Raw genomic sequence first — 142,405 nt, forward strand, 5'->3', positions numbered from 1 at the left:
TAAAGGGTCTGCAGAACGGGACATCTGCTGCGACAACTCACGAGCCAAGAGCAGCTCGGGCATCGGAGCAGGGTGCGGAACCGCCGACAGCGAGAGGGCGAGAGCAGAGTCACCTCCAGCGCCCTGCGACTGCCCGCACGCCCCGCCGAAGCGACCTGCCGCTAAAACTCCTTTTTCCTGACGCTGACCTGCAGCAGCGCTGCGGCGGGACGGGGCTTTTCCCGCCCCGGGCTCTGCTGTCACCGCGGCCCCCGGCCCCGCCAAGGAGGCGCTGGCCTGAGCAGCAGAACTCCCGCCGGCTGTGCCGCCGCCGCCAGCCCAGCCCTTCCAGAGCCACAGACCGTGGCGAGCCGAAGGAGCCCCGCTGCCCCCCACGGGCCCTGCCAGCGGCGATGGGCACCGGGCTCGGGGGCGGGGGGAAGCCCGAAGGGGCGCGCTCGAGCCGGCCTCCGAGCCTGCCTCTGGGACGCGTCACGGGCTCCAGGCACCGACGCAGCCCCGCACGGCTCGCACCCCGCCACCGGGCCGCCACGGCCCAGCGCCCGGCGGGAGCCCCCGGAGCGGGTCCCACTCTGGGCAGCCCCTGCCCCCCGCCGCCCCGGCCGCTGGCGGGAGCGCGCCCCTCGGCTGTCCTGCCCTCCCCCCGCCCCCGCCAGCCCCACGCACCTGCGGCGGCCGGGAGGCGGCTCCCGCACGCACACCTGTCGCGGCGGAGGAAGCGACTGCACCTCCGCGCCGGCGGCGGCGCCGGGCAGCCGCGCCGGCCCCGCCCCCGGCCCCGCCCAGCCGACTCGGGGCACGCCCCCTCATCGCGGGAGTGGCGCGGGTGGAGGCAGTGGTGGTGCCGCCGGCGGCAGCGGTGGTCTCCCTCGGCGCATGCGTACTGCTGAACACACCCCCCCCCCCCCCGCCCGGCTTTATAGGAACTAAGCTGCGCGCGGGCGCCGCGTGGGTTTCCCGCCTTTGGCCCGGCGGTGCTGCGGGAGGCGGGTGCGGGCGGCTGCTCGATGGCTTTCTCCGTTGTGGGGGCACGGGGGCGTTCTGCGTTTCCCGACCCCCCTTCTGGGCTGCTCCCCATGCAGGTGTGTCCTGGCAGTTGGTATGTACAGCCTTAAGCACCGCAAGGGTGGGTTGGGGCTCCGGGGGCCCGCAGCCTCCTCCCGAGTGTGGTGAGGCGAGGGCGGAAGGAAGGACCTCGCAGCCACAGCCTGTCACCTCTTCCAGAAGCACCCCTGCGCGCTGTGATCCGCTGGTGTCTGAAAGGTGCTACCTTGTAGGAAAGACCTGTGTGCTGAGAGGAAGGAGTGCTTGTGCTAGGCGTTGGGGTCCGCTGCAAACTGGGTTTGTTTGGAAACTACAAAAAGGGTTTTCAGCAGCCAAACTAGATCACCTGCATTCCTGAGATACTGGGAAGTTCGTGTGTCTTCATTAGCATGACATGAGTGCTAGCTTCTAGCCAGCACAGCGGCTCCTCAAGATGTTTATCTGAACACTGTACTTTCAGGAATAGCTTTAGGTGTTGTTTTCTTTTCTCGCCATATTATTCTTAATAATGTGTAAAGTACCAAATTCCTGAGTTAAAAAAAAAAAATTGCATGTAGTCAGTGCTATAGCTCAGTCTCTTCTGCTGTTAATTAGGCCAAGAGTTTAACATGGCCTTTGCCGATACCCACAGCTCACATCTACTTCAAGCTGTCCCAAATTCACAGCCTTTTTGTTCTGCGCTTGCCGAGCGGCTCCTGAGCCTCCACTAGATGCCCTGACCATTAAGACAGGAAGTCACTAGTTAAAATTAATATGCTGGTATTACTTCTAGGGTAATCTCCACATTGACATGTGCAATTTACTTATTTCAATAAAAAGCCTGAATTATGGCCCAGAAAATACATACACTCTGTAAATTACAGACTTCATAACTTAAACAAATGGCATAGCTATGTGTACTGGTCAGCTGGAGGTATGCCCAGGTGGAGCAGATGTGACACTGTCATTAGAGCATGTCAGATAAACTTATATGTGCTGTTATTAAATGCATGACTTGTAGAGGAAATTGCATGTTTATCTAGATTATGTGAGCAGGACATTTCAGGCTTGATTCAGTTGCCTAAGCAGAGGTATCTGCTGCTGTTTCAGTCACCCTCGACTGTCTGAGACGTCAGCGCAGGGCTGGCTGGTTCAGCACAGGACCCACTACAGGCTTGCACCCTTCTGGCCTGGCTTCCCCCCTTTTTCTGGTGATGGCAACACCATGGGGCATCTCAAATGACACCAGATGCCAATGGTTATGCACCTTTAGCAAGCCATTTCCGCTTTACTGATGTGCAGCCTCGTCCATAGAAATGCTGTAGTGGTTTGTTTTGAATAAAGAGTTATACAGGAAATATTATTTCAGTAGACTTAAAGATTTTAAAACTGAGAAATCATAATTCTTCCCTATGAATATGTACTTACAAAAGTGATGATTTTGAGAGTTACATAGATACGATAGAGTAATTATTTGGAAATGTTTGGAGTACAAAATATACTGCAGTAGTGCCTATAAGCTTAATTATCCAAGTATTAAGAATAAAATGATGCATCTCACTACTTACATTACAGCAGCTCACAGATTGCCAATCAAAATCAGTGATGAATAATAACATAGAAAAAAAGTCAAACTGTGCATCAAAGATATGCCACAGGTGCAGCTTCCTCTCGCCAGCAGTGTCTGGCCGTGCTGGTTTCAGGAGAGCTCCATGTGGCAAAAGGATCTGCAAGGATGGGCTGAGAGGCAGATGAGAGTAGCAGTTGAAAGATACCACATTGCCTTAATTAATTGTGTGTAAGGTTTTGAGGATTTAATTTAGGATGTTGAAAACATCCTCCTGGGTCAGACCAATGACACCTCTGGCCCAGTAGCCTGTCTCCAGTGGTGGCAACAGGAGATGCTGTTTGGGCAAGCAGGTGAGCCAGGGTACTTGCTGCTGTCCATTTCTCTCTCCAGCATTCTGAATGTAGTAGAGATGTTAAAGGGTGCATCCTTGCCCTTTAGCAGCCATTTATGGACCTGTTGCTTGTGAATTCATGTAATCCCTTTGAAACTTGTTGATGCTGTCTCCAGAGTCTTCTGTGACACCAGGTTCTAGACTTGTGTAAAAAAATACTTTCTTCTGTTTTAAACCAATCTTTATTTGAAATTGATTGTAGTTTCAAAGTGTGCCTCCTTGTTCTTCTGTGGCAGGATTCAGTGAATATCAAGTCTGCATTCACTTCTACCGCCTTCATGACTTTGTAAACCTCAGTAATATCCTTCTCAGTTGCCTTCTCTCTTCGTGGTTGCTCTTTATCAAGGCAGTCATCCCTCCCCTCCTCTGGACCCTCTGTAACTCCATCACATTCTTCTTGAGCAGTTGATGCCAGAACTGCACTCCAGAGGTGAGTGCACCGAGGATTTCTGTAAAAGCAAACCGAGGGCTGTGGCCTCACCTCAGTATCCTTCCTGAAAGCAGCCAACGTTCAGCTGGCTTTTTTGGCTGCTGTTGCACCCTGAGCCAGTGCCTTCAGCGAGCTGCCAATGAAAATGCCACGATGTCTTTCCTGAGTTGCAGCTGACAGCTCTGAGCTCAGCATTGATTTAAAATGTGTTTTGTGGTGTTTTGGTGGTTTGGTAGGAGGTTGTTGTGAATTGTATATGTAAAGGGTGGACAAGTCAATAGGATATGAACAACCTGTTCTGGGGTGAATTGTATATGTAAAGGGTGGACAAGTCAATAAGATATGAACAACCTGTTCTGGGAAAATAATCTCAGGTGTAATTATTAACACGTTTACAGTGTTTGTTTCTTTCAAGGGACAGCATCTTAACTAGTGTTACACTTAGAGCAGTAGAATGCAACTCCACTAGTAGATTTAAACCAGAGAGGAGAATTCAAAGAAATATTTTCTGTCTTCTCAGTCCTCCCTTGTTGGTATTTCATCTAAGTGCCTCGCTTTTGGCGTAGCAGTGCTTCCTGAGGGAGTCTGCATTCTCTGACTGATTCTCTGATTGTTGGTGCTGCTGAACTTTCTATAGAAGAGGCCCAGTACTAGCATATAGGGAAAGGCTGCTGCTGAAGAAACACCCAGTGGTATGGACAATGCTCAGACACCCACATGGCTTTTTTTTTTTTTTGATCTCCACCCAACCAGTGAACTTCATGTGACCCCTCCCAACAGCACCACTGGTTTGTTTAATCAGTGATTAAACTGGAATTTTACTTCCATTTTCAAACATACTGTCAGTCCTTACATTCCCCTTTTGTTTTTCAATAAAGCCAATGCAATAAAAAAATACAACAATCATGAAAGTACTTACTAAGGAGGCATCACACATCTGTATTAGATGTGGTGACTTTAGGGCTGAAGAGCAGAACCTTTAAGCCCTACGAAAAGACACCATTCCAGAAAGCGAGAAGATACGACCTAGTATCTCTTAAACCTAAGTTACTGTACAAGTGCCCCTGTCAGGTCCTGGAGCCCTTTCTAAGCTCTCATTCAGGCAGGCTGTTCAGGACTCCAGGATTGCTGCTTCCAACAGCACATGGGTAACCTCAGCCATGAAAAACAAACCTTAACTGTGAGCAAAGTACAGTAAAAAATGTGTGGTGGTGTCCTACAAGATCAGCGCAGGATTTTTCCATGTTGCGTTCTTTTTAAAAAATATTTCTTGTTTTCTAACCATCAGTGAGTGCAGAGTTGAGTACCCCATAATGATTCCAGACCTCTTTCCTGAGCGAGAATAGTGAACTTGGACCCCATCATTGTGTAATTATAGTTAGGCTTTCTTCGCCTCTGCATCTTTGTATTTGTTAGTGTTTTGTTTTGCCTGCAGTGTGAACGCCCACGTACTTGGTGTCATGCAATCCTTCTCTAGCTCTTTCCAGTCAGTTTGGATATCCTGAATAATTTTGTATCATCGGTCAACTTTGACACTTCATTGTTGACCTCTTTTTCCAGCTCATTGATGACTATATTATACTGTTCAGGTCTCAGCACAGATGCATGCTACACATTGGAGGCTTATAAACCAAAAGCAGCTGTTACTTCATGATGAAAGAATCCCAATCTCCCTCCAGTACAGCAACACCATTTCCTAGAGGTACCAACAGGACAGCCTAATCTCTTCCCCAGTGTGTTGCAAGCCCCTTTTGTCTGCAGGTAACTTTAACCACGTGGTTGCTTAATGTGAGCTCTTTCATTGTTGGACACTCACAGTTGCTTTTTTTTCTTGAATTACAGAATTCATTCTCACTCAGCCCTCTCGGGAACTGAGAAAGATATTGGATCTACCTGATGAACACAGTTATGGTTTTCTTCCCTTTTGTACACATTTCAGGTTATTGCAAAGGCAATAAATAGAAGGGATGAATAGATTCCCTGCAGGATGTATGTTCGCTGTGGGACAAAGCCAAAACTGCTGAATAGCTCTTGTAGAGCCCTTTCCTGGCAGCTCATGGCTGTTCTTGGCATTAGAGGTTGGAGCTCTAGTATTTGGGGTATATAAACCTGGGTTCTCATCCGAGAGGCTCCACTAAGCAGTCCTCTAACAAATGAGTATTTCATAGCCACTAATCTAGTGATTTGTTTTTGGATCTTCCTAATTAGCACCCATTAGGTGACTGTTGCATTCATAGATGTTCAGGAAGCACCATCCCCACTTTACAATGGCCAAAGTGAGGAACAGGAATCTGAAATGGCTATTGAGTAACCAGTACCAGAGCTGGGATTAAAGTCTAGGGTCCTAGCCCTACATTTTAGGCATTATATGCTTCCTCACCAAAACAGTCATGTAAAGATTTACATGCCCTTGGGAAGAAGAATGAGAGATGGAGAAAGAGTGGAGAGTGAAAAGGCAGAGTGGCAGGCAGCTCTGCAGTGGAGAACATTGATAACAATATTTCCCAAACAACTAATAAACTTTTCCTTATTTGTGGTGTCAATCTATCTTCCTGAGTTGGTGTGCCCAGTGAAGTGCAGGGCTGGAGAGATGAACTGATTCATGCCATTGGTTTTATCCATCTCTTTCCTGGAGCTTATCAGAGGTTGTGAGGCCCTTTGGACTTAACTGCCTTTTTGAAAGGCGCAATTGCTGACCTGACCGCTGAGGTACTATCACCAGCACAGCTCCTGGCAAAGCAAAATGTCTCCTGCCCAAAGCTGATGAGTCTCAGTTGCTTTTTGCTAAAAGGGATCTTTGGTGGGGTTAAACATTAACATCCTTCACAGCTCCCATGTGTTCAAGGGTCAAGAGGGAATCCATGCTGAGTCAGCCTGGCAGCTGTATTTCCTGCTCCAGCTCTCTCCTCCTTCTGCATGATTCACTTGCTTCTCCTCTCTGCCAGGAAATCTTAGTCCTCGATGAAACAATAAGAAGAAGGCAGAGGGATACGTCAGCTATCTTGCACCAGGTCATTGGAGATGAGCTCCTGAAAACTTGATACCCTGGTGTGTTTCCTGGCCGGCCTACAAGTAATTGTGGTGCAACAAGAAGGGAAACTCATGGGTACTGAAAGACCCCCCTGAGCTGCAGAAGAATTTCCTTCAGATGTTAGCAATGCCACACTCATGCCACACAGCAGGGCCATGCTCCTTCCAGGCAGCGCTGGGCAATGGGCTGTGAGTACATATGGCAGCTCGTTGTTGTCTTGCTGTTGCTTGCGTGGATTGCTTTTATCCAGGCACTTTAAAGAAAAAGGTAAATCCTTTTAACTGTGGCAGTTTCAAGAAAGTGACCCTGCAGCGGGGAAGGAGGGTAGGCAGAAGAGAAGGGCTGGTTTATTTAGTATTATTGCCACAGTATATACACTCCGGCACTGCCAAGTCTTTGGGTGTAGCCAGAGTCTGACACGGGAAATTGATTGTTCAGTGCTGCCTGGCTGCCTCTTGGAGCTGGAGCTCTATGCTGTTTGCCTCGCGCTGAAGTGTGTTGGAATAAGACCCAGTGATTGCTGCTCAGCAGCTCAGAGGCTGCCCGAGGCACCTATCCCATGCTGGTGGGACTTAGTTTTGCCTGGAAAGCAAATAATTTACTTCAGCATCGATGGAAGTTTGTGAAAATGCAACTGTACAATCTCTGCTGAGCTCAGACCTAGAAACAGAGCCAAAAGTCTCACCAGCTTTGCATAAAACTTTGCTGTGGTTACAGGCGTCATGGGATCATGTGACGGCGCAGCTGATCTTTCCAACATCCAGCGTTCTTGCTTCAGGCCTCTTCTGCTGCACAATAACACGTTTAGAGTTCAAAACATCGTCTCCTTGTTAGGGTTGTCATTTATGGATATCAGAATTACCGGTCAAGAGTTGCTGAGGAAACTCCTCTGCCTCTGCTTATGTTCCTGATTCTCCCAGGCTTCTCCCAGCATGCCAGCCCATCCACAAAGCCTTCAGCATCCTCAGCTAAGGGATTTCTAAACAGATACAGCTTCTCCCTCCAGCAGAAGGGCACTCTCTTTCCTACTCAGGACAGGATGCCACGTCTATCTATTCCACAAGCGCTTGGGTTCTCAGCCCAGTGAATTAAGGGGGAAATCGGGTCTAAGCCGGACTCTGAGCCCCTTTGAGACATGTTGACAGAGAAATATATGCCTTGAAACAACTTGAAAAGAACTTTAGGGAGGCAAAAGGGCAGGAAAGTGTCAGTTGTGAGCTGCCGCCCTCTCCCAAGATCTCTCCTCCTGCGAAGAGCATGGCTCTGGCTCTTCTGTGACCTCTTTTTTCCTGCAGGATAATGCAGGGTAACGGCAGGCAGAAAGTCAGCTGCTCTGCCACAGGGTTAGTCCTCCGGATAGATGAAAGGAAAGTGGTTTGGTGTCCAAATGAATGTCATGGCTTTAAAGAAGAATTAAAACCAGATGTTTCCAGCAGGCCTGCTGAGACCAGTCTTTTCTGACATATTTACCAAGCCACCAAGGAGGCCCAGCCAGTGTCTGCAGAGCTCCATGTTGGGAACACCCTGTAATCCCAAAGGCTCCACCACAGTTGCTGGAGGCACCCTGGCCATCTGGAAGGACGGCACACAAGAGCTGAGGCAGAGATACTGCTGCCAGCTCAATATTTAGTCAGTGTTTAAAAATAGTTATTCCTTGCTGATAATGATAATGGTAGCAAGGGTGTAGTAACCAGATGAAATTTAGCACCTTTGGACAAAGCACCGGGGCCAAAAGGTGGTCTAGCTGTGCTGGCATAAGCTCTAATTTCAGCTGGGGACTTGCAGGCACAAGACAGTGTTTCGTGGTTAACGGAGTCCAGAACATCATCCCTGTTCCAGGAACTGGCCTCACACCCCCTCGGACAGGCTGATGTTCAGTCTAACAGACGGGTAAAGCTTTTGCTGTGCAGGGACTTCAACAGAACCAGGGAGAATGCATTTTATTCTTGCATCGCACACATGGTGCTTGTATTCAGCTGTGACTGAAACTAATGACCATTCCAGTGTGGGTAGAACGGAGGTAAAATACTAGGAAAAGGGAAACTGAATCCTTGCCTCAGCGCAATCAGGGAGAGAGCAGCATTTCCCACTTCACTAGGGAGTAACCAAAACTTCAAGACTGCTGGGTGTGCGGTTCCAGCTCACACCCAGAAGTAATTAATCTTCTTGCCAGCATAGCTGCTCCAGGCTTCTGACTACAATAGGTATTGCTCTTTTGCATTCATCAGTCTGCCTGGTGGTTATAACATTCAACTTCTGGCCTCTTAAGGACAAATTCCTGATGCTGTGCCATCAGCTCTACCTCGAGGTGGAGTTTCCTCTTGCAAAATCAGCGGGTGCTGAAAATGTCCTGTTGGCTCTGATGACTGGGAAAAGCTTTGCTCGCTGTTTTAGATCTGTGTTATGGTCCTCATCTTCCTCCTGCCCTATCCCAACTGCTGCGATTCTTACTCCTCTAGAATAGCAGGTAAGATGCCCTTAAGATCCAGTGAGCCACTGGATCACTGTCGTCTTTGGGGAATAAATGAGAAATTCAGAAGGTACACCCGAAGCAAGCAAAAGTAAATAGAGCAGAGGAAAGCTAGGTGGCAGGAAATCCCAGTTTTTACTGGCACCCGCTCATATCAGATAATTTGACCTATAACAAAAAATAAATCCCTCTGTAGTCCAATTCCACAAAGCTGGGCAAATGGCTGCCATAAAATAAATAAATTTCTGCCATGCCCTTCATTTGTTCTCACAATATGACGTCTCATTTCAGTGTGTGCATCAATTCATTCTGTGCTGTAACATCATGGACAGAAGGCACAATTGTTTCTGCTGTGATTCCAAAACCAACTGTCGAGAGAAGGCCTTTGGGAGAAGAGCAGTGAGCCAGGCGGCAGGCTCCCGGGCAGCGCTGGATGGAGTTCAAGGAAAATTGTTTGCCTCACCACCCTCCTGTAAGTTAACAGTAGATGGTGACTAACAGGAAAGAAGCTTCACCATGGTGTAAACACAAAATGTTTGTATTTGCCTTCCAGATAGGTATTAACATTATCTGATTATAGCATGTTCTGTTTCTTGAATTGTGTAGCTTCTGCACCGCTCCCTTAGAAGACAGAGAATTATTGTTACAAAGCATGAATTATTTACTAGCTCTATAGACTGGGCCTGTTTTTCCACCCCATCTGCACTTAAAGCCAATGAGGTTGTAAGTGTGTAAGGACCCTGCCAAAACGGAAAGTGTCTTGACTGATGTCCATGGCGCCCGCCACTTTACCAGCTGAGCATTTCAGTTAAATGGGGAGACCTTACGGGAGTAGGGCAGAACCAACTTCAGGAAAATGATCTAATTTGAGCATTAGCAAGAATTTACATCCCATCAAGGCCTGGTTTCAGAATCCTGAGCTCCTGTAGGATATCCATGTATGCAGCAGGTTTGAAAATGAGGCTCTGAAGTATTTTGTGCTGAGATGTCTCTATTGCTTTGATATCTCAGTTTAAAGCGATAGGCACACTAAAAATTAATGAGCAGATTTGGAGATAAAGAGGTCTGTAAAGCAGGGATGATACTTAACTGCTTCACAGGGGGCATAAGGATTAATGAGTTAATGTTTGCAAAGTGCTTTGAAGATGAAAAGTGCCAAGTCTGATTATATCTGGAGGGTGATGTATATGAGAATGACGAAGAGGTTCACAATTCCATGCTATAACTCGCTAAATGTCATAATAATAAATGATGATATTCAGATGGTTTGCTCTCGTGCTGCCCCTGGCGGTTCATAGTTGGGTGGCCCCTGGCAGAAGACGGGTTTCCAGAACGGATTCTGCAGTCTGTAAATGGTCACTTTTCATTTATTCTACTCGAAGTTACTTACTTGGTTTCTACTGCTTTAGTTTGCTTTTCTTTCATTCGCGTGTGTCTCAGAGATGCTGGTCAGTAAAATGCCCACAGAACCTGCCAGCTGGACCCTCAATTTGCCGTACAGCTTGTGCTACCATTTCTAATCTCTTCAATGGACCCTGATTATATGGCTTCTAACTTAAACACCCCCGATTTGCTAGACCGTAATTGCAGGTAATAGTGTTAAGCAGGGTCTGGGTTCCCTTGCAAGGCGAGCGGCAGAATGATCCATGGCAACATCCTGCTAACAGGGGCCCTGAGGGCTGAAAACTGTATCCTTCACCCAAACCAAACATGCTACAGAATGTATTAATTCTTTAATAGAATACTTCCTGATCACCTGAAATCCCCCAGACAACCCTTGTTCCCCTAAATGTGCTGTAATAAGTTTTGTGGATCTTGCCCCATTGCTCCAAAGCAAAATGGTTTCTAAATGTTTTTTTCCTTGCAGCAATCTGCCCCGTGGCATCGTTCTCCACTGCTACCCTGCCGTGGGTCTGCGTAATGCCAGCAAGCCAAGGCACACACAAGCAGGATTCTTGTGTTTGGGGCTTTCAGTAGGTAAGACTTGGCCCTTTCTCCATTAGTCTGATACTCTGATCTCAAATATGATGTCTCTGCACTGTGAATATTAAATGTGCAATGCACGGAAAAAACGATTCAGGCTCCAGTGGGCTCAACTGAGTCCTTCCCATGGAGATGAACTGATGCCATGGCCTAGCCTTACAAAGACACTGCAGTGGATTTCTGCCCTTTCTATATCGGTGCTGTCTGGAGGAAATCCTGCGTCCCATGACATTTTTCACTGGAGCCAAGGTTTCTCTCCTCTTCCCAGAACCTTCCGACCCGTTCCCAGCAACGGAAGCCCTGGCAGCCGCCCGAGCCCCTTCCCCGTTCCCAGGGTGAGGTGGATGTATGGTCTATAGGTGAGCTGGGGGTGCAAGGCACGCTGTGACTGCCGGAGGGGCACAGTCCCGCCATGGATGTGCCGGCGGGGCAGCTCATCCTCGGAAACCATCTCTGCCCTCGCCTCACCTGCGCCGCTTCAACCAGGACGTGCCCCGGGCCGTGGCCGTGGGTACGGCCAGGGCAAGGAAAGGAAGGTGGGAGTACAGGGTGGCTGTGGGGAACGCCTGGCATTGGCCTGTTCAGCAGCGAACCCCTGCGGGCTGCCGCGGGGCAGAACCGAAAAGAGTGAAAAACGGGGTAAGAAACCCGCCGTGCGGTGGGTGCGAAGCCTGTGTGGGCGCGGGGGGTCGGCAGGCTCTGCTGCCGAGAGACGCGGCCCGCCGCTGCGCGGGGCACCCGCCGTCGTTTTGTGGAAGAAAAACGTATTTTCGGCTCTTTCATTTAAAAAACAAATCCAAACCCCTTGAAATTTATACAATACGTCACCGATCCGTTTCCCTACCGCCCTTCGGCTGTGCGGGGCAGCCCACGCCCGCCCGCGGGGGGCGCCGGCTTCTCCCGCGCAGTGGTGCAGCCGCCGCGCCCCCTGGCGGAGGGGATCCAGCCCACCCGCGTGCAGGGAATGGGCCGGCCCGGCACCGCCCATGCCCCGGAAGCGCTCGGCGTGCTCCGGAAGAGGCGGTGAGCGGCGGAGGGAGGGAGGGGGCCGGGCCCAGGCGGCAGGAGCCGGAGGCGGAGCCCGGGTGTCCTTATCGCTGGCGCTGGTGCGGCCGCCGCCGGGCAGCGGGAAGCGCGGCGCGGATCGCGGACCCGCCGGCCTGGGCGCGGGCGGCAGGATGCTGCTGTTTGTGGAGGTGAGGCGCGGCGGGACGGCGCGGGGCCGGGCCATGTGGCGAGAGGCCGCGCACGCTGCTCCGCGCCTGGGGGAGGGGACGGGGCTGACACAGCAAATCCGGGGGCGGCGGGCCCGGCGGGGGGGCCGGGGGGGGGGGCTCGGCGCTCTGGAAGGTTCCGGCGGTGGGGGCGGCGGGGGGCGGTGTGTGTGTGAAAGGCAGCACGGTCACCTTCCGGGGGAGCCGCCGCACCGCGGCCTGCCGTGAAGGTTACGCGCGGCGCGGGCCCCGGCGCGGCCGCGGGGTCGCTGCGCCAGCCCTGCTCGGCGGCGGGCGGGACTCGCGGGGCCTCCTGCGCCCAGGGTGGGGAGGCGGCGGGGAGTAGGGCGGGCCGGGCCCGGCGCCCTTCGGTAGCACACGGCCGCCCCGCGGGGCTGCACGCCGGCGCTTTCGACTGGGCCCGGGCGTGCTGGGAGCGGCGGCGCGGCCCGTCCGCGGCGTCTGCGATAAATACGTTAATGAAATACGTGGGGTTGGTGGGGGTGGGGGGAATGACTCATGGCCGCGGGGTAGAAGGCTCGGCCAGCGGAGCGGCCTTGCCGTCTCACGCGCCGGGCCGGGGGCGGTGCGGGGGCAAGGAGCCCGGCTGCGAGCGCGGTCGGCCCGTCCCCAGGCGTGGAGGTCACCGGGGAGGGCGCGGGGGGGACGGACGGGTTGGTGTGTCCCTCCCTGCGCCACGCGGACGCATCGCGCGGCAGGAGGGGCGGTGGGCAGCGTGCTGGCCCGGGCTTGGGTCCGCAGCCGCTGCCCCCTGTGCCGGTGCTTCACTTATTTACAGCGTTTCACGGGGTATGGTGAAGCAGTTTCAGCATTTGCTGGACAAACCCAGGCGACTGCACTGCTTCTTTAAACTTTGCAATAAGTTTTGTCCAAAAAGTGCACAAAGCAAACAGCTGCTGGTTTAATAAAGAAATAATGGAGGGAAGCCAGTCGATTGCTAATGGTATATCTGGTTCATATGTGGTGGTCGTGGTCTTTTACATGAATACCAAGATACATTCCACAGTTAAGAACCCCTAAATAAAAGAGTTTGGGAAATACCTTTTCTTTCTTAAACTAGTTGCCTCAGTTCTGAACTGAATGTTACTTGTACTGAGAGGGGGGGAAAAAAAGATGTCATGGACACAGAATGACAGGTCTTAAGAATTTGGTTTTACAGTATTTAACTTGAAGAGGTGCTGTTCAAGCTAATCGGAGCTGCAGTCCGATGACTGCAGCCAGGAGCTGCGAGCAGCTAACCTCATCCGAGGCCGAGCACGGCGGAGAGGAGCTGAGCCTGCGAGACGGAGGTGGCCCCTCTGAGCAGTGGGTATGCGAGGCAGGTTCTGGAACCTGTAGCGGTGACATGGAGTGATTGTGTTGTGGATGGGGCTCAGGCTGGTCAAAGGGAGCTGAAGTAAATCAGGAGCCTGCGAAGCCAGGCAGCACGCATCTGGGTGTTTAGTGAATCCTTTTAAAGCACAAAGTTGATTTACTTTAGTAGCTTTGTTTGATCTCCTCCTTTCTCTTCCACCTGAAGTGCACAGATTTCAATTTTCCCAATAAATTACTAATTCTGAAATAGGAACACATACCCCACTGACCAAAACCCAAAACAGGCACAGCAAGCGAGTGTTGCGAGTTAGTTTCTGTGATCTTCATTCCGGAAGCATCAATGATGTTTAATTTTGAGTTCCTGAGGACAATCCAGACTTTCTGAAGGTGGCTTTTCACTGCCAGGACAGGGAACTTGAGCTCTTGACCAGGTGTTCTGAAATGCTGTGGTTGGATGCTTGAAAGCAGACAGCAGCTTTTATCTCAGGATCTTTGGGGTTGCCTGCAAAATAAGGTACAGAGCTGGATTGTGTTAGAAGTCCTGAAGCTCTCGGGGGGACTGGCTGACTTTCTTTATCTATCGGTGTTATATTTTACACTTAACGGTGGGCACATGGTGATTGTGAATTGAGTCCTTCACAGTGTGCATAGTGGAATTGTGTTTTGCTTTAATATCTTTTTAGCTCAAAAAACTTGTTGCAGTGAGGGAATGGTATAAGGCTCATGTTATTTTTCATGCATTAATGTTTGGTGTAAGTCTTGTTTTTCACTTGCAGCCAGGACCAGCATGCTTTGTTAGTGATCAACAATTAAGGTGCATTGGGAATATTAAATGCATTGTGAAAAGTGCAATTGATAATGGCTTGCTGTGCCTGTTTTGGGTTTTGGTCGGTGGGGTATGTGTTCCTATTTCAGAATTAGTAATTTATTGGGAAAATTGAAATCTGTGCACTTCAGGTGGGTGAAACGCTGCCCTAATTGTTGCCAGTGATGTTTCCTACCTAGAAAACCAGGACTGTATGAAGCACTGAGTATTGCTGGCCCTCTTTTTTAGCAGGTGAGGCTTCCTGCTTCCCTCTAGGTGGCAAACCCCCCAGATTGTCCCTGTTCACACAGCAGTGATGGACACCATTGACACAGGTGAGGGTGGTGCCATCTTGATATGGCACAGTTGTGCGTTTGCTTTACTGAGGGGTAAAGGAGGCACCCCTAGTTCTGGGGTGCCTGTACTGGCTAATGAACAAAACATGGTACATTCAGTGGAAGTAACTCATGTGACCATGAAAGCTAATGTGTGTTTTAAGAGTCACCTGGGATGTTCAGAGTACTGAACTGTTCTTATGTGATATCCTGCAGTCAGTTCCAGAGAAGTTCTGTGTGTGGCTTTTGGTTTGACACTGGCTTTCTCTCTTTTTTGGTTTGCTTCACAGCCTGGATAAGCTTTGAAAAGGTGGCAGGTAACTACACTGGCGTGTGTCCGAGTCCACTGCAGATGCGTATTTCCCTACCTGTCGTGTCCCCCAGACAGCACAAGGCTTCTCTTTGCTAACTTGCCATAGGTTTGCTGACCTTGGTTTTTTTTTCCTTCTGCTTACACTTCCACTTCTGGAAAACATTTACATTCTGGCCTCACAAGTTTTATTAAATTCCTTTTTAGATTTTTCACTTAGATTCCCCTCTAGAGAGTCAGTCTGCTCTGGGAAATCTGTCACAAGCTCAGTGTTAAGATTTTGGTTGCAAGATAATTTGAATTTCTATTAAAATAGAATGCTTTAAAAGAAACTCTGAGTACTTTCATTCGTTGGCTTAACTGAATCTGTTAAATGTAATTTAGACTGTTAAAATAAGGAAAATATTTTTTACCATCCTTTCAAAATGAGATTGATAGTCAATCTTGAGGAATTGCTGGAGGACAATCTTTGATCCACACTTCCCAAAAGTAATGTGAACTAGAGGGAAACTCTGCTGAGGAAGACAGCTTTGTCAGCTCATGGATACTAGCGAGTGTTCCTAACCTTTGTAACTCTGTAAAGCTTTAACCTCATCATGAAAGTTCCCGATAGCAGCTGGGAGGATTGTTCTGCAGCCAATGGAATGGGTTTGGTATTTGTTAGCCTCAGTTAAATAAGCAAGAATTGATATTTTGGCTTTCTCTTCAGAAGAGCCGCTTGCCAGAATGGAGTGGCACTGCTCCTGGAGCACAGCAGACTGTATTTTCAAAAAGCTTATGTAAATTAGGGACTTTTTGTCCTCCTGGAGTCCATGGTGTCTTGCTATTAAGATGCATGACATCAGGGCTGGGTCTTGCAGAATTGCATGACATGTCATTAAGTGTTTCTAGAACAAAGAGGAAGTAGCCCACGCTCTGTTTCAGGTGTATTTTTCAGCTGTTGTATTAATAGGTCCATTCACCATCTTATCGGCCTGAATCTATTTAGGTTCTTGGCACTTTTCATTTGGACCTGTGATTTCTGAACTTACATGTTACCACATGTGTCTTTTGGTATTGGCTAAAGTGAGTAACATCATCTGCCACACTTAGAGTTGCTTTTTACTACTGATCACCTCTAGAAGTGTAGTAATCTCCCTAAAATGTTTCAGTTTCACTTTATCATACTTATGCCTTAAAATTATTTTCAGATTGAGCTAAATGCTGATGCCAAAGACGTAAGGTAGTGAGGCAGTGTTTATTTTTATAAAATAATGAATAATCTCCTGGACATGCCTTTTTTTTTTTTTTTTTTTGCTGTGATGAAAATTAAATTCAAGGAAATGGGATCTGCTGGTTTGCAGTTCTCGGGCAGGTGCCCATGCTGACAGGTATGCTGCGTCACAGGAGTGACCAGCAGTTGAGCAGCGTTCAGTTTTGAACTGGCTGAACTGTACTGACAGCGGGAGTATGTGGGTGCAACAGGTTACTGGGGTTTTCTTCTAAGGTTGTTTTGTTGGAGAATAGCTACTCTGAAAACTAATAAGGGGAATGTACGCGTGTCCTTTCACGCTGAAATTATTTTTTGTTCTTCTTTCTGTTCCAGCTATATTCTGCTAAGATTAACAAAAGGGGGGAAAACGCCATTGCTCTGTGGATTAAATCAGTTGTGCGTGGGGGATTTGGAACCTCAGAGGGCCTTGCAAAAATTGTGAACTTTTTTTTGCCTTGTCTTGTGATTGTCTTGGATCTCTCCAGTGTTTAGAGGCTTCTTGTTATTGAATTTGGGCTGTCCTTGTAGCAAATAGCTTTGGAACTAGGTGTGACCTTGGCAGAAGAATTATCTCTAAAGCTATTGCAACTGCTTCCTTATCCTTTTGCATTATGTTTGAGGCCTGGTAGTAAGCCACTCCTTAATTTCAGAATCCAGGAGGCTGACCTCTGAAATATCAAACTTCCTTATTTGTGAGATACGAGCTAGGGTTAATGGATTTTGCCTTTTAAATTCAAGCAAATGGTGTGAGTGAAGTGGACTGTCCTTCAGTGTCTGAAGGAACCTGTTTGGACGAAGCTGTATTAGTTGCTTGTAAGGTGCTAGAAGTTCTTGGGCGGAGAACTTTTGCAAAAGCATAGTTTAAGGAAATTACTAGCATACACTGAAGTAGGTAAACTCATGGGGAAATCAGGTAGTACTCAGGTAAGTTCATGAGGAATCCTGGCATAGCGTAGGTGATGCTTGGTTAGTATAGATGTCACTAATTCAGCAAGTCATTAGTTTCTTCTCCTTGAAATATGTTTTTTTTACCTTCCTTTCTAGGAAGGGGTCTGGAGGAGGGAAAATTTCCCTTTCTGGTGAAAGGGGACTGGAACATTATGGCAGTCAAGTCTTTAAAAGCTTGTGAGTTACCAGAGTCCTTGACGGCTAGCCGCTTCCTCTGCTGATGTTGTCGGATGTCAATAAAGAGAGGTTGAAGGCAACACTTCTAATGGAGGTAGAAACGAAATACTTGCAAAATACCAAGGATTTTCCTGTTTTGATTAATGAAAAATCACATAGGTGCTTAATAGCTGGTTAGACACTTGAGATGCGGAATTCTATAGAAAATCACTAAATTCATCTATATTGTCTGGCTTGACTTCTAAAGCATCTTTGCATTATTTTTCCTAATAAAAGTGTTGTGGTCTCTTCAGCAGGTAACATCGAAAGGTGCTGGCTTAAACCCTAATGCAAAAGTGTGGCAAGAAGCACCCCAAGGCAGTGGTGAGGCTGTGCCGCCAACAAATGGCGCAGAGCACTCATGGCAAGAAACAGCGGCTGCACAAGGGACTCATACCGAGGGTGAGATGTCGCGGGCCCATGTTTCAACACTAGCCGTGATACGTCCCATGCTAGGTAGCGCTGAGGGTTCCCTCTAAGAGTTAATCGGTGAGAAGCAACCTCTTGCTCTTGTCCTTGAGGTTGTTAGAGCCAATGTAGCAAGAAGTATGAAAAGCAGTAGGCAGTTTATAGAGATCGGAAGTCTGACCGGTGAGCTTTCGTTTACGGGTTCAAGAAGGTGTCCAGAGCTGCGCTAGGACAGAATACTTCAGCAGGTAACAGGATCCAAGGGGCCCGGTGATGACTGAGTAACGCGCTAAGAGGGAAGCAAGATGCTAAATGTGTAGAAATGGGTACATGGCTGCACTTTAGTATACACTTGACCCTGTGAACAGGAAGATAAGGTCTGAGGGCCACCTACAATCCTGGTAGATCACCAAGGTGCTGCTGAGAACTGTTAGACAGTAGTGTTTGTACTGGAGTAGAAACTGCCAAGCATCTATGGTTGGCTCCTTCCAGTTTATTCTGTGTTCCATTTCAGTCCAAATTTTCCATCTGTACCATGTGGTCAGTCCTGTTGTGCAGAACTAAATATTCAAATGGTTTACCTCTTCTGCTTTGGCTTAGACTTATATGAAACCAATTGTATAGCTGAGGTTACTCAAAATATGGCAGAGGCATATTAATTAGGAAGCAGAAGATTCCTGGGAAAAAGGTTAAGGAAAAGTTAGGGATAAAGAAGGGAGGATTGAGTTTGTGTGGCGCTGTCAGAAGTTTCTGGTAAGTCAGCAGAAGTGAAGAGAGAACACTGAGTTTGTGCATTGTCCGACAAACTCATTTGTCTCTTCATAACAATATGAAGCAGTCATGGCAGTGTTAATGCTGCTGGAGAATTAAAGGCAATTTTTTCAAATATGTTGTTGCTTTTAAGCAATTTCTAATGTAAGTAGTTGACTAGGATCTCTTCTCAAAGTAGGTTTTTAGTGGACTCAACATAGTGTGGAAAAGGTCTAGCAGCAGAGCAATTGATTTTTTTTTTTTTTTTTTTTTTTTTTTTGGAACAGTCACCTTTGCCTGACTCCTGGGTTAAACTGAAATTGTGCTTGTTTCTATCTCAAGCAGCTGTGGTGGAGACTCAGCTGAGGTGTCCTGCACAAGAGATTGGCCCATTTCAATGTCATTCAGCTGTGATTGTTATAACAGTCACAGATGCTTCTGAGCCCTTCATGTAAATAAGAATCATGTAATATGTGGAAGTGATGTAAGCTATTTTAAGTGCTTTGGTTTTAGGAAACTTGTTTAAATATTTTAAATTTCAGGTGGAAAGCCTGCTTTTTAGATCATCTGCCGCTTTTGGGGATCTTGCAGTTTCATGATCATATTATTTACTTATCCCTGAGACCTTAGTGCAAATAATAAGATCTTTCTAAAATTGGAGAGGTAGAAAGTGCTATCCAATACAAAGTAGACTTTGAAAGTCTAAGAAACACAGACTGGGTGTAGACACTTTCAGTTACAGCATTCTTGAGTATTTCTTTTAATGATGGTAGCCAAGATTTTTCAAATGGAAAACATTCTGAAGCTCATAGTAGGCCTTCTGTTGATGATGTGTTCTTTTGCCAGGTAACATAGAGATTTCAGAGGACAGCTGCAAGCAATATGAAGTGATGTATTCCCCATCTTGTGAAGCCACAAGAAATGGCACAGGAGTTGATGAAGCATCTGCAAATGGAATTGTCCTAGCAACTGAAGATCTTGGATACCAAATCTATGAAGTGTCTGGTGAGTATTCAAGTTAGAATACCACTGTCAGTATCTGTAATCCTCTGGAGTCTGCTGCAGTTATAGTGTGACTGAGTAGGAACTTTGAAATGTTCCATGCATATTCAAGAAGATTCAAGCCAGCCGTAGCACTTGGCCAAGTAAGTGAAAACCATGGGATCAAAGTAATTTTGAGAATGTGTACTATGATGTTCTTTAAGCATGTCTCAGATGACCTTTTCCTCTTGGTCTTACCCAGAAGAAAACGTGTTCTTGCATTGTATTCTTACCATGAAACAGATCTGATGGTGAATGTGGTAACTTTTAGGTGAAGGCAGCTCCACTGTGTCCACAGAAGACATTAGAGAATGTTTGAAGAAACAACTTGAATTCTGTTTCTCACGGTACAGTACACTCAACTTCGTAGAAACACTTTATTAAAATCGTTGACAAATGTTTCGCTTTTTTGGCTTGATATGTGTTATCATCTTCATAAATGTTAACTGAGAGAGAGAGAGAGAGAGTTGGTTGCGATATGAAACAAGATTTGCTAAAATGCTGTAGAAACCCTGTGGTAGAGCTGTTTCGGTGGTGTCTGTGCATCCTTGTGAGAATTGAGTATGACTTCTGTGCATCACAGTCGTAAGATGCTCTTTGGCAAGATCCTTTTTGCAGACCTACATGTATGAACACTGTAACTTTCATTAAGTCTTTTAATTTTCTTACTCTGCTTTGTGTTGGTCTGCTAGGATTTTTTTCAGGAGAGAAAATCTGAGTATATTTTGACTAGAGTTAGCTGTGAATGGTAGTGGTGAATATTTAAGCCTGCAGCTATCCTGTTGTTTTGAGACTTCTGTAAGTAAAGTTCAGGATTTTTATAAAATAGTGAACTTATGTCTTTTTAGTGAGAATCTTTCAAAGGATCTCTACTTGATGTCTCAAATGGATAGTGATCAGTTTGTTCCAATATGGACTATTGCCAACATGGAAGGTATTAAGAAGCTGACAACTGATATGGACCTTATTCTTGAAGTTTTGAGATGTAAGTCTGGGTGTGTGGTGTCTGTATTAGTAGAACAAAGAATTCTTCCTTGCTCTAGAGAAATGTATTAGTCTCTTAGCTGGTTATGGCATACTGTTCTGGTAAATGGTGACGGGAACCTTGTTCTGCAGTGATGTTTGAATAAGTGGCTGTTCCAGACTCCTGAATTTTAGTTATGCTTTATAATAAACTGCCTGAATCTGCCCCAGTAAGAGGCCACTCTTAAGATGCTGTTAGCAGTCTCTATTCTGGGATTAAACCTAGTCTTCTGAGTCAGTGCTGAAGTTTACTAGAAATGATAAAACTAGAAGAAGCTTATTAGAAAAAGTTCGCTAGAATTCTTCTGACATCCTGTCCTGTGCTGATTCTGCACATGGCTTCTTTTGCGAACAGTTTTAAGTGAACTTTTAAGTCTTCATTCTGACTTGATTTCCCTACTCTTATTTGAACTTTTGCTCTTAGGGCTCTGTCTAGGAATGTTTTTGTATCCTCTTACTTGAATTTGAGTGGGGAATGAATTGAATTTGGGACTGAGCTCTTTAGATACCTGAGCTGTAGGTAGAGGCAACACCAGACAAACAGCTAAAATGTACTGAGGATATAATAGACTACAGCTGATAAAACAATCCTTTACTCTGAATTCAAGAAATCTGGTTTCTTAAGCAGTCTTTCGCAGTTCTTTGTTGCAAGTGGATAATGGAGTCGAGTGCTGCTGAGATGTTTTGCAGTGCACAATGTCCAATATTAAGCCAACTTTTATATTTTAATTTTAGCTTCTCCTATGGTACAAGTGGATGAGAGAGGAGAAAAAGTTAGACCAAACCACAAACGATGTATTATCATTCTCCGTGAGATCCCTGAAACAACACCTATAGAGGTAAATAAACAAAGAAGAAAGATATAAAAGCCCGTTGATGTTTTTGGAAGGTATCTTCAACAGTGCTTCAAACAGCGACAGGAAGTCTTGCTTAAAAGGTCAACTGGTACTTAATTTGATTAAACATGGATATTTTTCTTGTAAACCACATGAGTAATTTTTTTCTGCCTGGATGTGTTGTCAAAAAAGCCAAAGTGAAAACTTGTTGTCATTGTTGTCCCTTCCCATTATGTACTAATATATTAAAATGCTCTTAAGTAAACTTTTTTCCCCCACCAAAAATTGAGCTAGCTAGGTTATTCTGGAAGGAAGTTTGAATGGATTTCTTTTCAGATCCAAAAATAAAATCAGTCCAGGGCATAGCTTGGAATTCAGGCTGAATTTTTATCACAGTGGTAACTTTACTTGAAGTCAGACGGTTGTTTTGGCAGCAAGAAATGTTACTAAACATTTCTCATTCATTGTGACCCAGTGTGAGCTGAGCTCATTATGTTCAGAGAAGGGAGGATAATAAAATTCCTGCTGATATTTGGCTAACAGAATGATTTAGTTCTTTGTTTTTAAAAGTTGTAACACAGGGTGTTTGTCTACTAGAATTTTTAATTAGTTCTTGTAACGCAAACGCTGAACAGCTGCTTTGCCCTCTCCTTAAAATCTGATTATTGCAAAGCTGTCAGGTTGCCTTGATTTAGAAATATTTCTTAGAATCATTCTTCTCTAGCTGACTCTTCTGATCTAAAGCCATGTTTTTGCTGCCTCTTTTGTATAGAAATACCACCAGTTCTACACCGATTTTGATTTTCTTACCAGATGGGCCTGCTACTCTTTATTTGAGGAGCTCTGTAGGCTGGGCTAGTATCCTTGGGTTCAGAAACCCAAGGAGGGATTATTAGAGGATAATTTTGTGTCTGTCAGACCTGTCAAGAGAATAAAGGAATATCCCTGGTCGAGGGAAAATTGCAGCTGAGGAGCTGGAGTGGAAACTTTTGTTGGTTTTGTATTCAATTTACGGTTTAGAGCAAGGCCCCTTAACTGACTGACTTCTCTCTCCTAGGAGGTTAAGGCTCTGTTTAAAAATGAAAACTGCCCCAAAGTGATAAGCTGTGAGTTTGCTCACAATAACAACTGGTACGTTACATTCCAGTCAGATACAGATGCGCAACAGGTAAGGCTGCCTTCAACTGCTAATGACATCTCAATTTTGTTATTAATACTTCCTCTGCTCAAGAGAATTGTGTATGTGCTTCCTGTAGCTAAACGAAATGTTTATTTACTGACCCGCCTTTTGTTATTTTAAGAGGTGATTGGCGAATTCTAGTTAATAGAGAAAAAAGTTGAGAGATTGTAGGGTTATAATTCCCTTGTCTGCCTCTTGCCTCAGTACTCTCTGGCCATAGCTGACATCTAGTATCCTGAACTTGAAGTGTTAATGAATTTAGTTGGGCTAACAGGGAGAAGCGCATTGCTACACATTCATGTTAAATCATGTAATATCCATTGAGAAGTACCCTTTTATGAAGATATTCTAATGTTAATCTTTTATATGTGCAGGCATTTAAATACTTAAGGGAAGAAGTGAAAACCTTTCAGGGCAAGCCAGTAATGGTAAGGCTGCTTTATATGATGTTTCGATGTGAATTGAATTATATGTTCTTTCTGTTTGAATGATAGTGTGCATTGAGGGGAACGGACACGACTAAGGAATTAGCAGTGGTTCGTAACACTTGCTCTGTAGGCTATTAACTTAAATGAGGTCATGGATAGCTTTGAAAAATTACAGTTCAGTGGCTGCTGGTTGTTCACAGTGCTGCTTCCCATGAGGTGTGAAATACATTCCTGTTTTGTCTTCCCTTCTTCACTTTCCTCAGAATCTGGGTCTGCAGAACTCAGGAGAGGGACTCTTGCCATCGTAAGTCTCTAGCTAGAGTCAGCTGCTGTACAAATAAGGCTGAAGCAACCTGTTCATAGTGTGAGAGGAACTGTCAAAATTGGAGTCTGGGCAGTTACTGCTACAGAAAGCAGTGTTTATCTTAAACTTGACAGCTTCTCTAGCTAAAGCAGCGTGTGTTCCCTTCCCTTTGGCACACTGTAAGAATGTAATCTGTATTGATTTTTATCAGAGTTTTTATTTGTAAGCAGGAATCAACCTATTTCCTCTTCACATCCCTTCTGTTATAATTTCAGTAGGCAAGAAAGATTTCATGTTCTGCTTCTCCATGTGATGTGGTTTGATATCTTGCAGGCAAGGATAAAAGCCATCAACACATTTTTTGCTAAGAATGGTTACCGGGTAGTGGATTCCAGTGTCTATACGCAGCCAGTTCAAACACAAGCACAGTTTGCCTCACCACTGTTTATGCAGCCTGTATATAGTCCTCAGCAGTACTCTATTTACAGCATTGTGCCTCAGACATGGTCTCCAAATCCTGCACCTTACTTTGAAACACCACTGGTAAGTAACAGCTGATGAAAATGAGGGGAGCCAACCCAAAACATCAGTAATGGTTATTACTGTTAACAGATAATGATTGGTTAACAAATCAGTAGGGTTAGTGGGCTTTTCAGCTGTAGAATGCACAGGTTTTCTAGTCAGATCCCTCTGTTTTATGATACTTCATGTTATGTCACGGACCTGATAAAGCAAGACTGTCAGAGAGGCTGCATGTCTCACCATCGGCTGCCATTTATTTCAAGAAACTTTGGTGTGAAATTCCATTATCCAGTAGCTAGGAATAGGAGGACCCTGATGCTAAAGTAGATGTGCAGACTGTTAACCTGGTGGGGTTTTCGCTTTAGTAGTTAGTTTACAACATACTAGATTCAGTAGCCTGGTGTAAAAGTACAGACTAGATGAATAACTGCTGAAGCTGATCTCATAAAACTGCAAACGTTTTTCTTTTTAGTTCAGCCATTAAGACTGTTCTGTCTGTTGCAGGCCCCCTTTCCTAACGGTGGATTTGTGAATGGCTTTAATACACCAGGATCATATAAAACAAATGCTGCTTCTTTGAGTATAGGTCGCCCATTCCATAGAAATCGGTAAGATAGTTGTTTGCTCTCTGAGAACTTACAGTGGTGAGATCCTCAAGTGTTCCCTGCACTTGCAAAGTGCAGTGCCTTTTGATGGGACTAGGTTACTTCTTTTGTTCATCAAATATGTATGACATTTTTCAACTTGATTTATAAAATAAAATCAAGATGGCAGCTTAAGATCCTAAATTAATGGACATATGTGCTGGAGAGAGCAAAGGTAACTCCTTTAACAGCCTCAGAGGAATTTCTGCAGACAAATAAATAACTTCCTCTCAAGGTAATACTTCTAATTATGTTTGTTATACACAGATTATAAACTCCTGCAGCACAAACGTAAGCTTTTTCTGTTGTGTGATTAGTCGTGCAGAGAGCCATTCAGTATATGCAGCTGAGAGTTGCATGCTCTGACTGCTGTATGCTAAAACTGCTTGATGCTGAGTCTATTACTATAATTTATTTGCTTTATCCCCATCTTTCCTGATAACTGTAAGGACTCAGACATAAACACTGGGGAGGAGGAAACAGCTTTGTATTTGCTGGAACAGTACTCTGTAAATACAATGGAGTAGTAATCTGTTTGTGTGGGTGGAAATTGTTTTATTTGCAAGCTCTTTCACTGTATTCAGCATGCGGGCTGGTAGCATGGGAATTGCTTTTTATATTGTTTGAGAAATCGGTTGACAACTGCCAGCACCGTAAGTGGTTTTGTGATGCAGTTAAGGTTTGTGGCTGTTGGCAGAAGGTGAACTTCAGAATTTGGTCTGCGATGACTCAGCAGAGTCTTAATACAGGCTGTGAAACTGGTAGTATGACTCTACTTGGAAGATGGGGCAGCTGATTCAGTTACAGCTGCTCAGCTCCCAACTAAGATATTTTTATAAAGTCTTTTTTTTTCCCCCCTTTAAATTGTGCCCAAACCTGAGACCTGTAGAACTGTCACATATACAGATCCTCTCAGAAGAATGGATGCTGAAACTGTACAAGAATTGTGTGTACCCACATATTAATGTCTTGAAATGCCCGCATGTTCACTGCTGCCTTGTAGATCACATTTGCATAATCCTTAAACTTTTAAAACTCTTTTGGTTATGTTAAGACTTTAATTTGTAAAATGTCAGTCATTGTGAAGTTACAGCTTTAGGGTCAAGTGTGTACAGGTTCTGCTGGTCTGTCTTCGTTGTCTTATCTTTCCTGCCAATCTTGCTCAGCCTTTGTGCTAGTACAAAGCTGTGTTTTTGTGATCATAAATCTTCGTATTCTGGCAGCAGACATTAGTTATGCTTCAGCAGGATTCTTTTGCAAACAGAAGACTAAGGGGACAGTGAGGCACAGCCTTGAAGGTTTGGCCCAGTGATGATCAAGTATCGCGCTAAGAGAGAACAGGTCCAACAGTCGATCGTCTGGGCAGCCTGCACTTCATGCTTTTTCTTCTTTTTGCTCTCTCACATCATCTCTCTTTCTCTCTGCTTCCCGCCCCCCCCCCGTTATCTTTCCTTGCCTTTTCTGCTTTGCTCTTCTGCCCAGACAAGACTGTGGCCTTCTCAATGACGGGTAAGATTATGAGATCTGAGGGCTGAATAATCTTCCATATTTAAGAACAAATTGAACAAAATGGAAGAATTTAGTTAGCTCACCTTCTCCTCTTTATGGTCTTCGCTGATGGAAAACTTAACCTTATTGGGGCCTTAAAACTGGTTCTTAATGCTTCTTGAACCTGTGAAGTATGAATTAATCTTATCTTTGTTCAGTGTATCTTCTCGTGAACTGCAGAAGAGCTCATCTGGAGATGTTCATCCAGCTGCTGCTTTTGGGTTTCTGTCCTGGCTCATTAAACTTGATTTGTTTTGTCACACAGGCAGTTAATAGTTAAGTATTGGATTTTTCTCTGTAGCTAAACATTTGTTTAAGCCTGTCATATTTATTTTGACCTGATTTGTTGCAACACCCTTGTGGGAAAGGAAAATTGGGGAAGGAAAAGAAAATTTGTAACAGAGAACCCTCAGTGCTAGTATTGGTTAAATTGATATTTTTCTATCCAGCCATCTAAAAGGTAACTTAAAATGTCTTTGGTAGAGCAAATTAATTTGACCACTCAAAATTGGGCTATTAAAAGTTGATTTTTGTTCTGTTTTCTGGTTACATATGAAACGCTGCAAAACTTCCAGCTGTTACTTGCAAGGCTATGGAGAAGTGTGTCAGACAGTGGTGGAGTTGATTTTTAAAATATCACAGGACAACGGCTGAGCAGAGGGAGGGATCTGCTGTTGCTGCAGCCACATCACTTACTGCTGTTCTGATTTAGTGCTAACAAATGATAATTTGTCATTCATTGAATTCTCCTATTTTTGCTTTCTTTTCCTCCCAACTTAAATTCTCTGGCCAAGTTGGGGAGAACAAGTTTATTGGTGGAAGCTGGAAGGAAACTACCTCTTTGTTAGGCAGTCTAGGGTCTGTGGCATGTACAACATGCCTTTCCATATTTGCTTAGCTTAGAGAGACCAAAAGCTGCATGATTTATGGTCTGTTGAAAGAAAGGACCCTTTTTCAGGCTGCAGGCTGCTCCTTGAGATCATGTTGTCAAGTTATCTTCTCCCGGACAGGATTCATACTTTGGCTGGCAGTGGGAGAATTTCTTCTGATTGCATGGAATGTTATGATGAGATTGTTTAAAACCAGTAAACATGCAAAATCCTCCTTTTGTCCTTAAGTGATGAGATGTGCAGGGTTGGCCAGAGGAGAAAGGTGTAGTTTAAGGTCCTTGCCTCGCTTGCCAAAGCTGCTTGGTGCTACGTGGGAAAAGACAGCGAGGTGCAGAACTGGAAAGTAGTCTGAGGCACCTGAATGCTACTCCAGAAAACTGTTCCATGTTATGGTAGGTCAGAGTTTTTCTGGGTAATTCCACATAAAAGACCTTAAGCCTTAACTTGCAGAAACACTGAGCATGCAAAACTGCATCTGTGTTCAAAGGAAATAGAGCTTTAATGCTGAATAATGAATAACTGGGTAAAATGTCTGGGGTATTGTAAACTGCAGAGCCAGTGTTGTGGGTGTTTGAGAACACAAACAGTGAGACTAAGACCCTGGCTTTTCAAGCTCTTGGGGAGGTAGGCCCTCGGCTATCCTAGCCTTATCTCCTGTTCTCTTCAGCCTATTTAGTTGTCATCTACTCCTGGCTTCTTGTTTCAGTTCAGTTTTTTGCTTGTGGCCAGATGAGTTTGTTCCTCAGGCTTGGCTTAGTTCTCCGGATCACTTGCCAATACCCTGTACCCAGACAAATGAAGAGTCCCTCTTTGTGTGGTTCTGGCCCTTCTACCACCCTAGTTTTGTTGGTTTGTTGTTGTTTTTTTCTCCCCCTTTGGTATCTGTTTGGGCAATGATCTCAATGTTTTCTTCAAATGGCAACACTTGACAGGAGGGGAGGTAGATGGAGGTAAGGAAGAACTTTGTTCATGACAAATGGAAACAACTTCTCTGGAGTTCCAATACTTACTGACCTCCTCCTTTCTTGGCAGCTATGAAGTAATTGTAGTTGGTGGTAGTTTTGCATATTGTTCTTTAAACTCTGGATTACACAGATGCTGTTCTGTCTCCTGCAGTGTGAAGCCTCACTTCCGATCATCTAGCAGCTCAGAACATGCTGTAGAGGGTCCAGCTGCCGTCAGCAGCATGCCAGCGGGGGATGGACCACTGAACAGAACAAGCTCAAGGAATTTTGTTATGGAGCGACATAACAGTACGTTAACTGGGCACCAAGACCAAGGTTATTCCCAGAAGGATTCTCCTACCGCACAGATGGAGCAGAATGGAGATTATGGCATTGGCAGGGGCAGGTAAAGAACTGTGTGCACTGCTTTTTGCTGTAACATGCTGCTGCTGTTAGTGTTGGAGGTTCAGATGACTTGTGCGAGACAAGGGATGATCAGCCACTGGCACAACACTTATTTTTGTAAAGACTGACCAGGAAAAAACTGGCATTTAAATAAACAATGTGTGATAAATACTTAACTGGGAGCAGGAGTGGTTCCTGCTTGACCATACACTTATTAGTTATTCTGACAAATACCTTGCAGTAACATAGTGAGGCATCTTTATTTCAAAATAACTGCCTGATTTGTCCCTGGAACTAAAACAGTTGCTGAAGTAAAGTTGGTATTTGTATTTCTGTAAGTAATAAGAAGGTCCTCAGTTGGGGAATTTGATGCTCCTAAACATTGAGAGATCAACTGGATTTATCTTTTTGCCCGTTATTTCAGGGCTTAGACACTTAAAAATAAGTGACCAAGACAGATATGTGAGAAATCAGATAAAATTATGGACTACTAAACTTATTTGTAGTAATAGTCTATAATATTATAGTCTAATTGTCACTGCACTTGTTCACATACAATGCTTTAGGGTACCTCCTCCATGGGGAGAGAAAAGAGAAATTGTTTCCCGTATTGGCTATGTTCCAAGAGTATAAGAGCTTTGACCCGCTCCTGAAGATGGAGAACATCCCAGAACTGTATCTTGAGAAACATCAGTAGGCTGCTGTAAATCCCCTGCTACAGGCTCTCCTTTGTGCAGATGAGTGTGTACTTCAGCTAGATGAATGCACTTACTGACTTTTTTTTGCCTTTAAAGGAGGAACGTTTTCAGAGGTCGGAGGAGACGAGAAGATGACCGGGTTTCAGTAAGTTCCGCTTCCCTTGTTGCGAGGAGCTGCACAAAGTGCAATGCGTTGTCTTTGCATTCAGTGAAGGAATGGTGTAGTCCTTAAATTCTCAGATTACACTGTGGGTATTTCACGTTTCTAGGAAACTCCCTGACACTTGCTCAGTGCTGTTAATGCTAGGTGTTATGGCTCTGTTAACGGTATTTTTCCTTCTCTAGAGACCTCAGCCTTCGGCAGAAACAAAGACTCAGACACCAAAGTTTGACTTGCTAGCATCAAATTTCCCACCTCTGCCTGGCAGCACAGCAAAAACACTGGGAGAGCCTGTGCTGGAGAGCAGGATGTCCGATATTGTTAAAGGAGTCTGCAAAGAAAAGGTACTCGCTCTTGTCTCTGGCATGCATACGGCAGTATGCGTATGCTGTGTCTCCCTTCTCCCCTGCCTAAAGAGTCAGTTTATATTAGAGCTGCGCATTAGAATGCCTTAAGCCCAAAGATCACACTACATTTGTTCACAGTGCATTTTCTGTCTTTCCATTCTTGGGTTTCCTTGGCTTTTTGGGATATTTAGCTGAAGCTTCTGTAACTACACTAGTGTAAGCTCGGTACTGTTTTGGAACAAAGCAGGCAAATGAGGAGTGTTGGCTGTTGCAGTAGGAACAGTTTGTGTGTAGTGTAGGCAAGGGCTGTTTCCAGATGAATCTGTTATTTAAGCTGGTGGGACTAGGCATTGATAATGTGGGTGAGACAGCCTTACTTCTCTTTTTATCTACTGTTTGTTTTGCCCAAATAAAGAGTGATTGCTTTAGAGGCAGTGCTCCAAAAGAAGTAGAATTCCTGTAATCAGGACTTGAGCAGCCTTTGGAAATACCCCACTGTTCAGATGTCTTGAACTGGCATGTTGAGGAGCAATTTAAGCATATCTGTGATCTTTCCGCATTGTGCAATTTATGCTTTCTGTACAGGAAAGCAAAGATTTGCTGCCCAGCTGTCCAGCTCCTGCTCAGGAAGAACAGACGCCCAGCACTGTCCAAGAGCCTGTGACGAGTGTGAGTTTGCCCAGTGAGACTGAAGCTGTGGTCTTAAGGTATGCAGATTACTTGAATCAAGTATATTAGAATTTGCATGTTCTAGCAAAGACTTCAGCTGGTGTCTGGCAAGGTGGCAGTGATGTTTGTTGTTTCTTCTCTGTCTGTGGTAGGCAGCTTCTCTAGAGGCCACTAGATAGAAGTAACAAATCGTGGTGGTAATGGCTGTACCATCCTGTTCTGCAAAAAACACAGTTGTGACTTCAAAGAAAGAAAAAACTTTCTCAAGCATTAATCTCTGTGTTAGTAGATTTTCATGTTAAATTGTTCTTGATTTAACAGCACAGTCCAGTCAGACAGCAAACCAGAAGAAGTGTCTGCTCAGAAAGATGTTACAAGCCACGCTTCCCCACCAGTGTCTGCCTCTCCTGTCAGTGCTGGAAAGCCACCAAGGACAAATACCACTTCACCTTCTACTAGTGCAAGTGCAGCTCCTGCTTTGCTGATGCAGGTAAGGCTGGGGGGGAGGGGGCATGGGGAGCTTTCTCTGGGATGTGCCGATGGAGCACCTGGGACCTTCTGTTGTGCGTTTTGCCGCAGCTGGTGGTGTAATTGCTCACTGTATGTGTGTTTGCTGTTGTGCCATGACATTGTGCCTGGAATAGTCTTGGAAGAGCATAGCGTGGTTTATTCTGGTATGTAAACCTTGCTCTTCTCCCTTGGTCCCAAGGAGCCACGCAAGCTAAGTTATGCTGAAGTTTGCCAGAAGCCCCCAAAGGAGCCTCCTCCAGTTGCTGTTCAGCCTCTGAGGGAACATCGCACCAACATAGTTCCCCCTGCCAAAAATGAAGAAAATGGCACACCTGAGAAGGCTTCAGAGAAGGCTCATGACAAGGTTGAAGGGCGAATGAAGGATTATTCTGGGTTCCGAGGCAACGGGCCTCCCAGGGGAGCTGCTGGGAAAATCAGGGAACAGAGGCGCCAATTTGGACGCAGATCATCGCCTCAGGGAGCACCTCGACGTATCGGCAAGGAGCAGTATGTGCCACCCCGGTCACCAAAGTAACACTTGTCCAGGCAATTATTCTCTGTTTGATTTGAGCTGTGGACTAATAAGCAGCAAAGGAGACTGTGAGAAGGAAGTATTCGTGAAGGGGAATACTGAACTGGAGCGTGGCTTGTGTGAAGTTGTGGAGAGTCCCAAAATTCATCTCTAAAAGTGATTTCACAAATGCTGGAGGATTCCAATCAATATAAATATAGAGATTATAATTTTTGTATTTTTGTTTTTAATTTGCAGAGGGTTTTCTGCTTGAAATCAGTTTTGGGGTTGTGAAACTAGCGTTTTGACAAAGTGAAAGAATATGAATTGACAAATTAACCTGTCCCTCAGTGTAGGAGGAAAAGGATAAGAGAATATTATTTTTGAAAAATGAGCATTTCTGTAAAATTAGAACTTTTTTTAACCTATTTAACATTTGGCTTGTCAGATGATGTCTGCCATTGATGGCCTTGCATTGCAGAGCACGTCTGCAGCCGAGGTGCTTGGTCAGTGTGAGTGAAATGAGTGCAGCCAGATACTGTTGTCATGACTTAGTCACTGATGATAAAAACTGAATGTACTACTGTAGTAAACTTTGTGTTTCCAGCTTGAAGTATAGTCTCTTGACCTTACTAATAACTCATTCAGCAAGCTTTTTAAACTATGATTTTTACAGGATACTGGATTGTAGATCAGAGCACATGGACAGCAAAAATTGCCTTCTAGGCACAATTGGAAGGAGGCAGAAGGGAGCACGTCAGAATTTTTAATTTGCCCTTTTTCCTCGCCTCCTTTTGAGGGCAACTTCTTAGGTTTGGGGTTTTTTTTTTTCTCTTGCTTGTTACTTTCTCTAACCTCTTTATTACAGACTTTTGTGCATTTATCTTGATATGTTTTCCTGAGGCAGGCCTGGTATAGGATTGATGGGTGGCTACGCAGTACTTGACGTTAGCCTCACGAGTGAAGAGCCTGGAATTCCAGTTGCGGATACGGAATTCTGCCTTGCAGGTGGGAGCTCTGGGCCCAGAGTTCTGCGTGCCCCACCAGGGTTAAACTGATGTCTCTTTGAATGGCTAGCAAATCAGAGACGTGGTTGGTTTTTCTATATACTGACCTGCCTTTGTGTTCTGGAGCAGGGTATTGGATGCTGTATACTAGAAATCAGGGTTTATATCTACTGGGAACTCATTGTTTACAGCTGATGTAGTAGCAACTGACTTTTTTTAACTGTTTAAAGTGGAACTAAAGGTAAAGAGTTAAACAAAACCCGTTGTGTTCAGAGAAGCTACTTGAAAGGTAGCATCTTGCCTAGCTGTGTGCTGACTAAATTTGCAACACTATTGTGTAGTAAGTGGTTAAGTTTAAAGGTGATTACCGTAATGACCGAAATAGGAACATTCAGTGCATTAATCTGCCAAAAACAGCATGCCAGGGTTCAAAGTTCTGTATAAAGTGTTAGGGAAAAGTAGCTTCCAGCAGTAAGAATCACACTTTCTTTTTTTAGTGAATAGCAAGTGTACAAGTTTAAAGTCGTAAGTTGTGAACACTGGAAAACTCAATTGTGATATATACCGTAAACATCTTAGTAATATATGCTAGTGTTGCCATTAGAATGAATGTAAGTGGCAGTTAAAATAACTGTGAAAATTTTCATCTTCTGATTTCTTAGCCAGATAACCCTTGGCGACTACTTACTCGGTATGCATTCTCTATCAACTGCTTGGAGAACACTCATATCTATTTTTATAAATATATATATATAAAGCCAGAGTTGTCATTTCTCTAACTTATTATTCAGCTTGGCAATTGCTTTGATTTGATTCATAACACGGTATAATGTATTTATGCAGTTAACTGTTCATTTCTACGCATGTTATATATACATACATATATATTAAAAAAACCAAAATCATTATTCACTTTTAAACTACCTGTACTGGGTTTGGGAGGTTTTTTTTAATTTAGTAAAAAAAATCGTTGATCACTTCTACAGTTTAGGGATGCTTACAGAACCCTTCTCCATTTATTTCGATAATGCTGTATTTGTTGGAATGATAAAGAAGTTTAAAGTTTAAAGGTGTTAAAGTTCTGAAATGCAATGAATTCAAAGTTGACTTTTAATCATTTTAAAGGCTATAAACAATTACTGCAGTCGAGCTGGAATAAAAAACAAAGCTGTATGATAGTCACAGATATTTAGGATAGATGTGTGCTGTCTTTGCAAAGTTGACTAAGTGTTGGGATGCTGATAGCTGCCGTAAGCTGTTTGCTGTTCAGAGGAAGGGTTAGTTGGCAAGAGGCTTGTGCAGATGTGGACCTCTGGCCTCCGTAGTGAAGGCGGCATGCTAATTCTGATCCATGCAGGCACCCGCTTTCAGTGCAGTGCGTAGAATAACCTCGTAACTGAATTTTTAACAATTGTGAAATCTAACTTTTTCATTTATTAGATGTGGGGAAAAAACCCAAACAACTGCAGTTCAGCCTTTCTTGTAAGGTGATTGGAAAAACATGACCGTGGAAAGGATGCTTTTTATGTCCTGGGTGCACATTTTCCAGCAGCAGATTATGGCTCTTGTACAGTGTATGCAAATAAGTCTGTAAACATGTTGGCTTTTTCCAGCGCATTCAAACTTTAACCAGATTAGGGCCTCAATTATTTATTTAATACCTGCGTGCAAGGATTTAACATTAGCATTTCCCTTCTCCCCCCTGCCCCACTATTTATAACTGTGGTTTTGTTTTTTTTTTTTCCTTTCTATTCTTGGGGGGGGGCGGGGAATAACCAAGTAAATATAAAGGCTGTGAAAAACATAGTTTTGTGTGTGAGTTCTCCTGCAGTACTTGTATTGCATGGCAAACATACCTTAGGCGGGCTAGCTGCTACATTCTCATCCCCGTAATGGACTCAGGCAAGCTATCGTGTCTCTACCCACAAAGTTTGCCTGTTCTGACGGACTGGGGGAAACAGGGACAAAGCGATCGTTTGGGAGGCAGACTGATTGCTGGTACAGCTCATTGATTTCATTTGAGCTGTATCGTTTTATCAGCAGAGGTGAAACTGTCCCTTGTTCAACAGCGATGTTCAGTGTGCACTTGAAGTGACAAATACCAGTTCTCCATAGTTCCTTCTTGGTAGCTTACCACATGACGTAAAGGCAAGTTTTCCTACTCCGCTGATATTGAATACCAGAAGGTGCAAATCACGTGTAACTTTCAGTTTTATGAATTGTGACTTGTTTTCAGAATTGTTGACTTTTGTTAGCTACAGAAGTATACTTCCCCAGTTAAGTTCTTTTCCACGTTATTGTGCATGGAAAAGATTGGGCCGCTCTCTTGTACTTCTGCTGGGGAGTGAAAAGAGAAGTAATAATTTGCATGTGATAGTAAAATTAAAAGTGCAAAAGTGTTTTTTTCTTTTGATTTCTAAAATTAAGTTAGTTTTATAGTATCTTACATTCCTGCTATCTTTGTGTTTTGTTTTGTTTTTTTAAAGTTAGCCTGGCACAGTATGATGGTGCAGTTTTAGCAGTAGGGTTAAAAAAAAAAAAAAAAAGAAAAAAAGTAACCCATTCTATTAACCAGAAGAGGAAGATGATACTGTGGCAGATCAGTAGCAAATAAGTGACTTAATCAATGCTTTACTGTAGTTAAATAGCTATGGCCTTACTACTTTGTTGATATCAGCTTAATTGTCTTGAAAATGTCTGCTATTTTTACTGTTACCCAGGTGAATGTTCACCTGGGGTAAAATATCTGGTATGTACAGATGATATTTTAAATTTGTAAAATGCGCCATTGTATTACAGACGATGCAACAGAAATGCACTTGGGGGGAAATTGCTTCTGATAAGTTTTTTTGTAAATCCTTGATTACTACAGATATGCAATAGAATTTTTGTTTCTAATTTTGATATTTCCTTCTGAAACATAAGATTGTTGCCATTAATCTGAATGATTTATCATGCTCTTTTTTGTGTGTATATATTACATATAGTCTGAGCTTCCTTTAGGATGGTACATAATTTTGGTTTGTTGTAGTATTTTAGTTGACTCTTCTGTGCCTCTAGCGTAGGCACTTCAAGAGGTTAATTGAGTCTGTTTTTGATGTACAGTTGGGAGGACTTGAAATGGAGTTAAAGCAACTTATTTCTGAAAAATCCATCTGCAAACTAACCTGTGACAACTTTAAAATTTTATATTTAAGAACCAGAGGTTTATTTTTATGGAGCTTCAGTTATGGATACAGTTTCCAAAAATACAACTTCAAATGTAAACAGACTGTGCATAAATGGTTTTTGTTCTAATTTTTATAGAATACAAAATATTCAGATAATATATTGAGCTCAAGTTACTACAGACATCTTGTTCCTCCCGGATGAATCCAGCTTCCCCTTGGCATTTATGATCTCTCTTCAAAGTGGTAGGGCTTCAGTGGAAGGAGAAAAAAGCAACTTATCTGGCTTCTATACTTTGTCTGTTCTGGTATATTCCTGTTGTCAAACTGTCCAAAACAAAATTTGTGTAAAGTAGGTTCATGCTTTAAATGTTAAAATGATAATACATGTATTTGTATTTGTTTTTGACATTGCCAAGGTGCTATGGGAAATTGAAATAACAGTTAGAAAAATAAAGCTGATTTAAAAGGAAAAAAAAAAAACAAACACCAAAAAACCCCCCATCCTGCTCTTGCTTGCCTGTGTTGCTGTTGGCATGTTGAACTGGTTCTCTTCTTCCCCTCTAGATAACCTCCCATTGTCCTTGTCCAGGGTGCAAGCACTTTAGCACCTATTCATTGCTCTAAAACTGACCCTGACGGCTGGGCGTTCAGTAGAGCTGTGGGCAGCCCCGAGGGCAGCGGGAGCCTCCATGACAGTGCTCCGGGAGAGAGTCTGCGTTCCGCCGGCTGCCCTCCGGGGGCTGTCAGAGGCACCTCCCTCTGCCTGCTCTGAGAAGCCGAGTTTGAGGTAAACTTTCTTCTTAAACTGGCCAGGCGGAAAGCGCTTTTCTGTCTCTGGGGGGCTTCCCTGGGTTTTTGTGTGAGGTGTTTTCAGCTGTATCTTCACGGGCCCCTGAAGCAGAGGGGCGGCCTCCATTGGAGGCACCTGAGGGGATGCGGCTCGCGCCGAGGGGAGCGCGGGGGCTGGCGGTCCCACTGTGAGGGGGCCCTGGCCCGCCCCGCACCCCTGCGGGCAGTGGAGAAGCGGCTCCGGCCCGTTCGGGAGCGGGCCGGGACCGGCGGGGGGGGCGCGAAGCGAGCGGCGGGGCTGCGGCGCGGAGCCGGGCCGCGGGGGGGCGCGCGGCGGCGGCGCTGAGGCGAGGCGCGGCGGGCGCACCGCCCCGTCACGTGACGGCGGCGCTCGGGCTCAGCATGGCGGAGGTGGCGGCCGCTCCCGCTGCGCCCGCGATCCGGAGCCCCCGGCGCTGAGCCGGAGCCGCGCCGAGCCGGCGGCCGGACCTGCTTTCCCTCCCCTCTCCTTCCCTCCACCCGCCATGGCCGAGCCGGCGGCCGCGGGGGTCTCCTCGCTGCCCCGCGAGGTCCGTGAGCAGCTGGCCGAGCTGGAGCTGGAGCTCTCCGAAGGTGAGGAGCGCCGGGCCGCGCCGGGATCCCGCCTGCCCTGCCCTGCCCTCGGGGCACCGGCCTGGCCGCCGTTGCCTCCCGCGGCCTGGGTGGAGGGGGGCCTCCGTGCGAGGGGGCCGAGGTGGGGGGGAGCAGGAATGAGGCTTGACGTGGGTTTTGGGAGAGGAGGCCCCGAGCGAGGGCTGGGACGCGTGAGGGGGCTGTGAGGGAGGCTCCGTGTGAGCGGGCCCGGGAGCGTGTGTCTGTGTGTGAGGGGCTCTCACAGAGAGGCTCCGTGTGAGGCGGCCGGCAGTGGCCGGGGAGCGGTGTATGAGGCTCGGGGGTGCGTGTGTGAGGGGGCCCGTGTGTGGCGGGGGCCGGGGTCGGCGCTGTGGGGGAAGGAAGGGCCCTGCTAGCGGGCCGGGGTTGTGTCTGGGGGGGAACGAGTGCTGGGCGCTTTGTGTGTGCGGGGGCGATCCCCCGCCTGAGCCCGGGACACACACACACACACACTCCCTTTGCTCGTCGGAGGTGATCCCCCTCGGGAGCCTTTTCCTTCTGGTGGCCTCTTTTCTGTAGTTTCTGAGCTAAGGACGTGTAGTGGGAGGGAGAGACTCTGGGGACCGCCAGTGGTCCTGGGGAGGGGGAGACAAGGGAACTTCGGGTACATAATGAAGACGTACCCGGTGTTCTTTCCACTTTCTGAATAAGTTCTTTTGCGTAGCCAGACTCGGGACAGAGCATGCGCCTTTTTTTTTTGGTTGTTTTTTTTGTTTTGTTTTGTTGTTTCCTTTTTTGCATGGATATGTCTTTGTTTCCTAGTGCTTAAAATGCGGTTGTCAATATAGCTTTGTTGTAAAGTTCCCTTGTGAAGCCGGAGAGCTAGGGATGAATCTGAGGTAGAGGGTGAAGGTTGCAGAGCAGGTAGCTCTGTTTTGCATATCTTTAAATTTCCTCCCTCTGTCGTGGTTTGGAACTTGATGCCATAATCAGTGGCTTCCTGGGAGAGTTTACTGCATGGTTGCAATAATCTATCTCTTACCATTAAAATTTATGAAAAATCAAGTTACAGTAACATCTTGCTTTACTCTGTCACTTTGTCCCAGAACGTGCAGTGTATAAAGGAGACCTACTGAATTCATTCACTGAGCTGGGTGCTGTTAGCCCCCGCTGCCCGCACTGGTATTTGGTGCTCGATATTTTGCCAGATGAAAAGGCCATGGTAGTGCTTTCTTAACGTGAGTCATTTGTAGTTAAACTTTTAACGTTAACTGGGGTTTTTTTGTTCGCTTGTTTTGTTTTTCAGATATACTTTCTGCAAACATTTAACTAAAGTGGTAATGCTATCTGGTGTTTGGTTTTGGGTACTCCATGATAACAAAGACTTGAAGAACATGCTCTCATGTTGCTCAAAATGTAATATGAAATAATTTTCTTTTAAGAATTTGCTGAATGTTTTAAGCATTTGCTTGTATTTTCTGGAACTCGTTTCTTGTGATACTGAAAGCCCATTACAGTTTGACGCTGTAATATATAGTACTGCAACCTTTAAAAAAATTTAAATCCCTTTGCTAGAATGGCTGGTTGTGACATCATGCTAATCTTTAACAAGCTTCTCTAATAACTTCAGTGTTATAGAGTGAAGTTTTCTATGTTATGTAAGTAATTCTCTGAACATTAAATCCACTGCCCCTCTGTGGATTTAATACTCAGACTTCTTAATATGCATATTATAGATTTGTTTGTGCAAATCATTTTTTCTATCAAAAAAACATGAGTACAAAGAGTTTTGCATGACTGTTTCCCCAAGCTCTTGGAAGTCTATTTCATGGTAGCTTGTTGCTGAGATAACTGAGGCCTGACCTGTAAAGGAGCCGAGTGAGTCAGTGAGGCAATGTCATTGTATAGTTCTTGAAAAATACGCCCTAGTTTGATGCTTAAGCTTAACAATTTTAAGGCGTATGTGTGCATTGTTCAACTGAATATATCCATGGACTCTTCATAGCAAACAGTATTGAATAGAAGCATTTTATTAAAAATGGCAGCAATGCTTCATGTTTAACTGATTAGTTCTTGCTCAGGTAAGAGCACTTGATCCTTTTGTTCCCACCCCCTTGTTGCAGCTTTATTTGTCTCTAGGCTTGACTGTTTACTATGTAAAAGTTTCTGTCGGTAAGAACACCTCGCTTTTGGAACAGGAGAGGAACTACACTTGCAGTGAGTTCACACAAGTAGCCCGGGTTCCCGGGCATCAGGAACTGGGAGATTGCACTGTCCTTGGTGTATGATCTTACGGTGGGGAGTACCTGAGCACTGTTTGGAAGATGGCTTCGGATGCAGGAGACTGCAGGCTAGGAGCATAAGCAACTTGTGTGCTGAACCTCGCAGTGAGTTTTATGCAGGACTTTGTTACCATTAACCACCACAGTGTAGAGAATTTATAACAATATGGGGGAAATGTAGTATTAAAATCTTATCTGGTGTTATGCTTGTGAAAGATGCTGTGTCAGCAAGTAGGATGCAAAGTGGAGCAGGATTAGTTTAATGTATGCTTAAAATAGAAATCATAGTTTGCAGTGATGAGCCGTGAGACTTTCTTCAGGAACAATCTGTGCGGACAGAGCAACAGGACTAATTACACCTCTGCCATCTCTGGATTGTTCCTTACTGAGCCTTGTGGTCAGTATGGAAGTAACAGTAGTCCCGTTCCTCAGTACACTTAAAACGTCTAAGCAACATAGTGGAATGTGTCTTCTACCAATGTGAAGTACATTATACCCAAATCTTAAACAGCACACTTCACGGAGACATCTCATTCTCTTACAGAAGGGATCAGTGCCATTGCCTCTAAGTGAAAACAGTAAAGAACGGTAACTGTATATAAGCAGTGGATTGGGTCACGGAACGGTGCAAAACCTGGAACCTGCTCATTGCTCATGTTTTCCTTCTTTTCTCAGTTTTGTTTTGTTTTGTTTTGTTTTCTTTCTAATGCTTTTCTTCATCTGTCAGTAACACCCACATTATGCATCACTGATGATGGGAATGGCTGCCTTTGTGTTAGTATCTGCTTTTTCATGAGTAAAAGTGCCGAGGATATTAACTTTAAAGAAGACTTTTACCCCCATTTTCACATTTCTGTAAGTACGGGAGCTCTGTTTTATGCCTCTGGAGTTCCACTGCAGCTGTGTGTGAAGGTGACTTTGTATCCACTATATAATGCTGTTTCTTAAAATGTTTGCAGTGTTACTGGTGAATTCACAAAATAAGGCAAATGTCTGAATTTGTCCCATATTCAGCTGAAAACGGTAGTGTTAAAGCACTTCAGCATTCAGCTTGGGAATGTCTAGGTGCTCTTATGCTTTGGATGAAATTTTCAAGCAGCTCCTCTCACGTTAACCTCATCACAGCTATGTTAATAGAACTGAGAAACTCTGGAATAGCCAGATTCAAAGGTTCTAATTAAGCACGTTCAGTGGATTTGTTCTATACAATGCACCTTGTGAGACTATTCTACTGCTTGTGCGGTAAAGTTTGTTCGCTTGGTACAACATAGATGGTGATGCGATGAGAGCTTTTGCTTCGCCAGTAGGACAAGCTGTCTCCCAGGCTGCACTGTATGGGCCAGCTTGTCTCCGAGAGGGTTAAGCGCTCTCTTAAGAGCTTATTTGGCTGCCGTTTTTTGTTTGACTATGGTTTCTGTAAAGGGTTGTTAGTGGAGTGAACTTCAGCGTGTGATATCTATGGAAGTATGAGGTAAGGGGAGGGAGGGAACTCCACCTAGTAATAAGGAGGAATTCCCCTCTTAGCAGTTCAGGCCTTGGGCATAATTTCAGTCGCTTCTGGGTTATGTGAGAGGGTTATCATATCATTGCTCTTGCCTCATGTACAGAAGGAGCTAGTTTCTGTTTACTTTTCTAGTTAAACATACATTTGGCTGTCTGGTTTGTGATTTTGTGTGGGTGTTTCTGTGAATGGCTTCATGCACCTGTGTTTGTTCCTTTTGAAGCTGATTGTCTCTTACTGAAGAATTGAGGCTCTGTCTGTAGAGGAAGGCTTTGTATTAGGATTTTCAGAAGCTGAAGAACTAGCAAGGATGGTGGCATGTGTGGAAAAAGTAGTATCAGCAAAACAGTAGAAACCCAGGACTGAAGGCCAGCCAAATAGGATAGAACCTTACTGGAAGAAAACATGTTGACTCAAGCAAGTGGGTAGAGTCTTTATTTTGTTTGGCTTGAAAACTTCCTATGGAATCATGGTATTTTTCTGTTCTTTCAAAAATTGTGTGTTTAAGTTTTCATTCTTTAATTGTCAGGCGCCTGTCAAAGTAGGTGAGGATCTTTTTTTATAGATTAAGTAGCTGAAGAACGGACTTTAAATATATTAGAGAAGAGTCAAAGGAAGTTATTGTCCAAGTAAGGACTGGATGTGTGGATTTTGCTGAGTGAGCAGAAAGGTTTCACTTTAGTTTCTTCCCTACCATTCAGAGGGAACTGTCGCTACAGCACAGAAAATGTTGAAGAGCTTATGAACATAAGCAAGTCAGATCTGATCATCGTGTAGCTAGCAGGATTTACAGGTGGTTTTTATGCATTTATGCAGCATCTCACCCACAAGTCTTGCATTAGGCAAAACTAGTAATGGGGAAGCTTTTATGTTGCTTCCTTAATTTACCTGCAGGACTGACAGCTGATGGGTAACAAATCTGCTGAGAAATATGTGTATGGCTTTGACACAGTCTTTCTGTATGCAGCCAAAAAAGGTACATTTCTGAGGCAGTGCTTTGAAATGCACGAAAAACCTTTTGGAGCCATAGGGAGCCGTTCACGCAAATTCCGAGATGATCATTCCTGTCTTGTTTGGCTTTACCAAGAGTCTGATAAGAGCCTTCTCTTCAGATAGTACTGTATTTTCTTAAGCCTTACAACCCAGGAAGAAGTGATACGGGCATGGTAGCTCATGGCTTCCTTGCAATGCCTGTGTCTCACAGGAAAAGGAAAAAAAGCTCAAGTCCTCATCAAGACGAGCAAAGTAACAAATCTGTCACCGGTGCATCAAACAGAAGGTCCGTAAGATGATCACAAAGTTATACTATGCAGATGGTCAAAGCAGAGTGATTTAAATGATTAATAGCTTGGAGAGAGTGAGTTAAATGCAAATACTGGAAGAAATATTTTGGCTACTGTGAGTGGGAGTAGATTTTACTGTTGGTACATGATTGAAGCATGTAAATATGGTGAAGGAAAGGAAGGTTTTTGGAGCACCCAGGCTGGTATAATAAAGAATAACCAGGAGAGTTAAAGAATGTGCATATTTTTGTGTTGTCCCTTTTATATTTAGGAAATGAGAAGCGAGTTTTGGGCTATTTTTAAAAGCTGCAGCTCTGACCCTTTGCCTTGGGGAGAGGAGGAAATTAGAGGCTTTAAAGAGAGTCTTCTACCTCCTCCCTGATTGCTTCTCTGAAGCTTTGCTAGAGTTAGAACCAGTTTTCCTCAGTTGGGTGGAGGGGACATCTGGTCACAATGATTCCTGCTTTGTCTTTTATGATTCTTACTACTTCTAGTATGGGTGATATTTGCAGTTTCAGCTGGATGCTTAGGCTGGAAATGTTAATCAGACCTGTTAGCCTGACACATCTGCGCTAAAGCCGCATTTGGTGTTCTTTTTGTGGTGTCCTAGATAACTGATCTTCAGTTTTCTATTTTAAATTCTGTAGCATGAAATATTAACTAGTAAATGTGATGGATGGTAGCGTAACAGCACAGAGCTGGATTGCTGGTCTTTCAAACGTGCATCTAACTAGACAGTACTTGGAGCTCCATAGGAAAGTATGCATGCAGAGGACCCCTCGTGTTTCTAGTTCATTGGTAATGTTGTGGAAAGGGTGATGGATTCCTTCCTGATTCCCTCTATCTGATTAGTTTTTGTCATGAAGCTTTCTATTCATTGGATTTATCATGTTTATTCAGTGGCCAGTTTCAGAAGCCAAAGAGTGAACTAATGGTGAGAAGTCCCAGAGGTGCAAGCAGAAGCTGAATAGTATCCTGTTTTCATTTCTTTCAAATACAATGTTCAGATAATTTCTTAAAATTATTTTCTTTACACTGTATGTCTCGAAGTTATAAAAAGCATTTCCTGAATCTCTCAGTGAGTTGCTCAGCAGCTTTTTGGACCTGGATTAATAGAGAGGGATTGAAGCATTCCTCTGCTGAAGTTGATTCAATCCAAAATTTTTCTTAGAGCTTACGAAATCAGGGAAGAGTCATCAGGCCAGGATGTCTCATTCTATTAATTAGAATGGAAGACTCTTAAATTTGCACCATGTGTGAGGAAACAGTGATTTATAGCTAACGGATGCTCTGCAGGCAGCAGCATTCCATCTGCTACACGAGTTTCCCCATTACGTTTTGATGAAAAGTATTGGGAAAAACCTCACACCTGTATTTCTCATCCTGAATAATGTTTGCCAGTGCTGGGTTGTTACTCTCGCCTGGATATTTTTTGAGTAAAATGCCTATTTCTATCAGCTTGCATTTTTTTCAAACTTCAAAGCTGGGAGTTTCTGAAACACTGCTTAGAGTATACACAAGCAGCAGAGGTTATGTTTATACCAAAGATAATCAGTGTAAGAGCAACTTAACTTTCCTTGCTGCTCTTGTGAGCAAACACCTTGATTTATTTAGTGTAACTTAAGCTGATTAAAAGAAAAAGGGGGAAAAAAAGCGCTTGTTTAAAGTTTTAGCACTTCTCTGCCAACATAAACTTTTTCTAATTCTTGTTGACTTGAGAATTGCTGATGCAAACTAGGTCTTTCTGGACTTTGAATTCCATGGGGATGGGAGCCCACAGAGCCTACAGGGCATGCATTAATATATTTTGGGAACCCAGGATGTGAGTTACTGCCTCAGTGATCAGCAACTGAGCCTCTCAGAATTGTTCCCTAGCAGTCAAGCAACCTGCTTTCACCAGTTCCGTGTCCCTAGGGAGCAAAAACAACCAGGAGAATTGTATCCCTGCCTGATAAAATTAGGTCTTCTGTAATCTCTCAGAACAGCCGGATGGCTAGCTGCCTTGAAAAACATATGTTTTAATGCAGGAATAATGCATTCCATTTAGGATGGCTATAGCTGTGGGAGCTGGTTGACTTGGTGGATAAAGCACTCCCATTTTGCCTCTGGGATCAGGACTAATGTTAAACATGAGGTCTAAAGTGTAGCGGTGGAAAAGCATTGTTTGGGATGTTTTTCCTGTCTTTCGCTCTTAACAGGGATATTGTTCCTATACCTTAGTCCTAAAGGAGTTTGAGAACTAAACCACCCTATTATTGAAAATAAGTATAAATTGCGAAGAGGAGGAGTTAGTGCATGAACTAGGTTGTAGCTCACTTTGTACTAACAAAACTTCCTTAGGAATAGTAAAACTGGTGTTCCTCTAATGCAAGTTTATAATAAATTTATGTGAGAGCAGGATAGGTAACTTGCTGGAGGAAGTTCTGCTTCATCCCTGCCTCTCCTGATAGAGGTGTCCTGCACAGAGGGAAGACACCACTTCATTGCAGCCACACGCATCTGCGTAGTGCAAAGCCCACTGTTGTGTTGTGACACTTCCAGCTACTCCTTCCGAGCTGCTGAATTTCATTACAGGAAGCTAAGCATAAGTATTTTCCCACTAATAATTTTCCATGTGAGCCACTGCTGTAGTTGCAGCAAGGATGGATTGTGAGTGACTGGGTTGGGTGTCGGGCTCTGCTACTGGGAGTGGGAAGGGGTGACCAGCAAGACAAGCTGCTTGTGTGGGACAAGCCATGGGAGATGTCAGAAGTGCCAGCTTTGGAACGTGCAAACACGATAAGTTGTGACAGGGCATTTGGTTGGCCATAAAGGGGAAGGATGTGATCTAAAGTGGGAGTGACACAGCAGTTAAAGCACCAGCTTGAGAGCTGAAAGATTTGGGTTTGGGTCCTGTCCCTATGTGTGGCTTCATTACGTAGCCGCACAGCCACCATTCCAGAAAGGTTAGTCAGGTGAGGATGTGTTAAAGGAGGTCTTGTGTTGCCCGCTGTCCCACCTGTACGTTTAATGCATCAACTTTTCATTTAGAGTGCTGATGGATCTTTGACGTGAAGAGCCTTTTCTGGAAATACTGCAATTTGCTCACTGAGAACAGCAGCAAATGCATGTATATCAATATGGATGTCCTGATAAGACTGTTTTCTTTGCCTAGTGGTTGCGTCTTCATCGTCACCTTTCACTGTAATTACCCGCTGTGGAAGCTTTGTGTGCTGCTCTGGAAACAACGATTACATAGATAAGCTGACCAGCCAAAAGCAGCCCTGAGGATGGGAAAGAGGCTTTGAAGTTTTCTGCTTACTTTATAGAAAGAGGGATGAGCAAAGTTAACAAGCAGTCGTAAAAGGTCACTCTTTGCCTTTCTGTCAAGAAGGCAAGATGTGTAGCTAGCGTGGTTCTGTGCTCTGGAGCAGCAGCTGACGTTCCTGCTCGCAATGTGCATTGTCACTGCGGTAAGGAGGAGAGTTACTCCGAGGAGCTGGGAAGTGACACGGCAAATTCCAGCCTGTGATTATTCACCGTGCAGCGGAGAGCCGAGTCAGGTGATCTGTGTGGGAGATAAAAGGTCCTTGATCCTCAGCGGTTCTGGTAGAAGAATAAACAGATCTGCAACTTATTAAATGATGCTGTCTCTTTTTTTCCCCTTAATTGAATATGAGTGGAAAATGCCTATTAAAGGTGTTCCATTTCTGGCATTAAAAAAAAAAAGGATTGTTACGTGTCCCATGGGGTGATTCTAGCAAGGTACTGATGGCATTTGCTTGGCTAAATGCAGGGCTTCTTGCAGTGCTGCTTGTGTATATGAGAAGAGAAGGGTGCTGCTGAAAAGTTTGCTTCAGATAACTCCATACTGTGTCTGTAAGCTGGAGTAAAGCATGTATATTCCTATGGTGTGCACTCAAGAACTACAGCCCTTGTTTCGTAAGAAAGCCTTTGGCAGGAGTATTGGCTCGAGATACTCTCACTTCTTAGCACTTCACTCTTTTCCACCGTGGAGAGCAGAGGCGCCTCAGCTCTGTGTCTTGTAAAGCTGCGAACTTTGGTGAACTGGACAGGGCAATTGATTAAACTTCTAGGAATGTAAGCTTTGTTTCTTTAAAAAATACTGAACCATTTACTTCATTTCATGAGCAGTGAAAGCATTTGTAGGTAACCAAATTTACAAATTATATTTATATTTTTATGAAGTTTTTTTTTAAGCTTTTGTGGCAGCCCTGGAAAAAGCCCTGAAAAACACAAGACTGAAGCCTGTCTTGTTTTAGCAAAAAGTAGATCTCATAGTAGTAAAAAGCTCATGTAAATGTTTTTTGAGATTGAGACCTGGGTTTATTTTTAGGGCAGAAACTTTTAAGTGATCCCTTGTGGATTAAAAAAAGAACAATTCTTATTGTAATTGGAATGAAAACGTCCATACTTACGCAATTTTGGATTGGAAGTTGCTACAGTGAACCGGGGGAAGTATTGTTATTTTCAGTTCACAGACAGGAAGCCGAGATGCTTCGTGAGGTGAGGTGAGTTGCTCAGTCACACAAACCAGAGCCAGACGGAGATCTGAGATCTTTTGACACTCAGCCCTCTGCTCCATGGGTGAGGGTGCATTATCAGTAACAGAGGAGAAGACTTTGAAATATGCAGTCTGATAACTAGTAAATGGATGTCTGTACAGTGTGCCGAGAGTTTGCATGTTCTTCTACATGTTCAGGTAATCTGAAGTTTATCTATGAAGACGATAGTTTTGGTTGAACACATATTGGTACAAACCAACTGTATTTGTGGAGTTTCTCCTCTCTGCTTTAAATTCTCGAGTCCTCCTTGAAAATACCCTGAATTTAAAAAGTGCTATGGTGCAGAAAAAAGTCAATAATTGAGTCCCAAACAGGGAGAATCATGGATGAAGACAAAGCAAATGAGTCAGATATAAATAATCCTATTATGTCTTGGCTGCAGCCACACCTAGAAACCTTGAACAAACATTGCTCTTCTGTTTAGTTATTCCTGTGTTTGATACACTTTACTTGTTAAGTCCTGTTTTAAAATTGCAGCATGTAAAAATTGTCTAGGGCTAGTCACCATCAGTGTTAGAGACTTATGAACATTGTTTTAGGAATTTTGACCAGACACACGGATGCCTGTGATAGAGCATGGTTAATTTGCTCTCATATTTCCCCAAAATCAGAAAAATACAAAACCTTGGAGTTGGTATTGCCTTGGAAGACTTTCAAGGCAATTCTTTTTTGCAGTAGACCTTTAAAAAATGTCTGGCTAGAACAGCAAACAGGAAGATGTAATTATCCTTTGGCTTTTGTGTATCTCAAACCGTTGTTCATTGTAAAAAGCTTTGGTAAAACACTTCTAGTAGTATCTGGTTAAGCGTGGAAGCTGTAAAGAAAAGCATTTGGATCTAGCAAAATCATACTTGATGTATAGTGATTACTGTCATGTATCTTACTAGGTAATTACCTAATAGCATGTGTCTGTCTCTTCCCCTTTCATGGTGGATAAGCTGCTTTTTAATAAATCTGAACAAAGCTATTTTTCAGGTGGTACTTAAAGAAAAAGGAAAAGCTGGACCCTTCTCTCCCTCCTCTGGTTCTTTTCCCTCCCTGCTCTGATTCCAATCCTCCTGTTGTAGCTCCTGCAAACGGGGGCCTGAAGTCTTGTCTGTTAAGTGTGGCTGTCACTAATTCCAAGGGTTTTTTAACCGAGGTTAGGGTTTGTTTTTTGGTTCTTGTCCAAACACGTCCCATTTGCTTTGCATTGTTCTTTTGTACTGACTGCTATCCTCTGGGCTTTCTATGTGGCCTATGAAATGTGATCCTCTGGCTCAGAAAAGTTGTAGATTTGTCTTACGCACACTTACATGCACTGATCCTCTCAGTTTATCAGTGTTGCGGTGTGACAGCTCACGATATTCAACCCATTCATTTCCCTGGGATGTAAAGGTAATTTCTTGTGTTGAACCTGATAGGGAAAGCCAAACAGAAATAAAGGCTCATGTACTGGCATCTCCTCAGAGGCTCATTTATGGAGGCTCACCCTCATCTATGCTGAGGCTGTAGTAAAGGTGACATTCTTTTTTTCACATTCTAGGGATTTAAATGGATTCAGCAAAGCGATGGGGGGGGGCACAAAGTAAGGTAGATGATGGTGACAAAGTTCTCTCTGCCATTCAGGATGTAACTTGGCCTCTCCTCTTAGGATAATAATTAATTATTATGTTCTCTTATTTAAAATTACAGAATACCTTCCTGTGAACAATAAAATGGTGTGAAAGACACAGACATGTTGTACAGCACTGCAGGCACACTCCTCTTCCAGCAAAGACAGAACTATTTGGGCAGAAGGATAAAAGGAAGAAGTTGGCATGGAGAACTGGGGAAGGAGTAAATAGTCTTCTATTAGAATTGAGTTTGGCTTCAGGTTATGAAAGGTCTGGCAGCAGTACAGCTTAGAGCATGCTTGCTACTTTCTATTGCTCTCCCCGTGCAAAGTGTCAACCTCTCGGTTGTGCTGGTACAGCTGCTCATGGGTCTGTCTTGGGATCTGGATTGAGGAGCTGACAGGCTTAAAAAAAAATTAACACTATTGCTGTTGAATACTTGACATCATGAGAGGATAGCCTGCAGAATAGTCCAAGAAAGGAAGAATGAAAGGAACTAGTGAAGTGGAGAGATCTGGGAGATGCAAGAGTGGGTTTTTTTCTGTAATTCTGCTATCAAGAATAGCTGTTTAAGAATAGCTTAAACTTTCTGTGGGTGAAATGTGACAAAAAGTCTCAAGAGTTACTGTCACATTGGAGTAAGCTAGCAGTTGTTGGATTGTTTCCATGTTTTAAAGGGATTGTTTGAAGCCATTTCATAGATTTCTAGTTGAAAGGTAGATTTCTGCTCCTTCAGCACATTCTGCCCCAAGCAATTGCAGACAGCATCTCTCTTCTTAACTCACTGAACCAGTTAATGTTTGAGCTTTGAACATATTGTCTGCTATTTAAGTGTTACATACTGTTAGATACGTAAATGAAAAAGACTCTGCTGGTTGTTCCAGGGAGTTACCTCATGGAGGGGAAAAGCTGACTTGGGTTTCCTGTGATATCCTTTACCTCTGATTGTGCAGGGTACAAATTCAAAGCCGCCCTGTGTTATCTGTGGATGGAGGCACATATGAAAAGGAAGAAGGCAGCAAGGCTAGGGCAGCTTGCCAAATGCTTAAAGCCTTTGTTAGAGACTAAAGGAAACCTGTGCCCATTTAGGCACTAGTACAGCCCCAGGGGCTTTCTTGGCCTCATATGTAAAGAAGATGAAGACAGCCTCATGGAAATGATTGCACACTTTTGCATGTCAGTCTACATTAGCACTATAGGCCCTGGTGGCTGTGTTTGAATGCTAAGATCTTGTGCTTAATTCTCAGGATTTTCGTCCTGTGAGTCTGTCAGTATAGCACTTAACCCATCTGTTGAAGCGAAACCATGAGGAAAGTTATCTTCTGCGCAAGAAGGCTTGCAAAACCGGTCTCCTATTGAACTGCTCAGAGCCCGTATGTGACTTCATTCTGATCACGAGGAAGGAGATGTCTCCAGTGGTCAGGCTCTGCTGCATTACTGCTGGGAAAGGTGTCTGCCTCTGCAACGACTGGTTTCTCCGTATGATAAATTCCTTATTCTCAGCTTGCTGTGCGCTGAAATAAAAAGGAGAGACAAACTCAAGTATCAAAATAAACATCAATTTTAAATCAGTGCAATCAAGCAAATTAGAAATAGGCACGCTTTCACTCTCAAACCTTTGCTGCTCTGCCATTTCCCTTTCCTCTGCATGAAAAGAAGATTTTGGAGTGATTTAGAGCTGTTAGCCAATCTCATCAGGACTTCTAGGTACAGTACTGTCTGCTGTAGTTGAGTGGTTGGCTTCTGCAGACTGTGTTTCTGGGTTAGGGTTTCTTTTTTCCTTTTAGAGCTTTTAACATGAAATATGCAATCACATCTGTGCACAGCACAGTTGATTCAGGTATCGTGCTTCAAAGAACTCTGATGAAGGTGTCAGGTTGTGAGCACCTCCTGCCTTTGTGGCTTCTGTGTGTTTGTGTATTGCCATGGAGATGGTAGCTACCAGAGTGTGACTTTGGGGTTTCAGGAGAAATTTTGTTGTGTCTTCCTCCAGCAGAATTAGCTAGGGCTAGAGGGAACATGTGTGCAGAGTTTCTTGAATAGAGTCTGATGTACTACAGCTGACAAGGTGTTTTTTTTATGGGTGGTCCAGATTAACTGTCACTGAAAAGGCAGGTTAGCATTGTATTTGATAGGAAGATCTAAGCTGGGATACCCCAAGGAATTTATTTTGGTTTTCAATTTTTTTGTACAGTAGTGTCTTATGCTTCTAGAATGCTCAGTGCTTAAGAAGAAATGATCCTGTTGCACAAGAGATATTGGAGACAAGTGGTTGCTTTATTTCCCAGACATTTCTCTTAAGAGACTACTATGTAGCATGGCACAAATTTTACTTATATGAAAGGTATAGAGTCAACAGACAAGTCTTACTGAACAAATTGGAGGACAGCAATCCAAACCAATGCCTTGTTGTCTACAGTCCTCCTTTCTCAGAGTTTTTGCTTAATGGCAAGCTTTCTATTTGGACTTTAATTCTGTAGTTTCTCTTTCCTGGCAGAATACCTTGTCTTGAACTACTGCTGTCAACATGCCGTTAGCCCTTCCTGCTCCCCACCATCCCCCCAAATTGTGTAGTACTGTCTGTGGTGCTTCAGGTTGCTATAAAAAGGCCGTTATGTTTGTAGTTGAAAGCAAAGCCTGCTGTGAATATAATATTTTATCAAAAAGATAGAAGCATCTCCCTGTTAATATTATTACATTGACACATTGGTTTTATAAACATTTTGGTGCTCTTTGAAATGGTTGATATTTAGTGAATATGGCCCCATTAGGCATAGTAACAGATGGTTAATATACAGGTACTTTTTACATTGTCATCTATAGCAGAAATGTTAAAATGAACGGGAATGTCAGGTTTTGATCTTTTCAGTGGTAAGGCTGGGGAAGTTAGCCTGTGGTATGGTGGAGGATCTTGTATTAACGTAAGATTGTGTGACCAAGGAGGAAGTAAATTCATACCTAGAAAGATGCAGAATATGCTGGAGAGGGGTAATGAATCGTGCTGGAGCAAGACAGTAGAGAGCACGGATACTGGAACGGATTGCCAGTAGCGCAAGACTACAATTAGGATGATCTTTGGATGGGTAGACCACAGTATTCTATAGGATTTCCAGGTTTTAGAAGAGGTAGGACTCTTGCAGTCACTGAGTTAGAGGCCTGAAAAGTCCTTGCCTTCTTTACTGGCCAAAATAGAGGTGGAATTAGGCCATGGACATCAGGTAACTTGGCCGAGGTTGTACTGTGGAACTGAAGCAGCAGCTTTGCGAAACATCTGCAGTTGCCCTGTGCACCTGCATCCATTTGTGGCTTCCATCATGTTTTTTTCAACAGGCATGACATGGAATTGGAGACCTCTGTGTCCCCACAAATGTCTCTAAGATAAGTCTGAATTAACATCTTCTGCAATTCTTAGCTTGCTATTTCAGGTGATGCTTTTTTTAAGTTTTGTCTTGGTTTTTTTGGTTTATTGGTTTGGTTTTTTCCCTGGACATGTGAGAGTTTTAATTCTTAAATTTTGCTCTGTCCATGCCTAGAGAGAAATTAGCCAGCACTTCAGGGTTTTTTCCTGTGAGAAACAGAGCGTTCAAAGTTTTGGGCTTCTGTTTTAGATGAGTAAGTTGGAGGGTTTACATGTGGTTTTGCATAGTAATAAAAACAGGCTAATACTTTCAGAATTAGCTGTAGTGGAAAATAAAGCAATAAAGATTAGTTTGTTATTTTAAAGTAATTCTGCTTACAGCTTTGAGGGTGATTGGCTATTGCTAAGAGAAACTGCACGGTCATCTTTGCTTTAAATTTATTGCAGAATGAAAAATGAAAATATGATCTCACTCTTATTAAAATCAAGTAATTGATGTAATGATTCAATTAAAAGATTTTTTGGGAGTTTTTGGCAAGTCATTCCAGGTTGCTATTAAGACCTGACCAACCAAGCATCCTTCAGTTGGAGGGAATGGGGGATAGTTCTCTGTTAAGTAACTGGAAGATAAGGGAGCATCTCAACAAAACACCTAACCAGCAAAACCTACCAAACCACCCAACCCTAAACTACTGTAAGGCATTACTGGCAGTGTACTCCTTCATGGAGATTTCTGTCATGAGGTTAGTTAGAGTCAAAGCACAATTCTGAAGTTAAATGTATTCCTCTTAATGTGCTTGTCTCTCTAGGTACCTAGCTTGAAGATGAGCATTCTGAATATGCACGTGCATCAAAAGTGGGGCTTTGGAGGGAGTGCTTCTAACTTCATCTTCAGCACAAGTTTTTCTCGTCATGCTAAATGTAACTGTAAGGCCAATGCAGTATTGATAACCTTTTGTCTCTGCTTTTCATTAGCTGGCATTAGAACAATTAACTGTTGTTACTAGTTTACTGTGAATACATTTCGCTGGGTGTTGCTTTTTTAGACAGCTTGCAGTTCCCAACCTGTACAGCTATAGCTTGGTTGGGTTTTTTTTCCTGTTTTATTCATAATTCCATCTAGGCATCACTGTTTGCAAGAAATCTTTCATCTCTAGCCCTGAGCTGTCCAGAACTGGAGTGGCAAAGGAGACATGGTGTTGTGCTGGCTTCATAATTTTCAGAATATTAATATTTAATTTAGGCTTTTTAAAGCTTTTAGCAGATTTGTCAGGCTTTCTTCCCTGTGGTAGTGTATGTGAGGACAACTTGAGAGCCCATTCTGATTAACTTACAATATGGAAAGTGGTTTTATTTATTTTGATTTATGATTGAAACACTTCTAAGAAGCTCATCCTGTTCTGTAAGTAACTTTGCCTTAAATCTAACCATAAAACAGATCCAGCAGTTTTTCCTTTTCTCCAGCTAGAGTCAAACCAAGCAAATATTGTATCACATCCAAGTGACGCTTTTTCTTGCCCATAAAGACCAGCCTGTATTGTCACTCTCCAGTGAAAAACGTGGGTGACCAGCAGTCAGCTGTGCTGCATGAGGAGTAGCAGGTTTCGGAGAAACCTTCAGTGACTTCTACTCTGCCACTGCTTGTTCTGTCGCTCTGCTTCGTACGTGGCGAGGCACTGATGCTGGACTTCTGATTTTGCCGTGACAGAAGTCATTCTGTTCTCGGCTCAAGCCCGCTGTTGCTTTCATGCAAGCAAGCAGTGCCAGCACAGGTGTCCGGGTGACAAGAAGCATTCCACTTTCACTTGGCTAGGGCTGAAATGTGCTTATTTACGCTGCTGTTACTTGTTTAGAAGTTTATTAAAATTACGTGTCATCATTTTGGACCCATTTTTAGAATAAATTTTATCTTGGAGAGAGTGCAGCTTGTCCGTGCAAATACGAGATGAAATTTTCACCTGTTATTTGAAATAAAGTTTCTTCTTTTCCAAATGCAAGATATTTTATTCAGGTGAAGAGTGCAGGACGTGAGGGTAGATCTGGTGCAGGTAAGTTGCCTTTCAGTGCAGGAGATAATTCAGCCTGAGAAACATTTGGAACCAGTTTAGAGATTGAGTGGGTTTTGGGGTTTTTTTAACTCTGACGGTGCAGCTGCCCTCAGTACACGAGCTCATAGTTGTTTTGCGTTGCGCTCACTAAGTTCTTGATTAGGCCTGCGCAGGAGTTTATGCTTTTCAGCTGACAGCCCCGTGAGCCGTGACGCAGTCCCACTTTGAGCCTCCTGAAATCTGGTGTTTGTGATTCAAGATGGAAACAACAAAGGGGGAATGCAGCTGGCATTCTGGCCTCTGGCAGAGGCCATTTTTGTTTACCAGTTAATGTTTCTTTCCAGTTGGCTAGTGTTTGCTGGGTCAGTCGATCTGTTGTTTAAAAGAATTTGTTTACAGCGAACTCTGCCTTTTGATACTTCAGTGCTGAATTTACGAACGGGAGCTTTTCATTTACCTGCTGAAAGTGGTGTCATTTCTAGTGAAAGTGTTTGTTTTTCTTCCCTTTTATTATAAATAAACCACAATGAGTTTATTTCCACTGTATCAAATGTCCCTGGCCTTCATGGGAACAGATTGCAGCGTCAAAATCGAATAGAACGATTTGGAGAATGATTGCATTTAGGTGTTTGCTTATCCAGCAAAGCAGTATTTGCTTGTTGTTCCGATATGCCAGGTGCCAGATGTAAAACACGCTTCCTTTTCGTTGATATTCAGCTCTTGGGTGTCGTTAGAGGGCCGACTCATTAATATTACAAGTGTCATACGTATTGTGTTAGGGCCAGTCCCTATTTTGCAGTCCTCTAAAGTGGAGACAGTGTTGTTGGAAGCTGTCCAATTTGTTCTTCACGAGGCTTCTGTCAGTGAGATTATTAGGCTTTAATCTGTCTCATGGTGATAGCTTTGCTTTTCCAGAAGGGAGTTACTTTTGTGTGCAGATCAGACCACACCAGAACTGGTCGTTGGCCTGTTGAGAGGATGCCTGCTATGATGAGAAGAGCTTACCTTTCAGAGAGGAGTGGAGTGCTGTCCGATTTTCTGAGCGATTTGGAATGCTAAAGCCGCTTTGCAGAAACGCTGGCCTAGGTAGACCAGGGCTAGGGAGGAATTTCAGATGAGATGTTTTCTCAGCCTCTCTATCTGCACTGCTGTGGAGATTGTAGTTATTGTGCAAACAAAGCAGCGATTGTCCAAAGCTTTGTGTCAGCCTTTGTTTTGGGTGGGTTTTTTTTTTTGTTTTATTGAGAGCCTCAGTTCCTCACTCACAGAGAATTTCAAGCAAGGTGTTTCAGAGTCGTTTATTGTGATTACTCCACTGCTATCATCTGCTTTATTTTTCACTAATGAAAAATTAATAATACAGAAATTTTTCTCATATAATGTTTGATTATGTGAATGTTTGATGAGAAAATGTGATCTCAGAAACAGCTTTTTAACAAGGTTGCAGTGACAAATTTTGTCGTAAGCATACAGTATTGTGGAAGCATATTGTATTGTAAATAATTCCTGTATTAATTTGCTGGTGAAGACTTAAGTTTTAAAACTAAATCACATCTGTAGCTGCAGTATCTTTTTTTGTAAGCTCTTTTGTTAATTTTGTTTCCATTCTTTTTCTTCTTGTCAAGTTGCTGACTGTGTGCTCTTAAATAATCCTACCGATTTCTCCATACTTCCTTCCCTCTACAAGACAGGCATTTGAGAATTCAGTTTATTTAAATTGGAAGAGGAGGTATTGCACCCTTAGAGAGGCCACAGTAGGAAAATTCACTGTAAGTAGTAATTTTGGGTTTGGCGATAGCTTGTTGAATAAGATCTTTCTTACTTTTAAGCTTGTTTGTTTAGCTTCAAGGTCCACTGGTGTCAATCTAGAAAGGATATTTGTCCTCACGGGTTTATGAAAATATATTATGACAGTGGTTGACGTACTGATACAAGGCAAGAAAAATACATGTGCTAAGGTCTTGCCGTTTTGGAACAACAGAAATACCTGTCTGATATTGTGATCTCCTGCATAACAAGGCCAGCAAATTGAGATTGACCATTCCTTCTCTTTACGATAATAGCATGGGGTTTCTGCTTAAAGGCAGACAGAGTGAGGGCCACTTGCTACCAAAAGTTGAATGCTGTTTTCTTTAAAGAGCTATTATTGTGCAGAATTGGAAAGGAGGAATCGGTGTGCTGGAAGAGGCGAGTATTTTCCATTGAAGTAGCTAAGTTCAGTAACTTTGTGGTGGATTTGCCAACATGCAGCTGGATTGTTGAGCTGTGCTATGAGGGTTCCCATGTTTGCTGCTATAGTATCTTTTGCCCATCATTTTGATCTTCCACGCAGCTTAAAGGCTTTCGCGTAAGAAGGATCTTGCCCCATCCTGCTATCCAGCCTCTGAACAAAGTGCTTCTGAAGCAGACGTTGACTCTTCTTTAGCATGCCGAAAGAGCCCTGAACAGAAGTCGTTCCTTGCATGATCTTTCTTGTAAAGAACATTGCAGCTGACAGAATAATGGGTTTTCTTAGGCTTGCTGGTGACATGCCAACATGGTTTCCTTAGCAGTGAAATTCCTCAAGAAGCCATGGTTGCTGATGTAAACATAACTGAAAGCTTAACACAGCCCTTACTGAGTGCAGGGCCTGAAATCTGCTTCTTACGCCATGCTGTACAGTGCATTTTTCTTCTGCTCTTTCTATTTAAATCTGGTTTCCCAAGCTTGTAACCAACTTGAATGGGTCGTACTCTTCAGAAGAGATGGCTTGATCTCTGCACACAGCAGCCTGTACAGACTCCTGGGCTTGTACACAGCAAGGATCGCGCCGTGGGGCAGCCTCCCATTAACCTGAATATAGCTCTGGTTTTGTAGAACTGTGTTTGGGGTGGAGGCGGGGTTATTTTAAACTACCGTGTGCAGAGCAGGTTTAAGGTGCTTTGGTTCCCACTAGTCAGGCTTAAAAGAAATTAGTAGAAAAACCAAGAATAGTGTCATAGCTGCTCGCTGAGTCTGCCTGCTGTCTTTTTGTCAGGTACACTTCTGGAATTTGGTGGGAGTTTCCGCCAGTCAAATTACTAGTGTTGCACATGAATTTGAGGCTGGGTAAAAAATTAATAATTGTATTGCTTTAACTTTAAGTAGTGGAATCCTACTATCGTGACTAATACTGTTTAATACTATCTATCCTAGAGTAAGCACTTGTTAGTGGTGTAAAATCACTATGGTTTGCGTTTCAGATTTCAGTGCTTTGGGAAAACCAATGTTTTTTGCTCTCTTGAGCAGCCATCATTTTCTCTGCTCCTTTTTTCTGTAAAATGGGAGTGACATCCTCATGAATACACACTTGGCACTACATTTTTGGGAAAACCAGGGCAGGAGGCATGTGGGAAAATGTAATGAGAGATGTCTTACCTCTTCAGTTTTGAAAAATTCATTCTTGCGATTGATTTTTTTTTTTTAAGTTGATTTTTTTTGTTTAGGGAGTGATCTTTTAAGTGCTAATGCTTTCATCAAGATATCTTTCTTTGTTTCATCATGCATAATCATCAAGCTCATTGCACTATGATTTGGAATAGCGTTTGCCCATCTGGAAATACATAATTGTTGTGCTACTGTGCAGTATGACATACATGCCAACTAGGCTAGTGCTCTGTTAACACTGCGTTTAAAGGAAGGTCAGAGTTCTGCTTCCATACCTGAACACTTTGTGTGAGAAGCACTGTGTTTGATCAATAGACAGGGGAATGATTGCTCCTAAGTTCTTTCTTCTCCCATTCTTGCATCTTACTCAAGAATCTAGAATTTAATTACAAAAAGTAACTTCAGGTACAGTTGGACTGAAATGGGCTCCATATCCAAAGTGCTTTTTGGGATGGTTTGGCAAGGTGTTCCTATTGTGTCAGATTTGGAGGACCGCTGGCAGTCGGCTTATGTTAGAAAAATTGAAGCCGGTTTCAAGAGAATTATTAAATATTGGCATCCGAGAGCCATGAAAGGGTAGGCAGTAGGAATTGCGCACAGGATTAAAACCCAGAGTAACTTCTGGTTTAATCTTATCCCAGGCAGATCCACTGTAGTAATATTCTGCTGGTTTTGTGTGGTCATGTTAGCTGCAGAACAAAAGGCTGTTAAGAATATGATCGGCTTTCTGCACGAGAGAGCTGGGAGGAAAACAGCCCCGGAGAGGGTCTGTCCTCCCCTGGAGCTGAGGTGCAGGATAAATGCCAGGGACTGTTTGGTTTCATTGGAAACTGTGGTGTCGCCGATGGCTGTGGATGGGGTAAAAGCTTCGTACATCTGACTAATCAATCGCCACGTTTGTCAGAGCCCCAGACCGTCACCGAATGCTGTTTACTGCAGGTTGTGGTAAACCTAAGGGAAGATATAATTTGGCTTTCTAATTGTGGGTGGCTGTCTACGTGAGTCTCAAGTATTTTGTAGCAAGATACAGAGTTCTCTTTGGGTGCCTGCAAATTTTTGGTTTTATTCTTATTCCTGGGCTAAAACCAGGCTAGATTTGGAAAATCGCCTGTCCACACTGGTCTGTCTTCTGGAGAAAGTGCGTCCTGCTTAGACTAGGCAAAGAGCGTACGTGTGCCTGAGCTTTTGGAGTGGGGCTGGGCGGACAACTGCTAGGAGAAGGTTATCAACACTCACTGTTCTAAAAATTCCATTTCTACCTTAAGGAAGACAATGATTTACCTACCTATGGAATAAGTGCTGAATCACAGGGTTGTTGCTCTTGCGTAAAGTTTAGTCATTTCCTGGGAAACTTTTGTTTTTAGACTAGGGGTAGAGGGCTAGGTCTGTGCGTTTGTGCTGAGGATTAAATAAATGTGAATTTCTGCGAGTATCTGTGACCAGGAGGTTAGTCAGAAAAGAGTATTATTCAGGGCAGACTTGCTTCATCTGGGTTTTTTAAAAGCGTTGTGAGCTGTCTTGCTTTACTCAGCTCAGACTGTGAGTATAGCTACTTCTGGCATACGTGTATGGGACACTTTCTGTTTCTTCTCATTTAAATGCATCGTTCTGATACAGGACTAGTATTATAAACACTGTTAAGCGCTGCTAGTTCTAAACTCATGTTCTTCTCCTTGACTATTTATTAAAAATAGATGAAAAAGTTCCTCTTGAATAGATTTTGTAAAATTCTGTTTGTGACAAAGCCTTGGTTTTGTGCCCTTTATAGCATTTAGAAAGAAACGGTTTTTTCCCATGACAACTTGTAGCTATTTAAAAGATTTTAATTTTTTTTCCCCCAGGATGGGGTTACATGCAAGATTTCTTATTTGTATATGGGATTAAGCTATTTATGTGCATGTGCTGGTTTTATGGGTAACATGTAAAATTTATATGGCTGCACTTTGCAACATAATACCTTGTATAAAGTTGACTTCAGTGGTTGTATTTTGCAGATGTTTGTTAGAGGCAGTGAGCAGAGCTTGTATTTAGTAGGGTTATCAGGGTTAACAGAATTTAGTGATATGTTTAAAGGTTTTAAGGGGTTATACTCAAGAGTTTTTTGGAACCTTTTAAAAAAGACTTTACCTTTTGTAAAGGTAGATGTTACCCTTGTGTCGATAGCGTGGTTTGAGTTGCTGATGCACAAGTGCATCATGCATGCTTTTGTCACAAGTAAGGATCTGAAAGGCAAAGTATCTCTGGCCTTTTAGTTCTTACATACGAAGGAACTAGAGGTACGGCTTGAAGTTCGGCTTCATGGTCATTTCAGCAGCTTACCTGGGGAAGTCCTTTAAAGAAGCTAACTGTTGAGAATGCCAGGGTCACGCTGATGCTGTGTAAACCGCGCACGCAGTCACGTGTGAGAATGTTCTCATGTCTGCTGCAAAGAGAAGAATAAACAAAAGTGTAAGTACATCTACAAGAGGCTCTTTTAGTGGTAAGCTTCCAGGCATTTTTCAGTGTCCCAGTATTGAGAGAACTCACTTTGCTGACCCTAAGTACTGCCATTTTCAGCAGAAATGGTAATGATAAGTTACCATATGTGTCCTTTTTTTTCTTTTTGTGGGGAAGGGAGGGTCTTCAGCTGGAGTTGACTGGTGGCACCTCCTTTTCATTGGTCACCCCCTGCCCATGCACACAAAGAAAGCTGAGCTTTGTCCTTAGCTCACCCAGTTTGGTGATGCATCGCATATGGCCTCTAAGATTACTACTCGTAATACATGGGCCCAGACGGGTGAATTGAGGACAGTGGATCATCTGGAACTCTGAAATGCTGTTGTAAGGTAAAGAGATTCCTCAGTATAGTTTCAGTAGTTGGATTTATTGTTTAAAGGTAAAACAACCAAAAAATTAAAACGGTTGATGGCACGCAGTAAGTGACTTGTGGTAAAGTGCACCATGTGACCTTAAGTGCCACAGAGCCAGACCTCAGCAGTGTGGCAGTGACCATGTACGCAGGGTAGACCATGCCACAAAAACCTAATCTTGAATTGCATTCTTTTGCAATAATAAATGTTGAGATTAAAATAGTTTTAATTTAGTAAAGCAAGTCATAAGCCTTTAGAAAAGATTTTTGAAACTGTGGAACAGAGTCCCCACAGTGCTGGAGCCAAGTAGACTTGTACTGTGTATATAAATTAATCTGGAGCTGATCTGTCTGTGAAACTTCTAGTACTGAAACTGTAGCAGTATAATGCTTGCGCTTAACAAACAGAGCTTTGTAAGACTTGCTGTTTTTTTCAGTAGCCTATTCATGTTCTTAATGGGAACAGAATGGTGCTGTTAAAGGGAAACTGCGAACCACAAACCTGTTCTGTTTGTTTTTCTTACGGTTTGGGGTGGGGGGGGTACATATGAAGTGATTAATACTTTATTTCTTTCAAGAAGAAGACTTTTTTTGGAAGACTGTATAGTTTGCAGACCTTGGTATTGTCTTCAAGGAGGAAACTTGATATACAGCTTCACCAGAAAGGAGGAGGAGGGAGTCTTTGAAGCTGCATCATCATTTGGCCTCAAACAGAAAGAGGCAATTGTCTAAACTTGTTTCAAACATAGTTTTTGTGCTGAAGTTATAGCCAAAGAGTGTTAGGAGTGCAAGACCATTTAACAGGTATAGTCTGTTTGAACAGACAGCCTTAGAAAAAAGGTTTAAATGTTGTCTTTTGGGTTGTTGAAGCCTGGGATCGAGGATGTTCTAGTTTTAAGCCTTGGTAAAACCATCGAGGGGTGGGGGTGTCTAGGAGTTGCCAGTCCTCCAGGAAATTGAAGAAAGACAATACCTAGCTGCAAAATAAATGAGTGGTGACAACATTTCTTACTGAAGTGCTGAACTGGTTGGTTTGATACCTGTTTTCTGCCTAGGCCATAACTGAGACTAAGTGCTAAAGCGCATACCTTCAATTCCTCAAACATGCCACCTCACGCTTCCAAACGCACTTGAAAGACCTTATCTGGAAGTGGCATGCAACAAAAGAACATTTTGGACTTTCAGCTACACTTCTGGGTTTCAGTACCTCCAGTTTGGTGTCTGATTCTGGTCAAGGACAGGAAATCCAAAATCAAGCTCTGCAAATGCAGGCTTTCTGTTGTATTCTTTCAGAGCAACTTCAAGATGATAAAATGGCAGGGAGACATTGCCTGTCATATGTGCCTAGAGATCAGGCGGGGAGTAGGCAAGAAAGGCACAGTCATTGAAGTTCTTTATAGGGGTGAGACCTGAAAAGCGGATGCAATGGTGATAATAGAAGTTATGTCCTTATTTTTGTTATAATCTTGTTACAGTGTTTGCTGTTAAATACAGAGAGTAGCTATCTGTGTTTTGGGCCTAATTTCCAGGATTCTCTGTTAGCGTAAACTGCTAGAAACAGGGACTTTTTTTTTTTTTGTTAGCATACAAACTTTTTTTAAAAAAAATGCATACAAACTGCTTTCAAGTTTGAATCTTTTGCTTGATACAGTCAAGTGTTTGGAGGCTTTGTTGCGGAGATGCTGTGCACTACGTGATCGTTTTCCTTAATTTCTCCACTGTAGTAATTATGGTTTTGTTAGACAGTAAATGATTCAGTGTTCTCATTCTATGGGGGGAAGGGGAGCAAGGATGTTGAAAGAGGAGTATTGTCTGAGCGTAGCAGGATTAGCTGGTGTTACCACCTTGCACTGATTGAGCACCACTGTTTAGAATAGATCATCAACTCTAATTGCTAAAAAGCAGCCTGGCGTCACAGGGCGGTGAGACTCCTGAAGTTTGAGGCTTCTCTGTTGCATGATTTGAATATAGGTGTAACATCTAGGCTGATCAGTTGTAGTTCACTGGGCTTCCTTCTGCTCTGTGTAAGCCTCTGTCCCTCTGTTTTCTGTCATTGCCAAGTTCGTCTTTTCTCTTGCGCTCTCAATGGTCAGAACATCCAGATGGGATTTGCATGATGAGGATCAATTGCCACTTCCTCTCAAGAAGCTAGGAGAATCATATGAAAAAGGAATCTCAGAAGCAATTTTTTGCATTTTTCTAGGGAATTCTGTTTCTCAAGTGTACAGTTGTTCAATCACAAACAAGCAGGGCCTCTTGGACTTCATCATGGAGGTGTCTGCAGTCAGGGTTTTTGTCCAGGCATTCCAAGTGAGGAAAGATTGTTGCTCCTTGATTGAACTTGTCTTGTTCCTGCAAACCATAAATCTAGAGTTATTTCCTATTCTGAATCCACAGAAAGGCATCTCTTGGGTATCTGCAAGAACTTCTGTGTCTTGAAAAGCAAGATTTCTTTAAATTCTTCTTTTAAAACTATCAGCAGAGAGAAAAGATTAAGTAAGGGGAAGAGGGTTGAAAGAGGGGAACAGTGTGGTGATATACAGCGAGATGAGGAATTTACTGAAGCAATAGTGCCAGCCTCTTGCCAGAGAACCTGTTCTGTGAAGCTGGCTGGCCCTGGTCCATCAAACGCTCTGCAAATGAGCAGGAAAACTGAGCTGGTGGCTCTGCAGGAGAAAATTTCTCATGTGTTGGGATGAGTTAACCTTTGTGAGTAGTGAAGGTGGTAGCAGAGCTTTGCGTTGGTTGGGATGGAAAAGCTATGAGTGTGGGTGGCACAGTGAGGAAAACGGTAGCGTCTGAAGCTGATGAACTGGATTGTAGTGGTGGTGGGCTTGTATTTATACTTCAGGCTGTTCTCATGTACTGGTTGTGTGTGGAAGTTGAAGACATCGCTGCTCCTGAGCTGATGGTTGCCATCACTGCAGCGGAGGTGTCAGGAAGGAAGGAGAGCCTGTTCATCTGCTGTATCAGCAATCAGCAGCTTAGCTCACTCTCATGTGTCCTTTAAAAAAAACAAACCAAACAAAACCTTAAAGATCCTGACATCACATTTTGAGACACTGGGAAAGAATCCTACGGCTGGTTATGGCGAAAGGGTCTTGACTGAAAAGAAACCGAAGCTTTGCTTTCCTTTGACAAGATTCCCATTTCCGTAGAGGGCCTCCTCAGCATGTGGAGGCACAACCATGACTAGCTTAGGACGTAGATAAATAACGACTCCAACTGAACAGAAACAGTTGTAGCTGGGAGAGGGCCAAAAGAATGTCTCAGCAGTAAGTGTGTTTGTAATTTCTTTCCTAGGAACGAACAAACACTAGCACCATTTTAAAGCTAAATTGTCAGCTCTCGTTTGCTTTGCTAATGCTTTCTTTGTAGCGCTGTGTCTTGCATCTGTGTAGAGAGGGGTTGTGGTTCTTGGGTTGTTTTTTCAGCTCGCTGGAAGAATTTAGCACGCCAAATGTCACAAAGTGTTGAATTTATGGAAGTGGGGTTGATGATTTACCAGGTTTATGTAGTAGGAGTGAATGGTTCTTGAGATTGCAGTCCTATTGTCTTGGTTCTCTTCCTGTTGCCGTAATTTATGATATTTGCTGAGGAAGTCCGCATTTATGTTAGGATCTAGCCATTTCCATTTCCTGTCGATCGGCAGAAAAGGAATAGGGTGAAAGAAAATTCCTCTCTCAGTCGAGAGTCTTTGGTTTCTGTCTCAGTGGATTGATACCAAATTTGGACTATGTATGACCAGAGAGAGAGAAGAGGCTTTATATAATAAATTAATTCCACTTGTGCAGTCTTTTAAAGGGACACTTGCTTCCAAGACTTGGGATGTCAATTTGGGCATAACTATTGTGGTTGTAGTAATCGGATCATAATTTTACTGAGATGAATTTACACCTGTCACCCATGCCTACACACAAGCTTTCTTCTGAGAGCCTTAGTGCCTGTGTCTTGCTGGAGCTTTATTTCCGTTAACTGTATCCTGTTTCTAAGCTGCACGGATGGCTATCCTTAAAAGAAGAACTCTAGTTTTTGTTTCTTCTAACCTTTTCAGTCCCTACTGGCTAGTTCTACTTCAGTAGGGCTAGTTTAAAAATGTAAGCGTTATACTTTCTAATCCTGTAGGCAGGTGCTTGAGACCGTCAACCTGTTTGTTTGAAAGAAAATAGTAAATCAACCATTATTTTGACAAACTCACTTGGAGACTCAGCAGCGGGAAGACACAGTGCTGCAGGGAAGTCCCAGGAATTTATCACCCTTATTTCTGTTGCTTGAATTTTGCTAGTTGAAACTTTCCTCCTCTTGCCAAATAGCATTAGGCTTTTTATTTTTTTATTAGCTTATGCTCAAAGAATCCTTTTTTCAAGCAATAATGTGAATGATCTGCATCGTGTGGTAGTTAAGGTTGCAAATAGTGTTTAGCCTGAGCTATCTTCTTGTTTTTCAGTAATATCTCACCTGAACTTCAAATTTCCAAATGCAAATCTGTGAACCATAGTGCTTGCATTCCTGTGAGGATAAGTTGTTTTATTGGTAGGATATTAGTGTGGAGCAAGTGATTAGAGAGAATTCTTTGCTTCCCAGCACGTAAAACAGAATGTGACGCTACTAGTACTTAAATTGAGAGTACTGGTATTTCTTCGTAATGTCCTGGTATTCCTTAGTAATTCCAACAATTTTCTGCGGCAAATGTTTCATTATATATAGTGTGTAACCACCAATGTCAAGAGTCTAATTAAATTTTGTGGAGAAATTAATCACAAAATAACAAGCTACAAACAAATCTGTGGGTTGGCTTACAAGGAAGAATCCCTCCCCCTTTCTGTGCAGGTTTGTTTTTCCTGAAGTGGCAGTCACCCTGGTCTGCTTGCTACCCAGATGAACCAACGCGGGGAGTTAGAACTGCCTCTGAAAATGGACAGGCAAACCTCGGAAAAGCTGGTGGATTTTGTAGCTCATGCAGTCGATCGAAATATTATCCTTTTGGCATATACTTTTTGTTACAGCTCTTTTTTTTTTTTTTTTTTTTGTTTGGAAGGTGTACTTTTCTTACACTGGCAGCATACCTTTCTTGTGAGCTGGATTAATTTAACTGAGCTATGTATTGCAATCAAGCATTAAAATTAGTGCTTTGGTTGGCATTTCAGTGCTTCGTGGACATTCTAATTTTCAGCTGCTGGATTTGTTTGGACTTGTTGGGGCCTGACTCAAATATAGTGTTAGAGGAGTGAGATGAAATTTGGTGTGCAAATGCACACCCTCCGCTAAGCGGTGTAAGTAGCCATTTCAGCTTCACAGCTCTAGTCTATGCGTTTCGAGCGACACTGGCATTTGACTGTCCAGCCCAAAGGAGTCGAGTCCATTCCCTTTGCGAGCATTTCATTACTACAAAATCACCTTTATAAACAAAATGGCCAGTTAGCTGGAAGGTTTTAGCAGAGACGCTGGCTGTCTTGGGAGGCTTAGAGCCTAAACCCTTTAATCACCTTTCCTGATGTAGCCCTCCAGTTCAGGCTGGAAGTGTCTGGCGCTTCGAAGGATGCTGTAAGGCAGCAAATACGGTGGCCTGTGCTGCTCGGTGTCTAATACTCTGCTGCCTTGCAATAACCAAACCAAAACAATGGCAAAGAAAACATGCTGTTTGCGATCACTGATTTCTTGTAATACAAATATGGGCTTAATTTTAGCTTGAGAAGTAATACCAAATAATTCTGTTTTCTTATTGCTATGTGTTTGATCGCTTCCAATGTTTCGGCCCCAAGAGATGAGAGGTTACAAGTGCAGGTCAGGCTACAAAAAGGCTTGAAATGCTGCAGGGCTTTTTGTTTTAATCCCCTCAAGGTTTCAGCCTTTCTTGTGGTTCTGATGTAATGTGAGAAATTAAAACAAAAGACAGCAGCCAGATGGTACATCTCCAGGATCAGACAGATTAGTTGTTGGGTTTTTTTTAAAAAAGGGAAAAGTTTACTAGTACTTATTCTCTTCTGGAGTTTTTGCTTCTGCGGAGCTCAAGGATCTATCTTCTTCTGCATGCTTCTACCAGTAGGCAAACAGTAGAATTACAGCTACTACCAGGTCAAAAAAAGCACAACCGCCTAGCTTGCTTTCACTGAATATCAAATAGACATGATTAAAAGTCTTGATTTTCTGCATCATAGGGTGTGCTTCCTGGGCAGTAGTCTAGAAGTTGATTCTGTTCATCCTTGCCTTAGTTTTTGGAGGTGCTGTAACAACTCCTGCAGTGGTCTCACTTTTTTTTGCTAAAAGCTGGTCTCAATTTGATTAGTTTAAGACGAGGCTCTGAATTTGCACTTTCCCTTTGCCCTGTTGTTTGGGAATTACTCCATTTTGTTAGCCTAAGTTGGCTTTGTGGTTACAGCATATTTTCATGCACTCCGGGTTTCCCTTCTTAGGTTTTCATTGCTTTGATATTCCATTTAGATAGCTGTTCTGATTCAAATTATTGCATTTAAATACCGTATAGTGTGTATCTCTGATCCCAAGGGAAACTACAGAAGTTCTGTAATACGGAGGCTTTGAAATCATAATGAACTCACATATATTTGGGTTCAGGTTTTCTTCAGCATGTGCATTGCTGTGTTCAGGTGAAACCTTCATGTCACTGAAAAGAAAAGCAAGCAGACCTCAGAATGAAAAATGAGGACATGGCTAAATGAGTTTTCTTTCCTTGATTTTAGGGGACATCACACAAAAGGGGTATGAGAAGAAGAGAGCAAAGCTGCTGGCTCCGTATGTTCCACAAACCCAAGGTAGGTACTTGTTTCAGCTGCCGTAAGAATTTTGCATAGCCTGGACATTAAAGGGATCTGTGGAACGGCTTGTGGAGTGCCAACTCTGAACTATTCTGTTTCATATGTGTTTCCTTAGCTATCTAATAATTACACTGCGGAGGCTACATGGCTACCAGGAAGTCATGGGCAGTATTTTGCCTCTAGTTCGCTTGTTCATATTCAACTCCAGGGATTCCTGGTAGTTCCGGAGCAGTTTGGTGGGTCTGTGTGGAGTGCTGTGTATGTCAACACTTTGTATGCTCTGTCCTTATCTCCCACATACATAAATCACATCCTACTCCCTGGTCAGCTGAGAACTCAAAGGCTTTGAATCAGTTGTGAAGTGTGAGGTCCTCAAGAATCATTCTTGAAACCTTCTTTAAAATGGCTTAACTGCAGAGTTGGTCTGTACTGTGTCCTCCTTTCAGCCATCTTAATTCCTTGTTGGAGAAACATTAGAATTTTCATAATCTGTTGGTTTATTTTACCAGAGTAGCTGAATTCATGTACTTTGTTTACATCTGTTTCTTCTGGTTTGAAGATCCTTAGCAGTAGAGCTGTTTGTATGGAGGATAATTATATATAATTGTAAACTGAAGGACATGGCTGAAAGTATGCCCAATAATTATTATGGGGAAGTTTACCCAAAATAATTGCACTACTGATACGCTGAGATGCTTAACCATTAAAAACAAATGTGTCTGGCTCTTAGTAGTTTGGGGAGTGAATGGATATGACAGGCAGTCGTGACTGGACTTACTGTAATTTACTGAGACTGAACTACTGCCAAAAAAAATTTAAAAAAGAGTGAAGGCTAAAAGTGCATTTATTGACCAGCAGCCCCGCATCCATTGCAGAAAGATCATACAGGGTTTTTTTCTGCTGAAATTACAGCAGTTCACGTCAGGCAATTGCTTCAGGAACATAAAAGGACTCTGCCACTGTCGTGTGGTAGCTTCTAGACTCTACCACTCCAAAACACTTGATGGTTGCATTCCTGCTCTCCTCCATCCCAGCTGTTTCTCAACTTTGTTTTGCCTGCATATTCAACTGAAGCTGGTGCCCATTCTGTTGTCCAAGGCTTACTGACATAGTGAGTGCTTTATACGCAGAAGAATAGTATATTCGCTCTGACCTAACATACTGAAGGTAGCGAGGGAAGCAAAAATTGGGTTTTAGCCTTCAAATTAGAGATTTTGTTATAAACCGCGCTCTGAGTATGGAGGACTGCCTCCCTGAACCAGCATGTGATAGCAATCTCTGATGGCTTCGTTGCTACCTTTGTATCACACTTGCTTCTGGTACTTAAAGAAAACAAAAAATAATACACATGACTAATCCCTCCTTATGGTCTTTGTAAGTAGATATTTGTTAAGCAGGTTTTACAGTCTCTCAGTCCAGCGTGTGTACTGGTGGAGATCTTGAGCCTTAGAAGGAAATGTGGGCTCATTTTGTATGTTCGGGTGCCTTCTTGGCAGACTTGCTTTTGTCCTGGAGTCCGGTGGAGGCTGAAGCTCTACAAGTTGCTTTTGGTCTGATGACATGATCTTGTGCCCCTCATGCCTTGTCACTGTGCACGCATGTTTGGTTTGTTTCAGAAAATGCTGTTTAATTAGGAGGAAAAAAAAAGTGTTTGGCAAGACTGTCTGTGGCCCTGCTATTTTAATTGTCATGCTTTTCAAGGCTGCAGAATGAGCCGAAGGTCAGGAAGAGGCACAGGCTGCTAGAAGGTCACCAATTAAGATGGCATTTTGACTGCTGTTCTGGCTCAGCCCTCCAGCTCTTTATGTATCTTATATCCAGCTGCCCCTGTATCTGGGAATCTCCTGTTGTAAAAAGCCTGCTGAAGTCACGCATGAGGGATTCAGAATCAGGTCACCTTGTTAATGAGCAGAAAATTAATGTAGTCCACACAACGAAAAAATACTTACGCCTGGCATTTAGCACATTACATTTCTCAAAGCACCTTCCTGATGTTAGCTAATGCAGTGTCTCCGTTTCGTAGACGTGAAGTGAGACGAAGGTAGGTATGATGACATGTCAGGGCATGCCAGCATTATAATTTGGGGGATTCTTCCTGCTAAATCTGTGCTCCATTCAGGTTGCCTCTGGCGGCTTGCCTCTGGCAGCTTGCCTCATTATTTTAGAGTTAAGGCAACAATGTTAATTACCTGAAGATACATGTTTTCCTGGTGCAACAGCCATTTTTGTAAATGGAACTTGCTGAGCCGATGGAGCTGTGATAGCAGAGCCGTTGCTCCTCTGTTACGTGCTGGCTGCTGCGCAGAGAGGCTTTGAAGAAAGTATTTTGAGCAGCTTCCCAGGCTGTGCGTGTGAAGTAATGCTGCTGATTTACTTCACTGTTGCCCGAACCAAAACAGGGAGGACAGGCATGCTTATTTCAGGTTACGCTGCTGACTAACCACCTCTGAAAATAAAGGCAGGCTGCCCTGCTGTCACCTCGTCCCTCATGTCTTTCTGAATGTGTATAACTGTAGCTCAACCGTAAGCTCCCTTTTGAAATGAAGAGAGGGTCTCGGTGCTTTGAGAAGTTGCTTTTATTGGACTAACGCTGACATTTTTGAGTAACCCTCAGAGTCATTTGCGAGGACCAGATATTTTCATGCCTATTAAAAGATGCAATACAATGCTATTTTTTGCTCTTTTGCAAAACGCTTTTTGGATGGACAGAGGAACCGCTCTGCTACTAGGAGATGGTATAATAACTCACCACCCCTTGAAACTAGTTTTTTGCTGCAGACTACAGGCAAACATCTGCCTAGAGAAAGAGCTCTCCTGTCCATCTTAGTTACTGCAAATCTGGAAAAGCACTTACAACTTTTTAGCTCAAACAATGCAGATGCAGGAATGCCTTCTGCCAAAATTAGCAGCCCTTGCACACAGACTGTTGGCAGAGTACCTTTTCTTGCTATTTAAGATAATGCATTTGGTTCCTCTGCTAATGTGTAAAGGAAATTATGTTCATTAAGCACTGATTCACTGTCAGAACCTTTTTATGTAGCTGCTGGAGTGCTCTTGCTCCTGTTTCCTATTCTCGTGATGATGAAAAAAAAAGTTAAACAAGCAAAGAGAATGTTGGAATTTTTTTTTTTTTAAATTGAAAAGGCAAGATGAATGTGATCCGGTGGTTTTTGTATGCTGGTACCTCAGGTAAAGGTGTTGCAAGACAAGAGTAATATGCTTGTAAACCTGTTGAGTTTGATAACATTTGAAGCTAATTTGATTGATCCGTGAATTTTAGCTGTTAATGGATGTTTTGTTGTTTTTTCTGCTTTGTGTTTCAAAGTATATTCATGTATAGCACAAGGTGGGGACATTATAGGTTCTGTTACTTCAGTGTTTAATTTCTTTGAAACCGTGGCACTTTGGAAAAGAAGCGTTTCTTCTTTGCTTCCCTAGTGGGCTGTCGTATATTTCCTGCCTCAGAAGAGTCCTTCCTGCCACCCTCTGTGTTGTGGACTGCCAATAAGCCAGCAGAACTCTACTGTAAAGTTTTGCAAGGGTTTTGGGGTTTTTTTCTTCTCCCCCGAACTCTTCTTCTCCCCCCCGCCCCCCAATCTTTCAGCATCACATTATTTCAAATGGGAGCTAATGTGGAATAGTAACCAGTGATAGAACAGCTTTGTCTAAACCTGTAAATCATGCACACGCGCTCCAGCTTAGTGTTGTTTAGAGAGTTTCACCCATTTACAAGATCTGACTTGCAGCCACCACAAATGGGGAATTACTTTCTTCTGTATTCAGTCTGAGGGATATCACAATTGCAAATAAAGCTTATCACTTGACTCTAGGAAATAAATTTCTCCATCTTTGAAATAATTTCCAGGACTAAATCAGTGGAGCACCTGAATTCTCCCTTCATGTCTTGTACGGGACAGAATTAAGATCCATCTAGCTAGTAACTCCTGCAAAAGTCTCTGAATCTCCTAAGTCTGGTAGAGTTCTCAGCCTTAGCGCTGGAAGACAGCCGCAATCACACTAAGCTTACGCAGCCATGCCTGCTGCTGAGCGAGGCTGTCCCCTGCGTTCTGGAAGCGCTGTTCAGGCTGACTTCTAAACCCTAGAAACTTGACTTTGTCATTTACAGAGTTTTTACAGGCGTGTAGCTTGAAAAAAATCATCTTGTTATAAGGAATAGTAGGTCTAACACTAGCGCTCCTGTTCAATTCTGTATGCAAAACCAGTAGAATAACAGGTTTGCCTGCTGCTTTTCTTCTGTCAGATGAATCTAGCACTTACTGTCCTTATTAGTAATGTAAACATTTATCCTTGTTGATCATACATGACACTTATAATTCTTTTAATCTAAATCTTTTTATGAAAAAAAATCTCTGAATCTCTAAATCATTGAACCTTTTCCTTCAACAAAATGCAGAGATCACAAAGCACTCACTTCTGCTTAAAAACTAATGACAATTCAAAAATCCATAGCATCTTTCAAAAGCAAATCTAAAATAATTTATTTTTCATGCGTCTGTAGAGTCAGATCCTGCCAGCAGAAACTGCAGCTAGAGCAGGATTATTCTAAAGGGAATGCTAAATAAGTCAGCTATCACCTGCCAGGCTTAGCTCACTTACGTTGCTTTGTTGTATAACCATTTGTGATTTACTGCAGCTATACACTTTTTCCCTCATCTGTGCTTGAATGCTTTGTTGGGCTACTGTAACATGTTATTATGTCATAGCAAAATATTTAAACAAAGAGCTTGCTCTTGGTGTGTCATGTCACTTACAGACTCATTTGATCCCTTTGTAAATGGAATGTCACGTTTGCCTTGTGATGCCCTACAGAGCAGCTGAGATGCTTTTGCAAGACTTCTAAGAGAGAACTGAATATGAATTTAATAATTCATTTAAAATAGTGTTAAATCTGCTGCTGACATCTAGTGGGTGCTTGAATTCGTAAATACTCAAATGATCAGAAAGCATTAAGCTTTTCTGCTCAGTCTGTGAAGTTGTCTTGTCTTTGGATCGAAATAAAACTCTTGATGTTGATTAAGACAAATATACGCTACAAAGATGTTAAACTAGTTATCAATGAAATGTGTTCCAGAATGACAGGAACGGGACACAAACACTGCTTTTTGTGGATGTGGATAAACTGAGATTTTTGAATTGAAAATCTTGCTCTGAAATCCAGGTCTTCTGATTACCAGATCTTGCACCTAAACCACAGAAGTCTCTTTTCCTTTTCCATTCTACTTTCTGTGCTGCTGGCATCTTTGTACTGGTGATGGTTATGTTTTGATAAGCGAATACAGAACTCTGGATTATATGTTATGATATCCAAAGAAAGCCCAATGAAAACGGGGAATAGTTGTTTGTCCCCCTAATATGGTTTCTACAAAGGTTCTAATTTTTTGGCATGATTGCTTAAAGAATCATCAATACATAAGCTCAGTAGCTTGCCTCCATTAAATGTTCACATTGCAGATGGAACTACTAAAAATTTGAGTAAGAGATGAGAAGTTTTGAAAAGGTTCCCAGGCCGAATAATAATGGTAGGGTTTAAGAGAGAGCTTCTTACAAGAGCGCATTGCCCCAGTATTCTTGATTTTTTTCCCAAAGCATATAATGCTGGGTTAAGTGGCTAGTTAGTTTGCTGTAACGTTCAATTAATATTCTGCTCTTTTGGATGTTGGAAGGTATAGGCAATGGTTGGAGATTTCTGTAACTAGTTAGGTACGATTTGCTGGTATTGTAAGTTCCCTGAGCTTGAGGCACTAGCCTTAAGTTGTTTACCTACAACCACACACTAAGAAAGTGGTATAACTGGAATTGGGCTCCAGGATTTGTGGTTTCCTCTTCATTTCTCTAATCCTTTGGTAGTTTGTGAGAATTCATAAGCGGCGCATATTTAGATGACACAATTGCTCTTGTTTTCGCATGACTTCAGGTGACAACCTGAAGGTAATTACAGCTATATTGACCTTTAGTTTTTAAAAAGCTCCCACAATTCATTTTAGAACTGAAACTCCAGTAGCAACAGCTCCTAGTGTCCCTTGCTGAATTATGTAAAATGATAGTTTCTTATCAGATTATCTATTTAGCTCCCTGTATTCATAGAGGAAACATGCTTTTCCAGGAGGATAAAGCCACTTACTTCTTGACACACTGAAAGGAGCCAGAACCTGGACAGCTAGATGTCTGGTTGGTTTTTTAATTGACGTGAACAGCAAAGGCTCTTGCTGCTGGTATATTATTGATTTTCCTGTCAATAATGCACACTGGTCAGTGGAACACTGAGTAATGAACCCAGCTTCTCAATGTATTTTTCTATGGGTTTGCTTCCTCACAACTCAAACTTTATTTGGGGTAGTGACTTATTGCATAAGTCAAACCCGTTTACTCATTGTGCCCATAGCAGTGGTGTCTACCCGGAGACTGGTGTAAATGACTGATCTCTTAAAGCAATTTACATATATTGCTCTACCACAGGTTAAACTGCTAATTCTCTTCCGTCTTAATGCAATAATGAGAGTATGGTGCAGTCCTGTTCCCACTGGAAACAGGGCAAAAGAGGGAGCAAACTATACAGATACTAAGTCGGAAAACATTGACGTTTATTGCAAATGGCCCTATTAAGTGTAGGAAGTGTAGGACTTACCTGCCTCGTCTACTATTTCATTTATCAACATTTATGTGTATCTTATCATCTTTGCTTTTGTATTTTGTGATGAATTCTTTAAAGGTGACTTCATCTCCCTATATCACTGATAGGTTGCTTAAATTATGTGAAATGGTGTATTGTTACCTGCTTCAGATTTGCTGTAAATTATCTTACTTCGTTGTCTGTCTGTCTTACAACCTCTTAAAAAGAAAAAAAGGCTGGAGAAAGCTTTGAGGTCAAAGAAGGGATGAGTATATCTTAACTGATTAGGGTATAATTGGATGAATGTATTAATATACTGATTAGATCCACTTTGGGGGTGGGGGGTGGGAGAAGAAATCCTGTAATTATATGGTGAAAGATAAAAGTAGGCTTTTTTGACGACACTTTTATTTCTTGCTCTGAGAGTTGTGGACTGTTTTCCAGGGGTTGATCCAGCATTACAAAAGGAATCCAGAACTCAGATGCCTGTTCCATCTGCAACTCCAGCCTCAGCATCATCCTCATCCTCATCCAAATTTCACCGAGCTCGCTCAGGGGGAGCCAGAGATGAACGCTATCGATCTGGTAAGGGCAGGGGCAAGAGTTCACCTGGGATCCCTGTTAATGAGGAATAATGCACTGTGTCCTCTCAAGGAATGAAGCTTGTTATTTGCCCACTGATGGCAAGTCCTGCCTTGGTGGTTCTGTATAAAGAAACATCAGACTTGTAGGACTGCAGCTGCCGAGTCAGAAAGATTGATGCTGAGTAGAAGAAGCAAATAACGTTTTACCACCTTGACTTTTCTGGCTTGAATGCAACCATTCAATGCATGTCGTTCACAGAATGGAAAGTCTATTTTAACCATGTCTGTAGGTAACCAGATCGGTGAAATGACTAATAATTTGTTCCTGGAATTGGTGATTGTTGTGCATATCTGCTGAAGGAGCTTGGAGAATGAGCACTGGCTCTCTCTATCTGTGCTTACAGTACTTCCAAAGAGCAGCAGAAATGGCTGGCTATTGCTCTGCTGATTTCCTTCTCCACTTAAGGAAAGGAGAAGGTGGCGGCACCTATTTTTTGTTTCCACCTGGTTCTGTTTTTCATTTTGGATTAACAAGATTTAAGTTTTCTTCTCAACAGGGGAAAATGAACTATATCAAATATACCTTCTCCAGTAACACTGCTATCTTATAGCACCATTTCATAAGGCACTTAGAAAAGCCTAGTTTTCTGGTTTTGGGAAAAACATAATTAAAATACATTCATCTGAGAAATTAATGTAGATGACCTCTCCCTTGTCAAAGTAGTATTTTAATAAGTTGTCTTCTCATCACCAGTGATGTGTCTTCCTTTAAAGAGTTCTGGATGTTTGCAGAGGGACCGAAGCCTCATGTCCTAGCCTGTTTTGGTTACTAATCAGCATGTATTTCCAGCCGCAGTTAGTAACTTTCAAGATTCACATGAAATCTGCATCCGTTCAGGTTTTTGAACATAAGGTTTTTCCTAAATGAGACAACTGGCTCCGAATTTGTCAGTTTATAGACCAGAGTTGCACCTGGGGCTGTATGCACTGTTAGCTTATGTGCATATTTTAAATTATGTACAAGCATATTTTAGGATAATCTTTGGTTGAGGGGCCTTTCTAATAAAAGTTGCTAGGCACACAAGAATATAATTAATAATCCAGAGGATTCCAGACTAAAAAACCTGGCCGGGCTGCATGGCTTGTTAACTTTAGAAACCTCAGTTAGTTTCCCTGTTTAAAAAAAAAAAAAAAAAAAAAAAAGGAAATGTTACTCATGAGATGGCAAAATGTAGTTGTTTGGGAAGGTACTGTAAGATGGGGGATTGCATAAATATAGACGGCTAGCAGTAGTTGCACATGTGTAAGCCTTGTGTGTTTTTCTTCCTCCTCTACTCTTGCAAAACTGAGTATATGAACTTCCATTTTGCAGATATCCACACAGAAGCAGTTCAAGCAGCACTGGCAAAACACAAAGAACAGAAGATGGCCCTGCCCATGCCAACGAAAAGACGGTCTACGTTTGTTCAATCTCCAGCTGATGCCTGCACTCCCCCAGGTTAGGTTCCTAGCAGTGTGCGTGTCTGTGTGGATGTTAAGGTATGCATTAGTAACAGTTTCCAAATGAAGTGGCTGCAATTGTCAAAACATTCAAGCTCTTCGGAACATCTGTAGGTAGTCTGTTGCTCCTGTAGCTCCCTTTTACATTAGAGCAGCTGCTTGTGTTCATGGAGCTGCTCTTAGGGCCGTGAAAATGACTCCTCTTCTGGCAGCTTTTAAAGAATCAGTTGGCAAGACCAAGCAGGCTTTCTGGACTGAGGCTTCTTCTTTTGCTTCCCTCACACCTATTTCAGTTGCATAATTCATGTTTTGATTTTGTTAAGGTTTAATGCTCAACATACAGGAAGAGGATTTGCAGCAATGTACATTTCTGGGCAAGGACCTTGGAGGGGGTCCTGTGGGATTCCCTGACTTGCAGGACTTTTCGTTCCTAACCCCTCCCATGTAAAGGCTGTGGCAAAATACCTCGGATAATGTGGTGTCTGTTATGGTGCATGTGCATCAGATACTAATAAACCTCTCTGTTTTCAAGCAGCTATATGCACTGGCTTTAAGACAAATATGTGTAATTTTCAGCAGCGACTTTTATGTTGTCTCTCATTGCGCAGAAGCATCACAGTCATTTGGATTGATGAAGTCATCTGAAGTTTATGAATTCATACCTCATTGTGAATTCATATTTCTCTCTGAAACTGCTCTGCTAGGCCACTTCACTCATCCTTATTCTCTTGCCTCCTTTTTTCTTCACACTTCCTTTTTTCTTTTCCTTTCTACTGGGGGCTAATGCATGTTCCTGGTGTCTGCTTGGGTCTCAGCTTTGTACTAACTTGTTCAGGACTACAGTCCTTTTCTTCAGCCTATGACTGTGTTCTACTTTGGCAAGTAGGTAGAATAAGATTTAATGGTTTGATTTACAACTAGAGTATAGACAGGCAATCGCTTTGACGAACACCTAAATTTTAGGCCAAAGTCTAACTGAATGTTCATATGTAGCACGGTACAACTTAAGATACCAAGTAATGAGTGCTTTCTTTATGATAAATAAATAGTTCACAACTTCAGGATAGACAATGTATCTGTTCTCTTGGAAACACAGGATGCAGTTCCTTGTTGTAGTTTTCTCTGTTTTGTTTTGGGGTGGGTTTTTTTGTTTTTTATTTTGAAAGGGACCCATTTAGAATACCAGACATACCACATGCATTTTCTGCATGTGGCCTTGGCACATTTGTTTCCCAGTGCCTGCGTTCTGCTTTGTTCTTGTGAATTTTCAGTTTTGACAGTGATACTGACCCCTCACTTTCCATTTCAGAATTAGCAAAGTTAGGCAACACAGCATCTGGTATTGTAGAATGTGAATGGAAAAGTAATGAGATAAGCCAATAAACTTGGAGAACCCAGGGAAAGGATACTTGCCTGAGGAGGTGAATCTTTTGTGTGCTTTAAACAGGGGCAAAACACCGGGGGTACATGTGTTCACATTGGAGATGTCTGCTATTAAACTTTTGGTTTGGCCAATGTAACCTTGTTTGACACAGCCTGTGAAAAAGATCTTCATGTTACAAGCCTGTGCCATTGATACGTGAATTGGAAAGAGAGCGTGTTCAGTGCGATGTGCCTTTCCCGAAGCAGCTAGATTTTCTTTTCTGCTTCCACACAGACACGTCTTCCGCATCCGAGGATGAGGGGTCGCTAAGGCGCCAAGCTGCTCTTTCTGCTGCATTGCATCAGAGCTTACAGAATGCTGAGTCTTGGATCAACCGATCTATTCAGGGGTCATCCACATCTTCATCAGCATCTTCTACACTTTCCCATGGAGAAGGCAAAGGGACCAGTGGGTCACTAGCTGATGTATTTGCCAATACTCGAATAGGTAGGAGCTGGGTATGAACAGAAAAATTGCTTCAAGTTCAGACTGTATTAATAAAGCTGGAGTTGACCATTCCGTAATGGAAATTTGGATCAAGAGTTTAGTTAGTTTTGATGGAACTTGCTAGGATTTGTTGGAGTTGCACCATCACGATTTTTTTTTTTTTCCCTTAAGAATTTCAGAATATTGAGTTGGTTGAAAAAGGGGAAGTGGGGAGCAGCAGCTTATTGAAGTAGAAAAGACTCCAGGGTGTGATGACAGTATTGACAGGATCCATAGGCACAACTTTCTTTCTGTATACTGTGTTGCTTATGTCTACGGCTATTTGAATCTACTGTGTGTACAAAGCTACCGTATGCAAGTAGCGTTTGGCATCTGTGTCCTGATGAATACCACAGGGGTGTCTTTGCCTATTGCGTGGGGGAAAATGCTCTGGTTTAACATTCTCATTTTGCTATAAGCCCTAATGGTTTATTGTTTGTGGTAGATTTTAAAAAAAAGAGAGAGAAAGAAAAGAAAAAGGACCAAAACCAGCCATGTATGTGAACAAACGAGCGTGTTATTGGGGAAAAAAAAAAATTGTTACAGCAGAGTAAAGATTTAGCACAGATCTTTCATGACTAGTCTGAGAAATAATCAGAGCATCCAGGTATTGAGAAGACGGAGCAAAATCTACAGATCTGGATACCCCAGGCTCAGTTTTTTGAGGCTCTGAGGTGCTCCTTGCTGCTGATGCTTCTGTTTGAAATTGCAAAGTTTGTTTTTGCTCTGTGTATGTTTGTCTTTTTTTATCTGCTGTTAAGGATATGACTGCATCTTAGGAGATGTCTGTATTTTGTGTGCTCTCTGCTTTTGCTTAACTGGTTTGGGGCAAGCAGTGCATAGAAGTGCTGGTGGTTTTAACTGTTTCACTTACCATTTTTTTTATTGCTGTTATTTTTGTTTGTTCATTTGCTGGAATGCAAGTTGTTTTCTGAAATGGAGAACTGGGGAAATTGCCCATAAAATGTAGTCAATATAATTAACGTGTCTTTGAAGCAGAGAGGCTGTTTTTAATTGGAGCATACAGAAAGCCATGTTACCTTTTGTAATGAATTAAGGTAATCTAGCTTTTTACTTACAGAATAACTACTGTCTAATAGAATTAGTATTTTATGCAAAATAGAAGTTTTAAATCTTTGTTGGAATTGTATTTGCCATGTAGATGCCACATTCATCCTGTGCTAACACCTAATTTAAATTAATAGGAACTCTCACATACGCAATTTTATACATCTCTTTGGAGAGAGCAATAAAAAGTCCTGCAAATGTTTGGAGTTGTACAAAATCTAGGTCCTTCATAGTGATCTTAGAAGCTCAATAAATGAGAAATATTCCTTGCCATCGTATTTCCAAAGGTATGCAGAAATGGATTTTTTTTTTTTTTTTCTCCTTAGAAAGAGGGGCACAATGAACTGCAAAAACCTTTCTGTGGGAATTATTCAGTATCTGACTTCCTTCAGACTGTCTCTGGGCAAGCCAACATATAGTTTCGAAATTGTTGGCTTTTTTCCTTCGTAAGCAACAGTTGCTGATTCTATTAAACCAGAATAGAATATTCTTGCCCTATCAGATGATTTAACCTACTGTGTTGTGTAAAGAAATCCTGTGTAAGCACAATTGCTTATTTAAGAGAAAGTTAATGAGAGAATTACTGAAGTATGCAGAGTTACTTGCCGTTTTGAAGCTTACAAACTCATGAAAAGCAGAACAGTGTCTTGCAATTTAAAGCAAAAGTAAGACCCAGCTCTCTCTATTCATTAGATTTTAAGTTTAGTATTTAACTGCTGGACAGGCTCATAATGTTTAGCCACCGAACTGGAAGAAATTTAAACCAAACATGATTTTTTGCTGATCTGCTTTAGTCAATAGCCTACCGCATGTTTTGTTTTAGAAAGCCCTTACTGACAAAAAGGTTAAATAGTATAATTCTAGCAAGAGAGATTACTGCATAGGTGATGTAGGTTTTTGTTCTGGGCTTTGAATATTTCAGAGCTCATGTGGATCTCAAAAATTTTTTTTAATTTTTTTTTTTTTTTACAGTGCTGAAGGTCAAGATATTTAGCTTGGCTTGAAGGTTAGAAACCAAGAACAGTAATTCTGTTTTCGTGAACCACTTTCCTGACACGGACAAAGCCACTCATCTTGTGCCTTTGCTTTCTGTTTTCCAGAAAAGATAATGTGCACCTCCTAGAGCTACTTAATATTTAGGAAGCGGTGTGTTTAGCATTAATAAGAGCTCCCACACATTCAACCCATTAAATTCTTAATATTGTTGGTAACAGGTAACTAACATTTTGCTTGTTCCATCTGATGATAAAAGGTATATGTTAATTGCCATCTCAATTTTCTCCCTTTTTGTAGAAAATTTCTCAGTTCCTCCAGATGTCACAGCAACTACCTCCTCTTCCTCAGCACGCCCAGCAGCGATTGACCTTCCTCCTTCAGGGATCGTGAAAGGCATGCACAAGGGATCTAATCGATCTAGCCTCATGGATACTGCTGATGGTATGGAAGCTCTCAGAGTACCCAGAAATTAGAATGGTGTTAAGGACTTGAGCTGGGAGAACAAGTCATGTGACTTAAGTTTATCCCTTTTAAGCACTTCGCAAATTTGTAATGATTATGGCATTAGCATTAACACATTCCTACGCCACAGTTATGACGCTGGCGTTAACACATTCCCCTGCTGCAGCAATTATCTGCTATGTACTGAGATGGAGAAAATCATGGGAGAGATAATAGGCTTTTCCCTTCTCTATCGCTTTTTAGGGAAAAAAATTACAAATGCATAGGTAGGCTAATTGTTTTTAAAAGCTTTTGTCCTAGAATCCCCAAAAGGAAAGGTAAGATGAAGGAAATAATGTAATTCTTAACTATAATTAAGCTCCCATGAAGTTGGTAATACTCACTCTAAGCTGGTTGGCATAAATCTTTGCGCAGAGGGGTAGTGTTAATGCTTCTGCTCTTGTTGTGTCCTCCCTCTGCTGGCAGCCTTGCACTGCAGTTTGTCGATACCGCAGGCAGGCGCAGATCTGTAGGCTGTATTGTACAGCAAGTGCAGCGTGTTAGAGACAGCTGGAAATCAGCCTTTGGAAGGGAGTAAATGCTTTGAAAACAGATTTCCGTTACTAGCATTTTCTGACCACCGGGTTAATACAGAACTGATATAATGCTTACTAATGTCGTCCTGCACTGGCACAACCTTTAATAACGGAAGGCAGTAGTTGAATGAGTGGGCACACCAAGAGAATTATCCTCTGGTGGAAAGAGGGGGGATATAAATGTTAAGAGAGACTATGAACACTTCTGTTAGACAAAATCTTTCCCTCCAGGTGTTCCTGTGAGTAGCAGAGTCTCCACGAAAATTCAGCAGTTGCTTAACACCTTGAAAAGACCCAAAAGGCCACCATTGAAAGAATTTTTTGTGGATGATTTCGAAGAAATTGTGGAAGGTAATAGCACCAATTAATGTTTTTTATTAATCATTTTTTATAAGTACACAGACATGCCAAGTGCTGAATTTATTTATGCCATTGTTTTTGAAGTTGACTCAGAATGATGCACTATTTGCAGCTAGCAGTAGCCTTCATGAGTGGTCTGATACAAAACCAATGTTTGAAGTAATTTCACTGTGCTTTGAGTGGCCTCTTCATCACTAAACTTCTTACAATAGCTAAAACTTATTAAGAAAAATATTTAAATAGATTTTTAAAACACCTTCATTTGCTTAGGCTACTTTAATTTCCCAAAAGGGATTGTCTTTACTGGTTATTTCATTACAAACTTATTTTGTAAGATTGTGGTTTTTTTTTTTTTTCTCCAGTTCTGTGTTACCTTCTTCACTGTTGAATCGAATACCTCCTATTAGCACCTTAGGAGAAGACTTATGTTCATGATGATGTTTTGCTTTGTGCAGGGCTTCCTTAGGAAATGAAATGTGATAGGACTCGTTAAACCTAATGGCGATGAGGAAGAGCATTTGTTTTCAGTGTGTCTTTCCAGCCTAACTGTTTGGTAACAAATGGGCAAAGATGAACTGGAAACATTATTGAATTTTATTCAGTTCCACAGCCTGACCCAAATCAGCCCAAGCCAGAGGGACGCCAGATGACACCTGTGAAGGGAGAACCCCTGGGAGTTGTTTGCAACTGGCCTCCTGCCTTAGAAGCAGCACTGCAGCGTTGGGGAACCACACAAGCTAAATGCCCCTGTCTGACAGCACTGGATGTTACAGGAAAACCAGTTTATACCCTCACGTATGGTGAGTTGAGCCCTGGCTTCCATTGCTACACTGCTCCGAAAGAGCAGTAGTGGATAGAATGCAGGGTTGCTGGTCTTCATGTGGTTGCAAATACCTTCTTGGGATTTGAGAGCTTTTGTAGACAAAGCGGTGTAACTGAAACAGAGGTCGGGACTGTAGACGGTAAAAGCAGTCAAGAATTGAAATATTCTCTCGTATGCTGGGTTGATTTAGAGTTGTGCAAGTCTCTCTTCTTTGTGTTCTAGGCAAATTGTGGAGCAGAAGTCTCAAGCTGGCCTACACACTGCTTAATAAACTGGGGACCAAAAATGAACCCGTGTTAAAACCTGGAGATAGGGTAATGAGTTTGGGACTGTCTGGTTCTCCCTCTGAAATAAAAAGAGGGTTTTGGGGGGCTGTAGCTTACCACAGACACTATAATCTGATTCTTTTAATAGCGAGACTCTTATCCCAGGGACAGGCTATTTGGGAAGGAAACTTCTGTGATTTTTTTTCAGTCCTGCTGGCTGCTCTGTAAGCAACTTCATGGCTCTGGACTTTGAAATACATCTAAGGAAGAGCATTGCACCTCTTAGAGAAATACAGAGTTTTAGATCTCTGCTTTGGCTGTGCGTGCATCTTCATGTGTATGGGCACACAGGGAATTACTGCATGAGGAACTCATGCAAATACCAGGTATTCCGTGGAAGAAAGAGTGCTCGAAGGTGCCGTGTGAAAAATGCTGTGGTAGAATGTGAAATAACACAACATTTTCTGACTTCTAGTCACTATAGATCTGAAATTTGCAATTTTTCCTTGTATTTCAACTAACAAAATGTTTTTGTGACTTGTAGGTAGCCCTTGTTTATCCCAACAATGACCCAGTCATGTTTATGGTGGCATTTTACGGCTGTCTCCTAGCTGAAGTCATACCAGTGCCTATAGAGGTACCTCTTACCAGAAAGGTAACGTTGATGGAACTTAGAGGAGTGATAGGCTGATGTGGGATGAAAACCAAGTCAGACCATCAACCTCTGAAAACGTTTCACGGCATCCAGCTGCTGCCTTAGCAGCTCTGTGTCAGCGCAGTGTGCAAGACCTTTGTGAACCTGGAATAGCTGTTTAAAAATGGAAAAACTTATTGACCAGAGAGCTGTGCTGAGTAGCTGGAAATGGTCGATTCGCCTAAATGCTGTGGTCTTCATTCTGTTATTGCAAATAATTTACATGGTACAGACGATATTGGGAACCTGCCCTCTGATCGATGTGAAGGGGGTCTCATTTCCAGCCATGCTTAGCATCGGCCAGTCTTTTGACTTTGCTGGAGGCTGAAGGTGCTGAAGTATTTCTGAAGACTTCAAGGCACTTTTTGTAAATTATTTGCTCAACGAAGTGTTTTCTTTACCCTTACCAGAATTTTTGCAGTATTGCCATATTATTGCCACGTCAAGAACTGTTTAAAACTTTAGATTTCATTAAGAGGAATCAAAAGCAACAGGCTAATGGCAAACATATTGCAAGAGAGGTGGTAATGAAATGGTAAGCTAGTCTGGTGATACTATGGGAGTCACAGAGCTGTGCTTTCATTTGTCTGCAACGTGACGACTGCTATAGCAACCAAATACAAAATTAAAACTTCTCTCAGTCAGATTTCTTAGTGAGCTACCTCATTTCAGTGTTTTTATCATTGTGCAATAGAAATTAGTTCCTGGGGAAGGAGAGGCCTTGTTATTTCAGTGTAATTATAAGTTTTGCTTTTTTTGCCTCATGATTCCTCTTTGAAGCTACTGGGCTTCCCTTAATGAAAATAAATGGTGTGTGCTCGATGCCTAGATGCTGGGCATGAGCACTTGTTTCCTGTGGATTTCACATCCAACGCATTTTAGTCTTGCCAGTGTAATACTTCTTTTATGTATAAAGAGTTCCCTTTGAGAATCACCAAATTTCCCTGCAATCTGCCCTCAGTTACAGAATCATTTCACTTTTTAACAAAATGAATTGAAAAGAGCAGGCTTGGTATGCAGAAGATTAAGTAGCCCTTCTGCATTTTTGGATGGCTTATCATTTTCCTGTGGACTTTTATTGGCTTGTAGGTATGTCTCCATTTACACCCAGCAAGCCTTTGTGCTTGGTATATATCATCTTCCAAAACGTGTCATTATGTAAGCTTAGAAGCTGTTGTATTCATCCCTGTCAGACAGTGGTTGTCATTTGAGTTTCAAACCATTGCCAGACATTGGATGTCAGAGAAGGGCAAACCAAAGGAAAGTGTGTTTGTGGGCATGGGTTGTTTCTTCTTTTTCCTCCCAATGTGATCCATAATGTTACCATGCAGTTACCAGAGCATTACCAGACCGTAGATTTTGGTAAGGGCAAAGTTGACTTATGTCATCTTTAAACAGGAATGACTTTTTTCCTCCCTCTTCCCTCAGGATGCTGGTGGTCAGCAGATTGGTTTTCTGCTGGGAAGCTGCGGTATTGCTTTGGCCCTCACCACTGAAGTTTGTCTGAAAGGACTTCCAAAAACTCAAAATGGAGAAATTGTGCAGTTTAAAGGTTAGATTGGTTGCATACTTGCTTTTGATTGCACTTCTGCTATAGCTGAACTGTCTGAAAATAGTTGTCGGAAGTCTGAATGCATTTGGAGGGGGCAAAGTGAGCAACTTTTCTGATAGCATCGCTTAACTGTTGTAGGTTTTATGCATATGGTGTAGACTGATCCATGTGTCTGACAGAATTGGTTTGTTGTTCCGGAAGTCACGATGAATCCATCTTACAAGCCAGGGCTGTCCTCGGATCCTGTGGCATTTGGCAGGTTCAAAAGCAGTTTCATTAATGATACAACAAGCTATATTTAGAAATACTGCAGGGATCTTTCCTGAGTAGAGGAAGTGCCTTGTTGCCCACTGAACTCCCTGATGAGAAACAATATGAACCTTCTGGCTAGTAGCTTGGCTTGGCTTGGTATTTTGCTTGTGTAACTGAACTTGGACAAATGATGGGGTTTTAGTGTGTTCTTGCAGAATATAAATCCCTCAATAAACTGATATTAATATTCCACTTTAATTTTGGCTCTAGGTTGGCCCAGACTCAAATGGGTTGTGACAGATTCTAAATATCTCTCCAAATCTCCTAAGGACTGGCAGCCCAACATCTCAGCTGCGGGAACTGAGCCAGCATATATTGAAGTAAGTAGTGAACGGGGAATAGACAGTAGTTTCTGTGAGCTGAATTTAATGTTCTAGTCACCAGAGAGATAATACTTTCACCTCACTACCTTAAACTTTCCAGTTTCTAGCCACTGAAACAAGTCTTTCACTGTGTACAGCCTGCTGTGAAGCTTATTTTAGTTTTGAATACCTTTGTGGGCTTGAGCGCTCCCCAAAATGGAGAACACTCTTCTAGTTCCAGAAAGCTAGTAATTGAGGCAACTGAGCTCTCTGAGATAGTGTACTTGATAACACGGATTTCTGAAACTCCTTAAGCCAACGGCATTTTGAATTTTCTGTTCTTCCTGGCAGACATTGTTTTTGTTTGTACACCTCAGTAAGGCAACTTCTAGGAACTGCAGTGGTTTAAGTAGTAACAGTAATTATTGGGCCCCTCACGACACGGAGGACGTTGAGGTGCTAGAGCGTGTCCAGAGAAGGACAACAGAGCTGGGGAGGGGTCTGGAGCACAAGTCTGATGAAGAGCAGCTGAGGGAACTGGGGGTGTTCAGCCTGGAGAAGAGGAGGTTGAGGGGAGACCTCATCGCTCTCTACAGCTGCCTGAAAGGGGGTTGTGGTGAGGTGGGGGTTGGTCTCTTCTCCCAAGTAACCAGCGATAGGACGAGAGGAAATGGCCTCAAGATGGGCCAGGGGAGGTTTAGGCTGGATATCAGGAAGAATTTCTTCACTGAGAGAGTGGTCAGGCATTGGAACAGGCTGCCCAGGGAGGTGGTGGAGTCACCATCACTGGAAATATTCAAAAAATGTGTGAATATGGCGCTTTGGGACATGGTTTAGGGGACGTGGTGGCGCTGGATTAATGGTTGGACTTGATGATCTCAAAGGTCCTTTCCAACCTTAATGATTCTGTGATTTGGCCTTTCTAAAATTACAAATAGGCCTTTCAGTTTACTTATGGGAGCAGGACGAGATGTTGTGAGAAGTAGTAACAATGAAATAAACACAAACGCATTCAGTTGTCATCTTTATCTTGTATCTCTCTGGAGTTATCTGAACGTGTTTGCTACCTGAAAACTATCTTCTCGGTAGTGAACCTTGCTGATACCTTTCTACAAGCAGACACTTCTTCAAGTATGTCTCGGCAGCTTTAGAGGAGCAAAAGTTTATTTAATACGGATTCTGTGATTTAATATCCTCCATATGTGGGATCTAGAGTCACACCCTGACTTTTTTTTTTCTTCTGTAGTATAAGACGAGCAAAGAGGGCAGTGTTATGGGTGTTACAGTGTCTCGGATTGCCATGCTGTCTCACTGTCAAGCCTTGTCTCAGGCCTGCAACTATTCTGAAGGTAGGTGATGTCACAGAAACATCAAAGGAATGAAGGTTCAGCGACATCATTTTCAGTGGTTGCCTCTCATATTTTTAACAGCTGTCTATGAGTAACCAATACACAATAGTATCTACTTAAAAAAAAGAAGACAAAAAAGTACAGATTGATTCTGCCCCAAAAGTGAAGACTGTCTGTAATCTTTTCCATCCAAAAACGACATTGTTTTCATTGCCATAGTGAAGAGGAATAAAAAGTGGGATTTGCATCATGTATAGAAAGTTAACAAGTCTGCTCTGATGAATCAGAAGGGGAGCAGGTGAATCAGAAGTGGAGCGTTTTCCAGCAAGCTTGAGTCTCCCCCTCACTGTACTGATCACCCATTAAAATGTCTTTCCAAACTTTTGTTCTTGATAGTGTGTGTAAATATCAAAGCACCTCTTGCTTAAACTGGTTCTGTACTAGTTGCATGAGGCTTTTTGGCTAACTTGGAAGTGGAGATTGGAAATTGCTGGTGGGAGTACAGAGAGTTCTGCTGCAGGATATGGTTTTAGTCTGGTCTACCTTGTAAGTCAAGCTAATTTATACATCCATGACTGAAACTTTATTTTTAGAGCTGTATGTCATGGCACTTTAAAATGCAGAGTTTGTCTTTTGGAAGCCATCACTTTAATTTCCGTTGCTTCTGGGAGTCAATGCTTGAATGATGTTCTCGACTCTCTTCCCCTGCTACTGCTCATGCATAATGAGGTTAAGACCCTTTCTGTTCTACTGATGTACATTACAGGCTGGAATGTAATTTTCTTGCAACTTTCTGGGATACGTTCTGCCTCTTAAATTGACGTTCAGTTGTGTTATTTTGCATAACAAGGAGCTCTGACTAGTAAAACATATAATCAGACAAACAAGGCTCTGAACTTGGCTTGCTGCATGTGTACTTCTTGGAGCAGATCTGACAGACTCAAATGTACGCAGATTCTAGCATAAATAATGGTCACAGCTGTCCTGGCACATTTCACTTCAAAACTACAACTTTCTTTTTCCAGGTGAAACAATAGTGAATGTTTTGGATTTTAAGAAGGATGCAGGGTTGTGGCATGGCATTCTAACGGTGAGTTAAGCCTATAAGGACTTTCTGAAGCATTTCCTAACTCTTTATAATTGCAGCATTTGAGGGGAGATGGTTGAGGACCATTACCTATTAAGTCAACCATTTCTCTCCCTGCTAGATCAGCAATTCTCTGGAGGGAGTGTAGAAGCATCCTCAGTAAACTTACGTGAATTCATGGTGGGGTAGGGGTTGATAGGGAGTGAGGGTGACTCCTATTTCTGCTTCATAATAGGTTTTGTGAGCCCTTTTCTAAAAATCTTTTTCTACTTTTCAGAATGTAATGAACAAACTGCATACTATCAGTGTGCCCTATTCTGTGATGAAAACCTGTCCACTCTCATGGGTGCAGAGAGTTCATGCCCACAAAGGTAACTGTGTATGTTCCACCACTTGAGCTTGAAGTTCTCAGGATAAGTGAGTGAGGGGCGTTAAAATCTCAAATGCTTTAGAACCTGTCTTCTTCCTATTCTGTGACAAATCACAAGGGCCAAAACTCTAATTTATTTCTAAATATGCACTAAGTCCTAATGCTATGTGGATGTCGGTGAACTTGATGAGGACCTCATGACCTGTGTAGTTGAAGCCAGTGCCTTCTATGAAACCAAGAAAATAGTTGAGCGCAGCGAGATCCATTGATCCCCAGTCCTCACCAAGGACATTCAGATGGTGATAATGGATTTATGCATTTTGGAGGAGAAGCTGCAACAGTGACAGACCCTGGCTTAGGCGGTGGGCAAATGGACGCAGCAGATGCTATTGTGTGTTAGGGTTTGCTGTTACTGCAGGGTCAGTTAATTAAGGTTTGCCTGCTTTAGTGAGAATTTCTCATTTGGGAGTGTTGGATTGTGTATTCCTATGAAAATGACTCCTGGAAATCTTTTATTTGTCCTTATATGGTACTTTTTTTTTGTGTTGATTTGCAGCAAAAGTTGCTTTAGTCAAGTGTCGAGACTTGCACTGGGCCATGATGGCCCATCGAGACCAAAGAGACGTCAGTTTGAGTTCTCTACGCATGCTGATTGTAACTGATGGTGCAAATCCTTGTGAGTATGCACATCCTGCTGCTTTCAGGAGAGAGGTTTCTCAGCTAGCTGTCTCACAGGCTCAAGCTTAAGTCCTTTTGTAGATACTTCTGAGAAGATTTCAGTTAGGGGAGCTGTCTAATAACAGCTGTTGTGAATTGTGGTGCATTAGCACTAGGGCAGGGCATTTTCTGTGCTTTCATCCTTTTGAGTATGAGATGTGAAAGATGCTGCAAAGTAAGAAACAGGAGAGTTGAATGGGGAGCTCCTGTGTGTAAAACAGAATTCTGGTAGACAGCGAGATTGGTTTAAATTGCTCACAGGGGATTAAGGTAAAGGCTTTTAAGAACTTTGAAGGGGAAAAAAATCCCCAGAAAAATCTGCAAGGAATGCTATTAGTGAAAAGGCTTAAAGAATATTTGTCTACATGGCACCAACTGGAAGGGGTGCTTGGAATACCATTAGTCACATTTTGATTATGCATGCTGCATGGAAACAGACCCTACATATGTGTACTAATTGCTGAAAGTTTGGAAAGTAGTTTAAGCCTGTTGTTGTACTGTGAGCATGCAACAACTCTGAAGCAAATTGGGGGAGAAAAGCAGACTTGTTCAAAGAGAACATGCCTTTTCCCAAGTAGGCGCTTAAGCTCCTTTGTGGCTGGTATCTTGGAAGATGCTATCTGGAGTTTTTAAAAGTGACATAGTATATATACTTTGCAAATACACTGCGCTTATTTCTAGATTATTTTACAGCCAGTCTTTAAAACCAAATTATGTAAAGTCATAATGGCATATTTTCTTTCTTTCCAGGGTCTGTTTCCTCATGCGATGCCTTTCTAAGCTTGTTTCAGAGCCATGGGCTTAAACCAGAGGCAATTTGTCCATGTGCCACATCTCCAGAAGCGATGACTATTGCAATACGGAGGTAATGGGCGTACAGCATTGCAGTCTATTTGCTAGATTAAGTGATCCAGGCTGAGGTTTGTTCACACATCGGTTGGTCATAGTTGACTTAAGCATGTAATAAGCTCCACTGACATTTACTGTGTGCGCTCAGGTATTCAAGTAGCTAAGTTGTTAAACATTACTCCAAAGATATGAGTGGGTTTTTTCTCTCCAAGATGTGTGACAGCTCAACAGAGCCTGCGACACCTGTGCACTGCTTTTTCCTACTCTTGATTTACACAGATAGAGTGGTATTCTTGAATCTGAGATGAAATTTGATACCATTTTGGACAGTCATTTTCACAGTCTGTTTCTATCCGTTGCTGCCTTCTGTAATAAATAGCCCTGTAGTCAGCTGGCTCGGGAACTGGTGTTTAACACTGGGTAAGCTAAAGAGCTGGAAGAAGAGTTGCACTTGCCCAAGAATACGGTTTCTTACTGATCAATGTGGCTCTTCTGAGAGGCAATCTCTACTGCCATCTCATACCTTAAAATTTGTTATGTAAAGAAGAGACACCGAAATACGCATATTTCTCTTGCTGCAATATCTTAATCCGGGTCAAATAATGGCCTGTATGCCTGATTTAGTGTATTGATTTTGTGTCCTTCAAAGGCCTGGGGTCCCCGGGGCACCTTTGCCTGGAAGAGCCATCCTGTCCATGAATGGGCTGAGTTTTGGTGTGATTCGTGTCAACACTGAAGATAAAAACTCTGCTCTCACTGTCCAGGATGTTGGCCATGTGATGCCAGGAGGTAAAAATGTGCAGGAGTCCCCTATAAGATCTTTTTGCAAATGGTCTGGAATGTTTTCTGAACTGGTTTTCTGAACAGTTTTCTGTTGGTGTCGGGGGAAGTTAGGCAGTCCCCATACTGTGTTGTCGTATCTGTCACAGTTAAATGCATCAGTTCTTACGCAGGCAAATCTTGGGGACTATTTTAACAGTGCGTGATTTGTCCTAGGAATGATGTGTATAGTGAAACCTGATGGACCACCTCAGCTCTGTAAAACAGATGAGATTGGTGAAATCTGTGTGAGCTCCAGAGCAGGAGGAATGATGTATTATGGGCTGGCAGGGGTGACAAAGAATACATTTGAGGTATGTGTAGTAGAATTCATCTTTCTTTCCCTGTTTCCTATGTGGAACTGATAGCCTTGTATAATCGCTTGGTTTTGTAACTTAAATGTTAATGTTATCTTTAAAAAGATACCCTGAAAAACTCATTACTGTTAGATATATTCAGTGTTCCCCTTTCATAAAGGTCTCCCACAGTGCTAAAATTATGACTGTACCAAGGATTCCCTCCCCTTCTCCTCATCGCTTCACTCGCATATAGTGCAATTCTTGATGTGGGGAATGTTTTTTATCCTCAGGCAAATCCATTTTGCCTCCAATGTCCTCCCTTCTGTTTCAGGTTATCCCTGTGAACTCGGCTGGCTCTCCAGTGGGTGATGTGCCATTTGTCCGTTCCGGCTTGCTGGGGTTTGTTGGACCTGTACGTAATACAGTTTTTGAGCTTGCATTGCTGTATTCTTTTGTTTGTCCTAATAGCCTTGAATGTTTAAAAGAAAAGCATTTGGGTACAGAAGTATGTGTAAGGATAGCTTGCTGTGGATAAGATAGTTGAGAGTTAATGGGTTTGCCTGAGCCTGTAGGAACCCTTACTTTTCCAGCATGTTGTCATTACAGTGCCTTTTTAGATTGCTAATTTTTCTAAAACCAAGTGTAAGAAGCTTTTTGTATGACAGTTCTGCTATGCATGCTGGAGTGTCATGTCTCACTGAGTGGCTAGAATGCTTCTCCTGCTTAGTCATAAATGATGTAATTTACAGAGAAAGAAAATGTGTTTTATACAAATTCCATTGATCTAGCCATAGTTATAAAATAAGCAAGTCATCAAAGACATTTGAATACCTGCTTTATGTAAGTTACTCCGATGCCTTTTTATCTTTCAGGGCAGTTTGGTGTTTGTGGTTGGAAAAATGGATGGATTGCTGACAGTTAGCGGACGTAGACATAATGCCGATGACATTGTAGCAACTGGATTGGCAGTAGAGTCAATAAAAACAGTTTACAGAGGAAGGTTAGCAAAATAAACCTTGTCCCTCCCCATAAGCTTCTGCATGTAATATAATGAAACGGGATCTTTAGTATGATCTTGGATTTCTCTTCAGTAACTGGTTTGTTTGGGTAGCTCAGTTAAAGTAAATACGTTTTTGGTTTAGACAGTAATTTGCCTGATCCTGCCCAACACAGGTCTGTTTTCCGCAACTACCCCGCCTGGCTTTTCATCAACTCTGTATACTTTAGGGGAAGGAATCAAGGAGCAAGATAAGTCAGCCACATGGAGAATTTAATTCTCTGCTTCTGTAGAATTTCCTTTTAAGTCTCTGTAGTAGTTAGCTGCTGGCTGATGCCCTGCAGCAAGGAGGAGTTGCATTAATGTCCAAAGATACATCCCCAACTGCTAAATAAAATTAAGTAGTTTTCTAGATCCTCAGGCGGGCTTGGAGCTCATGCCTCTAAGACTTACCAGGAGGTTTTAAGCCCCCTATGTTATGTAGATACTTTTAAAGCTTTTATTCTATTGTTGATTTGCCACCGGTTGGAACAGAAGTGTGATAGCGGGTTGAGAGGACAGGGGACAATGCTATGTAGAAATTTCGTCAGAAGGTGCGATTAATCCCTTACATACTTCACAAAGTCTTTCCTTTTTGACTCAATTTTGTCTAATGTTTTTTCTCTGTCTTTGTCCCTTGAGGTTTTGGGTTTGGTTTTGGGTTTGTTTGGGTTTTTTTTGCAAGTTCTGTCTTCAGTATGTTTCTGTGACTTCCGGTTCCCAAGGCGTAAAACCGGAATTTGTGCCAACAAGGCTCTCCCATTTTCCTTAGGATTGCTGTGTTCTCAGTATCTGTCTTCTATGACGAGAGGATTGTGGTGGTTGCAGAGCAGAGGCCAGATGCATCTGAAGAGGACAGTTTTCAGTGGATGAGTCGAGTGCTGCAGGTAAGCCCACTTACATGGGTGGACGAGGTGAGTTTGTGCAGTGTTGCAGTGTGTGGGCAGATCAGAGGCCATCAGCATGCCCCAGATGGAAAGAGCACAGGCTCATGATCCCTCTTGGCACAAGGTAATTTTACAGGGTCACAAGCTGGGTACATCTGCTGTGTACAGGCTGTTCTGTTATGTCCTGAAGGTCCTGGGAAAGCGGCTGCAACACAGGACAGCGTAGGCTCTGACAAAGCGGTCAGCATTATGCTAGCAAGGTGACTGTGTAGAGGAATACAGTTGCCTCTCAGCACTGCGAAGCAGATCCAGTGCTCAAGCTTAGCAGTTCTGCTTTTAGTCTTGGATCACGACGGTGCTCAAAGTTATGCTTTAAAGCCACCCTTAAATTTGGAGATGCATTTTCAGCAGGGAGATGGTAAGCAGAGAAAGGTTAAAACAGCAAAATGAATGAGTGTAGTCCTAAGAAAGTAGAAAGAGCAGCAAATACTTAATTTGAGAACTGTCTGCATTGCATGTAGGTCATTCTTGGGGATGATGTTTCAGGTTGTGAACTATGCAAACAGGAGAAAAATCAGGGAACTACCTGGTGGTCTGAATAATGTATTAGATGCCTGAATGCTGAGGCGGAAAAAAAAGGAACAGTGTGTGATGGTTCAGAGGAGACAGATGGATAAAACCCTAAGATAAAAATCATATGATTCATCAAGCAGCTGTGCATATTTTGGGATTTTGGTCATGAAAGATTTAAAAATTGATTTCTCATATGTGAAATGAACTATAAAGGCAGGGATGCTAACAAGCACTTAACTCTTGCCATAGAGCTCGCTGATGTTACAGGGGTGAAATGCTGACTTGCTTCTCACTACCTTATAAATGCAGAGATTTATCTTGCAGTATGTCAGTGCAGCCATTAACAGCAGACTGTCTCCAGTAGTACCAAGAATTTAAGTCACCATCTTTCCTTTCTCTAGGCAATTGACAGCATTCACCAAGTGGGTGTATATTGCCTTGCTCTTGTGCCAGCCAATACATTGCCAAAAACTCCGTTGGGAGGGATCCATATCTCTCAAACTAAACAGCACTTTCTGGAAGGCTCTCTGCATCCGTGCAACATCCTCATGTGCCCACATACGTGTGTGACGAACTTGCCAAAACCCAGGCAGAAACAACCAGGTAACACGAGCCCCTTTTGTTTAACATTAGTAAATTGAAGGTCACAATATCAGACCGAGGAAGCTGTGCAATGCCTCTGACGCTCGGTATCCTACTTGCTGGGGACCAGAGCTCGTCTTGTGGCCTGTGGCTAGGGTGTGTTTGAGGCCTCTCTTTGCATGTGTCAGTCAGGAATTTTGATTCCTACTTTTGAACTCCTTGGGATTCTCTCTACTGATGAATAGGAGACTAGCAATGCCTTCTGAACTCTATCAGTGAGGTTTCATTACCTCTCTTCTCGCATCCATGCCCAGGAGCAGTGGGATCCTACAGAGGATCTTTGTACCTTTGCTCTCCTGCAGATTGCAGTTCTAGGCCAGGTCCTTGTTATTTGCATTAAAAGTCCACCTTTCATGTGGCTGTTCTTTATCAACAGGCGTTGGCCCTGCCTCTGTGATGGTGGGGAACCTGGTTGCTGGGAAGCGTATTGCTCAAGCCTCTGGAAGGGATCTTGGTCAAATAGAAGACAATGATTTAGTTAAAAAGGTAAATCAGTATTTGTTACAGCTAGAGAATGGCAAAGAATTTACCCTACAGCTGAATGCAAAGCAGCAATGTGAAGCACTTAAGTACTGCCTCTGAAGTAGAGTCACTAGTATTTAATTACTGCCTCTTTGTTTCAGCACCAGTTCCTGACGGAGGTATTACAGTGGAGAGCTCAAGCAACTCCTGACCACCCACTCTTCCTTTTATTAAATGCCAAGGTACAGTCAGTGCTGAGTTGTTGGGTTTTTTAAGGTCCACAGCATGTTATTCAGCGCAAGTTTGAGACTGTTCCTAAAATCTTTTGCCCATTCCCGTGTCCTCTATTTAGTCTCTCTATCAGATTTTGCCCATGTATTTGTAATTTTAAATTTGAACCTTTGAACCTATAGGTCACTTCGTCTAAATGAGTGTCACGGTTCAATGCTTCATTTTAAAACTGAGCGTGTTTGTAGGTCCCACTGGTTCCTGTATCATTTAATGGTGTATCCCTGTTGAGTATATTCTGGCAAGGTTCTGGTGCAAGAAGACCTGAACTGACTCCCTGGAAGGTAGAATTTTCTAGAGCAGATCTAACTCCATCTCTATCTTTTTGATATTGTAGTGGATAAATGGCTCATTGAATGCCAGCAGCCTATAGGTATAGATAACTAGTAGCTATAAACTGATGCTAGCAAGCAAGTTTGGTTTGTTTTGTGTTTTGTTTCTCTTTTTTCAGCGGCCATTTTACTGTCACATGTGTTGTGCCAGGCCTTGTTTAGAGCATTTTTGTCTCCTTTCAAGGGAACCACTGTGTGTACAGCCACCTGCCTTCAGTTGCACAAAAAAGCGGAGAGAATTGCATCAGTTCTGTGTGACAAAGGACATCTCAATGCGGGAGATAATGTGGTGCTTCTTTATCCTCCTGGTAAGCAAGTTTTAATGATGACTGCATCCCACTGTGGAAATGCAGTGTGGTCTGACTTTGACATCTCATTGAGATCGGAAGTATAGGAGAGATCATTGAAACAGCCATACCTTAGGGACTGCATAACTCACTGATTTAGTTTTGACTCCAGACAGGGCTGTCCTAATGTCTTGTAGTATCAGGACTCGAACTTCGATTCTCTAGAGTTTTTGAAAAGCCAGTTTGTACCTTCTCACTCCTGGATAGATCTTGCTGTGTCATGATGTTTAAAATAAAAACTTCAAAGACTTCTGTGATTGTCAAAGATCCTCTGGTATGATATGTTCACTGCAAAGTTATTAGAAACTTGTGACCGCACTGCAGGTGCTGAAGAATTGCCCTAGTCTCCCTACCAGAGACACCTCAGCTCCTGGTCTATTCAGATCTTGTTTGTCTGAAGTCATGTTGCCAGTTGGCAGCTTTTCATCCGGGGAAAGCATGTAGTTTTCCATGAGAAATGGCAGGGTGGCTTCTGGTAGAGACTGGTGCCATCGCCTTCAGCTGTGCAGAAAATGAGCACTTCCTCTGAGACCGCTGGGTGCCCCTTCTACAGCAGTAGGCTGGGAACAGTGGGAAGCGCAGTCTGCCTGCTGTGGCCAGTAGCACACAGCTTTATCACTTGGCGTGTGTAAGACACTCCCTGCTAGCGAGAGGTGCTCTCTGGTGTGCATACTTCTTGCCCTGCCAGACAATTCTCTCTTGTCCTGACTGACTTTTGAGTCATTTGATACTTGGGACGTTCTTTTCCTGTAAGATGAATATGGTTTTCTGTGTGATCAGTCTTCTCTACTTTCCCAGCCCCTTTTCCCCAAGCTTTCTTAGCTTCCTTCTTGTGCTGCCCTCGGTGTTTGGACTGCTGACGTTGCACATGGAAGCGACTAGTGTGTGTAGCCTCTTCTAACAAAAATTGTAACCGGTGCTTGGAGAAAAAGTACCAGGAGGGGAAAGGCTGGTGTCACCAGGTTGTCCATCCACCAGTGTCCTACACTACAGCCTGTCGTGTCCTTGCAGGCATTGAGCTAATCACCGCGTTCTATGGCTGTTTGTATGCTGGCTGCATCCCCGTGACCGTGAGACCACCTCATGCTCAGAGCCTCACTGCTACTCTGCCCACTGTGCGAATGATCGTGGAAGTGAGTAACGGGGCTGTAGCTGAGAGCATGGCTGGAGCACTCTCGGACTCGAGTGGTTAACACAGCTGTCCAAACTCCTGTGCTGTTTACATGACAGCAGTGAGTGAAGCACATCTTACAGATGAAGGACAGTGTTTTAATTCATAAAATGCAAGAGAGAACCACCTCTCCTGATGTGGCAGACAAATTGCTATGAAACGGCTAGTTTCTGGGAGATACTAATGTGATGTTAGCACTTAAAATTTCACATTGATACTCCTTACTGCTGGGCAACTGCAGATCCTGTTATTAGTTACTTTCCAAGCCCAGTAACCAGGAAAGGATGCCTCCCCATTATAACCATGGGGAGAAAGCTAGATGTAGTCTGTCTAATGTTCTCACCTGCTCTAAAGGTCCTTACGTGGTTACTTGCATTTTAGTCTGTGTTTGGGGTTTTAGTGAAGGAAGAGTAGGGAGTAGTGTTGCAAAAGCCAAAGAAATTAATGCAGGTTTGTTAGGGGATGTTGGCTACAGATAGTAAAAATACACTCTCTGAGCATCAAATCTTGCAATGACAGTGCCATTGGGACATGCTTTTGTCTTTTTTATTTTTTAGTAAGTGTTTATCTTTTTAGGTCAGCAAAGCTGCCTGTATTCTCACAACCCAGACCTTAATGAGACTACTGAAATCCAGAGAGGCAGCTGCTGCTGTAGACGTGAAAACCTGGCCAACCATCATTGACACAGGTGCGGTCCATGGGCTAAAAGACTTTTTGAAGTTTTTTGTAGGGGTTACCATTGACTTCCAAAGGGACTGTCCCCCATTTCAGATGCTAACTGGATGGCTCTTAAGAATTTGCTTGAATATTTAGAAAAACAATCCAAGATACAAGCTAGGCCTGACCTTGTATACTGACATCCCTTCTGCATTTGTTGAGCTATGCATGTAGAATAATTTTGCTGAAAAGCCATGTTGCAGACAACTATTAATTTCCTTATGACAAGAGCGAGTCGGTCTCTTCTCCCTTTTCCTGAGAATAAATAAATTTCTACGTGGGAGCTTTAGCAAGGGTCTTGTCATATAGTAGTCTGTCTCTCATGGAAAGAGAATTAATAGAAAGCTTTATTACCCATCTCGGGTTTTTTGAAAGCTGTATTCTCCTTTCAAATACCAGTTCAGTAATCAAAAATTAACCACGTTTGTTCCTTTCTTGTACAGATGACTTGCCCAGGAAGCGGCTGTCTCAGATCTATAAGCCACCTACGCCTGAAATGTTAGCATATCTAGATTTTAGTGTTTCCACAACAGGCATGCTTACAGGAGTAAAGGTACAGTAAAATGGTTTTAGAAGACAGGGGTTTAGGTGTCTTGTCTTGGGCTGATACTCTGAACCACCTCTCCCCTCGACTTCCACCAAAGCTGGCTCTTGTAGCTTAAATAGAGACCATGCTTTTCTTCCAGTAAAGCTATGGATTTGCTGCAGACAACGCAGTGTGACTTTGTGCTGAGAATTAGTTCTGCAATGTAGGAAGACAGGTCTCTACAAATGGACATTTGGAATTCTGCTGCTGCCTCCCACTGGAGAGCTGCCTGTTAGGAGAGCAGTGAGCGATGCGAGTAGCATAGCTGTGAGCTGCTTTCCCCCACCAAAAGCAGAATAGGGGTGCAGTTGACGAAGAAGATAAGAAACTAGAAAACGAAAGCCTTAGACTGTCTTTAACGATCAGCCGTGTTTGGAGTCTGAGATGCCTAAAGCTTTTAAGCAATAGCTACTGGTATCACCATTTCTGGTTTACTGTGGCTCAGAGGGTTCTGCAATGCTCTGCCTCTGCTATGGACAATAAAGGAAGAAGAAACATAGTTTTGCCTTGATAACACTTAACTCCATAAACTATCTTTATTCTTCTCTACCTGTCTTGATGGAGTCTTATTTTGACATCCTTGAATTTCAGCACAGTTTCTCTGTCTCTTGTGTTGCAGATGTCCCACGCAGCAGTGAGTGGCCTTTGCAGGGCAATCAAGCTTCAATGTGAGCTCTACTCGTCTCGGCAGATTGCAATTTGTCTTGACCCCTATTGTGGACTAGGTTTCGTGCTCTGGTGCCTTTGCAGGTATGACTTTTGAGGGGAAAAAGGAAAAGATTAACTCCCGGGTGGTTATAAGTGGGAAATGGCAGTCCACATCTTTATCTGGTGTAATTACAGACAGATATGTTGACATTACCAAAATGACTAATTTCCAATAAGGGGAGAATTTGTCTTTGAACTGACAATAATACCTTCCCTTTTCCTGCGGATTAGCAAGATGTTATCCTGTCTTGATTATGCGTAATTGTGCTGCCAAATGTTACTGGCTCCAGAATGTTTCTGTTGCCTTTCTTCCTTGATTATATGTTGCAGCAAGGGAGTTTTCATTCTGTAAACTGTGTGGTTGAGCCAGTTCTCTTCCTTTATTCTGACAGTGTCTGTGCACATTTGTGTGTGTATAAATTGTTACTCTTGTACAGTAAATTGTATTTTTAAAACGATGTTGCTACAGATGGTGGGCATTGGAGCTATTAACAATTTGCCTCAGATGCAGAGTCCCACAACCTGCTTTTGGTCTAGCAGGAATGTAACATGAAAATACAGTAAATATTAATTTAAATATAACTACATGCCACACAAAAATGTTTTCTTCCTTGATGTTCTTCACAGCGTGTATTCTGGACACCAGTCAATTTTAATTCCTCCTATGGAGCTGGAATCCAATCTTTTCCTCTGGTTATCTACTGTCAGCCAGTATAAAATAAGGGACACTTTCTGTTCCTATTCAGTCATGGAACTGTGCACAAAGGGACTTGGAAACCAAGTTGAAATGTTAAAGGTAAGGAATGTTTCCTGAATGTTATGTTAGATAAATTAAGTAAACTGTGGTAGTAAAGCAAAGTGATAGGATTGTTAAATACAACAGTTTTGCTGTTGCATAAGTCTCCAGTCCACAGCTTGCTCAAAAATGAAAAGCAACAAAAAATGTTTGCAGCCCCAGGAAATTAAAAGGATTTAAATTGAGTAGGGTGTATGTATTGCAGTGTAGGTAGCACGTTGCCAGCGAGTATCAGAGACTGCTGGGCAAACCCTAGAGAGAGGATGCCAGCAGCAGAATGCTATGCAGAAGAATTGCTTATATAACAGTCTGCAGTGAAGGCTCAGACCAGCACATGATGTAAAGCACACATGTTAGGCAATTTGCTAAATAGAGGTGTTTTCTCCTTGGAGATGAGAGGAAGGGAAAAAAATAGCTACATAAAGCACTTGTGGTGGCTTTTTGCTTAGGGTTTACTGAAGTAGTGTACTCTGTCTGTGGAATTAAGTCTTGTTCTGTTGGTGGCATAGAGTTCTGAAAGTGTCTGCCTTGGGGTGTGTCACCAGTTAAACTGCGTAATGCACAAATTCAAACAACTGGCCAGTGCTGTTCCGTGCATTCATGATCATGTCTAGAAATAATAATGGATTCTGGTCCCAGTTTTGTTGAAGACTCAGTGTAATCCCAGTAAATGACTTCACTCTCACTTGGTTTGGTTTCCATCTTTATAAATAGTGAATAACAGATGTAACCTTAGCTGAAAAGCACTGCAGAAGCACGGGATGCTACGTTCTGTAGCAGGGGAAGAAGCACCATTAATGAATATTTTGTTCTAGCAGTATTTCTAGGCTCTGGCCAGACACATTTTATAATTACAGATAGAAGCTGAAGAGGCAAATTAACTTGAACACAAGAACAGGGTTTGTCCTGCATTTCTCTATTAGTTTCCAGGGATAAAAAGCAAATGTCACTTCTTGTGAAGGGACAGACCTTGGTGCAGTGTGGCAGGGGTAATTAACACATACAGGCCTCTGCACTCATTTGTGTTTTTTTCCAGGCACGAGGAATTAATCTGTCCTGTGTGCGGACTTGTGTGGTAGTCGCAGAGGAGCGGCCGCGAGTTTCTCTCACTCATTCCTTCTCCAAACTCTTCAAAGACATTGGCCTGTCGTCTCGTGCTGTAAGCACCACCTTCGGGTCAAGAGTCAACGTTGCCATCTGTTTACAGGTAACGCGAGTGTGTTCTAGTGCACGTTTTGTCACTGGCATCAGGTTTCCAAATTCAGTTGTATTCTGCAACGGCAAACTTCCTCATCTGCACACGCTTCTCTGTTGTTAGCGTAGCTCAACATCAGCTTTGTAGAGAACAGCTGGCACAAGATTCAAGCAGCTTCTCTTGTTTTCAACTGCCAGATTATATCACGGATGCTCAAAACAACTGAAACATGACATTAGAGAACTGTTTTATTTCCATGTAAAGAATGCCTCTGCTTGCCCCAGGGCTGATAGTTGAGAGTGCTTGGGCTGTCTCAAGAGCAGCTCCTTCCTTCCCAAAGGTGCATCCCACACTGGTGTTACACTCAGCATAGAGAGAAAATAGCCTGTTTACTGAAGTGTCTCCCGTAGTGCAACTGTGAATATGAATTTTGCTGCCAGTAAAGAACGCCTGGAAACGTTTATGAGCTCAGGCAGAAGTTAACCTGACTTCTGTAGGTACATTAAATTTTCTAAATGTTAACTCTTCAGGGAACATCTGGACCTGATCCCACCACAGTGTATGTAGATCTGAAATCCTTGAGACATGACAGGTACAGTAAGTTTACTTAAACTTATTTAATAACGCTATAAAAAATGTTGTAATGATACCAAGCTATCACACCTCGGTAGATTTCTGTTCTTTTTTTTTTCCCCCTGACAATGTTTTCTTTACTTCAGAGTACGTCTAGTGGAAAGGGGAGCTCCACAAAGCCTGCTACTTTCAGAATCTGGGAAGGTAATTTCGTGTTATTACCTGGAGGCATGGCACACAGCATCTGATGACCACATATTGCTTTTTATGCTCCTTATGATGTAGATGTGTAGCTAGGAAAGGTAATCTTGTAGCATGGCATGAGAAGAGGTGATAGTTGGTTACACTCTTCCTCTGGAAAATTAGTTTGATTTATAATAAAGTATCTGATTTAGGAGCGTGCTTTGCTGAAACAATTGGGAGAATTGGTTCTGTTTACAGTAAATGAACCATATCGAAAGTGTCTGCTGTCGTATCCTTGTAATCAGCATGCATTTGAGACTTACCGTTGCTCTTACTCCCATTCTTTAAATGCCTTAACAAAAAAGTGTTTTCCCCGTAGTTTTTAACATTTCATTCTTCAAAATCGAGGTCTGGCAACATTTACAGGCCTGGAATGCTTTAGTTATGTGGCTCTTGAGTCATGAAATGCATTCACACTGTTAGTATACCTCAATGTACATGTCCTAGCATGTTTTATAGCTGTTTGTAATTTCTGTGGGTGAAATCATGCCTCTCCAGAAGTAATGAACAGCCTTTGTATTTTACCTGTGCGTGAAGATAATTCACATACAGATTACATATTCCTTCTTGTGATCTTTAGATTTTACCTGGGGTCAAAGTAGTCATTGTTAATCCAGAGACAAAAGGACCTCTTGGAGATTCTCATCTTGGGGAGGTAAGCGCAGATTTCGCTGTTTGGATAGCTTCTCCTGTTGTCTGCTTCTTGAGCTATATTCTCTCTGTTCGGTTGTGTAAGTTGCCGGGTGACAGTTTGTGAGTGGTAATACTTGCACGCCTTTTTAAGCTGAATTATTGCTGCAGTGTTCAGAATTTAGGTGTGTTGTTTTACTGTCAAGTTTAACAAAAAAGAAAGCCTACTAGAAGGAAAGGCTTATTGCAGTCTAAATCTTGCCTCCAAATAATTTAATTTACATATTGCTTTTCTTACCTTGATGACACACCAGTATATTTGATCTGTGTTGATAGATTATTATAAATTTTTGGACTTCACATGTTACAAAAATCTGCAGTTCACTTACTCAGTTAATCCTCACTTACCGTTATTAGGAGAGCAGATCTGCAAAGCGCATTTTTAAGATTCTACAGGATATTTGGAGGTTTGAGCTAAATGCAAAACATTTTTGGGTCTGGAATATCGTAGATAAAAAGAGAACCTTCTTGTTACAGTTTATTATGTGCTTCATTTTAATACTCAACAGATGCCCTGGTTTTGTAGCGTGTGGATCTGAGTGTTTTTCCGCTTCCCGTACAGATTTGGGTAAATAGTCCACACACGGCCAGTGGCTACTATACTATCTATGACAATGAAACCCTTCAAGCTGATCATTTCAACACTCGTCTGAGCTTTGGCGACGCTGCTCAGACACTTTGGGCTCGGACCGGATACCTTGGTTTTGTTCGTCGGACGGAGCTCACAGCTGCCAGCGGAGGTATGGCAGAAATTAGTCTTTATCTTTCAAATTAAGATGAAGAGTTTTCTTTCATACTGTGCAGCAAATAAGTCCTGATCCACGTGTCTGCATGCAAGAGACACTTTGTTTTATCTAAATTCCACTCGCTGTCTGCCCTTTTCTCTTTTCATAGTATGCATATGCTTCATTTCCCGTCTCTCCTCTCTAGAGCGCCATGATGCACTGTATGTTGTTGGAGCACTGGATGAAACTTTGGAACTGAGGGGACTGCGTTACCATCCAATTGATATCGAGACTTCTGTATCTCGAACGCACAGAAGCATTGCTGAATGGTAAAACAGCTGTGAAAAAGGAATTCATCCTAACCTTGCTGAAATGTAGCAATGTTTATGCAAAAATGCAGGATTTAATAGGAAAAAAACCCCAAAACCTAAGGCAAATTCAGATACTCTTTTGTGTTACCATCAGCAAGTCGTGCACCTCATTTCCCCTCTCTAGATCAGAATAATACTGGGCTGACTGACCCAGTGTTTTCTCCCGAGCCTTAATTCCAAATAGAAATTATGATTTCCTGCTCTGTAATACAAATATACAAATACAAATGGTGTAAAGAACCATTTGTATTTGAGTCACTGAAAGCAGCATTTAGTTTGTACGTCACATTAGGTAGTACTGAGATGTGTTTGAGCTGATCTTTGACGTGTCAGGACTAGGTCTTGGACTTAGGTCGCTTGGAAATGCAGCCCAAAGCAGGTGGTAAAATCCATCTAAGGATAAAGAATTGTAAACTTTGGAGCTTTGTGTTTGTGAAAATAACTGGGGTTTTTTTGTTTGTTTTTTCTTTTTCTTTTTAACTTTCAGTGCTGTATTCACATGGACCAACTTGCTTGTGGTTGTTGTGGAGCTGTGTGGCTGTGAACAGGAAGCCCTGGATTTAGTTCCTCTAGTTACAAATGTGGTCCTGGAAGAGCATTACCTAATTGTGGGAGTGGTGGTGGTAGTGGATCCTGGAGTTATTCCTATCAATTCCAGAGGAGAGAAACAACGAATGCACCTCCGCGACAGTTTTCTAGCTGATCAGTTAGACCCCATATATGTAGCCTATAACATGTAACGTGTATGGGGGAAGTGATGTTTGGAAACTTTGCGGGACCACTAAATGGCAAAGGGTGGCTATAGAAATGAAGCTGGTGAATATTACTAATACTTGATATAAAGTTTGAAATTGCTGCCATATTTCCTTCATCTCATCCTGTGGTATTAAGATCGCGTTAACTACCAACGGACAAAAGGAAATGTGGTAGACAATGGAAAACGTTTGTAACAGTTTACTGAAATATTAGCTTTATAGAAAATGCAAAGTTGAAAAGTGTTTGAGCTACAAAATTCCTAAGGCCTTTACAGTAGTGTTCCTTTTTTCATCTGTTGTACATATTTGTATTTTTATCTAATACTGTTTTAGGATTCTATAAGGGGAGGGTTTATTTAGTTAAGATAATAAACTATTAAGAAAAGGGTCATCAGAGTTCTGCAGTTCCCTACTATATAATGTACTTTGCATCTGTACTGTAGCTATTCATTCCGTGGGATCACACAACTTATTTAAAATTGTGCCATGACCAAATCAATAACTTACGGAATCTAAGAGTTACTTATTCATATAGATATTTCTGGAATTTAAAAAGAATTTTGCCTATATTTTAAATATGTAAATATTATTATACATAATTCACTTAGAAAATTAACTTGGATAATGATGACAGCTGAAGGTGGACATTTTTAAGGACAAGTAACTTTTGTGGTCCTTAGCATAATTACATTTGGTTAGACAACTGCGAGAGACACACATCCTTCACAAGTTTTCTTATTTCAGTATGTAGTCTTTTATTGCTGGCCAGAAGTGTCTCATAGCATGTAGAAACCTAAGATTTTAAGGCACATCTTTCTAAAAGAGGCTGAATTTAAACAGTAACGTGGAATTTGGTAGAAATCGCAGTGCAAGTCCAAAAATGCTTAACTGAAATAATGCATCTGAGTAGCAGCCTCTGCCTCCACCTCTATGACGCCTTGTTTTTAAAGGAAAAACAAATCCTCAAGATTGTTACACAGTTAAAGTCGCTGTTCGTGCAATTCAGTCATCGTTCCGTTCAGTTCCCTCTAGGTAGAGCAAGAAATACTGTAAATAGGCTTTAATGTAAACTGGGAGGCCACAACCCAGTTTTCCTCAAAGCGTTCACTAGAAAGAATTAGATAATCCTTTTACAGGAGGAGGCACAAAAATGAAATAGAGCAATTCTGGTAAACACATCGTTAAATAACTTTGTGAAAATTAATATCCCTGCCTTGAAAATACTTAAGTTTTCACATTAGTAAATGTGAAGAAACGGAAGCCTTAGAGTAGTGGATATAAGGTCTTACTGTCAGGAAGCAATTGCACACCGGGCTGAGGGAGAGACAATGTTTAAGCTTTGACTCAAAATTACTTTTATTTCATCTAATACTTGATAATCTTTTAAGAACAGTAAAATTCCTGTGGGTGTTAAGAAAATTTGATTTTGGAAGCAATGAGAGCTGATACCAGACACTGCGACAGGGTTTTTTTGAGTCAAATTTGGTATACAGTGTAAATAAACTTGTTAAAATGTTCCAGATTACCTCACTCAAAGCTGTTCGGTTGTTTTTAAAAGATTTATAGTATGAACTCTGAAAATCCTGTGGCAGTTATCAGAGCAGAACCCAGTTTATCTGTAAGCAAACCCCAGTTTTGTCCTTGAATAACTCCTGATGCATCCTGTTAGTTCTTCACTGAAGACAGGAGCATTAAGATTTAGAGAAAAAGTTCCGAATTATATTTTTGAAAAGTATTTGGTGAGGGAATAGATTTCGAAGCTGAAAGTTATTGCGGCAAGTCTAGACTTAAGAGTTCTTTGCAAACGCTACAGTTTACAGGTGCACATTTTTGAACAATTTTTTTCCCTGTATCTACCACAGTAGTAAGACGACACTGCAGGTGCAGTTTTCATGGTATTGTGCTGCTGCCTGGGTGTGAAAGGTTGTTTCTGGTTTCTCAAGATGTGCGTCCTAAAATACCTGTGCACAAAGTCTTTAGTTTTAACAAATTGGCCACAAAGTGAAGAAAGTGACGGGCGTAACTGTGACTAATACAGGTGGTACTACAACTTATTGAGGGTGTAAAGTGCACAAAAATTGTTCTCCCTTTTCAGCCAGCAAAGACTTGTTATTACATGTTACGCATCCCTCTTTTTTTTTTACGTTTTCTTGCACAGCACAGTGACATGCAATACAGCTTCACTTCGTTGTTGCCCATTTCAGAAAAAAATTCTGATGGTCTTGACCTTTTTCTTACTCAAAGCTTTAGATAAATCGTTTCAGCAAATACTTTATTTGTCCATTGAAGTGGATTTTAAGTACAATTCTCGGATTGTCTTTTATTTTTACTCGTCATTTTTCAGAAATAAAAAATGTATGTATTAATTTGATCAAAGATTCCCAGTATGTAGCAGATTGACTTTCTGAAATGGCATTTTTGAATTACATACTGGATTATTTTGATTTTCTTTTTTTCCCTTGTTTTTTTACTTGGCTAGGTATTGATAGCTTCTTAGGGTTTGGGGTTTTACCTTTCAAGTTTACGGTGTACTCTTAATCTTTATTCCGGCGTGTTACACGTCTCTGTGTTGGAGTTTACAGTCCTGCCCATAGAATGAGATAACATTCCATTCTTGATCGCCAGCAAGTGACATACAGCAGCTGGCCAGTTTTGACTTTATTGAACGCTTTTGTCCATGGTTGGCACGGTGAAAAGCAGTGCACTGGAGAGGAGGAAGTACGGAGCTGTGAACCTGAAAACCCCGATTTCCGACTCCAGCTCTGCTAACGACTTGCCACGAGGCCTTCAAGAGATCATGTCACTCCTTCAGTTTCTTCATCTGTAGATGAGGATATTATCTAATCCTTACAACATCCCTGTGAGGTAACTAACTGTACAGCACTAAGTGCTAAGTATTTTTCATTGCTAGCCTCTTTGAGGTTGGGATCAGTTTGTTCTTGCAAACCATAATAAATGATTATTCGGTGGTTGTGGGAGGGCTGTCAGAAGGTGTGACCGGTTTGCTTTACAACGGTTACTCGGTATCATTCCATACCAGAAGGAACTGAGATACTCAACTTCAGAAAATTGGTGGGGCCACTGATGTTGCATGTTCAGGTTCAGAGTCGGATGCTTTTCCGTAACTGCTGAATCTCAAGTGTTGAGTCCCAAGAAGCAGGCTCCCCATGCTAGTTTGACTTTGCAGCTTATGCAGTCGCAGAAGGCAAATTCTTTCCTGCTGTTGTCCATCAGATTCCAAGCTAAACAGCTGCAGTGAAACTTAAAAAACTAGGAATTCTTAACACTTTGAACTAAAATATTTTATACGTCTTACTGTTTATGAATATTCCCTAAGCAAAATATGTGGGTACAGGTAATTTCAAATCCTGTTTTGTTAAAATTTGCACTGCATTTCTGATTTCAATAAATGTAATTAAGATGTGTCATACTAACTGTCCTAAAAATAAGGTTGTAAAAACGAGATAAATTTTAGCCCTAGATGCAACTTTTCTTTAATTTCTGTCAACCTAGTTACCATTGTCAAATTCAGACTACAGCGTTATGTAATTATGTATAAAGTTTTTATTTATTTAAAATTAGATTAGATATACCTTTTTAAATTTAACATCTGGCTGGACAGTGTTCCATTAACGCATTGATTGTGTTTCCTTTGTCTTGTGTTAATAAATATTGATGCCTGATTGCTTGCTTAGTTCTTCACTTGCTGTTCCTTCAAAGAATGTTTTTTTTATGGAAGCAAACATGGGTTAGCATTTGTCTTCCTGAAAGGGGGAACTTGTGTTTTTGCAGATATGTTACATCACTTGTAAGGTGTCTAGAAAATGGCAAATCATGTCACTTGTATCCAGAAATGTGTCTAGAGGGGAAGCTGTGAAGAGCCAAGCTCCCCGCGCTGCCGGGGCTGGGCAGAGGTTGGCTTGTACCCACAGCCATTTAGCTTCTGAAATCAGGGTCATAAGCGAGCTCACTTGCTAAGGATGAACTAGATGCAGTTTTAAGCACGACCTACCTATATTTAAGGTTTTAGTGTAGTATTAAATATTCTTTATTCAATTTCTGGTTAGGGTTCAGGGCTGTTACATGTCATTTTGAACTGGAATTCAGTGAGAGATTTATAGGCTCTTAAATCTTTGCGATTCCCAACAAGATGTGAGGGGTGTTGTCCTCTGGAGGGCTAAAGGAACTGCGTAAAGCTTTGTATGAGCTGATGAAATAGAAACTGTGGTGGCATTTGAGGTTTAACACTGGGTAATCTCTGCTGTCCAAAACTAACCATGGAGGTTTTAAGAAGATCTTAAATATTCATAAATGTTAAGATACAGTTTAGTACCAGTGAGGATGTAATTAATATTAATGATCTAACACAGCAACCATCTGTGTGTGTACCCATTAATGGTTGTGTGTTTCTGGTTTCGAATATACTTAGACACATTATTTCATACAAATGATGAGTAGCAATTTTGCCATGGTTTCTTTTGAAAACATTTCATTTTCAGTAAATCTTTCCTGTATTTTAAAATTATTTTCTTAATATTGGGGAAACCTCTTTTAGTTAGTTGGTTCTTGTTTGTTTTAACTTTGAATTGTTACAGTAATCAAGTACATTGAAATAGCCAGTAAGTCTTTCCTTCCCATAAATACATTTAGAATTGAGTTACCAAATTTCCCAGGTGTCTGAGGATTCTTGTTGTCACAGCTCCAGCCCAGGCTCTTATTAGATAGTGCGAGCTTAATACTAATTGGGTAGGTAAAACTTTGCATAATTCTCCCGAAGAGAAACCTTGAGAATGTGAAGCTTTTCAGCAGTCGCTGTGGAAAGTATTGTCAGGGGAATAGAGAGCATACTCAGGCTTTACTGCAAATAACTCATTCATCTGCTGACATTGATTGTACAGAGATGAAGTGCTTGGTAAACCAAGGCAGAACGAGGGGGACTTCGGGAAAGTAAAACTAAAAAAACCCAAGCAAACAAAACCCACACAAAAAAAACCCCACCGTTGGAAACTGCAAAAGAAATAATGTTAAGAGTTCTATGTAGCAGCAAGAAAAAAAAAAGTATGTATCACACTAAAGCTTTAATCCCTTTGTAATATTTTACAGTTTGTGTAAGGACAACAGTTGGGACATGCTGAAAATGGTGGGAAAGGTTTCCACTGGTGGTTAGCTAGAGTTTGTGTGTTTTGCAGGTACTGCTAAATTTCCTTACTGTGATCCCAAGCGGTGCTATGAGAACAAACACTGTGAAGAGGGGTTGTCACCCCATTACTGTGCTGCTGCTTTCCATTTTCATTAATTTTTAATTCAAAGAAAATCATCTGTCCTGCCTCACCTGCCTGTGAGGAATTGTAGGCAAAATCCTCCCCCCTCCCTTCACATTTGACCGTTGTTTAGTCTGAAGCAGTCGCTGTGCACTGCCTTAAATTCCTCTTTCAGTAATACAGCCGTTCTAAAGATTAAAGACAAAAGCAAAGCGGAAGGATGGTCGTGGTCCTGTGCTGGAAGGCCAAAACGGGCCTTTTGCGGGTGTAAAAGCCAACCCCGCTGCACTTTCGCTACTGTTTGGCGCGATATTTTACGCGTGGCTGCGTACACCCGTGTCCCGGTTGAGGATAAAAGGAAATAATTGTGTTTTTCTTGGAGGCGATCGCTCTCCTGACCCGGCCGGGCCGGGGCCGGGGCCGAGGCCGAGGCCGAGGCCTGCGCGCCCGGCGCTGCGCGTGCCGCCGGAGGCACCTTCCCGCCCTCGGGCCGGCAGCGGCGCTCTGCCGCCGCCTCTCTATGGTACCCGTCGTTGGAAACTGCCGGGTGGAGGTGGTGCCAGAGCGGGCGCTCTAGCCTCCCCCTCTATGCTGCGGGAACTCTATGGTGGGGATTTCTAGGCGAGGCCTCCGCGGGGACTCTATGGTCGCAGCCCGCCCACCCCGAGCGTCCCGCGCGGGCCCGCCGTGTTTACGATGCCGCCGGCGCCGGTTTCCTGAGGCGGAGACGGGCGCGGCGGCGGCGGTTCTCCCCACGCGCGGCCACCGGCGGGGCCTGGCGGGCCTCTGAGGTAAGAGCGGGCTCCGCCGAGGCACGAGCGGGCGGGGGAGGCCGCCCCCTCCCCCTCGGCCCGCCCGCCCCTTCCCCCCCGCCCCCGCCGGGCCCGGAGCAGCCGCTCCCGCCGCCGGCCGCGGGCCTAGGCCAGGCCCGGCCAGGCCGCTCCGCTCAGCGCCCGGCGCCGTCCCTCCCCACAGCTCGCTCTCCTCCGGGCCGCGAGGGAATGGCCGAGTCTCGCCACAGGCCGGGGCCCGGGCTGCGCCGCGGCCGCTGCCCTCAGCCGGGGCCCGCCTCGCCCCTTCCCGGCGGGCGGCCGCTGCGGAGGACCCCCGGGGAGTTCCCGCCCCGCCGCCCCAGCCAGGTGCGCCGCGCTCCCGGTGCGGCCTGGGGCTGCTCGGCCCGCGCCGGCAGAGGCTGCGCCGGGCCCGCGCCCCGGCTTCGCCCCGGGTGCCGGATGCCCCCCGGGACTCGGGGCAGCGTCGGCGCCGCGGAGGAGCCTCCTGGACCGGGGCGGGAGGGTCTGGGGGTGGGGAGGGGGGGGCCCCCCGGGCTCCGGCGCGGGGAGCGGCTTCAGCCCTGTTTGACTGCGGCTTCGGTACAAGGGCAGCGGCGGGCTCCTTTCCCGAGACCCTTGAGATCGACCGGTGAAAAAGAGTGATTGACCCTTGATGGCGGTGGTTACCTTTTTTCCCATTAATTTTGACCGAATACCGTTGCCGTGAGCCGTGTCTTCTTCCAGCACTCACGGCAATGAGTATCGGGTTGATTCGAGGCGGCGGGATGCAAATTGTTTGTAAATGATCTCACACGTATTTTCCTCTCGCAAATATCAAGATCACTTAAGTCAATATAGTAGATACGGCTCTGGACTGCAGGCTTTTCTTTCTGAAGCTGCTTGTCATGGGAATTCTCACTAAGCTTCATTTCCCTGTAGAAGGCTGGCTGGGGCGGGGGGTGAGTGGAAGAAAACACGCATGGAAAGTACTCCTGAAGTTTGAAAGAGTATTCGTGTGTGTGTCGGTAGAATGGGATCCAAAACTGTAACTGGGTACATTGGCTCGAGTCTCCTCACTTGCTTTCTGGCACGAACGGGTAGGATGTGCTGTCCTTTGCCTCTGTCTTTCACTGATTCCTGGAAAAAACTGGAGTTCTGTCAGTCTTCTGGATGAGAAAAACTTTCCCCAAGTGTCTTAATTGCAAAATTAAGTAAATAGTATTCTAACTGCTGTAGCTTCTTTTGAGATGCTGAAGAATGCAGAAGGTCACCAGATTACTTGAGTATAATTTCACCAAATGTTTTAAATCACTTTTTGTAATTTGTATGTGTCAGTATTTGACTCTTGTTCTTTAGTATTTGAGAATAAAATTCTGTGTCCGGTATTCTTTGATTTCTGACTTTATAAAGTCTTTAAAAAAAACTAATTGCCTCTTACAGTATTTCAATACTGAAATATCATTCAGGCCTTTCCTCTGCTAGACTTAAGAGGGCAAAACAGAACTTGGTTTCTTCCTTTGGTGCTCTTGCGCTACAGCTCACTTCTCTTTGCCTTAATGTACAGCTTTTATATTCCATTATCTTATTCTTTGCCTCCTGATTATCCTCTGAAGCTTCTTCTGGGGCTGGCAATCCACGATTTTAGTCATTTTATGAGCGTTGAACTAGAGACAATCACTGTCTCTGGATAATTTGCCTTGTAAACAGGCAAAAACAAAATATTAAGGACAAGAGAGCCGTACCCTGTGGAACACTTGTGAAGATCGTTACTGCAGAGGCACAGTATGTCTGTAAGTGGACCATCTCCTTAGCGTTTTAGGGTACTTTTCATTAGGATTAGTAAAAGTTGCGGGAATGGGGTTTTCTTATCTCTTTATTTGTTCTTTTTCAATTGATACTTCCCAGCCATTTAGGGGTTTTTTTAGCGATTCTTCACTGGTGGTTCACCCTGAGGAACATGGTAGTAGGAGTTCATATATGAACTTTGGGATGATAGATTAAGCTTGCCCACAATGAAATGCAATGTTCCTATTTCTGTTTAAAAGAAAGAGATGTTTGAGACTCAAACTCAAGTTTAAAGTGAGATGAGCTGCTTTGGCTGGAGAGAGACGATTCTCAGAAGTTTAAAAGTCAATCAAAACAAACTTTATAATGCTGCTATTGCAGAATCCTTTCATTTAAATTAAATTACTGTTGAGATGTGGCTCTGTGGAGGCATTGTTTTTATTCTGAAAAGCACCTATCTGATTATAAACAAATCATTTTCATATAGATTGGAACAATAATTATTTTTTGGCTACTAAAACATCGGGTGTTGGTTTTATGAATCCCTTCTGTCAGTACTCTGTGACATGTAAAACTCTTCCTTCACCCCAAAGCTATGCAGCTGGTTTCAGCTAAACGTGTATTCTATGTTGGAAGCAGTTTTAACTGTGGTGTAAAAAGCTGAAACCCTGATATATTGTCTGTCTTTGGTACTTCTTTTCAAAGCTTGACAACTTGCAGGTTGAGGTTTTTCATTGGAACCATCTTTCTAAAAGATGGTAATCGCTGTTTCAGATGTTCACAGAAAGCCATTCCAATGGAAAATTCATGTTTTTCCAGCTAAATAAGTTGTTTTAACAAGACAGGGGCATGTGAGTCTTCTTGTGTGACAGTCATGCGAGGCTAAGTAGCATATTGCACCTCTTTTTCCAGTGGAGGGTTTAAGATGCAGTGATAATTTTCACCTTGTTAAAATCGCTTGCTAAATCTTCTTTTATTAATAATATTTTACTAAAATTGATACATGTTGGCTGAATATTTAGTTCAATATTACAGAGCAAGCAGAAGTGAAGTGAACTTGAAAAATCATATTTATAATGGGAAATACTTTATCTTTTATTCCTGTAAGTAGGACTTCACACCTATGATAGAAAGATCAGCAAAAATGTTGGCACTTGCTCCCCAGTTTGTTTATTTTGGGTGGTTTTATATCTATCGGTTTCACTGTTTCTTGCAGTCAGTTTTGCTGTTGTGAGTCTCTCGTGGGACAGTAAAGCAGAGAAAAACAGTAAAAGAGGGAGGAGGAGACAGAATGTGGTTTAGCACTACAGAAATTAATTGGGTATTTCTGTAGCACTGGAAATTTATTTTAATTTTTGCTGTGACTGGATTTCAGTTTGACAGTGCCCTGTTTACTTGTGACACTCGTCTCCCTTTGCAGGGGTGCAAAACATAGATTTTCCTTTATTAACAAACCTAAAACTACATTACTGGGTATATAAAGTTGCGTCCCTTATAGATGCTTGTCGTTAATTCTACTCTTCATTTTTTATAGCTTCAAGATACTTAAAATTACTTTAGTTCTCAATTTTCTTTCCTTAAAAGAAAGGCAAAACAGCCTTTCCAGCTGTCGGGCGAGCTCTGCAGCAGCAGCAACTGAAAAAAGCCAACGCGTTGGAATTGCCTTGCCGCGCTCCTGCACCGGGGCTGGCTTCCGGCAGGCACCAGCGGCGCGGAGCGGGGTGCCCGGCACGGTCCCCGTCTCGGGTTCGCGCTCCCGACGAGGCGGAGGGGAACGCGCAGTCGCCTTAGCAGCAGCAGCAGCGACGTGATCATCTTAGCAAAGGCAGTCGGGATAGTTTTGATTAGCTGAAGGTTTCCAGAAGCTGGGAACAGCTGAAGCGCTGCCCCGCTCCCGTGAGCTTCTCATTCCAAAGTGGAGCCTTCGTTTTGCTGCTTCAGCTGAAACTGTGGATGAATTGTTTTATGTTTACAGAAATAAGTACGTTGGGAAGCTGTATCGTATGTCGGAGAACGCTCGTTCTGCGCTCTAAGGGATACGGTTCCATGTATCGCCAAACCATTGGTGTCTGCTCAGTTTTCTCTCCACAAAGTCCTGCTTTGGTAGCTCCCTTGAGGAGTTCTGCAGGGGGACTCCTCAGATGAGTAAGGATTGCAAGAACAAGGTTCTGGTCTTGGTGTACGTTGACTTTTTACCCTCTAAGTATACGTCAGGCTGCAAGAGCTGTGGTTTATCTCAGTAGGGAAAAATCAATGACTCACATTTCCACAGAAAGAAATGTAATTTCCAGTCTCATAGCAACTGTCCTTTCAACAGTTTCAAACCTTCTGTGACAAAATGTTTAACACTCACCGATCATCTTTTAATGCTCTAGGCTGGTCCACCCACTCACCCCACCTAAAAGCATGCATTTTTACATCACTACATCCCCCAATATTGGAGGGGGGACGCTATCAAGACATGTTGGACAGTTAAATATAAAATCTTAGATGTGAGAGAAGTCTTGCTGGCTGTATTACGTGGAGACGGAGTGACTTTTGCAGGGTTTAAAGTTCAAAGCTGTGTTCTCTCTACTTTGATTTTCAATCCCTGTTTTGTTTTTATATACCTTCAGATGTTTTAAAATAGTTTGACTGGTAGCTTGGGTAAAATATTTTGGGATGTTATTTTACTTAGAGCAAGATGTTCTTTAGTATGAATGCTTCATCTTGGTTTTCTTCCTAGATCTCATGACTTGCCTTGTTTATTTTCACAAAAAAACAGGAAATTCAGTAAATGCATTTGACAGTAGACTTCAGCATGGGGTAGGTCTGAGCCAGTGCTGACAGCCGCTGGACTGCAGGTGTTGTCGGGGGAAACGGGACTTGCCTCCCGTTCCCTAATGGGGTTTCGTGCAGCTCTGGGCTCCCAGGCCCCGTGAGAAGGCATAACGATGCTCGGGGTATCTCAGGGGAAGTGACAAAAAATGCTGTGCTATTCCCTAACAGAAAGGGACGTCAGAGGACAAAGACCCGATGAAAAATGTCTAAATAAGGCTAAAAGCGTTTTGCGCTGAGATTCTATAAAGCATCAGTGGAAGTTGTGCACCTATCTGCTGTTCCGATTTCTCATTAACTGAATTTAACTCGTTACTTTTCTTGTAGTTGATTATGGAAGAGGTGCACAAGAGCAGCAGTAACAGTTCAGTGACGCCTTCACAAACATCAGCTGTACAAGGTACAACACTACAGGCAGCTCAGCTCTCTCATATTGCTCAACAGGTAAAGCCTGGGCCAAATCTCAGCAAACGTTTGAGGTAGTTAAGAGCCATTTTTTATGTACTACAAACTATATTAATTCTCGAGTTTTAGAAACACACAGAGAAGAGAAAAACAAAAGAAGGGTGAGAAAAATGTACGTGTGTGTTGATGGATGACACAAAATTCATGAGATGGCTTGTATTCGAAAGACCAACATTAATTTTCGTGCTCGTACAATGCAAAAATGCGGGCGAGCGTTTCTGTTAGATTGTACGTCCTTTGAAATTGTCATCGGCCTGACATACAGGAGCTGCTTGGCAATGAATTGAGGACCTAATTCTTTTTTTCCCCCAGAAAAAGCGTCTACAGCTCCTTTTGTAGTAACGGCAATCCTGGGTGCTCAGCACCATGGAAACACTTGGATTTCCCAGCACTTGGGAAACACTTAGCCCAACATGAATGTATTTAATGTAATAGATGTATGAAGCTGGAAATTTTATGTACTTACTACAAAGAAGCATCACTTTCAAAGCTTTATCTTGAATTCCTGCATCTGAAAGAGCATCTCTTTCTGGGTGAAGTCTGCTCCCACGTAGCCGTCCTTTGAAACAACAAAGTTTCGCGGCTCGTCCAGTGTTTACCCTATGGAGGCGATGTAGATTTTGATGCAAAATTTAGATAACTGCACGAGGCAAAGACAGGACAGAATATCAGCAAGCATCCTGTTGTTTGTTTACAGGCTGTTTTTCTGATCCGTTTTTATATACGGTTGCCAATGTGACTTCATATTATGATGTACGATATGAAAGTAGTATTAAATGAAAAGTCAGCTGTATGAGTTTTAATGATCCCTTCATCTTTTCATATATTCCAGATTAATAAAAGTAGTGAAGAAATTTGGTGAGGAAACTGGTTATTTACTGTGCATCTACATATATAACTTGAATCAATTTTTAATTGCAAAGGCTCGTGCGAGTTCAACATCAAAAATACAAATCTGTTAGAATGTAAAAAGTATTTTATATAGGGGTAGCAGCAGTAATCAACTTTTTGCCAATTAAACCTAGATTTCAGCTACAATGTTTATTGAAATCGATAGTTTCAAAACATTAAAGAACAGATGCTGTAATTTTTATTTGGAAAAATCTGCTCTTCGCTCTTCTTCCTTGTCCAGAGCTTGCATACCTTGTCTCCTTGTTTCCTTTCTGGTCTGGTGTCTTTCATACAGCCCGTGTGCCTTGAACTTTCTAAGTAGATTGGTCAGCTTTTGCTATACTTACCTCTTACGATTTCTTCTCTGTGAAATCTTTGAACCATAGCCTCATACTGGTTGCTTAAAACAAAAAATCCAAGGAAGCCAAATATGTACGTTATCCACGCTGCCTTCTGCAGTACTTCAGTATTGTTAGTCTGATCCGTGCTAAGCCCCTAGTCGTGACGATTTCATCTCGATTTAGGTAGGGCACTAAACTCCTGTTAACTTTAGTGAGAGTCAGGGCTTCTCATTAGGCACTTTTATTTCTGCTTATCTAAGACACGCCTAAATGCAATCAAAGCTTAAAAAAATGAACCACCACAAATACGGGGCTTTGTGCATGTGGATGGAGTTACAGGAAAGCGGTCAGGCTCACTTAGGCTCAACGTTGTGATTCTGCAGAAGTCTGTGTCATTGTGGTTCATTTAGAACTGCGTGTATTTAAGTTGCAGCATTTTAATCTTTTGCACATAATGCTGCATATTTGATTTTCCCCCTAACCTAAGTCAAATAAGTAACTGTTTCAGCCTTTTTGGTGTGCAGATACGTATCTCAAAAACGTGCATCTTTAAAGGATCCCTTCTGTGACTTAGACTTAAAAGAAGCTTCTGCTAATGCATGTTCTCCACTAGTGTTCCTACATGTATATACACCTTCTGAATACGGTGGAATGAGTAACTTTTGTTAACGATTCTTTGATTTGTTGTAGATGTCTCTAAGAGGTCCTGCTCCCCTGACAGTTGTTCAGCTTCCTGGAGAACAAGTCCAGGTCCAGGGAGTCATTCAGACAGCTCAGTCCTCTTCTGTAATCCACTCGCCCCAGGTGCAAACAGTGCAGGTAACTACAGAATGTCTGTTAAATAACCAAGAATCCTGGTTTATATATGGGAAAAGACTTGTAAAGGCTTGTCTGACTCTGCTAACTCTGCCACAGTGCATGGTGATTTAGGCTTAAAATTATTTGTAGTGCTAAAGTTGCCTTTGGAGTTGAAATTAAACTATTTGACATTGCTTCCCTTTATAAAAAAAACCCAACAGAACCACAACGCTTTAGCTGGTGCTCGTAGCAGATGTGCAGTCAGTGTGTTTTAATACCCAAGTAAGGAGAGTATAGAGTAACCCAATGAAGACGACTGTGTGTTTGGAAAAGGTAGACCTGAGTGATGGTGATCAACCGTTGATTGCTCACCTCGGGTACGCTGTAACTCGGTTTCTGTGGTACCTGAGTATTCTGCTTGTGTCTCTTACTCATGTGCCAGGTGATTTTTGTACAAGCCACTTCAGAGAGGTGCCTTGGGGAGTTTACAGTCGAGTCTGTTACTACTTCATTCAGTTCTTGGCTGTCCTCTGGGCAGCGTGGCATCAGAGTTACGCTGTGAAGCGTAACTCCAGCCGAATGACTGGAAGGACTATGCTAAAAAAGCACTAACTTGTCCCTGATCCTTTGTACTGTGCTTATCTATTCATACGACAGTAAATTGATAAACCATGAAAAGTAAACCTATAATGCATTTTCAGCTATCGTCGTTCCTGTAACATCAGATCACGGAAAAGAAAACACATTTCTCTTTGCTGAAAACAGTTAAGCATCTGTTTTAGTAGCTTGTCGTTACTTGAGTCTCCGCTAATCCCTTTCCTATCATCGTGTTCTACTTGCAGGCTCCCCACAGTCAGCTTCCTTTTTTTTTCCTGTAATTTATGAACATTATGGCCTTGTTGCTCAAAGGAGGAAAAAATGTAATACATGAGCAGCTTTTTTAAAATATTGATAGTTGGTTGCTCTTTTTGTCTCTGTAGCAGCAGTTATGTGAGAGAGGCTTTTCCCAGAGCTGCATGCATTCTTCTTGCCTGTTTGTTGCTGGCACACAGATAAGCACAAATAAATGCTTTGTTAGCTTGTATTTAATAAGGAGCACCAGAGAAAAAGTAACACTTGCCCACACAGTGGAATAAAGAGAAAAGTATAGATAATACTTTGCATAGTTATCCCTGATACGCTCCTGCCTTAAGTATTATTTGCATTTGACTCATATTCTGACCAACGAAATATGCTGTTCTTCCATCTACGTAAAAGATGCCAAGGATTTTATACGTTTGCCTCTGTACATAAATGGTGTTCCTGCTTCCTTTCCCACCAGCTCCTTAGACAGATTTATGTATGGGAGTGGCTCACCTTTTCAGACTACATCAGCTAAGAAGATAGTTAGCCTTGTATGATTTTTATGAAAATAATACTATTTGTATTTCTTCACACCGCTGTTTTAAGCGTTCTGGATTGATTACTTGATTTCATCCTGCGGTTCAATCCAGCTGGAACAGCTAGCGTCAGATGGTGGACCTTTTTCAGCTTTTAATGTGATAAACGGTTTGGGTGAATCTCTTGAGCTGTCTTTTTTGGGGCTGGGGTGTCTGTTTCATATGACCTTACTAACGTAACAGTCTTTTATAATTGCTAGAAATAGATAGCACGGAAACTAGAAATCCACCATTTTATCTTTCTCTTTGTGATTAGCTGCATTTGTGTAAGTTTTCGTGCAGCTTTAGCTCATATGCAATTAACATGTGTAATCTTTTCTGGCTATTTCTTCTGACGTGTACTGGATAACTACATGGAATATGTTTTTTAGGTATCTTCTCTGTCTGAGAGTGAAGATTCTCAGGATTCATCAGATAGCATAGGCTCTTCACAGAAAGCTCGAGGCATCTTAGCGCGTCGTCCATCGTACCGGTAAGTACTATATGTTACATATTTTGTATTTTTATTTGAAACCAAAATAGCAGCTTCTTTCAACAGCTTCCTATAGTCTGTCAGCCTCTGAGTTGTTTTCCTTCTCTTGAAACATGCATTGGATCTGTTCACGCAGTAAACATTTTGAGGATGCCATGTTAGCTATTGTTTGCTGCAAGGAAACTTTGACTTGACTAACTGGAGATAAGCTTCGACGTGATGTGGTATAGGGAAAACTCTTTATCAGCTGTAAGTTTACTCAATTACATCATTTTACTGAAATGAGGAGTGTAGTCAAATGCCACATCCTAGCTTTGCAAATAAATATGTTAGAAACAACACAAAATTTAGTATTTTTTACAGTAATGTTCTGAAAATCTTAAAAGACAGTTTATGAACCTACCTGATACTCCTGTCAGCGACTACTGTTCCCACTTCTGCCACTGCTTTTCATGTTTTGAATGTTTTATCTACTCTTCCTAGTACTTTCTTACAGCTTTATCTCATCTTGAATTACGCACCAGAACAAATATTTTAGGAGGGATTTTACTATTTTGCAAGCAGTCAAAAATGGTGGTGGAAAAGAGCAATTCTGGATCTTCAGTTACAGTAGCCAGGATGGGAAGATAGGAGCTATGAGCAGAGCTTGATGGGAGAACGGCTTAGCCGTGCGGGTTTGGGATGAGGAGTTGTCAGTTCTGCTTTTCTCTCCGTATAACTGCCACTAATTGGTCATTAGGCCTGGGGTAAGATGCATAAAATTTGTGCTTCCCATGGCTCTTCTTTAAATAGACGTGTCTGTGTTCATAGGGTATTGTTACACAGGACATGGGTTGTTTGAGAAGCTGTGCAAGAGCTAAATTAAATGCAGATAAGATATGTAAAGTCTTACCATGTACTGAAAGAGCAAAAGATCTAATTTTTGAACTTTTCTGTAGTAATCTCCTCCTTTTTAGTTTATTCTGACACCAGACAGAGCAAACTGGTTTTCATTGGATATATAAAGCCTATTCTTGCGAGAGTTAGAGGATCAAGTTGTAAATCAGAAAAATCTCTTAATAGGCCAGTTATAGATCCCTGGAAAATGTTTATGGTGGAAACTCTGATGCAGCTTTTACTGAAATGAAATGATGCAGCTGCGGTGCTAGTTTTCAGCACACCGTTTTTCTGGAAATTACTGAAATCTACTGTAAATGGTGCAGGTTTTCATTGCAAGCTTACCAGTCCAAGCATCTAAGGCTTTTAGAGGATAATGATTGAAAATCTGGAATTTGTGCTGATTTGCACATACACACACTTTGTAAATCAGTAGCTGACTTGAATTGCTCTTAGCTCATAAAATGATTCAAATATTTTAATAAGAAACTAGACTATATAAACTACAGAAATGTAATTACAGAAGGTCTGAGGCAGTCATCTCATACAAAATATCGTTAAGTCAAAAAACTGTTGTACATCAAAAGGTTAGTGTTTGTAATACAAAATAGGGATAGTAGTTTGTAACTGTTGTTGCAGTGATTTGTAATTTTTTCCTAGTATTAGAGCTGATAAAGAAACTCTTTTTATAGAAAAATTTTGAAAGATCTTTCTTCTGAAGACACACGCGATAGAAAAGGAGATGAGGAGAGTCCTGGTGTCTCTACTGTTACTTCTATGTCCGTTCCCACGCCTATCTACCAGACAAGCACTGGACAGTACAGTACGTTATACAAAATATGTGCCGAACTGGACACATTTCTTATTCAACTTGCCTCAAAATACAGGTTTTCTTTTTGTTATATATTTGACTAAGATGAAACTCAAAAGGTTTGGTTATTTGTATAACGGTCAGGAAAGTTAGTATTGTTATTACATGGAAATAGACTGGTATCTAAAGGCTCTAGATAAACTCAAAGCTTCATTATCTTAATTTTTGCACATTAAGACAAGACATTCAAAGGATGTTGTTATGAAACACATAGCAGTCTTCTAGTGTTGGATTTAGTCCAAAATGCAAGATCAGTGAAGACGCCATTATACATATCTTAGGGCCACCCCAAAAGGTGTTCCTGTGGTGCCAGGGAGGTAGCAAAAAAAAAGGATCTGTTCCTTTGGTTTTTATCGCCCAGTATTCACTGTGCTTGCACACCAAAAAGCAGCCCCCCTCCTCTCCACCCTTGTTCTCTGAGCTGGGTGTTCGTGCTGCTGTTTCTCACTTCCCCACACGCACACTCCTTCGCCTGTCTGGATTTTTGCCCGTACGTACGTTTCCCCAGAGGGGCCACCAGCCGTGGCCAGCGTGGGTCCACATGGAGCTGGTGTCCGGCACAGGGCAGTCCCAGACCTCTTCGCACAGAGGCCACCCCTGCCGCTCCCCCCAGTACCGACACCTCTCACACCCAGTATGTCCAAGCAAGAACCCAGCAGCACGATCGGCTGGTTGCAAAACAGGGACGAAAAAAGCCTTTCAAAACTGGCAGTATTTCTCAGCAGTGGAAACAGCCTACAGATTTACCTCTGTCTGTATGTTATAATGCACAGCTACAAATAGGTCTGCGCGTGTTCCTTTTTCTTTAAGTTGCCATTGCTGCAAACGGATTACAGCTGGCCAGCCCGGGTACAGATGGCGTGCAGGGTCTGCAGACGCTAACGATGGCGAACGCTGGTGGCACACAGCCTGGGACGACAATACTGCAGTACGCGCAAACATCGGACGGTCAACAGATACTCGTGCCCAGCAACCAGGTGGTAGTGCAGAGTGAGTACGCCTTCTGCAAACGGTTAGAAGTCCCATCGCTGCCGCGAGCGTCATGTTCTAACGCTGCCACGTTTTGGTGTCTTACGCTATTATCGCAACAGCTGCATCAGGAGACATGCAGACTTACCAGATCCGCACCACACCGACTACCACGTCCCTTCCTCAGACTGTGGTGATGACATCGCCTGTCACTCTGACATCACAGACAAGTAAGACAGATGATCCGCAGTTGAAACGAGAAATAAGGCTGATGAAGAACAGGTATGTAAGTGCATGTGGGCTGCTTTGATTTGTTAGTTTAATGTCCTGAAAATGCATCTTCAAAGGATAAGTTATGAGTCTTGCGAGCTAACTTTACTGATTGTGCCGTCAGTATGGTATGCTGCATCCAGTGACTAAAAATATTAGAAATTCTGACCAAAACATGCTCTGCGTTCTGTCTCACACGGTTTGGGGAAAACAGGTTGTTTTTTCCCTGCAGATTGACTACCATGGGTCTTAGCAGATACTGCTAAATTTCACGCTCTCCACCTAGCCTTGTGTACTTTTCCGTTTGTTTTGTTCATGATTGCTGTGCCAACTCTCTCATATTGGTCAGAATCATAACGTTCATAAAATAGACACATCTCAAACCTAAAATAAAAAACTACTTCTGCTTGTCTGTTCCAGAGAAGCTGCTCGAGAATGCCGTAGAAAGAAAAAGGAGTATGTTAAATGTCTGGAAAATCGAGTTGCGGTCCTGGAAAATCAGAACAAAACTCTAATTGAAGAGCTAAAAACTTTGAAAGATCTTTACTGTCATAAAAGTGTGTAAGGAAAGAAGGTAAAATTTTTGTGGACTGTTTAAATTTCAGAGGAGAATTTTTTTTTATACTGAATTTTTTAAACTAGATGAAAGGTCAAAAATGAAACTTTTCTACCTAGATTTCACAACTTAAAGACTATATAGATTTTATTTACAACATGTTGGTGACAAAGTACAAAAAAGGAAACAAGAAAACCTCACCAAAATTCCTGCTGGCACAACTGGAAACTTTATAAAGTCAAGATTGCATCTACAATAAAAGGACAGTCACGTTTTACGAGGCAGGTGATTAGAATTTCTTTGAAAATTTCTACAAATACCTCTTGTAATGGAGGCAATATTTGGTTACAGTTAAAATGTGGATGAAATGGAATCCTTGCCATAGTTGACATTACTAGTAACATTTATAACCAGTATATGTTTTGATTTCTTACTCTTTTTCAATCTTTACTTTTTCTTTCAGTTATTTGTATGTAAATATTTTTATTTTAACCTGTAAGTTGTTATTTACAGGTGCAGATGATAAAGAAAAGCTAATACTTTGCTAGAGTTATAAATTATGTTTACTCTTTCTCAGCTGACAGTTTTAAAAGTTGGGGTTTTTTACAGTGTTTGCTGTGTTTATCAAATTTGGAAAGGATCTGCAGAAGGCAGTGAGAGGCCTAGTCCTGAAAATGTCGGAGGCACATGAAATAAGGTGTTGACTTTTCTTAAGAGAATTCAACACATCCAATTACTTCAAAGTACGGTGTGGTAGAACGAGTAGTGGTGAACAAAAGGTTCTGAAGAATGATTTCACGATAGTTTGTTCTTAGCTGCTGGGCATGATAAACATCTATAATTGAAAAGTAAATTGTGTGCTGATTATATATACAATTAAACATGCATTGCTTATCCTGTCTGGAGATTCTACTGCGCTTTGGAACATTTAAACCAAATAGAAGAACGATAAAGTAAAAAATTGAAGATATATACCAAAGGGTTAATGAGGTTCTAATATATGGTTTATACGCTGAAAGTAGTGCAAAATTTCCGGACTAATTTTGTAAGGTAGGCGATATTTTGCAAAGTAATGGTATCTTTGTAAGAAAATATTCTATTGAAAACAGGTAGATGGTTGGTATATTTTGTAGCTAAATTGTGATCTTTACAAATTCTGAAATTGAGTTTATATACGTATTTTGACAGTTTATATATTTCATTTTAGTAAACAAATGAAATATTTTGTGAACCAGATTTTCAAGCATATATTTTTATGGATAGTACAAAGTCAAATGAGATCCTCTTTGGTGTAGGAGATATTTGAATTAATTTTGTATGTCTGTAGGCAACTTGCAAAAAAATGGATCCTAAAGAGTATTGGGAAAAAAAAAAAAAAAAAGCAGGGCTTTTTATTCCCCACAGTTGATAATAATATCTGCACATTAGACTGATTGCTATCAGAGATTCTAGTTTGTATGATTTTAATTTGTTTCAGGTGAAAATTAAACGTTTGACATGATCAGGAGTCTTTTGGGTGTGGAATCTCCATTCTTGGAGATACTCAAAAGCCGTCTGGACGTGGTCCTGGGCAGCCTGCTCTGGGTGACTCCGCTCGAGCAGGGGGGTTGGATGAGGTGACCCCCAGAGGTCCCGTCCAACCCCGACCATTCTGTGATCCTGTGATTCTGTGAAATAGAAAAATGTGTATGCAGTGCTTATTGCATGAGTAATAAATACACTATTTTCCATAGTTAGGATTGAATCCTGCTTCCAGTTATGTCAGCGGGAATTGCACTATGGACTATGCTATTAAAAAGGTGTTAGAGCTACGTGTGTGTGTTGTGCTAGCTCAGATCTGAATGAAATTAAAAGATGTACTCACTCCCTAGATGTGTAACGCTTATCATATGGTCAGTCATATTTTTTATTTTACTCATTTTTGAATTAAAGGACTTCTTAGCAAGCGGAGCTCTTCGCAAACGGTTTGAGAAAGACTGCATTCCACAATCACACTGTTAGTAGGCTATTAAAATACCTTTTCTTCTCAAGTTTCTAAATATATGATGGTTATGGACGTGATCCATGATGTTTCCTTTAGGCCAAACTGGAGTATACATTTGTGTTCTCAAGCATGTCAAAAAAGAGCGCTTTCGTTGCACATCAAAAATAATAAGCAAGGTTGAGAAAGCCATTACATTAGGGAACTGCTGCAAAAGAGGTGTTCAGTGCCGCCTATTTCTGTTAGGGGAATTTCAGGAAAAACGAACACCTTGGAACGTGCTTAGCACCTCCCAGAATTGGACCTTTTCGCTCTGTCTCCCATCAGGTGTGTGTTCACTGTTTGGCATTTGTTTAAGAGGGTTTGACCTACAGTACTGAAACTAATTTGGTAACTCCTCTGTATGGTGTTTTGATCCTTACTGTGTGCTGTTGTTCCTTTACCTTCTTTTGTAATACGGAATAATAATAAAAAAAGCTATCAAGTGTTAAGACTGTAAAAAAAATGGTGGCCAATTCTTTCTGTATTCAGCAAGTGAAACAAATGTAGTGCTGCCAGACATAATGTTAGTAAATTTTTATCCTCTTAAAATAGTGTTCTGGAAAGAGCAGCTTATTTTTCATCATGGAAATATTGAACAGTAACATGAGTTTGCTCTTTAAGTAATCACTTATCATGATATTATTTTGGATTTACTTCAAAATCTAGATTGTAAGAGAATAAAATCTATATCCTGAGAGTAAGAGATATAGTACCGAATACTGTTCTGCTGGTTATTTCCAAACAAAAGTACATGCTTTATATGAATTGTAAATATTTGTCGAAACACTTAGATGGTTGCAAATTTTGACCTTGGTAAATAAAGTCGCCAAAATATAATTCTGATGTTCCTTATTTATTTTTAATTAACATAGTACTGCAGTGGTTCTGACCAAATGTGCATGCACTGTGCGGTATCAGGTCTTTTACAGTGGACAAGAATAAATATTTAGTCTATGAAATGGCACCCAGAGACCTTTTATCTGATGTGTCCTTTCAGCAGTAAGAGTACTAAATCATTTGTGCATAAATTTTAGTCTTCACTAAAAATAATTAGTAGAGAATACCTTGTATCTTTCTGCCATTTTTTTTGCTTTTTAGTTTTCAGTAAGCTGAGCCACTGCTAACTAAAAATATTTTGTGCTGTGCTAGCATTCACCCGGCAGAGGGAGTATCTCTGCCATCTACAAAGTCGTGGTAATATTCCTAAGTAGTACTTAAGCTTCTGATAGCTGGGAAGGCACAGAAATAGGGTAGAGAAAAAGCTATTTTCAGCTGGTAACATTTCATTACTAGGGTCAAGGCTGTATCATTTCCTCTGCTGTTAGTATGAATAGCAAAAGGCAGAAAACGAAAAAACGTAATACAATTGCAAACATGACTTCTAAAAAATAAGTGTCTTTCCTTTGGCTCTTAGATTTATTCTGAAACAGGAGTTCGCTCTCTTCACAGTTTTAACAGGCAGAGCAAACCTCTACAATGCTGACACAACGGGAAGTCTACACAAGCACTATATGCATCACAGTCAGAAAGACGGTGAGTGTAATGCTCACGGGATTCGCAGCCTTGTTACCCAACAGAAGTTCAGATTTTATCCATCTTCTGTATTGAGATAAACGGACATAGATCCCGGGAAATTCTGGTCGGCCACAGCCAACTCCAAAGCTAGCGATCCCTACGAGGTAGTATTTGTTGGTACTAGGGTGGTAGCACGCTAGAGGTCCACCGCTGTCTCCCTATAAATAAACAACATAAAAACCTAGTAACATACATTCCCCTCCAGGAGTTAATGTAGAATTAAGTCAGTAATGCGTCCACTTACTTTTTTAAACTTTTTTGAATTGGCTAAGTTAACTGGACAGTAATAGTGACACTAATACATGGATAGTAGTGCACAGACAAGATAAAATTTCGTGACGCTGGGTGATACTACCTTGACTAGAATTCCATGCCTACATCAGTTTCAGTGTCTTTAACTAAAGTTCTGTTGATGTTTTTCTTTCCGCACCTTTTCATTCTGAGGCTTGTCTCCCTAAGCTTTCTCGTCACTTAATATGAGAATATATTGTGCACACAATGTGTAAGTACTGAGAAATACGGTAATGAATACACAACCCTGAATCTTTGCCATATCACCTACTTAAAGGAAAACTGCTGAGGAAAGCAGGGATCTATCAGACAACATACTTATGAATATGTTAAGGGTTTTAATTATAAATGCCTCCATATTGCAACCACTGCCCCAGCTTTTGCATGCTAGTGCTTTTGACCCGAGAACTGTCTTTTCTGAGAAAGACGTGCTGATTGTTCAGCACTGAAATAAAAATCTTGCCGTATCACTGGACTATATCACTTTCCAATGCTGCTGTTCCCTTTCAAAAGCACAAAAACAGGCAAGATGCCTGTGTGCTTCACACACGCTACATGTGTACAGCGATACATGTGCGTATCCGTACGTATGTTTGTGTAGTATAGCATTTATTGACATCTTTGTGGCAAGTGTTGCATAAATTATGTTTGCACTCTATCCTTTCACTTTGTTAACTTACTCTTCTTCCGAGTATCACTGAATTCTTCTGGGTAGGTTTTTGAGGTGGATTTTCTCTTTGGACACCGCCTCACCTCTCTATGATGCTTCTTTTGCAGTTTGACATGTTTTCTGTTTAGTATTTGTGCCATTTTAATTAATTATGCTACAAATGCTGGTCATCATGATGCCCCTGAGACTCGGGCTTGGGGGTTTCTGTAGTGGCAGGTTGGGCACGATGTTCATTCTTACCTGACAGGTATCGATGCCTCCTGATCGAGAGCCAGCACAAATCATGTTGCTGTTAACCAGACCTCCGTACGCATCAGAACTGTTACAGATGCTGGAAGGAATGATTTCCACTTGTGCTTCTCTTAACACAGACGAAGTTTTACCTTTAATGGAAGACAGCGTAAAGAAAGGTAAAATATTTATGCCATTGGCTGTAGCAATTCTTGCTGTGCTCTTTTTTTCCTGTTTAGCTAGCTTAAGCATCTTTCTGTACATGTTTAGACATGTATGTAACATAGATTATGCCTACTTCTAATGGATTTAAACTTCAGTTGGATTGGATTTGATGTAGTTTTTGCAATTCTTCATTCTGAAGAAACATCAATGATAACAATACTGCTCGCTAGCCTTGTTCAAACTGTCAGACGTGACTTATTAAATAAACTTGTATGATCCTTAGCTGTCCTTGACATTTCCACGCAGGAAAGACGCACACCACCAGCTGACATCCTATAAAGCTTGGGCTCATTGTGATTAGAGACAGAATTTGAGGGAGTGCAGCCATTTGTAAAATACACGAGTTCACAATGCATGGCATCAGAATTGTTGTTTTTCAATAAAAAAGCTATTTCTATTAGACAACACTGAGTAGCTGTACCATGAATCTGAAAGTCAGGCTAGTATTTTCATTTTTTCATGTCATACTTGGAAGAAAGGCTAGAAAGTTTATGCCTTTGGTTACATCTGTGTAGATCTAATCTGCTCTCAGTGGAAAAAACACTGAAAGCAGATACTCAGTTGCAGGATTTAATGACCTTGTGTGATGAGACTATAACCTGAACAAATTCAGTTCTCCCTCAGTGAGCTTGAGGGACTAGAGCCTGGTATTAGTTGCGTAGTTTATAACCTGATCAACAGCATAAGCAAATTTTTACCTTTTTCTGCTGTACGTCCCCAGCCACTAATAAAGCATTCTGTTTCATTGTCAATGTACAGGTAAAGGTGTGCAGGAGGTAAGCAGATGGGCTGAATATAGTCACTGTAGCGTACCGCGGAGTCAAGTTCAAATAATGCAATATCATTTTCAAATGTTTCTCTCTTGAATTCTGGGTGCACAGTGATGCTTCTAATATTTCTTTTTGCTGTGTGTTCACCATGCTTCCAAAGGTTATGCAAGCCCAAAACAGCTCTCCAGGAGTATGGGTCCCTAAGAGAGAATTCACGGATTTTTTTACAATTATGTTGAAGTAAATGTTTCTTGATGGCATTGTTTTAACGGATTGTTTTATTGTTGGCTTATGCATCTTTAGGAATACGCACTGAAAATTCTGTAGTAAATATTTTCTGGAACAAATTTGGCTAATTACCATTCTGTTTTGAACACTCAGTTTGCCTAATGCTGGCTATGGCTGTTAAGGCAAATTCGGATTAATGATTTAAGCTGACACTCAGATTTTGCTTCTCACCCCATGTCAGCAGAGGCCTCCCGAGAGATATTCTTTTGAAAAAGATAAAAACGTGGATTTATTTTGCAGAAAAGAAGTAGGCTTATACCCACAATGCTTATAAAGACTGTGCTTGTACCTAGATTTGGGAAATCTATTAACTGGAAGTTACAAATAATGAATATCAACTTAATATTAAATTTAGAAATAGGGCCAGAGTCGTTCAGACCTAATTTCTATTCAAGTATGTTGAAAAAAGTCTTTACTGATATCAAGTGGGAATTGAATTTGGTCTGTGATGAGCAAAGATCAGGCTGTGAAATGCAAATTAACCTCCAAAATTCTCCAGAGTGTAAGATAAAAACTGAATTGATTATTTGCAATATAATGCTTCTTTAAATTAATGCGTGTAACAGTGCATTTAAAGAAACAAGCTGATCCAACAAAGGCCTGATAAATGATAGAATTCCAAAGTTCAGAGATTTTTACAGTTCCATTTCCCTCAGGCCATGGTGATGTCAACACAGTCCATGCGAACTTGCATCAAGTAGCGTGCAGATTTTGCAACTGTGTTCAAGAAAAGACAACAGTGATCAGATAGCTGAAATGCAGCAGAATTGCTGCAAGAACAATTAAAATGCCTGTTCCGAGGAGTGTTTTAACCATAAAAATAGTGAAGTGACAAATCCTTAGGTCAGTTAAACAGGAAAAAATAGAAATACTGTTTAAACTAATAAATTGTAATGTTTCTAATCTAAGTATTGCAACATTTTCTTTTTATAGTGAGCTTTACTAATTTAGAAAAATCTATTAATCAGAAAAATTGGAGCTCCATGGGAAAAAAAAAGAGCCCCCAACCTAACAAAAATGTCACCTAGATCAAAAACAAACAACCCTTTATTAAAAATAACCTTAATAAAGGTTGTTCTGGGCCAAGCCAGAAGTGCACATCCACGACTTCTTGATGTTGACTTATAAAGATGCAACTCCGCGTGCTGGGCTGGGCTGGCGGCTGTCACCACGCAGCCCTTACAGCAAAGGTGGCAAAGGGGACAGTCTTAGGACCGCGGCGCCGCCACCAGGCCCTCCCGCGGGGCGTATCGGTGGACAGGAGGGGCACAGCTCGGGTCTGCACTGAGCGCTCGGCCGTGCGAGTCCCATCGATTTGCCTCGTGTTGAGAGATACGGGCGCTCTGCTGATAGCATGGAGAGAAAGAACACATACTGCCTTACTTAGCATGAATACATACTTCTTTGCTGTAACGCAGTGGCCAGCGCTAAGTACCGAGTTCTCATTAATTAAAACTCCACCGCAAACGTGCGCAAATTGTACAGCAGCTTTGCGAACCTGGAGGCTAACGGACCACGGCCACGCTCCGCTCGGAGCGTCGCGTCCACCCACGATCCGGGATCCCGAGATCCTGCCTATGAGCGGCCGTCGTCCGCACTCTGCAAAACAGAACGGAGTTGGCTGTATCGTTCAAACCGAAAAAGGAGTTTTTGGTGTACTAGCAGCATTTTTGGGGATGGGTTGTTTGGTTGTTTGTCATTAATTTACAGTGTTACTTGCTGTGGGATGTTTGATGTTTGCAGCTGGAGATCCCAGGGCTGTTTTCTGAAGTTCTATGAAATGGGTGTATTTCAGCCGGGTATGTGCCTATTTCTTGTGTGTGAATTTACAGTGTACATTGAGGCTGAGCGGGTTCCAGTCGCTGCTGCTTTATGAATTAATCTGATTTAGGTGTAGATGGAGTTTGTGTGTGTGTAGCCCTGGGACACCATAGGCCGCCCGCCCCCCCCCCGCTCGCCTTGCCCTCAGGCCCTTCAACTGCTCGCCACGGCCCTTCCCACACCCGCCGCTCCGGTACAGCCACGGTACCCTCAGGGGAAGCCCCCGGGGCCGCCATCCCGGGCAGGGTGCTCGCCAGGAGCGGCGGCAGCAGCAGCAGCGGCAGCAGAGCGGCGGCGGGCCGGCCCCGCCGCATCCTCCCTGGAGGGGGACAAAATGGCGGCGGGGCCGGCCCGGCCCGGCGCCCGGAGCTGCCGCCAACGGCCGCTGAGGCGGCGGCGCTTCCCGTCTGAGCCGCGGCTTTTCTTAAAGGAACTCCCCGAGCGCGTAACGTTAAACACGAGTCTTTTAATGCTCTGGTGGCGAACAGAGTTAGAACCGATTACCGCGCAGGCAGGCAGGCAGCCAAGTGACCGAGAGGCTTTGGTAAGTGTTATTTGGGGAGGCAGGGTGTGTGCCTGCCCTCCCCCTCACACCCCCGTCTTTTGTAACTAAGTTCTGGCGGCTGAGCAGCAGTGGGTGTTGCGGGTTTGCATGTGACTGCTCGCTCTGTGAGGCTGGAACATCGACAGCTGAGGGCCGTGGGGAGAGGGGCGCGGGTTGAGCCCAGCGCCAGCGTACCATGGCTGCCCGAGCCCCGCCTGCCCGGCCGCTTCCCAGCGTGGGGAACACCTGAAGGAATCGTTTCCCAGAGTTAACCTGACGTAGGCAGAAGTTCCCTTGACTTAATACGTTCTGTTTTTCTGCTTGCTGGGCTGTTTTGCATTCTCCTGCAGCTTCCTCCTGGGATGGAGCGCCATGGGCTGCGCTGGGGTCCGGCGAGGCGCTGTCAGCAGCACCAGGGCTTCAAAGTTGCTTAGAAAACGGACCCTCTCTTCTCGTTTGGCACTTGAATCAGAAACTTAATTAAAGTCCTTCACCATGTTACCTAGATTCGGACATCTGGATTAGCCTATGCCACGTTGATTATGGGGGGGCAGGGGAGAAGGCCTGGCAGGCGGGGGGTGAGTTACTTCACGGCGTACCCGATGATGTGGGGCTGAATGGGCGTCCAGGGCAGCGCTATGCTTATGTGTTGGAGGTTCAGCTCTGAGAATCGGGCCTGTTCGAGATTCTTCCATAACTCTCTCGTTAGGCAGCATCCATCAAAGACGAGTTTCCAAGTCGGATAGCAGATCTGCTGCCAAAAATACTTCCAGCTGGAATGATCAGCGGCCACGTGCTCCAAGAAATAGAAAGCGCCTCCCTGGGGAAAACAAAGTCGTCTTACAGAGCCGCAGCAGGTGCTGGGGTTAGGCCGAACTTCTCCCTCCATCCCACCTCCTCTCAAATACAGACCAGTGCCTGTGCAGTTTGCTCACTCATCACTACTCTCCCGCCCCTTCCCTGCCCGCTTTTTGCTTTTGTGGTGTCAGTTGGAATTAACGTAAGCAGGAAACTTGCAGAGATTCAAAATGCTTATTCAGAAAGCGTGGGGGATGTACTTACTTGATCCCTCTTTTATCATAGCAATAGTTTGTTGTCTTTTTGTTTTAATTACAGTTGCTAGCATGTCAATTTTTTCAAAGGAAACTAAGAGAAATGTATAAATCCTACTCAGTTTTTGACAACCCGGAGGATTGTGTTGAAAATGCCATTTTAAAGGCTGAAAGTTTATTGCAAAAAATACCCCAACAAAACAGATTTTTTTAATCTTTACCTTGATTAGTATACTACAGGGAATGCCTTCAGGCATTTAACTAGGCTGGTTTCGTCATACAGGTAGATCAAGCCCCACTTCTAAGAGGCTAAAGCAGTTTATTTAAAATGCAGACTTTCAGTCTCGATCAGAGAGTTTCCCATCCAAAGGAATCTGGTGTGTGGGGGAGGGACACCACCACAGGAACCAGTTCTGCTTTAAACGATATACCATAATTACTTTCAAAATTAGTGGCAGTTCTAGTTAGCAGACTGTTACTATTAGGGTTTTACTTTTAAGAATAGGACAGACTGAGCAGTACGTTGCTACTGCTTTGCACCATTTAGCAGTGCAGAGTAGCTGTAGGTAAATAAACTAGGTCTGGTTTGTAAGCTCAAACACAGCCTTTTTTCTTTTCTTTTGGTGCGGTGCCTCTGGAATAGATGATAAAAGTAATAACAAAACTTTTTATCCAGATACTCACTGGTCTGAGCACTCGCAGTACTTCCTTCAGGGTGCCGTTCACGTTGTGCACAGAGCAGAGAACCAAGGTGCAGATGACGGCATCCACAGAACCGCTGGGCACCTGGTGCAGGTCTTCTCCTGCAGCTACCAGGAAAGGCTCGTAGTGGACATGCTGGTTCTTGTTCATGCTTCTCGAAAGGCCTTGCTGGAAGTTGGGGTTTATGTCGGTGCACGTGACTTTGCAGCCTGGTGGGTAGAACTGGAAGTTAGCACCGCAGCCAGTCCCGATCTCCAGAAGCTTCAGCTCTCCTGAGGGGTTCTTGAAGTCCGGCAGATTACGAAATAGCTCCTGTTTCTGCTTCTTTGTTTTCCTCTCATGAATTGCAGAAAGCTTCTCTAAGAAGAAAGGAAAAAATACCTTCCTACAGAAAGGTTCCCATATGCCCAGGAACGATAGCAGGTAGATGGGCATGGCAAGCAGCGCGAGGCAGGCACGGCAGAAGAGGATGGTGACCTCGGTCATTTCCAGCGTAGGGCAGAGGATCCGTACGAAGCAAAACTAGTTCTTCTGTGTATTAGAGCCCTTGAAATTCAGACCAAGCTGCATTCATGTACTTCCCGTGTTCCTTTTGAAGTATATTCAGCTGCTTGGATTGATCTAGTAGACTTTTCTCTAAGGCTGATTTTAAAGTCCGGTCACAGGCCAGGAAGGGAAAGGCAGGACTGCATACCGAAGCGTCGCTGTAGCGTCCCAGCTCCGGCAGAAGAGGAGCTGCCAGTCTGTTACGTAACCTGGATAAACTGGGCACTACGGCTTCGTATGTAACCACTGGCAAAATGTCAAAAGATGCCCTAATTTGGTGTTCAGCAGTTTCAGGTTACAGGTCATATCTCTTAAAGCAACCGTGTGTTGTCTTTAGTCAGCTGAAGGAAACTAATCTGAACTCCGGACTTGCTGTAGGCGTTTCGTTAGGAGTTTGATTAACACTTCAGTTAAAAAACATTTGTTTAAGAGTTAATTTACCACTCCGTTTTGTAAGTAGCTGGATGAGCTAGTCAGCTGCTCGCTCTGTGCTCTCTCTGCAACAGCAGCTTTCAGTCTTTCCACTCTGTGGACACCTAAAATACTTTGGTATGTGCATATGGGCTCTTTTGCAGTGAGTGACCTTGCTTGTCTTCGTTATCTTTCAGACCTTTGACGGGAATCATGGAACAGAGATAAAACAATTTATTAATTTAGTAAGCACTGCATACAGTATATGGCTTGGTTTTACTAACTTCATAAGCTTGAGTCAACAATGAACAGTCTGCTCTATGCTAAATGCATTCAGTAAAACTTCAACTTTGCAGTCGCCAGTGCTTTTTCAAAGGACTTGGCAGCAGTGCAGGTTAGCCACTAGCATTTAATTGCTCTGCTCCAGGTGAGCCTAGCACAGGGAAAGAAGGACTTAAGGTCCCTAATAACCACAGAATCACAGAAGGGTTTGGGTGGGAAGGCACCTTTCCAGGCCATCTAGTCCAACCCCCTGCCATGAGCAGGGACATCTTCAACTCGACCAGGTTGCTGAGAGCCTGGTCCAACCTGACCTGGGCAGGTCCAACCTGATGGGGCATCTCCCACCTCTCTGGGCAACCTGGGCCAGTGCTTCACCACCCTCAGTGTGAAAAATTTCTTCCTTAGAGCTAGTGTAAATCCTCCCCTCTTTCAGTTTAAAGCCATCACCCCTTGTCCTATGGCTACAGGCCCTGCTAAAAAGTGTCCCCACCTTTCTTTTCAGCCCTTCTCAGCCCTGGCAGCTGCAGTAAGGTCTTCTCGGAGCCTTCTCTGCTCCAGGCTGTTCCCCCCAGCTCTTCCAGCCTGTCCTCCCAACAGAGCTGTTCCAGCCCTCTGAAAGGCAGTTTTGTTGTGAATTGCATTGGAGAATTTTGTTTTTCTGTTGATAGCTAGTCCTATGTCCGATGAGTTACCTCCTCCCTCTAGTGGTAATAAAGCAAATATAAAATCCAGCATACGGCGGCATCGTTATTAGACTGCTTTATTAACGAACTCTGTTGTCATACCTTCATACCTCCACCTTGCGGCAACTATATTAGAGAAACAAATGTGAACAATGGGAACTACTTTCTGTGTAGACCAGTTGGATGTGTATGGAGCACAAAATAGAGACATTAATGCATTATTTTCCTATAAATATAACCTGTACTGGGTTTTAATTCCTTGCTGCTATACTGCAGGAAATCATAGAAGAGGGTAAACACTGGCCAAGAGAGCAGCACCTTCTCTTGGTGTCCAGAGTTCACGTTTCTAATGGCACTCCTGGGTTTAAGAGAGACCGCTTTAAGGTGTGATCTAGATTGGAGGGCAAGTAGAAAATGAAGAATTTAAGCATAGCTAAAACATGTTAGTAGAGCATGACAAAAGGGCTCTAAGGACATGGCTGATCTAGTAACAGCATTTTACAGTGCAATTGAGATTTCTGCCATCCGATTTAACAAACATCAATTTTTCTCCCAATGTAAAGAGAAGTTCTGGGCTTTTGCTTTGTATGTGGCTGTTTCAAGTTAAGTCTGTGCTGATAGCATTAGCATCTAATGGCCAGCGAGAACTATGCCTAGTGAAGTGGTGGTGTAATGAGCGCTTCCCTGAATAAACTGTCTGTCAGGGAGGACTGTGCTGGCGCGGGCGAATGAACGCCTGCTCGTAAATATGTTTCATAATGGGAAGACTGAAATGTAAATGCTCGTACTGGTGCCGTATCTATTATGCATGTGTCCTGTATCGGAAATGTTAGAGGTTGGGCATTATTCTCTGCCCTTAGAGAAACGTTAGCCCTCTGCAGTTGCTTGCATGTGGCTTCTGTTTCCTTTCTTCCCTCTCCCCCTTCTCAGCCCTCTAAGATGCTGACGACTCCTTCAGTTTGTATTGGATCTAGACTTCTTTCCTGTTTGCCTGGCCCCTGCACAGCAGCTGTAATCCAGAAAGCCTGTCTAACAAATAGAAGAATGTGATTCCCAGTTTGAATGTGCTGTGGATGCTTGGGACGTTCTCCATACTTTTATTGTACGGGTGGAAAACCTCCTATAAAGCATGAAAGGAGAACTGAAGGGTGGTCCTGTGTCCTGCAGTGCTCATGGTCATTTATTTTACTGCATACCCAATGATAGGAGGACTAGTAGGAATCCAGTAAGGTGTGATATGAATGCATCTCAAATTCAGTTCTGAGAAACTACTTTTCTCCAGCTCCTCTTCTGTCTCTGGTGAAGGAACACCCATGTCCAAAATACTTCCAGACCTTTTGCCAAAAGTAGGTCCACCTGGAATGATCTGCAGCCATATGCTCCAAGTAGAAAGCTCCACCCTGGAAAACAGTGCCATGAACAACAAAAAAGTAAAAGGACTTAGTTCCACATACAGTTCACCTCTGTATGTAGAATTTTACCTTTTGCATATTGGTAAACATGCCTTTCTGAAGACCAGCCTCCTTTCCTAGATGTTACACATGCTAGATTCATGTTTGGTTTGAACCGTGAAGTCTCTGAAAGTGCCTCCCATTCAGTTTTCCTTGAAAGTGGTGGTTGTTACTGGATGACTGCACGTTTACTGAGAGGTGCGGTTTAGGACTGTGCAAGAGGCAATGCAGTCTGACAGCAGGAACCGCTGCCGCTGGGCTTTTGTCTCTGCCTTGGGTGGTCTTTGACGAACCATTTTAGCTTCCTTGTGTTTCAGTTTTTCTCATCTGAGCAATGTGAATAAACAATTTGTTTATTCTTTATAACAGCAAGGAAAAGGGTTGACTTCTTGGCGTTTATAAAACATGAGAGATAGCTTTAGCAAGCAGAAATCTAGTGTCCCAGGGAGAGAGGCTACAGTCAGTATATGTAGTGTGCAATAGTTCTGTCATTGTCAGTCTTGTGAACCCTATCAAAGTTTAATTGTGTCTTTGACCACATCTGTTCAATGTCTTTCCGTGTTTATAAATAACAGATAAGAGGCAAATCTAGTATTGTAAGCAAAACTTTCCTGTAAAACCTGTTCAGTGAGGCCAAACAGAGAAGTCAAAGGTTCAGAGCTGAAGTTTCCTTCCTTTCTTAGAGGAGCGTGTTGGGTATAATCTTACTCCCTCGTCCCTAGTTTTGCTTTGAAAGAGTGTACAAGATTGCCTCGAGGAATTAATTAGGCTTTCAGCCACATGCAGGGCTGAAGTCTCATTTACACATGGAGGCTCTGGCCAGTTACACAGATTTAGCTCACCTGTGTGGGTAGGATTTGTGTTAAGTTTAATTTAAACTCTTCCCCAGTTATTCTAACTGGAGAAAAAAGTACTGGGAGAGAGATACGTGAATGTGGCATTTACAAGCACCACCTTAGAATATAATGAAAATACCTGCTTAGGGGGACAAGGTGGACAAGTTTTAAAGATCAGAGAGAGAATTGCTAGAGAATACATGTGGGAACTATGAACTGAAATTGTTGTTAATAATTTACCTGTGTTACAACACACATCCCTTCCTCTACCCTCCTCTTACTCCACCACTGTACTGCAGTAATCCTGCCTATCCAGTACTGCTCTGCTCCTCCCAGCTCCCAGGACTGCCCAAGTTGCTTTTTTGGGTTTTCTTCTTTTTCTTTCTGAAACAGCTTTGGCCTTGGAGTTTTTGCAGGCTGCCTGGACTGAGCAGCAGTGTCTCACTTGCCTGGGCAGTCGGCACCACCCTGCAGGCACTCCCCACGGTCTGCATGCACGGCAGCACATCAGTCACGCTGAGGAGTGAGAGGGAAAGCAGGCTGAGCTGGTTCTTTCATCTGCAGCTGAAGCAGCACGAAAGAAAATTACTTATGAGTGGATAAGTGGGTATGATGGTTGATTTTAAACTCTTTCTTGGCCTGGTGCAGGTGATGGTCACATGTAGGTCGGTGCACACCACTTGGCTTACCGCGACACAGATCGGCGCTGCCCCAGTTTACCAGCCTGAGCACTCGCAAAACCGCCATCAGGACTTTCTTGCTGTTGGTCACAGAGCACAGCACTAGGGTGCACACTACCACGTCCATGGCACCATCTGGTATTTGATGCAGATCCTTGCCAGAAGCAACCACCAAATGTTCAAGCTTGAGGTGCCGGTTCTCCAAGAGGCTTTTGAGGAGGAGCTTTCTGCAATTGGGATTAGGGTCGGTGCACGTAAACTGGCAGCCTGGTGGGTAAAAGTGGAAATTGGTGCCAGTGCCCGTGATGATTTCTAGAAACATGAGGTGGCCTGAAGGGCCTGAAATTTTTCTTAAGTTGCTGAACAGCTCTTATTTCTGCCTGTAGACCTTATGTAGACGGGCACCATGTTGGCCCTGATGTATGTGAGGACTTTCTTGTAGAAGGAGTCTGGTAAGCCCAGGCCCGCAAGTACATGGAGGGGCAAGAGGAGGAGCGGAACACGTCACTGGAGGAAGGGGACGAGCACCATCCCTGCGGCTCAGAGCCAAGGTGGCTGGTGTCAGGCGGCATGCACACCCTGCCCCACACACCCTGCCTGGTCCGCAGCCGTTGCTGCTGCCAGGGCCAACCTCTGAACCAGATGTCTGTCTGTCCTGTCTGTCTGGCCGGGACACCGTACCCTTGTGTAGCAAAAGGATTGCATCCGCGATACAGGAGTTCTTTTAGACTATACCAATCTCTCTGGCTATCCACATGTAACAACCCGTTTAAATATGTAGTCATTCCAGCTACTAAACTTCAGCGGCCCTGCGTGGTGTCTGTGATAGCAGAGGTACACAGTCACCCGGTTATTAGTGCAGAAGCACAGACACCCTGTATGCTTTGCAGAGGCGTGTGCCTGACTTATCCCTGTCCACAAAGCCTAGGAACTGGTGAGGCAATTCGGAGGTCACTACACCGAAGGTGAAAGGAGAAGTGAGGGCTGTAATGATGAAATGAGAAGGGAGTATCCTTATCAAGCCTTTTTTTTTTTTTTTTTTAACCAAACAGCTATGTGCTCCTTAAAAAGGCAGCACAGTGCCAGGGAGTTACTGTTCAGATCGAGAATTACAGAATTGTCTTAGTTCTCTTGCGTAAGTTCTGGGTAGTTTTGTTCTCTTTTAACCAAAGGAGGGGGTTTATAGTTTTTATTAGCTTTACTGTTCTGATTACAGGCAAGCAAAATCATTAGCTGGAGTTATAATATTTATCTGCTTTACAAGGCGGCATTATTTTGGAAATACTTTCGAACTCTGGGCATGCGCATTTGCTGAGGATTCCCTTTCGACCTGGATCGGGATGATGAACTAGATGGCTCTGCCGGCTGATCAGAAGGGTGGATGGGGCAGTCTGCGAACGTCTAACTCTGTATAGGGATTATGCTGAACTCCATGGCTCTTACCTGGGATAGAGTCTCTCCTAGGCTCTGCCAGGATTGCTTAGGTCAATGAGGAACTTTTGTTGTTGTTGGTTTGTTATCACTGTTAAACCTCTGAGGGCATTGACCTATTTATTTCTTTAAGCGCCTTGCTTAAAGATATCTTATACAAACTGTAATAACACTCTTAGGGCCCCAGAATGTCCTTGAAGTATTTCTGGTGCGTGGCCCGCCGCAGAGGGACGCGTGTACCCACAGTTCCCAGCAGCTCTGTGGGTGCCCTAGTTGGAAGCCTGGGTGTGCTGCTGCATTTCCATCGCGGGGTCGGCTTGCCTTGCTGCCTGCCTGGTCCCTTCGGCCGGTGCCGGCAGCTTTGCCTGGGTGCGGCACCGTGAGCTTCAAGCCGCTGGCACCGTTAGCTGTGTAGAGAATGTGGTTTTTTTGTTATGTGACTTAACTTTTATGTTTGGACACTTAAACACTCTGTATTTGGGAGATGCTATCCTGTTTCTCAGCAGTTTGTTATCAGTGGATTTTTTCCTATATTCCAGTGGTTTTATTTCCACTTACGTCACATCTGCTGGAAATTTAAGCCTTAGTGAGAACCAAGCTACAGAAGGTCCAGTTTGGACTGAAAATTTATCAGAATCTGTAGCTTTCTGTAGCAGTTTATTTGATGTCTGTGTAAATGGTTTTGATCAGTTATGGCTTGAGATATCTACATTTTTTTGGTTGCATCTGCCCTTGTGTTGCAGTAGGGTAGTCCCATAAAAGTCAGCGATGTAAAGTGAGGGCAGATGTAGTTCCTGTGTCATTTCTAAAGCAAGATAAATGAGTCCTCCAGCACAGTGCTGTGCCCTGCTAGCTTGTCTGCTCAGCACACAACTCCTCAAGCTCTGCTCAGAGGACAAACATTTAAAATTCTGTGAAGAGGACATTTTTGCAAGGTGGATTTCCACCCACCCCCCCCCAAACAGCAACCTAATACAGTGTTTCAGGCTGTTCTTTCAGAGACACAGGCACAGTCTTATTGAGAACAAGAACTACGTAACAATAAAAATTGATCCTAAAATTGCAGTCATAAATTATAGGTGTAACATTATAGGCAGAAATTCTATGTATAAAGGAGGAGGAGTTGTCTCTTGTAACTGAAGAAGGGTAACTCGGGTCAATTCTTAGCACTCCCTTATTCAGTTACTGGAAATCTGCATACACGACGGGGCTGTAGCGGAGGGCAGTGTTCCAGAGCAGACTTCCACCTCTCCAGTGAGCTGCTGGGCACAGGGAGCTGTGCAGCTCCCGAGAAACCTGCCAGGTGCTGAGGAAGGGCCTTGGAGAAGAAATCGAGTAGCCCAGGGGGCAAGGAGAAGGAAGAAGCCAAGGCGGTGCCTAGATCGACCGGAGAAGGAGCATCACTGCATGTATGCCATACGTGTCATTTTGGCAGTTCTTTATTTCCTTCGTAAAATCTTACATCCAGGGATGAGATCACAGAGCTCTTCTTGCTGATGCAATCTGTGATGTGCATGGCCAGTTGAAGTTTTAGCTTGTCCTGAAACGGTAAAAAAAAAAACAACCCACAAAAACAAAAAAAAAACAAAAAAAAAAGAAAGGCAATGTGTTTGGCTGATAGAAAGTTTTCCTTTTGTTCTGTTGACGACATTTGTCACAGATCACGCTCCGCGGGTGTTTGTTACAGGACTTTTGCGTTATTTCTGAAGCCTGTTCTGCAGGGACAGTAAATTAGACTGAGGTGCAATCCCGGCCTAAGCAAAGCTGGGCTCCAAGAGGCAGAAATTGTTGTTCCCGAGCCGCATCCAGCCCGGGCTGTGCGCACCCCCGCCGGGCGGGAGCCAGCCTGGGGCCAGCTGAGCATTTCCAGCAGCGCGGGGTTTTTCCACCGGCACCGACACGGTTCCCCGGTATCTCGGACGATCGCGATAGGGGCTGATGCTGGGAGCTGCGTCTGTGGTACCGGTACCGGCTGGGCAGGCCCCGCTCGTCCCTGGGGCTGGCGTGAGCACCGGCGGTTCGCGAAAGCTCAGCTTAAGCTGGCCCAGAGCTGCGGCCCGGAAGCCGCGGTAGCGCTGCGGGCGGGGGGCCCCGGGCCGCCTGGCCCTCCCCCGGTAGGGCTGATCGCCGCAGGCACTCGGGGAAGCGTCTGCTCCGCGGGGCGGGGGCGTTCCCCGCGCCCCCCGGGCCGGCAGCCGCCCCGTGCGGGCGCCGCGAGTTTTGCCACGCGCCCTCCGCCCCCTGGCGGCCGGGCGGGGGTCCGGCACGCCGCGCGCCGAGGGGAGGGGAGGGGAGGGGGGGCAGCGCGGGCAGCGCACCAAGATGGCGACAACCGCAGTTCCTCCTGCAGCTCCCCCACCTCCGCAGTCCAGCAACGCCTTGCGGGAGACGCGCTAGTGCAGCGGCCACAGTAAGTTGCAGCCCCGGCGCGGGGATCCCGCGGGGAGCGCTCGGGGTCTCCCAGCCTTTGATCCCGCGGATTTTTTTTTTTTTTTTAATTCATGCCCCCCCCCGCAGCACACACTTCCCCTGCTCCCCTTCACCCCCCGAGCGGGGACTTTGCCGCAGAGCGATTTTCCGGTGGCTCTTGGCTCGCGTGGGGGGCGATCTCTGGTGCGGACGGGAGCCGGCTGGGGGGCCGGGGTAGCCCCCTACCCCAAATGCGCCTCTTCCAGCGGCCGCGGGCTGCGGTGAGGGGGTGCCCTGGCAGCCCTTCCCCTCTGCCGCCCTCGGAGGAGAGCTCGCCCCGATGGCTGCCCGCTCGCTCTGCGCTCAGGGAGCGGGCACCGGGTGCCCCGGCTTCTCTCCCCATCCGACACCTCCCTCCACGCCCCGGCAGCAACCTGGGGTCCTTGGGGCTCCCGGGGCAGCCCCTGCCCGGGTGGGGAAGGTTCATCCCCCCTCCTGCCCCCGGCTCTCGGCGGCAGCCGGAGGCCCCCGTGGGGAGGGAGGATCGCCAGCCCTCCGGCCGGCCCTCGGGGTCAGCCGGCCCCCGGCTGGGAGGGGGCGAGCTCCCGCTACACCCACCCTCAACGTGGGGCAGCGGCAGCTCCGTTTGGGAGCCCTCCGCCCTCTCCATCCATCCATCCATCCATCCCACGACCCGGGGAGCCCTTCTCCCAGGCCCCTGAATTCGGGGCTGTGCTCTTTGTCTGCATCGTGGGGAGGCAGAGAGGAGCGATAACCGGAGGTCTCGGTGTCCCTTCCCCCGCAGCCCTGCGGAGCTGGTGCACCCCCGCCACCCCCCGGTCTCCTCCTGTTCAGCACCCTCGGGGTCCTGCTGCCAGGGGAGGGGGAGAACTCGGAGGACAGAGTTTTGTGGGGGCAATGCGTGGGGCAGCCTTGAGGTTCCAGCCTGACCCAGATGTTGGCATCGCGGTTTGCGCTCTCGCTTCCTTCCATCACCCAGATTTTGGGGGAAGGGTGAGGGCAGGTTTGTCTTAATTTATTTTTTTCTTCCTGGGGAGACGGAATTGCACGTTCACAAGCTTTTTCAGTTAAAAATCTGGGTGTCTTCTTCCCCTCCCCCCCTTTCTGGTGCAAATTCTGCCCAGCCGATGTGGGGGTGGGGAAGCTCAAGAGATGCTCCACAGCAGTAGCTGCAGATGATCCAAGGTAAAGTCTGAAAGTCTGACGGGAAGGGGAGTGTGAGCAGAAAGCCTGCGCGGGAGGGCCAGCACAGCTGGAGCTAGTCTTCTGTAAGGGGCCTGAGCCGAATTTTGGAGAGGGATCCCCAGTGTGGTAGGTTCATCCATGCTTTCCATGTGTGCCGTGCTGCAGGGGACGGGCGTGAGGTCCTTGGGGTCAGCTTGTGGGGCACGGGTTGTGTTCGCTGTGTGTAGACATGTAACCTGGTCCTTGTAACGCTGCGGCGTTCCACCCCCGGTGGGAACCCATGACCCGTATGTCCTCATTTCACATGGGGGAAGGTTCAGTTATGAGCAGCGAGGGTGTTCTAGGAGCCCGATTGCCCCCTCCTGCCGCTGTCTGGAGAGGCGAAAAGGGAAGAAAGCATTACATCAGTGGTTTTCTCGTGGGTGATGGCTGGCAGGCCTGTTTTGGAGGGAGGGGGCCTGGAAATACTCTTGCATAGGAGTGCTTATTTTCCTGTGTTTGTGACGGATGCTCTTTTAGAAAGAGATCACGGGACAGGACGGGCGGTGTGCGGGAGGTTACCCCAATGGCGGCTGCCTTGGAGCACTTCCTTCCGGGGGGAGCAGCGCTTGGGGGGCGAGTTCTCTCGCCGTTGCCCCGTGCTTTCCCGTAAGAACGGTGTACGCGATGCTGGAGGTGCCGGTAGAGCCCGCCTTGGCTCCGGTTGGGCTGCGGCGCGGCGGGTAGA

The 142,405-nt window shown here is 43.2% G+C and overlaps 5 protein-coding genes and 1 pseudogene across 7 annotated transcripts; 3 read left to right on the forward strand and 3 right to left on the reverse strand.

The window, feature by feature from the left end:
- Positions 1-17,317: 17,317 nt before the first annotated feature.
- Positions 17,318-31,155, forward strand: LARP4 (La ribonucleoprotein 4; the record flags this gene model as incomplete). The annotated part of the gene is made up of 16 exons (XM_082011943.1): positions 17,318-17,368; positions 17,568-17,715; positions 19,318-19,476; positions 19,784-19,859; positions 20,361-20,497; positions 21,271-21,374; positions 22,429-22,539; positions 22,926-22,979; positions 23,617-23,826; positions 24,310-24,413; positions 28,004-28,237; positions 29,031-29,079; positions 29,280-29,438; positions 30,027-30,148; positions 30,432-30,600; positions 30,820-31,155. 16 exons carry the CDS (start codon positions 17,318-17,320, stop codon positions 31,153-31,155), a joined length of 2,223 nt encoding a protein of 740 aa, XP_081868069.1.
- A 5,466-nt stretch (positions 31,156-36,621) lies between these two features.
- Positions 36,622-103,180, forward strand: DIP2B (disco interacting protein 2 homolog B; the record flags this gene model as incomplete). Its single annotated transcript, XM_082011887.1, has 38 exons — positions 36,622-36,709; positions 66,272-66,343; positions 73,422-73,562; positions 74,934-75,059; positions 76,719-76,931; positions 79,332-79,475; positions 80,303-80,422; positions 81,034-81,231; positions 81,477-81,568; positions 82,065-82,175; positions 83,643-83,766; positions 84,289-84,398; positions 85,627-85,729; positions 86,755-86,819; positions 87,094-87,187; positions 87,743-87,862; positions 88,654-88,768; positions 89,402-89,541; positions 89,749-89,885; positions 90,202-90,282; positions 90,743-90,870; positions 91,679-91,793; positions 92,768-92,969; positions 93,385-93,494; positions 93,632-93,712; positions 94,275-94,398; positions 95,449-95,570; positions 96,185-96,296; positions 96,769-96,878; positions 97,531-97,661; positions 98,247-98,415; positions 99,452-99,622; positions 100,141-100,202; positions 100,330-100,387; positions 101,007-101,081; positions 101,679-101,856; positions 102,047-102,170; positions 102,700-103,180. 38 exons carry the CDS (start codon positions 36,622-36,624, stop codon positions 102,950-102,952), a joined length of 4,719 nt encoding a protein of 1,572 aa, XP_081868013.1. The 3' UTR covers positions 102,953-103,180.
- Positions 103,181-109,229: 6,049 nt separating this feature from the next.
- On the forward strand, positions 109,230-121,560 carry ATF1 (activating transcription factor 1; the record flags this gene model as incomplete). 2 transcript variants are annotated; one of them, XM_082011818.1, is made up of 8 exons in its annotated part: positions 109,230-109,367; positions 113,931-114,047; positions 115,991-116,119; positions 117,909-118,009; positions 119,578-119,708; positions 120,567-120,746; positions 120,848-121,007; positions 121,416-121,560. In XM_082011818.1, the coding sequence occupies 8 exons, from the start codon at positions 109,230-109,232 to the stop codon at positions 121,558-121,560; spliced, it is 1,101 nt and encodes a 366-aa protein (XP_081867944.1). The 2 variants fall into 2 exon arrangements, with proteins under 2 accessions (XP_081867944.1, XP_081867945.1); XM_082011819.1 differs by lacking the exon at positions 109,230-109,367 and having other exon boundaries at positions 113,937-114,047; positions 119,578-119,726.
- Positions 121,561-125,070: 3,510 nt separating this feature from the next.
- On the reverse strand, positions 125,071-129,681 carry TMPRSS12 (transmembrane serine protease 12; the record flags this gene model as incomplete). Its single annotated transcript, XM_082011852.1, has 5 exons — positions 125,071-125,307; positions 126,351-126,493; positions 127,265-127,536; positions 129,025-129,223; positions 129,654-129,681. The coding sequence occupies 5 exons, from the start codon at positions 129,679-129,681 to the stop codon at positions 125,071-125,073; spliced, it is 879 nt and encodes a 292-aa protein (XP_081867978.1).
- An 891-nt stretch (positions 129,682-130,572) lies between these two features.
- LOC309414584 (thiol S-methyltransferase TMT1A-like) lies at positions 130,573-132,229 on the reverse strand (the record flags this gene model as incomplete). The annotated part of the gene is made up of 2 exons (XM_082011929.1): positions 130,573-130,809; positions 131,726-132,229. 2 exons carry the CDS (start codon positions 132,227-132,229, stop codon positions 130,573-130,575), a joined length of 741 nt encoding a protein of 246 aa, XP_081868055.1.
- Positions 132,230-134,845: 2,616 nt separating this feature from the next.
- Positions 134,846-137,121, reverse strand: LOC309414449 (thiol S-methyltransferase TMT1A-like; annotated as a pseudogene). The gene is made up of 2 exons: positions 136,673-137,121; positions 134,846-135,065 (listed from the first exon to the last, which is right to left on the reverse strand). The product of its transcript is annotated as a thiol S-methyltransferase TMT1A-like (transcript).
- Between the last annotated feature and the right edge of the window lie 5,284 nt (positions 137,122-142,405).

Source organism: Phaethon aethereus (genome assembly GCF_964289735.1).
Source record: "Phaethon aethereus genome assembly, chromosome: 29".
Lineage (NCBI taxonomy): Eukaryota > Metazoa > Chordata > Aves > Phaethontiformes > Phaethontidae > Phaethon > Phaethon aethereus.